A 144,179-nucleotide genomic window follows, 5' to 3' on the forward strand; every position below is an offset into this window, starting at 1 on the left:
AAAAAAGATTCCAAGTTCTTCAAAATTTGCATTCTCAAAGGCTGTCTTCTTGAATTTCTACATTTTATAAACAATCTTCTGACAACTAAGATCGTACTTAAATCGGCTTTGCAAATTCCAGCAAGAAACTGAGTCCACATCACCTGAGGATCTATTCTGTCGACTTCCCTTGCTTCCCCCTAGCCAAAAAGATGAACCATTAAAAAATTTTATATAATTACTTTAAAACGATTTTAAGGATTCAACATACAGCTAGCTAGGCTCCCTGGGAGTTATGGTACAGAAGGAGAAAGGGACGAAAGGATACAATACCAAGAGCTGGAAGAGGAAAATTTCTCAGTTGAATATTATGCCTGTAAAGCAAAGGAGCAAAGCAAGCATTAGCGGGCAGACTGCGGTTCTGGTTCAGCGGTATGGTTCTTGTGGCAGCACTCCTTTATAGAAGATGGTTGTCCAGAGAGTACTGAACAAGTGTGTATTCATTTGTCTAGATTATGAACAAAAGTCAAGCATAAAATTTTAAATGTGATCAAAGAAAGCTTGCAGCCACTCCCCCAAGAATATGTTCATGAAAGTAGCCAAATTTGAGAAACATTGTGCTAAATGATTTTCTCTCTCTCCTTTATTTTTCTCTACTCCATGAAAACTTAACCCTTATTTGGAAGTTTGTTCTAGAATTGCAAGATGAAGTTCATTTCCTTCTGCAGTCTCTAGTGTGAATGGATAATTTCTTTCTTAATCAAGAAGTACCCATAGATGACACAGTGATTTTCTCAAGATCTTAAGGAATGATATTAAATGCAAAATACACCAATTTATTCTTGTTTGTTCCCTGCCATTATAAATGAATGAACTAACCCTGAATTAATTTGTTCAAAATGACCCCTACAGAGCTATTTTAAGGTCCCATAGCTCAAGGTTGTAATTCCTTTCATATGAAAATTAAGTAGCGAGGCGAAAGCATGTAACCATCTGGCATAACTCAGTAGCCCAGGAAGAGAAGTGGGCTTTGGAGCCAGTTTACCTGCATACTCCTGACTTGAAATCTCTGAATATGTCTGTACCTTAGCTCTGCCTTTTGAACAATTCTCTTTGGTTATTGCATAGATTAAAAAAAAAAAAAATCCACTGAGCATTTCCTGGCAGAAAGGAGAAGAAAGGCCTGTCTCATTCCCATCTCCCATCCTAAGGTTCTCTGCCATCTGTATTTTTTTTTCCTTTCCAAAGCGGAGTCTACTCTGACAGTCTGGGAATTCAAAGTACAAATCTACCATTTGTTAGCTCTGAACATTAGGCAAATGACTTAACTTCTTGACACCACATGTATTCAACAAATATTGAGTCAGTATGTGCCAAGCCATTTCCTAAGGGGTGAGGAAGACAAAGCCCTAACTCACTAAGCTCCCATTATTATCAAAGGAGAAATAATCAACAGATGGATAAAGAGGCATTTGATAATGTCAGGTGGCACTAAGTGCTGTGCAGAAAAGTAAGGCATGGTGAAGGGAAGAGGGAGGAAGGGAAGTTATTTTAGATAGAGCCATCCGGAAGGGCTGTCTGGGGCGTGAGGTTGGATCAGAGACTAAATGAAGTAAGGGAGCGAGTCCGATCTGGGGGAGAGAACAGTGACTGCAGATGGCAGCAAGCAAGGAGCCAGGGTGGCTGGAGTGATGCCCGTGTGAGGTCAGGGAGGTACGTGGGGCCGGGGCACGTGTGCCCTGTGGCCACTGTGGGACTTCAGATTTTATTCAGTGCTAGGAAGTAGCTGGAGAGTTTTAGCAGAGGAGTGACGTGATCTGATTGCATGTCATAAAAATGGCTCAGGTTGATTTCGAGAAGAATGGACTATATGGGGGTAACCATGGAAGCAGAAAGACCAGAAAGGAAGTTATAGTAATGGCTGCGGCAAGGGATGATGGTAGCTCACTAATCTGCGCCAGGAGGATAATGGTAGCGACAGCTGCATGGCGCTGCGGTGAGAATTAAATGGGACAATACATGTGGGTGGCTTGACCTAGCGCCTAGTGCAGAGCGATAACTCGGTGTTACCATCGTCATTGTTATCATCATGATAATTTTGAGGTGATTCTTCTACCCCAACTGGTAGCTCCTTTTCTGAGCTTTGGCATTCCCCTTGCTCAGGGGTTCCACATACTCCTTTATCCCCTCTAAACATTTCTTCTTGTGTCCTAGAGCAGCCTTACATACGAAAGTGTTTATGTGTTTGGTCAAAGACGTTCAAAAACGCTTTGTCAAGACTGTTTTTATTCTTTGTGCTTGTAAGTCCTGCTGTTTATGACCGCAGAGAGGCAGGCTGGTGGACAGCACTGGAATAGTACCGCTTCCCAGGGGCATCTGGTAATGGGGCTTTCTGGATGTCACAATGACAGGGGGCCAGTACCCGTACTTAGTGGGTGAGGTCCGGGAATGCTAAATGGGACAGCCCTGCACAGTAAATGATTTCCTACCCAAACTGCCCACGCTGGCCCCCTGGGAAATATTTAGGTGGCAGGAGAGTCTCCACACAAGTTGTATACGGCCAACTCCAGGAAGGTGGTGCAGCCAGGGAGGGGAGACCTGGGGATGCTGGGGCAGAGGAAAGAGCATCAGGTTGAGGGGCAGCTCTCAGTCTCAACTCTAACAGTACAAGTCATGTGAATTTAGATCTTTCACTCATTGTTGTTGAGCCTCAGCTTTCTTATCCATAAGCTGGGGGAACTTTGACTACCTCCTTGTAAAGTTAAGAAAATTCAATAAGATAATGCTGTGTATACATTTATTAGATTGCAAATCATCATGAGGCTAAACAACCTGTCTCTCTGCACACACAAGCTGCTAATACAGTCTCTGCCCTGGAGAATTTATAATCCAATCATCATAATGGAGAGCTACTAGCTCCCATTAGAGAAAAAAGTAGGAAATGTGCTTTCAAAATCACAGGTCTGGTTTTCACAAGCCAAACATTTTAAATGTAATTAAAGTTTGCAAATGCCGATTATTTTTCCCCTAATTAAGCGTATTTCCCAAGAATATCCATATTCTACTAAAACATATTAAGACATACTCAAATGCTACTTTGACTTTTTAAAACAAAATTATAAGTAACAATTTTTTTATGACACTTACCTTCTTTTAAAAATGGAAAAGGAAACAACCCAATAGCACAAATTAAGCTTTTTTGTCTGTTTTGCTTTGTTTTTTACTTTAATTAATGATTGTCTCTCTTTTTTTAAAATTTGTATTGGAGTATAGTTGACTTACAATGTTGTGTTATGATTGCCTCTTTAATGACAAAATAATCTCATTGGGAGAAATTTTTTTCTGCTAGAATAAAATTGAACTCTCCTTTTATCAAATTTCATTTTTTTAGTCAGAAAATAGTAACTTCTATGCATTCATTAATTATTCACTTACTCACTAATAGAATATAATTATTACCTACCATAGACTCATTTTGTACAAACCTGCAATATTTATTATAAAGGGCACTCCTAGCCCAAATAAATAATAAAATGGAAATAAGAGGTATAGGGCAACAAACACTAAAAGCTAGAGTCATGTAATTGTTTGAAGGGGATAGTTTTCCTTAGTAAAATAAATTATGAATGACAAAAAACAAAACAACAAAAAAAAGAATTATGTTAAAATGTACTGAGGTTAAAATTTTGGCAAAGTATATTAGATAAGATTAATTACTGTGACAGACGCTGATTCTTGTTTACCCCATATTCAAACCCCTTCTTTCCTGCTAACAAATACCAACTTACTTAGGTAGCAAGCAGAGCCCCTCTATTTCACTGTAGATGGATTTCTCCTCTATTTCCAGAATATGAATCTCAATTGTCTAAGTCAGTCACTACCTGTGGACAATGACTGCCATAAAGGTAGTGATGAGACCCAGTTTTGGCCAACAAGATGGTAATAAACATCTGCTAGGTGTGGTTCCAGGATAGCTTTTGATATACTGAATTAAAAAGACAAACTCTGATTAGGAATGCATTTTGTAATTCCTAGAGTAACCACTAAAAATAATAATAACACAAAGAGGTGGCTAAAATACCAACAAATAAGTTAAAATGAAATAGTAAGAAAAAAATTTTAAAGCAAAAAAGTGGGAACAGAAGAACGAAAAGCAGAAGGTACAAATGAAGTGGTAGACCTACATCTAACCATATTAATAATTACACCAGGTTAATGATCTAAACATATTATTTAAAAGGCAAAGATTGGGACTTCCCTGGTGGTCTAGTGGTTAAGAATCCACCTTCCAATGCAGGGGACACGGGTTCAATCCCTGTTTGGGGAACTAAGATCCCACATGCTGCAGGGCAACTAAGCCCACACACCGCAACTACTGAGCCCATGCTCTGGAGCCTGCATGACACGACTAGAGAGCCTGTGCGCCACAACGAAGATCCCACGTGCCACAGCCAAGACCCAACACCGCCAAATAAATAAGTAAATATTTTTTTTAAAAGGCAAAGATTATCAGAGTGGATAAGAAGGCAAGACCCAAATATATACTGCCTACAAAAGGCATATTTTATTTTATTTTATTTATTTTTTTGGCTGTGCCTTGTGGCTTATGGGATCTTAGTTCCCCAGCCAGGGATTGAACCTGGGCCCTCAGCAGCGAAAGCACTGAGTTCTAACCACTGGACATCCAGGGAATTCCCCAAAAGGCATATTTTAAACAAAAAGACATAAACAGGTTTGAAAGAAAATGGAATAAAAAAAAATGACACGAATTCTGAAGCAATGTTTAAGCAACCTAAAGTCAGACAAAAGAAAATAAACAAACAAAAAAATTCAGAGGGAACTAATAGAAAACACTGTCTACCCTAGATGCAGACCACTGGATAAAGGCCAGGAATGCTACTAAACATCCTACAATGCACAGGATAGCTCTCACCTATCCAACAAAGAATTATTGAGGTCAATATTTCAATAGTGCTGAGGTTGAGAAGCCCTGAGCTACAGTAATCAAGACAGAATGGTATTGGCAAAAAGATAGAAATATAAACCAATAGAAGAGAATACAGTCTAGAAAGAGATCCATACATATATGGTTAACTAATTTTTTTTAAGTCCCAAGGCAATTCAATGGGAAAAGAAAATTTTTTTCAACAAATGGTGCTGGAACAATTTATATCTATATGGGGAAAACTAAACACCAGCTCTTTCTTCAAATCATACACAAAAATTAAGTCAAACTGTATCATAGACTAAATGTAAAACCTAAAACTACAAAGCTTCTAGAAGAAAACAAAGGAGACAATCTTTGTAATCTTGGGGTGAAACAAAATTTTTTAGATAAGAACAGTAAAATGTGAATTATAAGAGGAAAAAATGACAAATTGTACTTCAATGACCAAAGATATATAAGTAGTCAATAAGCACATAAAAAAGATGCTCAATATCACTAGTCATTAGGGAAAGGCAAATAAAAACCATAATAAGATACCATTTCACACATACTAGAATGGCTGGAAGAACAAAAACCGACAATAACAAGTATTGGTAAGGAGGTAAAGAAATTGCAACCCTCATGGACTACTGGAAGGTGTATAAAATAGTGCAGCCACTATGGAAAAGTTTGGTGATTTCTCAAAAGATTAAACATAGAGTTACCATACAACCCAGCAATACCACTCTGCTATGGTCTGAATGTTTGTGTCCTCTCCTTCCCCAATTCATATGTTGAGACTTTAATGCCCATTGTGATGGTGTTAGAAGGGGGAGCCTTTGGGAGGTTTTTAGGTCATGAGGGTGGAGCCCTCGTGAATGAGATTAATGTTCTTATAAAAGAGAGCCCACAGAGCTCCCCAGCCCCTTCCATCATGTGAGGACACAAAGGGAAGTCTGAGACCCTGAAGAGGGTCCTCACCTGACCATGCAAGTGTACTGACCTCAGACTTCCAGCCTCCAGTATGGAAGGAAATAAATTTCTGTTTTTTATAAATACCCAATCTGTAGTATTTTGTTATAGCAATGCAAACAGACTGACACACTCCTAGGCATATACTCAAGAGAAATGAAAACATATGTCCACATAAAAATTTGTACACAGATGTTCATATCAGCTTTATTTGTAATATCCCAAAACTGGAAACAACCCAAATGTTTATCAACAGGTGAATGGATAAACACATTGTGGTATATCCATGCACTGGAATACTATTTAGCTATCTTAACTACAAAAAGGACAAACTATTGATTCACACCATAACATGGATAAACCTCAAAATAATTACGCTGAATGAAAGATGCCAGGCAAAAAAAAAAAAAAAGTATTACTTTATGATCCCATTTATATAATACTAGAAAACGGAAAAACTAATATTTAGCGACAGAAAGCAGATCAGTGATTGCCTAAGAATGCAACTGGAGGGAAGAACAGGTTCTAAAGAGGCACAAGAAAATTTGTTTAGTTTTCTTTTAAGGAAAAGAAAAAGTATGACAACATAGCAACAATATTTAAGCTTATATACGGATGGAATAATGTGAATGCAGAGGAATTGATTAAAATAAGAAATATGGGGGCTTCCCTGGTGGCGCAGTGGTTGAGAATCTGCCTGCCAATGCAGGGGACACGGGTTCAAGCCCTGGTCTGGGAGGATCCCACATGCCGTGGAGCAACTAGGCCCGTGAGCCACAACTACTGAGCCTGCGCGTCTGGAGCCTGTGCTCCGCAACAAGAGAGGCCGCGATAGTGAGAGGCCTGGGCACCGCGATGAAGAGTGGCCCCCGCTCGCCGCAACTAGAGAAAGCCCTCGCCCAGAAACGAAGACCCAACACAGCCAAAAATAAATAAATAAATAAATAAATAAATAAATAAATAAATAAATAAATTTATTTTAAAAAAAAAAATCATGATCTTCAGGCCAAACTCTAAAACAGCCAAATCAGAGTCCCTGGGGGCCAGGGCATCAGTATTAAAAGAAAAAAAAAAAAAGAAAAAAAAAGAAATATGATTTGGCTAAACCTCCTTTTAAAAAAGATAAATATCTGGATTGAAAAAAAAAATCCAACAAATCTGATGCTTTCAAGGAGCATCTTAAACACCAAAATAAATAGAAGAGCCAAAAAAAAAAAAAGGCAGAAAATTTTATTGTTCCAGAGGTTTCTAGAACTAAGAAATAAAAAGCAACATCAACTGGGTTCCCTTTTTAGTTTGAGAAAAAACTAACTAGCAAGCCAAGAGAAAGTAAGGAAAGGGAAATAATAAAATTAAGAGTAAACATATGCTAAGGAGAAGAAAAAATAAAATTCGTAACACCAATAGTTGATTCTGCAAAACAAAATTTTTAAATGAAAAAGCTATTCGCACAAATAATGGAATGGGAAAAAGAAAATACATATTACTAGAATTAACTGATGTATAACAGATATTTGTTGAAGAACAAATTAATGAAAAAAGAACAGAGAAAACAAATATAAAAGAGAGTTCAAAATAGGAGAACTATAATTTAGATGTATAATATACATAAAGTGAACATGGCAAAATATTAACAATTGTTAATTCTGCAAATCAACATTTCTGTTATATTTGAAATTTTTTATTTTAAAATCTTGGAAGAAAAATTAGAGGAATATAATTTTCTTCTATTCTAACAAATTTTATTACGACCTAGAAGGAGACAGCTATAAAAATACTAAAAATATAATATTAAAACTGATAAAACAAAAGCAAGAAAATAAATATTGATAATATAGTAAGACCAATAAGATACAAATGTAAAAACTATAAAATCCTAGAGAAAACTTAGTAATTGAAACTTTAAAAGAATTTGTCTTTGGGATCCTATAGCGCTTATTGCTGGACTACAGAGTAAAATAGGGCATATTCATCATGCTTTCAACAGGAAAAGGGAATAATCCACATCTTAAAAGAAAATCTTTTGTATAAGTCACCATCTTTAATTTCTTCTCAAAAGAATTAAATAATACCTTTAAAGAAAATTTGCCAAAAAGGAAAAATGTAATATAATCTCATGTCTTTATTTTATATAATTCTTTCTAACCTTTTCCCAGATGTAGATATATATTTTACATGGCATTAAATATTCTGGTTTTTCACATAGGATATCAAATATGTTTCATTTCTACATGTTATTTAATAAAAATTAGTTATGGAGAATTTCTTTAACATGACTAATAATTTCACCGCCTAATAGAAGAAATTTATTTATGGGGAAATTAAACTCTAATAGAGGGCGGAAATATACATTTATGAAGATATATACCTTGTTTCTGCCTGAGAAGACTTAAGTAAAATATTAACATGGTCACTAAATTAGATGAAATTAAATACTAGTTAACAGTCTCCAGCCCACTCTCTTGATAAATAGCAATATTTGGAAAGGTTAGTGAACAAGACTATCATACAGTGCCTTTGTTATTATTTGATTTTGATGATGATGATGATTAATAGTAGTTGTAGCAATAGCATCATCAAAATCAAATCAAATTTTTATTAGAGTATAGTTGCTTTACAATGTTGTGTTAGTTTCTACTGTACAGCAAAATGAATCAGCTATGCATATACATATGTCCCCTCTTTTTTGGATTTCCTTCCCATTTAGGTCACCATAGTGCATTAAGTAGGGTTCCTTGTTCTACACAGTTGGATTTTTAAAAATAAACCTTTATTATGAAACACATGTTAAAAATGACAAAAAAGTATCATCACCTAGTGACATCTAGTCAGTGACTGGCTGAGATTGGCACATTACCTTAGTCTCTCCAGGTATCTTCAGTACAGAATCCCTCAGCGCTTCCATCTCAACCCTTGAATCTAGGAGATCCGTTGGAACAGGAAAGTCCAAAACTATTTGAAAAACATTTATTGAGGGCTTTCTAGGTGTCAGACACTTCACTGAAACAAATGTTTTCCTGCAGCTACTCTAAACAGATCATCATAAGGAAATAATTGTGAGTGTGTAAAACATTCTGAAAGACATGAGGTAGATCCAGATGGACATGCTTGTTAAAATGCAGATTTCTGTGCTCCACATGCCTCACCTATTGAACCAAAATCTCTGTTGATGAGGCTGATAAATCTGCCCAGAAAATTCTCATGCAGGCAGTTTGAGGGCTACCATTAAGATAAAAAGTGGACTTAATGGAGTTTTAAGATCTTTCTTACTCCCAAATTTTCTGAGTCTGTAATTTTGTTTTTAATAATTTAAAACTTAAAAAATTTTAAACTTTAATAATTTAAAATAGCCTAAATGATGAAAAATGGGGAAATGAATAAGGTATTATTAGTGTACAGTGGAGTAGCAGAAAGGTCCATTTGACAAATTTCTTTTGGAGGATTTGGTTTTCTTTACTTTATTAGATAACAAGAGCCGTGACAACCACAGTTTCCTTATTGCTGTGACTTCCATTGTGTGCTCAATTTAAGTAGCTTTTCTTGGTTAGATATTCTGGTGAGGCACTGTTGTGAAATACATACTCCAATGCTCCAGCACACAGACAAAACTTGGCTCTTCTTTTTCTTATGATTTTGGTTTTATCACAGCCTACTGTGGTCCTCCTGGCAGTATGTAGAGGGAGGTAATGATAAAAACCACATTCCCTAAATATGTTGGTTAATTCCATGCACGTCTTTGATCTATGTCTTCTGTTAATGATTTTTATTCCTTCTTCATCTGTCACCCTATCAGTGATTCTCTATTCTGCCACTAGCCACCTTTCCAGCCTCTAAATCACTTTGTACTCCAGCCAGAATGGAATCTTCATGCCTTGGGTAGTAAAGAATTGACCTTACCCAAAGAGAGGTCTGGTTTTTGCCCTAAGCTCCTGGGAGGTGATCTCTAAGCTGTTGGAATGCCCTGCCTGATAGGAGTGTCTTTGTTTACCTGGGGGCCTTGGACCACACTGTATAGTCTAACAATGTGATTTTTGGTGGGAGCTTCAGGCAATGCATTATCAGGTTGACTTCCAGAGGGACTAGAGACTAGAAGTCAGCCATGCAAGTGGTCAAACATATCTACAGGACTGAGCCCTAGTAAAATCACCATATACCAAGGCCAAAGTGAGCTTCCCTGGTTGGCAATACTCCATGTGTGTTGTCCCACATCATCACTGGGAGAATTTAGTGCTATCCAGGACTCCACTGGGAGAGGACAACTGAAAATTCCACACGTGGAATTCTCCTGGACTCTGCCCCATGCAATTCTTCTACTGTCTGAAGTTAATCCGTATCCTTTTGCTGTAATAAACTATAACCATGAGTTGAACAGCTTCTAGTGAGTTCTGTAAGTCTCTCTAATGAATCACTGAACCTGTGAGTGGTCTGGGAACTCCTTAACTTTGTGTGCCTGTACCGCTCTGAACACACTGAGGTCTCTAATTCTTCCCAGCCTTTCCTCCAACACTTCCCCCTATCTAATATTCCCTTCCCCATTACCCTCGTCTTCCCTACTTATCTGGCAAAATCCTGTTCTTATATTTAGGATAATTAAACGGCATCTCTTTTCTTGAGTCCTCACCACATCACTCTTTCCCACAAAATTAGTCATCCCCCACCCCACGCTCATTGTGCTCCCATAGATCTACCAGGACACCAAGCACAAATAACCATGTCTTTCTCATCTTTGCATTACCAGTACACAGCAGAGTGCCTGGTACATAGCAGGTCTTTAGTATATGTGTATGGACTGAATGAGCTACATATGGAAATGAATATTTGAAACAGGGGGAAAAAAACAGACTAGAAAATATGCACAAATGAAGTACAATTCAGTGAAAAATATGTAAGGCCATTAATAAGCATATGTGAGAAATGTCAAATAAAGTCTATTTAACATTTACTATTGAGGGACTTCCCTGGTAGCGTAGTGGTTAAGAATCCGCTGGCCAATGCAGGGGACACAGGTTCGAGCCCTGGTCCAGAAAGATCCCACATGCCGCGGAGCAACTAAGCCCGTGGGCCACAACTACTGAGCCTGCACTCTAGAGCTCACGAGCCACAACTACTGAAGCCTGCGTGCCTAGAGCCTGTGCTCTGCAACAAGAGAAGCCCCCACAATGAGAAGCCCGTGCACTTCAACGAAGAGTAGCCCCTGCTGTCTGCAACTAGAGAAAGCCTTCACATAGCAATGAAGACCCAACGCAGCCAAAAATTAATTAATTTTTAAAAATTTACTATTATCTTCATCGCCCTGAAAAGGCTAGTTTTCTTTTAGTATGCAAAATGAGGGTAGGACTGCTATGATAAAAATTATTTAACAAAGAAGCACATATATAATTGCAGAATTAGGAGCTCTAAAATATGAAGTGTAAAATGTTAAAAAAATGGATAAATTTTCATATTTTAAATTCATAAGCAGATTTGTTTTAGCAATCAAATTACTTTGGGAAATAAAATATATCATTACATTTTCCTGTTGCTTTCCTGGTCAACTAATTTTAGCTAACTTCTAGTGAGTTACTATAATAAAATATTTCAGGAATATGCTTATTCTCTCTGAAGTATGTTCACTCAGAAAAAGTCTGCAAAAATCCACAGAAATTATGTTGCTCTCATTATTTCACGTTAGTGTTTATGTTTTATTATGTTAAAGTAGCTACTCAGCGCTTACCTGTTTAGATGTCTACATTTTGAGTACTTGGGTTTTAGTTTTACCAAAGCCTACACCTGATAAAATTTCATAGAAAGGCTAAAGCAGTAACCATGCAAAGTGCTCATTTACATGGGTTTGGGCTTGAGGAACAGAGAGGAAGAATTTCGTAAGCTTTTGGCTTTTTATGATAGCATCAGGGGACCATTACTGGAATTAGATCCTAGTGGTTGCCATCAGTTTGGTGGCTGCTTAGAGACTCTTAACCCCAGAAGGTATCAGGTAAACAGGGTCCTTGTAAATGAGAGCAGCAGTGTGTAGATTGGTTTGTTTTGTTTTTGTTTTTGTTTTCCTCCTTGGCTCATTTGTTAATTTTTAATCACAACCAATTGCCCTGGTACTAGAGTTCTGACTGGTTTTGTTTTTATACCAGATAATCTTTGATAATCAGTCTTGATGTTTGAAAAGAATACTTTAGCAATGTCTTTGGCAGCAAGATAATTTACCCCTAAAATAGGCCCTAGAGAGAAATTATTTATTGTTTTCATATCTACATTGAAGTTCAACATTTTTGAAATGTTTTTAGTCCTAGTATTATATCTTTGAAGTGTATTCTAACTAAATAGCCCCAACTTAGCAAAGCAAGATATCCATCCTTTTTTCAAAAGAAAAAAACAGTGACATAAGAAAAGGCAAATGTATTTAAAGACTGGCTGGTGATTTTATCATAAAAGTATAGTGACTGGCTTCATAGGAGAGTACAGAACACTTATAAGTTGATGGCAATGTTGTTGGCATTTTGCCATCTAAACTTAAGTGAAGGTTCTACTTCTGGGATGGTAGCATGAGGAGTTCTGAGGACCTACTCCCCAGTATACAAGCATAGCTGGTGAAAAGTATTTAAACAAACAACCAGTTAAAGTCTCTGGAAATTGCCCTAAGTGCATACAGCAAGTGAAGAAATATTTGTTTAAGAAAATCTACTAAAACTCAGAAAAAACAGAGAAAGTACGTGGAATTTGAGTTAGGACACTCTCCCTCCCTTACACCTCCCAGATTAGCTTAACGGAAGCTCCATTCTAAGTGGATATGGCCAAGAATATGGGGCTCCTCTTTCCTAAGTTCCCAATCAAAGGTTAACATATCTTACCAGGAGAACAGGCCTCTAGCATTTCTCATCTCCTCCAACTCCAAGTTCAAGAGGAAAAATTCCTGGAGAGTGCAGCCAAGAGGCTGGGGCCTCCATTCCACCACTCAGCACACATCTATAGCAAAGAGACTCTACCCCAGATGTGGCAGGCCAAGAACACTGGGACCTCAGTTACCCTTGTTCCAGCTCACTCAAAAGGCAGTGATTCCATGCCAGGACAGGCAAGTCAAGATCACAGGTTACTGCCCCACTCAGCACTCAGAGTAGTGCTTCAGAGATTTTCTTCTAGGGGGAGATGTAATTCATATGGAAAGAGAGCTCCAAAGTTCTCCCCAAAGTAACTGACTTTATTTGAAAAAAGAGTGCGGGAAAGTTCAAGCCTAGGTGCTCTAGGAAACAACAGCTCTCTTAATAAGAGCAATAGTTAAACCACTGGCCAGCTAGTTCATCAGAGAGAATCAAGGAAAATGACAGCTAAGGTTACCCCTGGGGTCAGGAAAAAAAAAAAAATCTGGCTACAAAAACTGCTCCTGCCTGAATTTAAGTGGATCAGACTGAAGAACGATTTATGCCCAGGGCATTGTTGAAAACAATAGAGGAATTATCCAGTAACTCATGGAGCCTAACAGTTGGGTGTGATATCAAGTAAGGCTGACAGCTTAACAGAGACCAGGGAAAAGACAGTCAAAGAAAGCCCTGTTAAAACCACTGTCATCCCAACGTGACTGTGTGCACGTTGAGGCAGTGCCTTCCAAGAATTGATACCACACAGTGGGAGAAAACAGACTTCACTAAAATAATTTAGCCAAGTTTCACACACACACCCAAATAACAACGAAAATAAGCCCCAGAGGAAGGGGAAGAGAATCGGTATTCATAGTACAATGTCCAAAATTCTTCAGGATAAAAGCAAATAAACCCAGACGAAAACTTGCATGCACATGAGAAAAACAAAGAGTATATTGCAGTAAAAATGCATGTTTCTTCCTCTTTTTTCTCTGATTTGCGAAGCAATTATATAAAACAGTATGTATGTATGTAATTGTGTTTGGCTTATCACATATAGAAATGTAATATATTTTGCAATAACAGTACAAAGGAGGTGGGCTGGATCATAGTATTGGAGTAAAGAAATGACACCAGATGGTAAATCAAACCAACAGGAACTAATGAAGAATACCAAAATGGCAAATAAAAAGTTAAAAATAACAAATGCTATACAAAGATACTTTCCTTCCTTTTCTCAGCTTCTTTAATAGACATACAATTATAAATAATAATAATTATAACAATGTATTCTTGGGTTTGTAGCATATAAAGATTTAGTATGTATAACAATAATAGTACAAAAGAAGGGGGAAGGAGGAATGAAGTCACATTTCTATATCTCAATGGAATTAAGTTAGTATAAATCTGAAACTGATTTTGATATGTTAATATGTATATAGTGAGTTCTGGAGCAACCACTCAGAAAAACTCAAAGCCTATAGTGAAAAAAATAAGTAAGTTAAAATATTATGCTGGAAATGTTCACTTAATGGAAAAGAAAGCAGCAAAGGAGGAATAGAGAAATAAAAAAGTCATTGAGACATGGAAAACAAAAAATAAAATGGCAGGCAAATTCAACTTTATCAATAATAACATTAAATGTGAATGATTAAACAATCCAGTCAAAAGGCAGAGATTGTCAGACTGGATAAAGTACAAGATCCAACTATATATCGCTTACAGGATACACACTTTAGATTCAAAGACATGAGTAGGTTAAAGGTAAAAGTATGAGAAAATGTGTATCTTGTAGATAGCAACCATAAGAAAGCTGAAGTGGCTACATTAATATCAGATAAAACAGACTTTAAAACAAACAAACAAAAAATACTAGAGATAAACAGGGATACTTTATAATAAGAAGAGGATCAACCCATCAGGAAGTTATAACAATTATAAACATATATGCACATGATAAACAGAATTCCCGAAATAGGTGAAGCAAAAACTAACAGAATTGAAAGAAGAAATACACAGTTAAACAATAATAGTTGAAGACTTCAACACCCCACTTTCAATAATGGATGGAACAGCTGGCAGCAAATCAACAAGAAAATAGAAGACTTACACAATACTACACTTAAATTTGACTTAACACATATCTGTAAAACACTCCACCCAACAACAGTAGAAAATGCTTTCTTCTCAAGTGCACATGGAATAATCTCAAGGATAGATCTTATGTTAGTGCATAAAACAAGCATAACATATTTGTTAAGAACATAACAAATCCTATAGAAAGAATACTATAGCTTTAACAAGTGGGCTTTACCCCAGGAATGCAATGTTGTTTTAACATTCAAAAATAAATTAATGTAATACACCATATTAATAGAATAAAGGAAAAAAACTACACAATCATCTCATTAAATGTAGAAAAAGCATTTGATGGGGGGAAGGGGAATGGAGGAGGTGTTGGTTGAAACACACAATTTCACTTAAGCAAGATAAACAAGTCCTCAAGCTGTACTGTACAGCATTGTGCATACAATTGACAGTATTGTATTGTATACTTAAAAATTCATTAATAGGGTTGATCTTATGTGAAACGTTCTTATATTTTAAAAAAAGAGGGAGGAAGGAAACTTTTAGAGGTGATGGTTACGTTTTTGGCATTGTATATGGTGTCAGTTTCATGAGTATACACTTACCTTCAAAATCATCAAGATGTATACATTAAATATGTACAGGTTTTTTGTATGTTAATCATACCTCAGTAAATAAATAAGAAAGAATGTCCATGTCTCCCTCAAAAAAGACAGAAAAAGCATTCGACAAAACCCAGTACCTTTTCATGATAAAAAACACTCAACAACCTACGAATATTCTCAGTCTGATAAAGAGTATGTATTAAAATCCCACAACTAGCATCATAATAATGAAATACTGAAATTCAGAATGTGACCTTATTTAGAAATAGGGTCTTTGCAGATGTAGTTAGTTAAGATGAGGTCATATTGGATCAGGGTGGGCCCTAAATCTAATGTCCTTATAAGAAGGTCATATGAAGATACACAGGGAATAAGACTATATGATGACAGAGCCAGAGATTGAAGTAATGCAGCTAGAAGACAAGAAATGCCAAGGACTGCTTAGAGCCACCAGAAGTTTGGTGGAAGCAAGGAATGAGTCTCCTCTAGAGCATTCAAAGAAAGCATGGCCCTCCCAACACCTTAATTTCAGAACTTCATCCTCCAGAACTGTGAAAGAATAACCTTCTGTTGTTTTAAGCCACGCAATTTGTGATAATTTGTTAGAGTAGCCCTGAGGAACTAAAACAGATTTTGGTACCAGAAAGTGGGGTGCTGTCACAACAAATATCTAAAATTGTGGAAATGGCTTTGGAATTAAGTAATAGGTAGAGGCTGTAACAGTCTTGAGGTACATGATTAAAAAAAAAAAAAAAAAGCCTAGATTACCCAATCAAAAAGTGGGCAGAAGACCTAAATAGACATTTCTACAAAGACATACAGATGGCCAACAGGAACATGAAAAGATGCTCAACACTGCTAATTATTAGAGAAATGCATATGAAAACTACAGTGAAGTATCACTTCACACCAGTCAGAATGGCCATCATCAAAAAGTCTATAAATAATAAATGCTGGAGAGGGTGTAAAGAAAAGGGAACCCTCCTACACTGTTGGTGGGGATGTAAATTGGGGCAGCCACTATGGAGAACAGTATGGTGGTTCCTTAAAAAACTAAAAATAGAATTACCACATGACCCAGCAATCCCACTCCTGGGCATATACCCAGAAAAGTCGAAAACTCTAATTCGAAAAGATACATGCATCCCAATGTTCATAGCAGCACTATTTACAATAGCCATGACAGGGAAGTGACCTAAGTGTCCATCAATAGAAGAATGGATAAAGAAGATGTGGTATACATATACACTGGAAATTACTCAGCCATAAAAAAGAGTGAAATAATGCCATCTGCGGCAACACGGATGGACCTAGAGATTATCATACGTGAAGTAAGTCAGACAAAGACAAATATCATATGATATCACTTATATGTGGAATCTAAAAAATGATACAAATGAACTTATTTACAAAACAGAAATAGACTCACAGAAATAGAAAACAAATTTATAGTTACCAAAGGGGAAAGCGGAGGGAGGGATAAATTAGTAATTTGGGATTAACAGATACACATTACTATATATAAAACAGATAAACAACAAGGACCTACTGTATAGCACAGGGAACTATATTCAATATCTTGTAATAACCTATAATAGAAAAGAATCTGAAAAAGAATATATATATGTGTGTGTGTATATATATATATATATATACATATATATATAACTGAATCACTTTGCTGTACACCTGAAACATTGTAAATCAACTATACTTCAATTTTAAAAATTATTTTTAAAAAAAGAAAAAAAAAGCCTAGATTGCCGTCAGAGGGAACACAGTCCTGCTGACACCTTCATTTTGAACTCCAGAACTGTAAGACAATAAATTTCTATTGTTGTAAACCATGTAATTTGTGGTAATTTGTTACAGCAGCTCTATGAAATTAATACATCAACCTTGAATTGCTAGGATAAATTCTTGTTGATCTGCCTCATGGCTATATCCATTATCGAAAATGGGGTATTGAAGGCTCCAACTATTATTGAACTTTCCATTTCTCCCTTCGATTCTGACAATTTTTGCTTCATATATTTAGGGGCTCTGTTGTTAGTGTGTGTTTATAATTGTTATATCTTCATGATGGATTGACCCTTCTATCATTATAAAATGCCTCTCTTTATCTCTAGTTACATTTTTTGTTTGTTTTAAAGTCTAATGGTTTGATATTAGTATAACCATTCTGGCTGTCTTATGGTTGCTCTTTGCATGGTACATCTTTGGATCCTTTTATTTTCGATGTATGTGTGTCTGAATCTAAAGCATGTCTGATCTTTTTAACAAATTCAGTCTAACAATCTCTTTTTGATTGTTTAATCCATTCTCTAATCTGCTTAAATATATATACTGAGTTCTTAATTTTAGGTTTTGCATTTTTCAGTTCTAGAATTTTGAATAAAAAGGATTCTAGTTCTTATTAAATTCTCAATCTCAACTCATTAATCAGAGCTATTTTTAAATCCATATCAGATAACACTAATAACTGGGTCACCTGTGGATCTGCTTTTAGTGTCTTTTTCCTCATGGTTCTACTCTTTGGTATTCTTCATAATTTTTGACTTAATGCTAGATATTGTATATGATACACTGTGCTGTCTCTGGATGTTATTTTCATACAGGGAGGGATCACCCTATTCCCCGGTGGGAAGATAAGAGTGGTGGCAAGCAGATCACATTAATCCAATCTATAATTCAGTGGATGTGAAACTAGGTTGTAATTTTTTTTTTTTATCATTGGAGAATCCTGCTTTACTTTTTTTTTTAAATCAGTCATCAATTTTATACACATCAGTGTATATATGTCAATCCCAATCGCCCAATTCAGCACACCACCATCCCCACCCCACCGCGGTTTTCCCCCCTTGATGTCCATACGTTTGTTCTCTACATCTGTGTCTCAACTTCTGCCCTGCAAACCAGTTCATCTGTACCATTTTTCTAGGTTCCACATACATGTGTTAATATACGATATTTGTTTTTCTCTGACTTACTTCACTCTGTATGACAGTCTCTAGATCCATCCACGTCTCAACAAATGACTCAATTTCGTTCCTTTTTATGGCTGAGTAATATTCCATTGTATATATGTACCACAACTTCTTTAGCCATTCGTCTGTCAATGGGCATTTAGGTTGCTTCCATGACCTGGCTATTGTAAATAGTGCTGCAATGAACATTGGGGTTGTAATTTTTATAAGGTTGTAATTTTTATAAGCTTTACTCTCTCTCCTGTTCCAATTTTTGTTTCTTAAATACAATGATGAGATAGGTAGATAGGTAGATAGATAGATAGATAGATAGATAGATAGATAGATAGATAGAAAGAAAGAAAAGATAGACAAATAGATATCTTTGCTTTGGCTTTCAGGTTTCTGCCTTTTTTTTTTTTTTTTTTAAATCTTTCTGCTCTTATCAGTCCCAGAATTCAGCAAATACTCAAGGGGAAAACCAGCAGAGTATCAGGCTCACTTCTCTGAAACTTTCTGCCTTATTGGGACCTTAGGTCTTTCAAGTGTTGGTTGGCTTGATGACCCTAAGCTTTTTGTCTCTCTAGTTCTTTGGAGTTGCTGTAATTTGTTTGCTTCTCTGATTCTTAGCAGAAATTCTCTTCCTGGGCCTTCTACCCAGATTTGTGTCCCAAACTGGCAAATTCTATAAAGGAAAAAGTAGCTGCACAAGGTTTGCTCACAAGTTCTCGGGTTACCTTCTGTGTTGAGAGTCCACAAGAAAACCCTCAAATTCAGTGATTTAGTAGAACGGCTCACAGGACTCAGCATACAGTCATACTCATGGCTATGATGTACTACAGCAAAACAATGCAAAGCAATATCAGCCAAGGGAAAAAGTGCATGGGGTGAAATCCATAGGAAACCAGGCACAAGCTTCCAAGAATTTTCCCCTGTGGAATCACACAAGATGTGCTTAATTCCACCAGTATTGAATTGTGACAACTTATGTGATGTGTTATCTGCCAGGGACACTCTTTAGAGATCTACTGCCCAGGGTTTGTATTAGAAGCTGTTCATATAGGCACCTTCTGCCTACCATGTATCATAATTACAGATGCCCAGAGGAAAGTAGATGTTCAGCATAAACCATGTTGTTTGTATAATCAGTTTATACATAGTAACCTACCTTATCAGTTAGGAAATGGTGGGAACATTCCTATAATCCAAATTCCCAGGTGCCACCCAAAGGCCAACATTGCAAGCAGGGCTTTCTAAGGATAGTATGTCAGGCCTGCTCTGTAAACTCTTCCCTGCACACCTTCTTTCTGGGATTTTGGCTCTTGGAGTCCTGTTTGCCTAAAACTTCTTTAATGGTTTCAAACAGAGGTTTTAGATTATTTTATCCAGTGTCACTAGTTGTCCTCAGTGAGGGCTGCTCTGCTGTAGTAGTGTCTGGTTATTTCTTCTTCGCTGCTGAACATTTAATTTGAAAAAGTATGGAACTTGACACTTGAGATGTTTTTTCTTTCCTCCACAGAGTGTTTGTTACCAGGCACCCAAGGGATTACTTCAATTCAGTTTCAGGAATTGAGATGATTTGATGCTGTGCTAAATTCCCCGTGAATTTGGAGGGGTGGGGGAGTGTACCTTCAATTCACTTTTCCTTCACTGGTGGAGTTTTTTGGAACCCCAAACCAAAGCATGGGAGTTTTCTAAGCCCCTTCCCATGAGTTGGCATGCACTAGTATCCAATTTTTGTCCTCCTAGCCTTCTGGGGGTAGTAAAAGCACTGCTCATCCCCTTAAGCGCTTCTTCTAGAATCAGCCAATACCTCCAGGTAAGAAGTGGCCACAATGCTGGGTTTGTCTCTCTAGATTTTCGTGTTTTAAAAAGAATTCGTTCAGATTATCTAGATGTCCATGGAAATCTTGATGTTATTACCCAGTCTGCCATTAATGGAAGTGGAATTCCCCCTCTACCTTGCTTCTTACACTATAAAGCAAGTTCCTTAGATGCAATATTTTGAGGAAAATCATGATGGTCAATAGGCACTTAGTGTTGCACACAGAAGCATGACAGACAGGGAAGGCAAATCTAAATCCAGATTAACAGTGTCTACTCTATGAACAAATAGCTGCTTCTCCATGAGAAAAGAGATTTGATATAATTGGTCTGCCACTAGGCAACTATTTGGTTGCCCTAGGGTATGAAATCTTAGGGTTTGTCACTCCTGCCGACAGACTGGGCTCTTAGCAGTGGCAGTAATAAGGGAAGCCTTGACGAAAGGAGGGCCATATTGTTTGTTTGTTATTTTATAAGTTTTTAAAAAATATATTTATTTATTTTTGGCTGCATTCGGTCTTTGCCGCTGCACGCGGGCTTTCTCTAGTTGCGGCGAGTGGAGGCTACTCTTCGTTGTGGTGCGCGGGCTTCTCATAGCGGTGGCTTCTCTTGTTGCGGAGCACAGGCTCTAGGCATGCGGGCTTCAGTAGTTGTGGGACGTGGGCTCAGTAGTTGTGGCTCACGGGCTCCAGAGCGCAGGCTCAGTATTTGCAGCGCACAGGCTTAGTTGCTCCGCAGCATGTGGGATCTTACCAGACCAGGGATTGAACCCGTGTCCCCTGCATTGGCAGGCGGATTCTTTTTTTTTTTAACATCTTTATTGGAGTGTAATTGCTTTACAATGGTGTGCTAAGTTTCTGCTTTATAACAAAGTGAATCAGCTATACATGTACATATATCCCCATATCTCCTCCCTCTTGCGTCTCCTGCCCACCCTCCCTATCCCACCCCTCTAGGTGGCCACAAAACACTGAGCTGATCTCGCTGTGCTATGCGGCTGGCAGGAGGATTCTTAACCACTGCGCCACCAGGGAAGTCCCAGGAGGGCCATATTGTTGAAGTCCATGTATAGCCCTTCTGCTTCCAGTATTGCCACTTTGTTCATTAGTTGATTGAACAAGGACTGGGATATGAAAGAAAGAGCTACTGACATCCTCAGAATCATCTTGACCATCTGAGTACTTAGCATCTCCTTCAAATGGGGTCTTTGTTTAGTATTTATGTAGAAAACAATTATTCTTACAATCTGAGCCCATTTTGAGAAGTCCAACCATACATTTAGTGTCTGAATTTTATCACTCATCCTCCAACCTTGTTACTTCCATGTCCTCTACCACCTGGCCAACTATGAGTTATAAAATGGGGCAGATCTGTACCTTGGGATATCTTTACCTTCTGTGCAGAGCAGACAAGAAATACTGCTCAGATTTATTCTCACTGTAAAGAGTTCCTCTCCTAAGTGTCCTCCATCACCATTACTGAGTGGGGTTGTAGTGCCACAGTTTTTACCTCTAACTACTACCAGCATACTGTGCGGTAGTGCTTGTATAACCCAGCTCAATTTTTTCCTGCTTGGCAAACTGTAATATTCTCTCCTATTATAAGTATAGTTCATGGGTTTGCTTGCTTGCTTGTTTTCTCCTTTCAAACATACCTTGCCTCATTAAATTCAACTTGGTGGATGTAAATGAATTGAAACGAGATTCCACACTAGAGTAGAATTAGCATAGAAGAGGAAGTGGTGACATGTTGTTCCAGAGGGTACAAATTAGTAAAAATTAGTAAAAATTATATAGCACAGGGGGCAAGACAGAAGTAGAAGCATCTTGGCTAAGTGAAGAGAACACAAGTTTTAAGATAAATGCACTATAGGCCTTCATTAGGTAGTAACGGACCTGGGATACAAAAGTTAAACATACTTGTAGCTTCTATAAAAGGAAGCAAGTGGAGCAAGAAGTGAGAATTTGTAGTGTTGAAGTTAAGTCTTTCATACTTCATTTTCTAAAGAGTCTAGATATCACTTATGTGCGCCACAGAAATATTGAAGAGAATATGATAGAAAAAAAAGTCAAACATAAGCCCAGAAAAATCTTCATGCTATTCATTAGTTTAAGTAAAAAGAAACATGATGTATCATAATTTAGTTCTCAAAAAACTTTTATGTAGATACTCGTTAAAGAACCAAAGTGGTAAAGTTTTACAACTTTCACCTTCATCTCTGTACAGATGTACATTAGAGAATCAAATGAGTTTCACAGACTTCTCTTGAATGGAAGAGGAAGCGACACAGTGTCCCTATGTTGCCACTTATTTCCTGGATTGGATTTACATTCTATCTAGTAAAACAAATCTTTATTCACTATCATGTATTAGGTATTATACTAAACTCCCATAGGGCAACGGTCTAGTGTGGGAGACAGACATGTGAAAAGATAATCACAGAACAATGTGATGAGGATTATTATATTACAGCACTTTACAAGTATAAATCAAATCAAGTGTGATAAGGGTCAAGAAGCTTCAGAAGAAATCTCTGAGATCTTCTGTAGAACCCTAAGAAGTCATTAACGATGTATCAATATGCTGTATTTATAGTATTGACTTATAATCTTTGAATGGGGAGAGATAAACAGACTTGAAACTATCAGTGTCAATATGGTTTAGATAAGACTGTAGGCCCTCTACGTCAATATGAGATAGTTGTTCATTCCAGTAAACCTTTGCCCAGGAAAGATAAGATGGTAAACAAAACAAAACACAAACAGGAACAATCTCTAATTTTTTGTTTTCATAAGCAAGTTCCTATAGGATAGAGACAATGACCTGCTGACCTAGGCAAACAGCTGGCTTATCAAACAACAGTTTACTTATCAAGATTCTTCAAGGTCCTTATTTGCTGTGTCCACCAATCCTAAACCATTTCTTAACTTTGCCAGATCCAATCAGTTCCCTGTCTTGACAGACATGCCTTAAACCATTTGGGCACAGGTCTCAAAACTCAACAAACAGCTAATTTTCTAGTTCTGAGAGACAGGTAAGCATATCAAGGTGGTGCACTGTCTTACTGCAGTTAACTTTTAGTACTTAATTTTGTTTTATTAGCAGGTCACCAGATGATATTTGAGAGTTAAACAACAGCAAAGGTTTTTTTTTTTTTTAAGGATTGCTCATTTAATTGGCATGTACTATACAGTAGAATCATTTTTGTGTGTCAGGTCAATTTACCTTTCACTAACAGGTCTATGTTGATGATGTTAATCAATGTTAATTGGCTTTATCTTAGGGGGAGCCCCATTTAGAACACAAGATCTGGTCCAGAAATTTGTCCTTTCTGAAACAACGTTAAGTGTCCATCAATACATGAATAGATAAAGAAAATGTGGTACACACACACACAGGAATATTATACAGCCATAAAAAAGAAGAAAATCTTGCCATCTGTGATAACATGGATGGACGTTGGGGGCATGATGCTAAGTGAAATAAGTCAGAGGCAGGGGTGGAAAGGTGAGCAAAATAGGTGAAGGGAGTCAAAAGGTACAAACTTCCAGTTATAAAATACATAAGTCATGAGGATGTAATATACAGCATGATCACTACAGTTAATAATACTGTATTGCTTATCTGAAAATGGCTAAGAGAGTAAATCTTAAAAGTTACATCATTTTGTAACTCTGTATGGTGATGGATATTAACTAGACTTACTGTGGTCATCATTTTGCAATATATGCAAATATTGAACCATTATGTTGTACACCTGAAACTAATATAACATTATGTGTCAACTATACCTCAGTTTAACAATTAATTTTAAAACACATTTGTCTTTCCTAACTACAAACCCGTACCAGAGACATAGAGAAAACCAATTCATTGCTGTCAGCTACTAAACCAAATGTTAAGTTTGTGTAAGAATCAACTGAGAAACTTGTTAGAAATAAAGGTTTCCATGCTTCACTCAGTGATTCTGATTTAGAGGGATCAGCACAAGGCCTAGGAATCTCTATTTTAAAAAGCACCATTTTTTCCCTAATGCAGGCTGTCTTTAGATCATACTTAAGAGAAATAATGCTCTCCTCTCTGCATACCAGCAAACATACATGTGCTGTACGTATGTACATAGATGAATATATAAACATATATAAACACATATACACCCATATTAAATGTTCTACCCAAGTCTTGTAAAAATGGGATTGCTCTGACATGTTTTTTTCAGGGAACATTCTATTAAATAATCTCTCTGAATCACCACATACACATCTGCGTTGCTTTTCACAGCTACATCATATTCCACTATATGTGTGCACCATAATTTATCCAGTCCTCTATTAACGGTCATTTAGATTGTTGCTTTTTTTTTTTTTTTGCTATTACAAGCAATGCTGCAATGAATGCCTTTATACATTATGCTAAAATTTCTGTACAATATAGAGAGTGGAATAAACATGGAAGAGCAGGACTGCTAGGTCAGAAGGTATATGCACTTTAAAGTTTGACAGATCCTGCTGAACTGCTCATCAGTTTAGTTGTACCCATTTAAGTCCTGCCAGTGGCCTCTTAAACAAATGATTTCCCCACACCTGTACTAATACTAGTATCAATCTTTTTAATCCTTATCTATCTGACAGGTAAAAAAAATAAACAAAATCTTAATTTATATTTTACTATGCTTTTAATATCAGAATAACTAGCATTCAGTTTACCACTGAAACACAATTACCTAAAGCTCTACAAAACGTATCATAATTTATTTTTGGAAAACTTTTATTTTGACCTTAAAACTTAACTCTGTCACCTATAAGACAGATGGAATGAGTGAGTATCAAACACATGTCTGTTATGTAGTATTCACTTAGTATCTTCTTTTACCAAGCGATAGAAAAGTGAGAGTCACAAGACCTATGTTTAAACTCTAGCTTTCCACCCAGCAGCTAAGTGACCTTGGGCAAGTCACCTGCCCTTTTGAGAGCTTCAGTTTCCTTTTTTGTAAAATGGGAATTCTAATCATTTTATAGGACTGTTCTGAAGATTAAATGAGATCATAATTTTAACTACAAATATTAGCTATCTACCACCACAATAACAATGCAAGGGAAATTACCAAGTGACTAGAATTATTTGTAAAAGCCTTTCTTAATAATTATAAAATAATTATATGTTGGTATTATAGATTCTATGAAGTGAGTCAACTATTTATTGGGATTGCTAAAGTCACTAGGAGACTTTGTATTCCATAGGGCTAACATACTGCCTACAAAATCACTTCTCTTGTTTTCTATGAATGCTCCTCTAATAGCAGTCAGAAAATATTTCCTAAATTACTTACTTCCTTGGATGAAATGGAATTATCCAAATATATAATCAACTATACAACAGGATTTTTTTTCAAGCTTCTAAGAGGGTTTTGTTTCTAAGCACACACAGTAATCCTATTCAAGTAATGTCATGGAGATTTCCTAGAGTCAGTAAATGAAATTTTAAAATTTTACCGTAATACAATACGTTGGAGACCTTATCCTTGATTCTTTCCCAAAACTAGCGTCAAACTAACTCACACATTCATTGAATGTCTCAATACCTACCATGCACAAAGTTCTATGCTAGGAACTAGGGGCATATAGTCTCTGCACTCAAGAGATAAAGACCCATATGAAAGATAAAAGGGCAAAGCACTGTTATCTAAATTTGCCTGTACTTCTGGTATGACAAATAATCAGTCACTGGTGCATGACCCATGGAGCTCATCTTCTTCTGGATGGATACTAATGAACTTGTCACACTTCTCATCCTTAGCCATGTAAAACGTAAAGCCAGGAATGAGATGTCACTGTCCTATGGCTTACTCCCAAAAGCTCTCAATGGCTCAACTCACCTAAGTCTTCCTCCTTTAATTTCTTCCTCCACATCATGACTTTTGCAAAATTTTATGACGATTTTTAAATTAGTAAAGTGATCTGGAAAAAATATTTTTTCAGTTTTTATTTCATTAAAACAAGAGGCAACACTGCTGTATAAAGTATTGCATATGGAGAACATTTACACAAATACACAAATCTTCAAAAAACTAAACTCCAGTTTATTTCCATAGCCTTAAAAAGGTAGAGAGCACATAAAAATATCCGAAGTTGTAATTTATTCTTTAGGAATGTAAACTCTAGGAACACAATTAGAAACAAGTCAATTTACTGTGAAAAGATTAGTATCACTGCGTGATTAGAAATAAAGATAAGAGGTACCCAATAAACTCCACATAAGAGAAAATAACAGTATGTGAAATAGGACCTTGAGTTTACTAGTAGAAACTTCATATCAAGACATAAGTACTCTAGAACTCTATTAAAAAACACAAAAGCATCTTCTAAAACGTTCACTGCTAATCTCTTTAGGTATGCACAAGTTACAAAATACAGAAGACAACATATTTCTGTCCTCTGATGAAGAATTTAACAATATTAAATATAAATGTGAATAACTCAAAGTATTGGGTATAATTTTACTAAGCAATTAATCTAAAAGTATAAATTCATGCTAATTAAAGGACTACAGAGTTTATTTTTTATCCAAAGATTGGGAAGACACTATTATACATTAACTTCTATCTACAATGATTAATTTAAGTACCCATCAAATTATTTTTTTTAAATGGCTTTTTAAAAAATATTTTTTCAGTTACATTATTTAACATATATATTTCCTTGATGTGCTTCCCTTTAATAAAGTGTAGACTTACTGTGCCTATAGACTCAAATGTTAAATAGCCTTACTTTAAATATCTGCTGAAAATTAGGTCTCAGGGTATATTTTTCTTTACAATTTAAATTTAAAGGTTTCAACACTTTAATTTTATTCTTTCAAAATAGACAAAATCTCTTAAAAATGGGATCATTTTTCATCTATTTTGGTTTAAAATTTTTATTTCCCTTTATTTTAACTTTTTGTCTTTAAAAGTTAATAATAATTTTTATAATTATTATTGAATAATGTTTGCTAAGCAGTTACTTCATAATTGAAAAGAGCAATGAAATATTGCTTTTTCAAAACACACTGAAATCATTTAAGGACTGAGAATTTCTACTCTTCAAATCTACAGAGCTGCCTTTAAAAGTTCCATGGTGGTATAATAAGGGATTCCAGGGTGCTCACCTGCCCTGGGACACTCCCCTGAAGTCTTTGTTTCTCTCTCCACTTGGATTCTAAAACGGAAAAGCTGGCACTCAGCTTCACTAGAATATCCCAGGTAGTCGGGTATCTGAAGAGTGAGAAGTTGGGTAATTTTAAGAATCTTTTAGAGGTTTAAAATGTGGAATGGGACTACAATGTCTGCGCAGATCCTCTGAGCTATGGGGTGCAAGGCCCCAGTTTTGTGCAGAATCCTTCTTGTGGTAAAAGGTATTACTCTGGATATACAGAAGTTCTGTGACCAAATGGTCACATCAGCATCTTCATAAGAAAATGACCTACAAAAGCCACTCCAACTTTCAAATTTGGGAAAGTGAGTGGGACAAGAAGAGTAGGGATAACTACCATTGTTACCACAGTTAGCATTACCCAGTATTAATAACTGCTATAAAAATTTTCAAATGTATAATCTTTATTTGAAATAGTATCAAAGGTACTACGAAAGAATTTTACTGTTAACGTAACTCCACATTCCAGAAAATCAACTGGGACAAATTACTTGGAGCAAAAATTCAGAACCACTCCTTTGAGTAAGCCTTCAGGGGTTTTAAAAGAAAAAACACATGCAGATTTGTTGTGCATTGTGTAAAAGGGTGGTACCCCTTTCATACTTAAAATTGTAGGCATCTACAGCTCTGATTCCACTTTCAAATAATAGAAGAATATAAAATGTTAACATTTTTATTGTAAAAATAAATGAGATTCATTAAAAATTTATAATTAGGGGACTTAAGTCAGTTGACACTCTTAAAAAATTAATTAGCTTTAAAAACAATGAAGATTATAATGATCCAGTATCCAACATATTTGATCTAGGGTTGTAAGACCACTGAGAATTCTAAATATTAGATAAGTGATTTATTTGCACTTTGATACTGTCTTCTCAAACTTTAATGTACATAATAATCACCTGAGATCTTATTAAAAAGCAGATTATGATTCAGTAGATCTAAGGTGGCTCTGAAATTCTGCATTTTTAACAAGATGGAAGGTAATGCCAATGTTCCTTACTGGTCCTCAGACCACAATGATTTATAATAGCAATGATCTAGAATAGTAACAAAATGAGGTTCCATTACAACAGCTGAACATTAAAATCTGATCTCTTATCTGTGCCAGCTAATGTTTCCTCAGACTTATTCTACAATGTTTCCTAAGCACCTTAACTTGCCTCCAATGCCAATCTTTTAAATTAGTTCTTAAGACTATTATTAATATTGTTAGTAGCTATGCCTAGGGGAAATTCTTTGTTAAAGAATTACAAAAAGACAATAGGAAATTCACAGTAATTGTACACAGGATTTAAATTGTACACAGGATTTCTATTAAATTAATACTTTATCAACTTTCACTGTCTGGTTGCTTTGCTTTTTTTTTTTTTTTTCCTACAATGTATGCCAATAGATCTTATTCCATTTCTATCACTGGCACTAAAAAAATCAAATTCACTTATGTTAAAAACCATATTTTATTCAGGGTTACTGAATAAAAACTAGTTCTTGCTTTTTGAAGAATTGGATTTAAAACGATAGCCAAAGCAGTTATGGTCAAAACTGCATTCATAGTGAAAATGCTTTAGCAGTCTTCAAGACATAACAAATTTTTCACATATTTGAGCTCTGCATAAGCAGGTACAAGAGGAAAACTAGCATTTTCTCTGTGTGACCACAGCTAAAGACTGTGAATAAGGAAACCACTGTGTACTAACCACTAACAAGGGGACAGCTCCCTACATCTTCCTCTCCAGTCAACTTACTCTCTCATCCTCAACCCTGCTTTCTCTCTCTTACCCTAGATTGTTACTTAAGTATACTTGATTTATAAGGAACCTCAACCATAGCTGAAATGACCACCACTAGCAAACATCAAATTTTTACATCCATCTGGAGGTCACTTGATTCTCTATAGCTACATACAAGTTTGTTTAGCTTCTGCCATATTGCCTTTTTATTTTTATTTTTTGGTTGGGAGCAACTACATTGATTATTCTTTCTATCATAACAAGAACATTTCAAATAGGCCTGTTCACAAAACAAGAAACACACTTAATATTTTTCATACTTAAAATTTTAAATTTAAGAACACAAACATATATAACCCTAAATTAGTTAATATATAAATGCCCTTTGTCCATATTTCACTATTTTTATTTTCTTTCAATGATATTTTATAGATGAAAAATTTACCTAATTTCCTTCATTTGTAGACAAACAATTCAATATGGTAAACACTGGTATCTTGAGAGATGGGTTGCAAAATTCAGTGATTTCCAGGAAGTCTTCAATGATGTGTGCTCTGAATTGTGGGAATCCAAACTAAGTAGGATTTCCGAAGTCCAGCAGCAGGGTAAGTCAGTTTTATGGCCTATTACATCTTAGGAACCGAAAGGGATTTTCACCTGCTAAATCCAGATCAAACACTTCAAAACAACACATCTACTAGCAGTCTGATTTCTGATATAAACATGTTCCAAAGATAACAATGGAAACCCCTCTTCCCATCCCCTGGAATCATATAATATTTTAGGTTACAGAGTTACCAGGCATTTTCCAGTGCTTTATATAAACTGTTCTACTAATCTTAAAGATGATCTGGTTACAAACATTTTTAGCAGGCACTTTTCATACATATCAGTTTTGTTTTTTCCCATGCCTGTTTTTCAGACTGGCTTGCTGAACAGCCAGCTGTAGAATTCCTGGAGTTGTACCACAGCCTCATCCTTGAAAAAACTGTTCTCATGCAAGGAGATTCCCTCTTACACTGAAGGCCAAACATACAGCTACCAAAATAGGAGTTATTAAAGAAAAAGACCCATAACCTCTCATGAGCCGTAACCAATCTGATCAGACAGCCTGCCAAAATGTATTGTCACACTGACAATCTCAGGGCAACAGAAACAAATAAGAAAGTAAGAAAAAAAAAAAGACTCAAGCCAAGGGGAAAACAACCAACCAAGAAATAACAAAACCATATTTCAACTTACTGCAACCTAGACATTATTCCCTTCATAAAGTCAAGGTAGCCTTCAGAATTTAAGACATCAGGGCTCCTGTCAGGAACAGGGATGAAAGACGACCCTGGGAACTTTCATGAAGAAGCAAAGTCGTATTTTCTGATTCACTGGTTACGTGAGAAAACCCTTACAAGTTAATCTGTGGACAAAGTAATGCTAATACTAGGAGGTCTCTGCTGACCTGTTTGATGCTTCATTGGAAGTTCAGTCCTTTCAGAAACGTAAATAAGCGTTTCTTCTTGCAGACTGCAAGCAGAAAACCTATTGGTATCTGTCCCAGTCCCACAGCCAACAGCAGATGATGGGTTATATGGGACTGCGACACCACTAACTTGTTCAAAGGATTTACTGAATACGGTCGCAGCGGTCTTAGCCAAACCATGGCTACTAGGTTTAGGCAGAGATTGGCTGGTTGTTAATGTAAGTCTCTTCAAGGAGAGAAGCTCGAGATTCTCACTTTGGGCTCTCTGAGTTTGTTTTCGAGCAAAGTGATCTTTGCAAGACTCCCCTGAAGTTTCTTTTTCTTTTCCTCCAGTTTTGTTTCCTCCTGACCGTCTCTGAGTCTTTCCTACACTTGCCTTGTTACTACAATTTTGACTACTGTTTGATAAACCCGACTGGCTGATACTAGACGCAGCCCTGGAATAAAATCCCTCGTCAACTTCAGATATCTCCATCAGTTCTTCTTGACCTGTTAATTCTGTATTTCCTAAACAAAGAAATAACAAAAAGTAATTAACATTAAGCATTTTAAGTAATTGTTTTTTCATGATTCATACCAAATCAAGTATACTTTAAATACATTAAATTTTAGCATAATATGTAAAGCAACAGATTATAGACCAAAATCAAAGGATAATCAAAACATTCTATAAAATGTCAACAATAGTTCATTATAATTAAATAAGAGTAATTTAGAGTGTATTAAACAAAAAGCATGCCATAAACCACACCCCACTGTGTTTTTAGAAAAAGTTCTCTTACTATTCATGCAAAAGATCAGAAACAATTAGGAAAAATACCACACAGTAAAACTAGAGGTAAACTCTCCCCCAGTAGCAAAGCAGTGTAAAATCAAAGATCATACCAAGGAACTTTTTAAAAAATGGTATTAAAATATTTCAAAGATTTTTTTAAAGGTTGCACTCCACATTCTAGATTATTTTACTAAGAGAAAAATATACAGACCATAAGTATCACAAGCTCAAACTTGTTAAAATTCTTTATACATTCTCCTTCATATCAAAGATGGCAAAAATACAAAGATAAAAAAGTAATTTTAGATCTCAAAACATAAGCAGAAAATTATTTTGGAAGCAGTTTTCTGCCTCATTTTCATAACTATTTACTCAGAGAGAGCAGAGCTATGACCATTCCAAAGAGCATTAAGAGTCATTGAGAAACCGTGGTACATAATTCATGCATTTTGATTAGGTGACATGCAAAATTTTTGTGACTGTGCAACTGTTGCTTAAAACATGCAGCAGTGACCCTTTGCCATGAGATACCTTGGAGTGCAGCTATAAAGTGCTCTGCTAAAACTGCACTCTGCCAGGTGAGTTTATTCCATCCTCCATCATTTTTCTTACAGATTTTTGCCTCCTGATCTCTGGCAAGCCTTTGCTCTCAGTTCTAGGATCTGTGGTTGTTTCCTGTACACCCTGTATATGCTGAGCATCAATCTCTCCTAGTGTTCTGCCTTTTTCCCCATTCCCGGTCCTCTCTCCGGCCACATTTGTGACACTAATCTCAGGAATGACAAGGATGCCCAATTCAGTAGTATCATTATTGTTGTCAGGTTGCTCTAGAATTGAAGATGATAAGACAAAATGATGGCTGAAAACAAAACAAAATAAAAATGCAAAACAAGAAAAGCAAAAAGATCCAAAACAAAAATTGGACGAGTGAATGTTAGGTGTTAAGCCAAATATTTGCACTGTAGAAATTCCCATAATTTACCATACTCTGACAGCACTGGAGACAATGGGGTCATGTTCTTTAATTTCAAATGACAATGACAAAACTCAGAGCATCAGTTAATGTTCTGTATTTTTTCACACACATATTTGACGTAGACTATGAAACAGAAATTTTTTTATAGTTTAAAATAGAATTTCTATTATTTTTAAGATAATATTGTGACCACTTGAACTTATGTCAAGCTTTAGGCAAATTTTCAAGGATTTACAGCCAAAACTCTAGCTCTTCTTAACATGAGGAACCAAGCCACTTAGGAATTCCCCTTGCACAAGTTTTTTATTAGATTACACTGAGACTGCCTTAATAAACCATGATATTGGAAAAATGCTTATGCACTTATATCATGGTTAGTAATGCTACAGGTATAGTTTTTGTTTCACACACCAATCATCTTGTATATTAGTAAATATTAATGCAGCTGTGACATAATTAAACAGTCTATTCCTTCAGACTCATACTAATTCCATAAATTTAGGCTAATTTGTAACCATTCATTACTAAACTGGAGAAAAATAAAAATGGATTTGGAAAAACAAATTGGCTGTTTGTCCTTTATTCTGAAAATGGTCATTTGGAATCGAAACAAAGGAATGAAACTCCTAACGAGTTAATACTTGTAGACATTTTATTGCGTCTCAAATCACAAAGCCATGGTTTATTTAAAGTTGTCAAGGAAATATCCGTAACAGATGGGAAAAAATAACATGAATATGTCTACCATGGACCAGTAATGAAAGTTAAAGTTCAAAACACCATAAGACTATGTAAAACAGTATATACTCTTTTAAAATGTAGAACACAAATCTGTGTGAGGGACATTACTAATCCACTACTTTCAAATATTTTTCATTTCAAGGTCTCCTGAATGGTGCTACAGCATGTGAAACAGTAACAGGTAAAAGATTGGCGGCCAGAACCATATATTCCTGTGGGTGCCCACTTTGCTGTGCATCTTTAAGTACTACAAATGACTGGCTCTCACCGTATACATTCTGATTTAAATAGTATGAGGTATGACCTGGGCACTGGGGTTTTTAAAAGTTCCCACATGACCAATGTGCAGCAAAGTTTACGAACCACTGCTCTATTCTGATTCTTTCAAATTTTGAAAACTTAAAATGAAAGGTATTATGGATGCCCTGGGTACTCCATACCCAGCAGCAATATGCACCTCCAAAGGTCCTCAAAGCTTCATATTGCCCTGCGCTGGTAGGCCAATGTGCTGGTATATTAATTTCCCAATTACCTAGTGCTTCCTAAACTTTTTTTTTTTAATTGGGGTATAGTTGCTTTACAATGTTGTGTTAGTTTCTGCTGTACAACAAAGTGAATCAGCTATATGTATACATATATCCCCTCCCTCTTGGACCTCCCTCCCACCACACACCCCCCCCATCCCACCCACCTAGGTCAAAACAGAGCACGGAGCTGAGCTCCCTGCACTATACAGCAGGCTCCCACTAGCTATCTGTTTTACACACGGTAGTGTGTATATGTCAATCCCAATCCCCCAATTCATCCCACACCACCTCCCACACCGCAGGTCCACACGTCCGTTCTCTACATCTGTGTCTCTATTCCTGCCCTGCAAATGGGTTCATCTGTACCATTTTTCTAGATTCCACATATATGCATTAATATACAATATTTGTTTTTCTCTGACTTACTTCACTCTGTACGACAGACTCTAGGTCCATCCACGTCTTTTGACTGAATATACTCTAAATGAAATTTTTATTTCCTAGACAGACCAAAGCATGTTGATGAGGTAGTATCACATTGCTGCTTCTGCTTCCCTAATAGAGGTTTAATGAGACTAAGAAGTTCCAAACAAGCCCATTCCCCATTGCTAATAGTTGTCTTCAATGTGAGGGCAAGTAACACAACATTGTAAAGCAACTATACTCCAATAAAAATTAATTTAAAAAAAACAAAAAACAAAAACAAAGTGAGGGCAAGTAAAATCTAACTGAGGTAAATGCCAGAGGCCACTGCAACTGAGAGGAAAATCAGCATGGCACAATTGTTGGTGACAACCAAGAATTGTCCATTTACACTGTAGAAGCAGCTTCACAAAAGATCTATTAATGGGGTCTATTAGTCCAAAATAATTATAAACTGTTGAAATTATCCAGACATAACAAAGCCAATGATTACTAAAATTTAACAAAATTTTAAAAGATAAGCATAAGTAGCCTAATAGAATAGAAAACAATCTACTACATTGATTGGCACTAAATAGTCTTCTTGAGAGTGTTCACATATATTATTCAATTATATTCTCAGAATAATGTGCTGGTGCACCTCTGAAGCAGGCAATTTGACTCCCATTTACAGACAAGGAAACTGAAGTTCAGAAAGAGCTAAAACAACTATTGTATAGGGGATCTAAACAGTATAACATACTATAAATTCTAACTCTTCAATTCATTAAAGTCAATTTGAGTTAAATATTCTCTGACAGACATTTTTCAATTACATTTAACTTACTTGCTTAGATTCCTGGTCATTTCATAGAAAGCAAATGAATTACTTTGGCTGAACACAGAGCAAGAGCAAATAAATCTCTAAGAAAACCTAAATAAGTCATAACTCTCAAGGTTAATTAATTAATTAATTAATTTTTTTAACATCTTTATTGGAGTATAATTGCTTTACAATGGTGTGCCGGTTTCTGCTTTATAACAAAGTAAACCAGCTACACATACACATATGTTCCCATATCTCTTCCCTCTTTCATCTCCCTCCCTCCCGCCCTCCCTATCCCACACCTCTAGGTGGTCACAAAGCACAGAGCTGATCTCCCTGTGCTATGCGGTTGCTTCCCACCAGCTATCTACTTTACGTTTGGTAGTGTATATATGTCAGTGCTATATCACACTTTGTCACATCTTACCCTTCCCCCTCCCCATATCTTCAAGTCCATTCTCTAGCAGGTCTGTGTCTTTATTCCCGTCTTGCCACTAGGTTCTTCATGACTTTTTTTTTTTTTCCCTTAGATTCCATATATATGTGTTAACATACTGTATTTGTTTTTCTCTTTCTGACTTACTTCAATTTATTTTTTTAATTGGGTTTATTTTTTAAAAGATGTCAATGAAAATTAAAATGGTGCTGCAATGTGAAAATTTAGAATTTTGCAGGAAAACTAGAAAATGACAAGAATATTATATAAAATAGCAATAGGCAATTGGATTGCTAATCACATTCACTGGGATAATGGTAAAGATCTGCAGCCCAAGAAACAATAACATTAATTTTTTTAAATCATGAAATTACCTGGCATGTGGAAAAACAAGATATGTTTTTCCACAAGCAAAAATCTTTAATTCATTTATGTATGTTATCACTCAAAAATGGTAAAAACCACAAAACTTTTAAACTGCTTATTAAAGTAAATTCATAGAAAGAAAAACATGTAATTCTGCACAGAGCTAGAAAGAAAAGAAATATAACTCTCAGGAAAATTACAGGATAAAGAAAGATAATTACATAACAAACATCTGTTATGTTATCTTGCTCTCTATTATTTCTCCAACTTCTTCCCCTATATAATTCTGTGACCCAATCCCCCTACACACAACTTCTTATTGGTCTTGCTATTCTCTAGGCCTGGAATGCTCTTCCCCACATAGCTACATGGCTCACCTCCTTACTTCCTTCAGGTCTTTTCTCAAAACCTTCTCAGTGAAGTCTTCCCTGATCATCCCATCAAGTTTCAATATTCCCCATATTTCATATGCCCTCTTCCCTACTTTGTTTCTTTTTCTTCTTAGCACTTCATTACTTTCTAACCTACAATTATTTATCTTGTCTACCAGATGTAAGTTCCATGAGGCCAGGGATTTTTATCTGGTCACTGCTGTATACCTAGTTCCTAGGAAAGAAGATTGCATTAAGTACGTGCCTAATAAACATTTGTTTGATAAATTGAATGAATCTCCAGTTATGAGGTGAAATTTTTAAAATAAATGAAGTTGAAAGAACATAAAGAAGGAATGGGAAAGGTAAGCTGGGAATGTGTTACCTGACTTGATAAAATGAAAAAATAATGTATAGCATAAAAGAATTTTTAGGGACTTCCCTGGTGGTCGAGTGGTTAAAACTCTGCACTTCCAATGCAGGGGGTGCGGGTTCAACCCCTGGTAGGGAAACTAAGATCCCACATGCTGCGTTGCGTGGCCAAAAAAAAAAAAATTTTTAGATGGCGAAGAAAAGCAAAGGCTTTTTGTTTTAGAAAAGTGTAGTAGCTGCCTCTAAATGTAGGTTTAGTAAAATGCTTATTAACATCAGAAAGACTTTATTTTTAAATCTATAGTTCTTTTATTATGTTATCTAGAGGATAAGAAGAGAAAGTTATTCTTTCTTTAAAAAGACCATAAAGGAGATGTTTTAAGGGAATATAAATGCATAAGAAAATAGAATCTGCTTAAAAGCCCAGAGCTTAAAATTTTATGCAAAATGTGTTATGATTGTTCTATACCTATAAAAAAAAGTACTTACATTTGACTTCAAATAATTTGAAAAGTTCAAAAAAGATGCAAAGAGAAACTTCTCAGAGAATATTTTATTTGTATAACCTCTATAAATAGGTAACATTCTCTCCATGTATAGATATGAGGAGAGTTAAAGAATACTTTTAATAGACATTTCCAAATTGGTTCTCAAAGGCACTCAAATCATTTCTCCCTACAAAATTTCTTCTGGCTTTGAGGGAAAAAAAAAAAAAAAGGTGAAACAAATTACAAATATCATTAAAACTGATCATGAAAAGTTGTGATTTCTCTCATATGTAATTTTATAATCCCAAATATCTATTCCATTATGTCACTCATGAAACTCTTTATCCTAGCTTTAGCTTCTATTTTTTCACAGCTGCCCTACTTACTAAAAGCGACAATTTAAATAAAGGAACAATTTATTATTCACAGAATTTATACAACTCTGTACTCAGACTGATTCATAAGTCTAAAGGAATCTGGAAAAAAAAAAAGACAATCAAGGTGAATCAAAAAAAAAAAAAAAAAAAGAAAGGAACCTGGTTATGACCTAAGGCACTTGCAAATTCATTTGCAAAATCAATAAAATAAGCTGACATTAAAAAAAATTAATCTGTATCATACAATTTTGACATTAATTATGAAAAGTATTTTAGAGTAGACCCCAGAAGAAAGTCATACATATTCCTTTACAATTTATAAGATATATTTTAAATGTCATAAAATACCTGAACAATTTCATATTACCCAGTTTAATGTTTACAATTCATTCTATTCAATGGAAGACAAATGTTTATATTCATTAAGCTATTCATTGCAGTGTTATCCATAACAGCAAAAAGTTAGAAACAAATTATTTAGCATATTAAGGAAATGGTTAAGTAAATGCTGGAATATAAACTCAATGTGGTATTATATAGCCGTTAAAATAATGGGACTTACTAGGAGAACTTGGGAAAATGTTTGACAGTGTTAACTCAACAAAAGCACAGTATGTAAAAAAAAATTAATTAGAGCGTAACTATGAAAAATACATATACATATGGAAAAAAAAAACTGTAAAATGGTAACTCTTTAAGTACCGGGATTATAAGTGAATATTCCTCTACCCAGTTTACTATCATGTTGTTGCACTGTTTTTCAATAAAATAAGGAAAAAAGAAGCAAATTGCTCAGTCTATATTATAAATTTATCATTTATTCACTTATTCATGCATTCAACTATTTCTTGAGCACCTATTACGTGTTAGACATTGTTTTAGACTCTGGGGATACAATGGCCAACCAGACAGACAAAGACACTGCCCTCACAGAACTTACATTGTAGTATGGTAATTAAGTAAACAAGAGTATTTTAGATAGTGGAAAATGCAATGAAGAAAAGAATAATGGGAAAGAGTAAGCAGGGTAGTGGGGAGAAAGTCTACTTTAGATGGGTGGTCTGGGAAGATCTCTTTGAAGAAAGGATATTTGAACTGAGATCTGAATGATGAAAAAGCACTGGCTACACAACAGTGTGGAGGAAGAGAGTTCAAGCTGGCACTTATTAATAATTCAAATCTCAGCTCAAATATCCCCAATTCCTAGTACAAAGTCCCTAAGGCAGAAATGGCTTAGAACGTTGAAGGGTTAGAAGGAAAGGTAAGAGTGGTCTTCAGATGACGTCAAAGTGGTAGGTAAGACATCACCAGGGCCACCTATGCCATAGTACAGAGCTTAGACTTTGTTCTGATTGTAATGGGCAGCCACTGACAAGTACACAGATAAATTATTTGGGTACTTTATTAGCATTCTTTATCGATAGAAGTCACATCTGTATAACACAAAATATTGAGCACGAAGTGTGTCCTGGGTTAGAAAGAACAGCACTGTAACAGTCCACAGCCTGGGTCAGTAATTTGCAAGGCAGATTAGAGTAAAGTAAAGCTGCCATAGAAACACAGAATAAGGTCCTGGCAGTTAAGGGGCTGCACTCTGAGCAAGAACATGAATTACTAAGATTTAGTAATATTAATCCTGAAGCCAGAAGCAGAATTTCCAGGTAAGAAAAGAGCAGCCTGGGTCACAAAGAAAAAACATAGTCTGGACAAGAACAATTTATTTATGGACACACTGGTTAGGAAATATTACCAGATTCCTTAAGTAAGAACAGTCAAGTCTTTAACTTGTGTATATAGTAAATGACACAATTCTCCTTATCGAGGTAAATTCAATTACCTGCAATAACTTCTGTCATCTTTATTAAGTCTCAAGTATAAAAAAAATCTCTTTGAGAACTGCCAACACTGTTGCTGGATCAGGGGAATCCTCCATGATTAAAGATCCTCATGACCAGAGAGACCAAAAACAGGTAAGCAATATCTACTAAAAAACTATCTATAAAAGCTTATTTCTTCCTCCGTGCGCATTGTGCAACAAATGCTCCTTAAAAGGTTGGGGGAAGGGTAAAGCTCAATAATAAATAACAATAAATAATAAGTTCCGTAACTACAGCCAGAATTATATAAGGCATCCTTAGTAAAAAAAAAAAAAAAAATGTAGAACACAGTCATTTACAAACAACTGTTTTTGCCTCATAAAACCAATAATTTTAACTATCTTGCTTCTCTGCAGAGAAAATTATTTTACTTTATTTTACCTAGAAATAAACTAAGATTTTTTGTTTGCTTCTAAAGTTAGCCAGGACTCTTAAGACTACTGTCTTCCTCTTTAAGCCTAATGTTCACATGTGTCAATTGTATTTTAGCTCTCTGGTCAATATGTCCTTTTTCTTTGTGTCACCCAATATTTTCTAATATATTATTTTGTCTTCCATGAGTAACAGATCAATATAAAAAATGTCAGTTAAAATTCATGCAATGCTAAGTTTGGTCAGAAGGAAATGCTTATTTTTGGTTCCAATGTTTTATCATCTATATAGGGAAAAGAAAATTTGTTCCTCAAACAGCATTTTAGAATCTAAAAATAATGGAGCTTCTCAAAATGATTTTTTCTAAATTTCTTTAAAAAGCATAAACAACTTTTAAAATAAAAACATAAGCATTATAAATTTCTAATTGCACACGTAGAATTCCAATAGCCAATTCTTTAAAGTTTGCTACTTTTGCGTTTAAAATTACCATTTCTTCATTTTTCAAAACGCTTTTATAACTATCAGCAATTTTGTTTTTCCTCAAATGCTTTACTTATAAAGTCATAAAATCTGATTCACAAAATAAATGTTCCGTGTCAAGATTTACAGCATTTACCTTCTGCAGTATCTAGAAAGCCTAGCTTAAACGTTTTGAAATATTTACAAATAATCATTTTTTTAATATTTAACTAAAATATACCTCTTATAATTATTCCGATTTGTTCAACAGTTACAAAGTTATTAATGTCCTATTTTATCAATATGTTATTATATGATAGAAATTTATTAACATTTTCTAAATCAACATCTGTTTTTTTAAATAATCAGTTTTAAATAAACTATTTTCCAACATGAATTGCATCTTTTTATTGTTCCATTTCTTATCTCATCTAATAAGCTAGTCCTAAATCACTGGGCAAACTGAAACAAATCACATTTTTTGTCATTTTTTAAAAACATAATCACAGGTATCTTTGAATTTTATTACAATCATTTAAATTTCTTTAACTACCTTGGCATCCTTTAAATAGGAACTTAATGCTGAAAATGCAATAAACAGCTGTAACAACATGAAACTTCACTTTCTTTAGATTCACTCCATGTAAACTATATTTTGTTTCATTTTTCACTTAAATATTCCATATAATTAATTAAATACTCTAAAATTCTCAGGGTACTGATTTGGCATTACTAAGTTAGAAGACTTAAAATTATATATAGTACTTATTTTCCATTCTTTTTCACTACTTAAAACTCTGTACTCTTGGATCTCCTAAGTCAAAATAATGAAATGCAATATTATAAAAATAAACCATTTAACATACGCCAGGACCAAAAGCAGGGCAAAATTCAAAGAATCTAGATTACAAGTATTGCTTCTATTGTTACACCTACCTGTTGCAAACAGTTGTAACCGTACATAAATGAGAATACAAGTTCAATCTATTCTATTTACATGTCAATTTGGGATTGAGACAACAAGTATTAAAACAACATTCTAAAAAATCCTGACTGTAATGGTGTTATACATGTCAGATAATAGAGTACTATACCTCAGGGCTTTAGAAATTACAAAAAAATCATTAAACTGATCGTTACTATTATATCACATATGTATACTTTTTTGTTTGATATTACACTCAAACTAAACATGTTTGTCTCAAATTGAGGAAAGCCAATGAAAGGGTTAATCAATCACAGGACGATGTGAATAGCAAGCTGGCTAATAAAAGCTTATCAAGAATACAATTATTGAGCAGTTAATAAAACAAAGTAAATAGTTTTAAATTAATAAAAGTCAGCCTTTACATAGTGCTTTAAAGCATACCGAAATGCTTTTCACTGACTTGTCTCATTATCTCACAAATACACAAGTGGAAAAATGGTGGGCAGTAATAAAGAATTAGGATTTCACTAGATAAGACTTTTATCAGATAACTAGTTGGCAAAAATTATAAGCACTCATTATTTGCAACCATAACTTAATTAGGGGACTTTTATGGAATGGGTATTTCAACAACCATTTTAAAAGAAAGGAGGAAAGTTGTTACATTGTTCCAACTATAGATAATTTTTTAAAAAGTGGAAGAAGAGTGAGTCATAATGGTGGTGGTGGTGAGGAAACAGACAAAGAAAAAAAATAGCAATTAAATTTGCTCTGGGAGAGGAGAAGGAATGGAAAAGTACAAGGAAATAAATAAGTATAGATTGTATAACAGAATCTTGTAGAGAATCATTCAGGGATTTAAGAAAAAGGGCTCTTATAGCTGAAATGGTAGATAATGAAAATGGCTTTAGAAGCAACATTTAAGAATAAATATAGAACAGAAGCATAATTATAAAGAAATACCTTCTGTTTTCCTTTTAGCTCTGTTTATTTTTTAAACGTAATAAATATTTAAGAAAAAAACTGCATTTTTATTATTAATTTTAAAAATTGATTATTTCACTGTTTTATTTTTCTTATTGGAATTTTCATTTTGATTCTTGTGACTGTCATAATCTACTCACATTCTTCTCTTAACTTACTTAATGCTTTTTAAAATCTTTATTCAATTATTATCTTTCTCTAATTGCATTTTACTTTCAAATTATGCCTTCTAAATGGCCCTCAATCTGTAGGTGGCTCAAAAATCTAGGTTTAAAAAATACACACTAAGTGAAATACAATATGCTTAAAATAATTAACAAATATATATAAACAAATCTATATAAATATATATAAAGCTATTAATTCTGAAACTATGACCCTTGAAAGTCAAAAGCAGCAACTCTACATTGTAATTTTACTTTCCAAACATATGTATTGACATGGAATTATGAATTCATTAAAACTTTCTCAAAAATTTACACACAAAGTTTAAAAAGTCTGAAAACACAACATTAAGTTAAGCCACGCCACTATAATATTAAAATAATTAATTGAAAAGTGGGGGAAATCAGGCAAACACACTAGTTCTCAAACATGTCTCTCCAAAATAATACTTCAGCTGAAACCAACCTTTCTTTAAGAATCACCCTATTTAGTCACTGTCTGATCAAAATTAAAATTACAGGGCCTTGCGACATCTCCCTGGCTTGGGATGTTGATAGTCAGGGCAGATAAAGCATGTTGATAGAGGGCAGTGGTCAGAGGGTGTATGGGAACTCTGTACTTTCCACTCAATTTTGTTGTGAGCCTAAAACTGCTCTTAAAAATAACGTTTATTAATAATAATAATTTTAAAATTGAACCGTCCAAAATATAATTCTAGAAATTTGGGTTGTTATTTCACAATAATAAGATGATGGCAAGGGATATATGTTCTGAAATGTGTGGAAACGCTAAAGCTAAAGTAATTTTTTACCTTCCAAAAGAACGTTTTCCATTAAAATATAAACTATAGATAAATTGTTAACTTTAAGAATGGCAGATCTGTGAAGCTTCAGAGAATCCTAAAATATTGATACATTCTAAAAGAGCTCAGAAGAAAATTTTTGAATGCAAATGATTAAAATTGTTCCAAATTAATTTTTGAAGGACTAAAACATGAATTGGTTTTGGCTGTAAAGACAAAGAGATTTTTTCAGTTACAAATAAGAAAAAGAATACATGTGATTAACTGCTCCAATTTAATGTATTTATTTGCGTGTGCAATTTTTGGTGACTCAGATGTGCAAACACACTAATGGCTCAATTATCTATATTCCTTAATGAAAAAGGGAGATGGAAAGAAAAAAAGAAAGTTCTGCTTGGCTGCTTCTGTGGGACAACCTCATTTACTCCTGCCCCTCTTCTCCCCAGCTAGGATGGAAAACGGAGAAAAAAGGAGAGAGGCAATAAATAAAGACATAAATACGGAAGCAACCTAAATGTCCATTGAGAAATGAATGAACAAGGAAAATGTGGTATATATACAATGGAATATTATTTATCCATAAAAGAAGGAACTCCTGTCACTTGTAACAACATGGATGGACCTTGAGGGCATTATGCTAAGAAATAAGTCAGACAGAGAAAGACAAATACCATATGAGATTCCTTATATGTGGAATCTAAAAAACTCCTAAATACAGAGATCAGAGGTGGGAAGTGGGAGTGGGTGAAATGGGTGAAAGTGATTAACAGGTACAAACTTCCAGTTATAAAAACATAAGTCTTGCGAATGTAATGTACAGCATGGTGACTGTAGTTAATAATAATACTGTATGGTGTATTTGAAAGTTGCTTAGAGAGAAGATCTTACAAGTTTTCATCATGAGGGGAAAAAAAGGTAACTATGTGTGGAAATGCATGTTAACTAGACTTATTGTGATCACATTTCACAATATATCCATATATTGAATCATTATGTTGTACATCTGAAACTAATGTTATATGTCAATTATATATCAATTTTTTAAAAAGACACAAATAAAAGAAAAAAGAGAAGAGAAAGGGAAGAGATTCAAGAAAAGAAAAAAAAAAGGGCCAACTGCTTTCTTCTTTCCCAGCACTAGCAATAACAAGGAAAAAGACAAGGAGTAAAAAAAAAGAGTATTCCTTAAAGTTCATGTTTCTTGTCCCTTCTCCTTCCCCAACCCTCATCATCACTGCCTTAAAGTTGCATGTTCCATATTCCTACCGTATGATACAGTTCAGGGTCTGGGAAGAAATCCCTCCTCCTGGGAGGGCTGGTGTGGGAAGGGAATGGTAGGGATAGAGGTGGAACACAAAACACATTTAGCATTCCATCAAACAAAGAAACTCTAAATGTGTTTTCACACACTCATAAACTAAGCTTACATTCTACAGTGCGGTGCTTCAGAAACATTATAAGATGATAAGGCTTTTGTGGATCACCCTGGAATCCACATGCCCTTTAACATTGTTTCTGCAAAAATTAATGTAAAAATAAAATTGTTATAATTTATATATATATAATTCATATGTGAATGTAATATAATAAACATAATTTATATAAACAAATTTAATTTAAAAATCCATTTACAACTTGAGATCTTTATATTTAAGAACTATAGTAAAGATACCTATCTTCCCCACAAGAAGCCAGTGTCAGCTAGAGCCCAGAACAATGATAAGGTGTTCAAACAGGAATCAGGACCATGGAGATGGAAAACAGAAAAGCTTTCAATTCAGCAAAACAGGGTAACAATGAAAAATACTGCTCTAGGAAGGAAAGCCAAGACTACTCTAAAAAGGGAGAATGCAACCTACCCGTAGAGATAAATAAGGACCTTGGACTAGGACTATTTTAGAGTCCACTGGATAAAGAGAATTCACACTGCAGAAGAGTGGTAAACAAGACTAAGCTACATTCTACATGCGCCTGACTTGCTTTTCATAGTTCACTCTTTAAATCCTCATCCTTGACTTTTTTGTTATCATAAACAGGAGTTGCCCAAGTGTTAGAGTTGTTAAGATTGAATAAGTGTAGGGAGACAGGTGACAAGTAAGGTTAAGGCTGTAGCCTTACGACACTGTGCCAACCCTTCAAGTGGTAGCCAATATAAAATCTGGAAGATATGTAAGAATCTAGTATATATAATATATTCAAGCAGTCTTTTCTCATTTTGGTAATTTACTGCTATACAATATTTCTGGAAAATGATTTCTATTTTATTGCACGGTACACATCTTATTCCATTAAATGCACTTATGGACACATACACAAATCTCTTTCACACATACATACGTGCAAATACAATTAAACTTCAATATATTTCACATTTTTAACTGCAGGACCTATATTTTTCCCCTAGTTCCCAATATGTCCACCTAAATAGAAAGAAGGGAATGTGAAAAAGGAATTAAAATTCATTCTTACGTTTCCTGTAGTGGTAATTTTGGAGCAATTATGGCCACAATGGACTCATACGATCTGGTTCATTGCCTCTGTGTATATTTTCAGTTGCTAATGTTTAAACAGAAAATGGATCTCTAGGGTAACATGGTGATATCTAATTAAATGACTTTCTACCTGTAATCTAGTCCCAAACTGTAGCATAATTTTCACTGAAGAAACTGATGTACGTTTAGACTCTGACTATATGTTTTAAACAGTAGCATAATTTGCCTCAATAATGGCAAATATTTACCACCTCTTTTGTGCCTTCCTAAAGGACTTTTGAGAATTGGTCACATTACTTTAAAAAAGGAAAAGATTGAAAATGATCATTGGTTAAGCTGGAAAATTTCATCATCATTTTTTTTTGGACATACTGTCTCCTAGATTCCCTGAGTAGAAACAATGGCAACTGTTCTCATCATCAACTTTCTATTTCGTAGTGAATAATATTACTCTTCTCACTTTTGCATTTTCTCTATAGATATCATAGAGACAACTGGAACTATCAAATATACCAAAAGGAGCTACCATTTTCATTGCAGTTTGTAGGGAGGAGAAAACAGACAATCGATTTTGTTTTACTCCAATATATATGTTTGCTTGGAGCAAAGAAATGGCTTTTTGCTTCCCATTCTATGGCTAACTTCTAGGAAGGTGATAGTAATCTCCTTACACTGATTCTTGCCCACTACAACAACTTCTAGGTAGGAGGCGAGTTATAAAAAGAATAAGAAATTAAATAAAAAATAATAAGTTATAAGAGAATGGAGAGAGATGGAAAGCATTAAGAAGGTTATGGTAAATAAAATTCACTTCCAGTAGAATTTTTAAATAATAAAATGAAGCAGTCAAGAAGGGATACTAAAACAAACAATCTTACAAGAAAATTAACTTCTAGAAAATAGAAATGCCTAGAGTTGTATCAATACCATGGGATTCTTTACCAAGACGTCCAGAAGAAAATGTTAAAGTCCCTATTGGTTGTTCCATTTCAATATGCAAGTTTACCTGCTAGAGAGTTGAAAAATCAGAAACATTAAGGAATATTTGCAAATAGTTGTGAATAGAAACCCAAAATGTATTAATAATTGAAAAATGCATTTCCTACTCTCCTACTGTGTTGAAATAAAATTTAAAAGCCAATACAATGTTTAAATAAATTTTCATCCATGTATGTAACACAAGGGGCTCTGTATTCTTATTGCCTGCCATTCATGGATAACAAATGAAATGTTAAAGGTGATCCAACAGCTCTTTATTCCATGCCACTATGATATTATTTACTAACTTTAGAAGTTATAGCACCTTAAGTACAGAGAAGAAGGGGACAGCAATAACAATCCTCTAATTTGAGGAGCGTTTTATTTCTTACCGTGTCTTTTCCACCTATGACCTCTAATTGACATGCTGGTTACTGCATTTCTCGATATTCTGGAAGAAGTTGGTGTGATTTCAACTTGAATACACCTTGCACCCTCCTTACTAGATTTCATGGCACCATGAGGCAACGAAGCCTGTATCGCATTGGCAACCTAAGAAGGAAAAATACAGTTCAAGATTGGCATTAAGCAGATGTATTACTATACCCTCAGATAAAACAAGATGCTAAATTATTTTTTCAATTCTGTTTATTGAAGTAGAGCTGATTGACAATGTTGTGCCAACCTCTGCCGTGCAGCAAACTCGCTCAGTTATCCACAGACAGACACATTCTTTATTTATAGTCTCTTCCATTATGGTTTATCCCAGGATATTGAGTATAGTTCCCTGTGCAAGACATTCCTTGTTGTTTATCCCAAGATGCTAAATTTTAACAGATTTTTAAAAAGAATAATTTCTTCAAGATCTTTCATAAGATCCTCTAAAATGAGGAGTAAGAATGCAGAAGGAAACATGGTTAAAAATATATGTGATGAAATTTAAAATTCTAAAATACTAAATTATATTTCCAAATGCCTAATGCTAATTAATAAACGCAGCTTGAGCATGTTAATGAGAATATTCTTAGAAGTGAAAATGACTATTCAAATCAGGCTAAGACGTTAGCCTAATGAAATTTTCAAATTATATATGCTTTTTTCGAGTAACAATTTTTCCACTATAACAGGAACATGAATCACTGAGTATTAATAATGCATTAATGCACTACAAATGGCTACTTCTCAATTTATAGTTCTAAATTGAGAAATTTTAAATTACAAAATTTACATAAATAAGTGAGACACCTACCAGCAATGGCTCTGGATATAATTCTAGCTGGGCTCTGTATATAATATCATCCAATGCTTTCTGAGCTAGATCCCATTCTCCATTATAACTATAAAATTAAATGAAGTACAATTATTTTAAATTAATTCTATATAACTGAACAAGATATAATGAGAAATTGTTTATCTTTAATAAGGAAAATAATAGATCATATTAGCACATTGCTTAGCATTCCACCCTCATTAAATATATATTTCTAAATCTTTGAATTCCTTTCAACTGTATCTGAAAGCCTATTAATAGCAAAGAAAATTGTACAGATGTACATTTCTTCTCTAAAGAACATTTCTATTTATAGAACAGAAGCCAAAAAGCTAGGCAATCTCAAAGCACTTTACGCTTTCAAAACAAGTCAGAGCATAATAAATTATATACCTTAGAATAATGTTCAGAACACTTTATGGTCAAACTACTCTGTAATTCCCATGGTTTTTAATGAAAATCTACAACTACTGTGGCTTGCAGCATCCTAAGTAGTTACTTCTTTGCATTCACATAGTCATTTAGAAGTGTACGTGATATATGCTGCAAATATCACAGAGATAGTGGGAAAAAAGTACATGTGTATATTAATTTTCAAAGATATGGCCAAACTCTTCCTAAAAATTGGCTAAATGATGGAATGGACAGAGAAATAATGGCTTGCTCATCTGACAACAAAATAAAGAAGTGTGAATTACATCAAGCGTGCAAGTGAGGCCTAAAAAATGGAAGCAGCATTGCTCTCACCCTAAAAATATCCAAGATCAAGCCAGGTAATCTACAAAATCATAACTTCTCATGAATCCAACAAGGAGCTAAGGTCACAGGGCAACCAAGTAGCCTGAAACCCAATGGCAGCCAGGTGCCCCTGAAGAGAGTGAGACCACAGTGCAGGTGGGTAAAAAGAATTCAGCTAAACTTTTCAACAAATTTCTAAAAGCCAGGTGTGGGCCAGTACAAGAGTACAAAAACTCCGGAAGCAGATACAAGGGGACGTCACACCCACTCATAAGCTCTTCTCCACAAACCACCTTTAGGCACTCATAAGAAAAACTAAGCGCAAGGCGGGGGACCAGAGAAAGCTGCTCTTGGTAGCGCAGGCCTGAAGGAGGAGAGTGGCCACCAGAGCAGGAAAGGCACCAAGATCCAGCCAGACACTTTCAGTGGAACAAAAGTTTAAAGCCTTTGGGGAAAGAGCAGCAAACCCTTTCACCCCAAGGGCAGAGGTGAAGACCAACTCACTCTCGCTGTGAGGGAGAGAAAAAGAAAAAAAGCCTCTACATGTAGGGGAGGATCAGGAAATCATCCTATGCTGAGAAGAGGGAAGGCCAGAGGTCTCCTACCACTGGAGGAGGGGCAGGACCACAGAGGAACTCCCACCCAGATAAGCAGGGACACAGGGCCTGCTCAGAACTGAGGCCAGACCAGGACAACAGAAAACAACACTTCTCCTCCCTCCCACCCCCAGCCAGGCTAGTACACATCTAGACACATGCAGCAGCACTCTACTGCTGGAGGAGAGGCAAGAACACGGAGAGAGACCCTCTCTGAGGTATAGACACACCGGGAAAGCTAAAAGCTGAGGATGGAGCAAGAGTATTGAGGAAAAACCCTCCAGCAATAAGTACCAGGTAACATAAAAGGAATTTGAAGTAGGTGGTACAGTATAGGTAATCACAGCAACAACGAATCCAGTCCCAGCTCACTCCTGCCTACACTAACTCTACTGGCATCCTAGAAAAGAGGCATATCCATTTCCAGGCATAAATAATATTTATCTCAATCTTTACTGTCCTACCCATGAACAAAATAATGATCAATCAAATATTACAAAGCACACAAAAAGCAAGAAGAAAACAACCCACTATCAAGAGACAAAAAACAACCGAACCAAATTCAGAGATGACTCAGATGTTGTACTTCTCCAGGAAATTAAAATAACTGAGATTAATATATTAAATGCTCTAGTGGAAAAGAGGGACAACATGTATGAACAGATGGGTAGTTTAGCAGAGAGATAGGAACTATAAGAAAAGCCAAATAAAAAGGCTAAAAATAAACACAGTAACAGAGGTGAAGAACCCCCTCAGTGGGCTCATTAGTAGACTCAGCATAGTCAAGGAAAGAATCAATGAACATGGAGATAGATCAACAGAACTTAATCAGAAACACAAAGCAAAAAGGAGAGAAAATAAAATAGATCAGAGCATCTAAGAGCTGTGGGACAATACTAATGGTCTAACAAAGGGGTCAAGAAACTTTTTCTTAAAGAGCCAGATAATAAATATTTTGGGCTCGTGGGCCATACAGTCTCCACTGCAACTAGTCAACTCTGTCACTGTAGCACAAAAGCAGCCACAGACAATACATAAACAAACAGATAACACTGCTTTTCAATAAAACTTTTTAAAAACCAGGGAGCATGCCAGATTTGGCCCAAAGATCATAAATTCTGCCTTCAGTTAAGAAGCTTATAATCTACTGGGGAAAATTAAGGTATCAAGTGAATATAATATAAAGTATAGTAAGATACATGTAGTAAGAGAAGTACAAAGTAGTAAAAGATAGGGTGCAAAGAAAAATACTAATATCTCAAGTATCAAGTAAGACTGAGCATCAATATTAGAAATGAATAGCAAATTCATAATAAACTTTGATGAAAGAGGCTCTAAGACGTTTCTCAAGAATTAAAATTTCTGGAAATGGAAAAGAGATATTCATTAAGGGAAAAATGCTACTTGGAAATTACAGCAAAAAAAAAAAAAAATGAAGTAATGAAGAAACAAACTGTAAGTGTATTTAGGTGTCACTAATTTTCATTCTGTCCCTGAATTAAAGAAAGATGATGAAGTGTTTTAGTTGGTTAAAAATTCTTTGGAATATTAAAAGATATGTTTTAAATAATAAAACTGTTATCAAGATATTGATTCATATTTTTTTCACAAAAATATGCTGATTGTTTATTGAGATTATAATATAGTAACAATAAAATAACAGACTATAATTTTCCAAAGAGATCAAAGGTTAACTTTGTATATGAAATAAACTTACAAGGCAAAATAAATTCCTGTTAACATTTGCACCATGAATCCTGAAGAAACCGGTACCCTGCTACTTATACCTTTGTATTTTCTTACATGTTGTCGAGGATATCCACAAACACAGATTCTAGAAAGACCAAAATAAATATATTTGTAAAACTAGCAAAAATTAAGGTAATTTATTTTTTAACATTTATAAGCCAACAATGTACAAGGTATGCTCTCATAACAAACCAAACAGCAATGAAACAAAGAATCTTTCAAAACAGAACACTTGTCTGTAACATTTTACTGAGTAAGTTAGACTGGGAAAAAATGTAGAAAGCTGGGGGTATGTTAATATATAGTAAGTGAACCAGATTCTCAGAGTTGGTTCACTAATTTTGATCAGTCATTATTATTGACCAAATTATTAATGATTTTTGGTTATCATAAAACCATAAAACATGAAACTCAGCACTATTCATCATGAATAGATCAGTGGTATGATCCTCCATTCCCGATAAAGTTCTTGACACAAACTGCAGGCTCCAAAAAAGTATTCTAAAATTAGACTCAAACTTCATACAGTATATCTTAATAAATTTCAGATAGACTGAAAATTTTAATGTTAAAATATCATAAGAGGGGACTTCCCTGGTGGCGCAGCGGTTAAGAATCTGGCTGCCAGTGCAGGGGACATGGGTTCGATCCCTGGTCCAGGAAGATCCCACGTGCCAAGGAGCAACTAAGCCCATGCGCCACAACTACTGAGCCTGCGCTCTAGAGCACGTGAGCCACAACTACTGAGCCCACGTGCCACAACTACTGAAGCCCGCACGCGTGGAGCCCGTGCTCTGCAATGAGAAGCCCACACACCGCAACAAAGAGTAGCCCCCCGCTAGCCGCAACTAGAGAAAGCCCACATGCAGCAATGAAGACCCAATGCAGCCAAAAAAAAAAAAGTATCATACTATCATCAGGGAGTGAAAAGGAAAGACTAAGAGGAATGTATAATTATCCCCACATTTATTGGGGGGTTTGGATAGCTGGCTGGCTGGTAGTGCCACTAAATCAATTAGGACAAGTAACACATACTGTTTTGGAAGGTGCTAAGTTTCAGATATGTTTATTTTTAGGTATACAATATAGGTGTCAGTTTTGTCTGTCATGTCCTCTCTCCCACCCCAATGTCTTCCATTAATAGTACCTCTATCCCTCGTACCTTTAGGAACTAGTCTCCCCCTATAAAATTAAGTATAACCATGTGATTATGGTGAGGCTGACAATAAAACTGCCTGTGACAAGAGATCGCTATTCTAAGATCTATTTTTCCCTTCTTCCTTTTAATAACATATATAAAGGCACACTCCCCTCCACACTCCCCAACCAATTTTAACTAGAACTATGGCCACCTGCTACAGACCATATTTCCTAGGCTTCCTTGCATCTAAGTGTGACCATGTGACTAGTTCTGGACAGTGGTCTGTTAACTGAAGTCGTACGACTTCTAGGCTGTACCCTTAAAAGGCAGCTGCTTGCCTTCCACTCTCTCTTTCTCCCTGCTTTCAAGACAGAAGGCAGATGTAATAGTAGTGATCCATCACCATACAGACAAGAGTAACACCATAGGGAATGGTAGAATCCCAAGAAAGAAGGAGCCTGAATACTTTAGAAACAGAGCCAATCTGCCCTCAGACCATCTATCAGCTTGGACTTTTATGTGAAAGAAAAATAAATAGCCACTTTATTTAAGTTACCGTTATTTCTGTTAAAACAGCCAAACCAATATTTAACCTGATATAGTACTCTTCCAATAATACTACTACGCAACTTGGCCCTATAGGGGTTTGTATAAGCTTCGGACGGCACAATCGAAACTTTTGCTGGATTGTTTTTATAGTGAACCTGGGAGAGATGTTCTTTTTCCTGCGTTCACTAAAAGTAGACAATGTAAGCTTTTAGCTGCCTGTGGTCACTGCTCTTACCACATAGAAGAAGCCTATCTTCAGTAAAAAAAAAAAAGTACAATGCCAACAGATGAAAATGAGGTAAGAGAGAGAGAGGAGAGAATAGCCTGATAACAGTTGAGCCTCTGCATCTAGTTGACCCTGAGGCCAGTTCCATCCCTGCTCTTCCCAAGTACTAACAGCCAAAAACTTTCCCTTTGATATTAGGTAGTTTTACGTAGGTATCAGTCAGTTGCAACAGAAAGAGTTCTAACTCTTACAAGGTATCTATGGGACATCTTGATGAAGATGTTTACTGAATTAGATACACAGGTTTAGAAATCAGGAAAGAAGTATAGGGTTTAAGAAAGAGAATATGGTCAGAAAAATAAGTTATTGCTGTTATTACACAATTTTTAAAAAACAACATTGCCATAGCTCTAGGATGGTCAATCAACTTTTAAATTTACTTTAGGTGAGAGCTAGAGAGATAGTTCTCTCAATTCACAAAAGAAACAGGATTCCAGGTTCTCTTGTTTTCTCTACTAGCTACCTATAAGGAAATAAGGAGTTATCTGTTAGAGGCTGTATTTACTTCTTTATTCAGAAGTGCAAAGGGTTAGTGTCTTAGTCCGTCTGGGCTGTTATAACAAAATACAACAGACTGAGTAGTTTATAAACAACAGAAATTTATTTCTCATAGTTCTAGACGCTGGAATCACAAGATCAGGGTATCAGCATGGTCGGGCGAGGGCCCTCTTCAAGGTTGGAGAGTTCTTGTTATATCTTCACATGGCAGAAGGGGAGAGGGAGATCTGTGGTGTCTCTTGGCTAAGAACACTAATCCCATTCTCAAAGGCCCCACCTCCTAATACCATCACATTGGGCATTAAGATTTCAACATAAGAATCTGGGGATGGGGGGAACACGAACATTCAGATCATAGCAGTTAGGGGGGTTTTGTTTGTTTGTTTTTTAGCAGTTAGTTTTTAATAACTACTAAAACTTTACCCAAACTGCAGCAAGTGACTTCAGGAATTTTGCATTTATCAATGAAAGATTTTTAAAAAATAAAAACTTAATTATTTCCTTTAATCATAATTGTACTTAATGGATCACAAATCTGAAGTGGAAGAGATCATCTATCATTCATTCATTGAACAAATAGTTATTAAGTTTTTACTGTATGCCAGGCATTTCTCTTGAACTCTAAGGAGACAGAACTGAAAAAAACACCAAAGTTCCTGACCTCATGATATTCCAGCAGTTGACAGGCTATACCAAGTGAACAAACAAGGTAATAACAGTGTTATAAGTGCTAAAAGGAAATAAACTGGGGTGAGAAGGTGCTACTATAGAAAAGATGATAATGGAAGATCCCTCCAAGGAGGTAACGTTGAGCTGAGACCCAAGATAATCTAGTGCTAGCCAGCTGCAGCATAACTCATAATGGCAACTCTTTACCCTCTTTTCTCCAGTCCTTTTTGTTTTTTTTAATTAATTAATTTTTGGCTGCTTTGGTTCTTCGTTGCTGTGCGCGGCTTTCTCTAGTTGCGGTGAGCGGGGGCTACTCTTCGTTGCGGTGCATGGGCTTCTCATTGCGGTGGCTTCTCTTGTTGTGGAGCACGGGCTCTAGGCGCACAGGCTTCAGTAGTTGCGGCACATGGGCTCAGCAGTTATGGCTCGCGGGCTCTAGAGCACAGGCTCAGTAGTTGTGGCACACAGGCTTAGTTGCTCCGTGGCATGTGGGATCTTCCCGGTCCAGGGATCGAACCTGTGTCCCCTGCATTGGCAGGCAGATTCTTAACCACTGCGCCACCAGGGAAGCCCTCTCCAGTCCTTGCTTTTAATAATTAAGAATTCTGATTTACTCATCAGTACTCTGAATGCTCTCTTCAAAGATATTCTTTTCGCATAGATCCTTCACTGAATTTACATAAAATGCAGAACAAAGCAAAAACAATCAACAAAGCTACATGTCACATGAATGCCTGACTCTTCTGTTCATCAGAGGGTATCCTGAAGTTGCCTGACTTCCCTTTACAAATCCAAAACATAAGGACTCGACCTTACGAAAGAGCAGCTGAGTGGCCTAACCTCCTCTGCTGTATTAAACTTACTCTGCGGTCACGTATAGATATCTCTCAAATTCACAAACCATGATAAAATAAAATTCCTTTTAGAAGGCATATTTGTCAGTCCATTTCTGGAAGAAGTTCTAAGCATCAATTTGTAAGTGAGGGAAACTACTGCCATGATTCTCATTCTCTGTTGAGAGATACTCTTTCTTAAACTGAGAGAAAACCTGTGAGATTGTTCTCAATATACTGAATTACAAACCACAAAATGATTAGAAAGCCCAATTCCAGTGGGGCTGACTGAAGAGAGTATTTATTTAGAACTTAAAGTAGAAAAGAAAATAGATTAACTACTATCATTAGATCATCAGACCAGTGAGTAGAAAGTAGCTAGAAAAAAAGGGAAACAATGATTTTTCTATCTTTTAACTTGAGAAATATCTAAAATTTGGTCCAGTTCTATTTCCTATCCATCTGGATAAAATACATAGACTATGAAATAAAACTAACCAATTTCAAAACCTCTTCCTTTTCTGCTCTGCTTTTTGAATAGTGAGGAGAGGGGAGGTGAGAAGGCCAGGAGAGCAGAAAAAGTGGGGGAATAAGGGAGAAAAGAGAAAATGGAAGAAATTCCTATAGAGTAATGAGCACTTTTCTGTTCTCATGCTTCTGCTCTTTGAAATTAGGAGCCTAATAAAGGCTGCATCTTCTATTACTTTCCTCAAGAGAATACCATATACAAATATAGTGCTCGAGTTGCTGGAGAAGAGATTATTTCAGATGGGTTGTAAAGGAAGGATGGAGAAGATTTACAACGGTGGAAAGGTGTACAAAGTAAATAATAAGCAATGAAAAGTCAACTGTAGGTTCTTTCAACAAGGATTTTCCTAGTATAAGATATGCTCTAGAACGGCTGGCAACTGCAAACAGGTGGTAAAAAAGAAAGAGCGGCTGTGTATCTATAGTGAACATGTGTGTTCATCATTGGGGTACTAGCTGTCATTTATTAAATGATAACAAAGTGGCATACACTGTGCTAAGAGCTTGTTCTCTCTCTCTCTCTCTCTCTCTCTATCATTTTATCAGTCAGGAAAATTAATCCACAAGATGGTTTATTTGCACAAAGCTGTCCCTAATAGACAGAAAACAAGAAGAAATCTGTTCAGTGGTCAGGAAGGCTGATTTAGGAATCAGGAGTGGGTCAGGGTTTCATTACAGATTCACAGGGACAAATACACTGATCAAGAATCCCTAGCAGGGGCTTCCCTGGTGGCGCAGTGGTTGAGAATCTGCCTGCTAATGCAGGGGACACGGGTTCGAGCCCTGGTCTGGGAAGATCCCACATGCCGCAGAGCGGCTGGGCCCGTGAGCCACAATTACTGAGCCTGCGCGTCTGGAGCCTGTGCTCTGCAACAAGAGAGGCCGTGACAGTGAGAGGCCTGCGCACCGTGATGAAGAGTGGCCCCCGCTTGCCACAACTAGAGAAAGCCCTAGCACAGAAACGAAGACCCAACATAGCAATCAATCAATCAATCAATTAATCAATAAAAAAATAAATCTTTAAAAAAAAAAAAAAAAAAAAAAAAGAATCCCTAGCAGTACATATTCAAGTCAGTCAGCGAGGTGACTCACCAAGTGAACAAAAATCAGGACAGTCCCTTAGACAATGGGGGAAAATTTAATTTACAGCTTAGTACAGTTTCATCTTTAATATTTATATTCTACATCAAAAGGCAAGATAAGCCATTTCTTAAACACAATTGTATTAAAAGAGATGCTCAACAGTAAAAAAAAAGAAAAAATATTTTCCCAAATTTAGAGGACTTAGGAATATACTAATAAAACTTATTTGTAGTATTGGTGGGTATGTTGCTTTTAGAAGGGCCATACGTAATATTTAGTACTAGCAGAAAATAAAAACTTGTTAACTAAAACTCAGTCTAGCTCTTGCCTCCTTTCAGATCTCTCTTCAAGTGGTCCATGCACAGATGTAGGAGGAAAATACAGGCTATCAAGCTGGCCGGCTATCAAGCTGGCCATCAGTCTGCTTACAGTTAACTGAAGCAAAGCTTATAGTTAACTGAACAGATTTTTGCCCAGTAGAATAGATTTGTATGTATGCGTGGAGGGTGGGAAGTGTCCAGGATTGTTTTAATTCCACGATTCATTACAATCAGAAGGTTAAAAAAAGAACAGAACACATTTGTCACTGAACCTAGCTCAGGTATTCCACGAAATTTTTCTGGTTGTATTTATGTGTCCTTCCTCCTAGATAACCCAGTCAATCATTTTGGCATAATTATCATCAACAACCAAACTAAGCAGCAATCTGAAACAACTGCCACATGGCCAAAACAACTTGATTAGCCATAACACTGTGTGATCACTTTATTTTATTCTTCAGGAAAACCTGCACCAGGACTAAGATCATCAGGCATCTCTTATACTTTATCATAATCATTTATAACTTACTTATCACCATAGTTCTATAACTAATTTTCCTTCCATAGCTCTGGACTAGGCTTTGCTTGATTAGATACTCGTGCTTTCTAGTTCTTTGCTATACATCTTTAAAGTGTACACCTTAATCAGAATATTTGATAAATGATTAAGGGAATCCAGAGTTAAGAGAAATAAATAACTAGATTTTAAACCATTGAGAATACAGTAATAGGGAATCTAAAACAAAAACAAAAGCAAACTAAAAAAGATGGGAACGATAAATTTGATGGAGTTCCTATTACATCATGTTTTGCGGCTTAAGAGTTAGCGTTATTAAATAGTTTAAGTTTTTTGAATTACATAGATCTCTTTCCTCCCTCATTTTCTTATAGCTAGTGGGTATACGTGAGTTTTTCTTGTGGCATAGAATTAACGTAATATGTTTCTACTAAAATCTTCCTCGGCCAAAATCCTACAGCTAGTTTTTAAGTAATCAGTGTTTCTATTTGTTTTCAAAACCAGCTCTTACTTGCGTTCTTAAAGGATTATCCAATTCCCTGGTTAGGTAAAATTGATATGTTAGCAATTTTCTACCCAGAACATAAAAGTAATTATATTGAAGATAGTGCACTGGAGTTACACAGGACAGAAACCAGCGACACATGTTCTTTCCTAACTTTGCCATCAGTCGTTTCAGGAAAACATCAACAGTGGTTCTTATTTAGGAGGTTGTATTAGAACATCTGTATATATTAGAACGTTAGAGCTTCAAGCATATTAGAATATTCCTGGGTCCTACCATTTAAAATATTGCTTTAAAGTAGTGTGTTTTAAGTTCTACAGGTGAAAAGTTCCTGCATCGAACTACTCCTTAAGCCAATGTTTCTGAAGTGTTGGTTCTTACACTCATTTTAGTGCATAACAACATGTTCACTGGACCATACTGAAATGAGAAACAAGGAATGCTAAACATCTCACTTTTGACTTATAAACTGTTGTCCTTCCCTTCCATTGTACCCCTTTTGGGTGTTAAAATAGTCTCCCCTTACATTAAATAATGTTGACGGTAGATATTTATAATACAATGACTTGACAAAAGACAAAGTCAGCAACACCATGTGAATACCCACTTCAGCTTCTTTGAAATTTTACAGATCTGTGAAATTCAAAAACTCTGGGCACCTCTGCCTTTAAAATATTTAAAACAAGAAACATATTAGAAAGAGTAAGTGAGAGAGATGGCACACTGGTACCATCTTCTAAGGTGCAGCAAATGTACTTATGCTCCAATTCAGGAAATATCTGAATGACTCTCCACTTCTCTATCTTCTCGAATAAGCCCCTTGCCTTGTTACCTCCCTCTCCCTCTGGTCCTGCGTGGTTTTCTATCTTATTCAATAGAATCAATTTAGGTTTTTTGTTTGTTTTGTTTTGACTTGATTTCTAAGTATTGCTCTATGTACTCTCCCTCTTACTAACTTTCCAAAGCTACATTTTCTAAATAAGTTTCCCAAATCTAAATTATTTTATAAGTTCCTTAGTTCTATATTTTCCCTTATTTACTTGAATTACCAAAGGCATTTTCTCTGCCTTGTTTTTTTTTGTTTTTGTTTTTTTAAAAAAAGGTAACAGGGACTTCCCTGGTGGTCCAGTGGTTAGGACTCCTCGCTTTCACTGCTGAGGGTGCGGGTTCAGTCCCTGGTTGGGGAACTAAGATCCTGCAAGCCATGCAGTGTGGCCAGAAAAAAAAAAAAAGGTAACATCTTCAACATAGAAAATGTAGAGAATGACAGAAAATCACACAGGAAAAAAATTACAATAAACTATAATTCCACCAAGTAGACATAACTATTGTTAATATTCTGGTCATATTCAGTCAACGCTGGAATCACACCATATATACTATATCATTAAGTAATCTTTTAAATCAGAATTCTTAAATATTTGCATAGTATACCCAAGGATTACCATAATTTACTTAACCAAGCTCTTGGCTAAATTTTTTTTAACACGAAACACTTAAAAACCAGTATCTCTTACTTACTTCTTGGTACCAAATTAGAGCACAATAAAAATAACTACCTAGATAGATAGATAGATAGACAGATAAACAGACAGATAAAAAAGCAAACAAAACAGAAACCAACCACATGCCAAAAACTGAAAGGTCATAATAGTTCCATTCTTTTAACTATATAGTATGATCCTTTTCTAATTAAATATTCTATTGAAATGTTATTCAGCTTTACCCGCTTCACTGTGTTTTTTGTGACTTCATTGTGTTTTTAGGGAGCTTTCTGTATGTCGACTAGGTGGAGCTTTATATTAACCTATTTAGTGTTTCAAGCAAATGATTAAACAAAACAAAAATAACTTAGATATGTAACAAACTAGCAATCCTAGATTCATATATTTCAATACTAAAAACATTTGAATTTTAATTTACCTTGAACAAATTTGACACAGTGATTGAAGAGAAACACTGGGCATATAAGTTAGGGCAGCATTGTAACACAACAAAAGGAATGTCAACACTTCAAACCTAAAGATAAACCAAAAGAGTATTTACAAATCTTGAGAATTCTAAGAAGTCAACTGTAATTAAGCAAGTATTGGGGAGGGATATTATGTTACAGAACAGACCTGTACAATATAATCACACCAATAAGAATACAAAACTGAAAGGAAAAAGTAACAGTCATATGAAAATTATCTTAAAAATTCAATGTTCCAGATGACATCTGAAGCAAAGTGTAAGTGACAAATCGGGAAGATGTGTTTTTCTCTTGTATAAAATGACTCAACATTTTAAAAATTGTTACATACAACTCATTAAACATTATTTATAAATCTACTGAAATAATTTCTTAAAAAATCAGCATGGTACAATAGCAGGTTATGTCTCCACAGTATACCTATTCTGTGCTGTCAGCATCTCCCTTTGGGGGTGAGGTCCGCTGTACACAACTTTTGACAAGCCATGCTGGGATAGGGCGCTCTCGGTCAGAGCCATGGACCCAATGCTGGAAGGCTAAAGAAAAGACATGTGAATAAAGAAAAAACTGTTCTGTTGAAGATGTGGTATTTAGAATATATATACCAGTAAGAATGACTGCCATGAACATCATACATCTTAGAAATATTCAGATTGCCTACTAAGTATTCTGCTCAAAGATTAACAAATAATTAAAAACAAACCACAAATAGAAATACAAAATAGTTTAATTTTAAAAATTCTACCCCAGAAAAACATAATTGCCACACAAAAAATCTAATCTTACCTGTCAGGAGAAGGGGAGAATATTTCAAAATGAATACTTTTAATAGATCTTTTACAATCAGGTTTTAGTTTTATGATTTTGATTGCCCATTTTTACTTTGGGAATAGCCAATACTTTGTGTGGTGTTTTATACTTTTTAAGGCACTAATAAACTGATCAAATTTTTTGTCTCAATAACCAGACCCTAATTTATAGCAACTTCAAATCTTAGGACCAATAAACTTACTTTGATAAAAATGTCACTTACCTCATGATATACAGATGGTTTGGATAAAGATGGAATCGTAAAACTCAATACTTTGCTATGTCCCTGTTTGTCAACTATTTCCTACAAAAGTGAAAGAAAATATCTTACAATATTTATTTTTTACACATAAATTTAAAAGCTGAATTTAAACTGTTAGTCTAAAAAAAAAAAGAGATGAGAAGAAAGGAATTTTAAATTCAACTAAAATCTTAAACTATGATAATCGATTATTCACAAATACTAGGAGTTAACCTTCTCCTTAAAATATAAGTAACACAGTTTTAAGGATGAAATACAGATGTAGTGTGGTAATAATCATTGATTTTTTTCTCATGTAAAAAGTTCTACTTTCTAAATCAATTAACATAGTTATGAAATACATTATGAAATGACCCTTAAATTTTTTTTCCACTTTGAAAACCTTAAGTATATATCTAGAATATTGTACTATTTAATATACAAACACTATTAGTAATGCAAACTATATATTTTAAATCAATGGTGTGAAGTCTGGAGACAGTCCAGATTTTACAGAATTATTAGTGGTAGATATTAGACTAGATCTTTTCTCCCAAACTTTCTGTGAAGGTCACAACAGACAATTTATAGACAGTGGATTTTAAGTTTAAAAAATTTAAAACTCAACACTGATATTTTCAGATACCTCCATAAAATTATTTAAATGGACTGATTTTTAGTCTCCAATCAATCAAAAAATGTATATTTACATAATTGTATGTATGCCCATATAGCCTTCAACCTCCATAAAGTTATTTTTGGGAGAATGAGCTATGAGTCATTTGATGTATTAAAAACAAATATTAGCTTTACTAAAATGAAAAATAGTTGCCATTATGTATTCATTTTTGTTGAAAGGGTTATATGCTTGGCTTTTGTCAGAAAACATTTTGTTAACTACATTAAATACAAACCAAATTGTAAACCCCTAGGAGAAGAGCTTCAATGCATCCACTGCTATGCACATTTCTGCTGGCTGAGACGGCAAGGTAGCACCAAATCAGTTCTGGAAGAAACTGCAGTGTAAATCGAAGCAACTGTTCCTCTCCGCTGCGATAGAATTCAAAGAGCTGGTGACAGACAGGTTCTAGCAACTGGAAGAAAGACAAAATATTCATTCAAGGACTGGACTGTATTTGAATGACACTGATATATGAAATATAAAAGGTTTTCCCTGATTGGTAATTACTGAAATATACAAATGTTTCCATTTTTTGGAAGCACAAAACTATTCACAGCTAAGCTATTTAGTAATAAACTCCAGTGGAAGGCCAAACTGCAAACTAAGTGTATACTGAAGCACTTTATAAACTCTAAAACATTCTGTAGCTCGAAGGTAGTATTGTTATTAAAACCATATCTTCTAAAATTCCTAAAATAGATAGGTTGTGAGAAGTTTCTTCCTGAATATCCTTGCTTCCAGATAAAACATGTCAATATAAATGATTGGCTACAGGGTTGGAGAAATTGAAAGGAGAGTCCTAGGGAGTTACTGTCTCATTGCCTTCCTGAGTTATAACTAGGCAGCATCGGACAGCAATGACCAGTATGTGGAGGGAGAAGCTGAATAATATAAAGCCCCTAGGTCTACTTTCTTACTGTAACCATGGTTAATTGCCCCTGGATGATCTAAACGTTGCTATCATTTTATTTTAAACGTGATTTGGACTTACTGATAGCCTTTTTTTCCCCCCACCACACTCCCCCAGTTACCCAGTTAACAGAGCTGACTGTATCTTTATAACAGACCTTTTTTTAAAAAATCAGAAAGTCAAGATAAGAGACTCTTATAGGTAAGTATTATCTTAAAGCATATATAATCATCACACACAAGTCATTAATGAATATGTCAGGGCTACTTTTCAAACAAGCAGGCTACTATTATATTTTCAGCGAACAGGAGTTCATTCACTTCACTAACTTAGGCAATAGATTGACGTCAATTTACGAAACAGATTTTCTACTACCAATAATTGGAATGAACAGGAACTAAAGTGGATGTTTTGATTTCAAAAAAGTTCAATATGTAAAGCAAACCGGGTATAATTAAAGTCAGTATTACAGAAAAAGTTATACTTTAATAAATATTGACTAAATCAAACTGGTCTTTCCTATTGAAAAACTATCTTCTGACAGTTAAGGAACATTTTTCCACTCTCAGAATGGTCATCAGAGTGCAACAGGTGTCCACTGTGGCATGGCAAAGGCAACAGGAAACTGGAGGGTCAGAGGCAAAGTAACCCCATTCACAGATAGCAAGAAAAGTTTTTAGGGTAGGAATTTGGAAGAATGGAGAGGGGGATGGTGTAAGAAAGGCTGGTAGGGGAATGTTTAGCTTTCAGGGTGGAGTTTTAAAAATTTCTTTGTGGACCAGGGTCGATAATCTTGTACTGTGGTGTAATATCGCTCATCTCTAAATACCAGGGAAAGCTTTGATTAAATCAATTAATATAGTCTAAAAAATATTTGCAAAGTTGTGAAACTTTATGCTGAAAATTTATTCAATAGGCTGCATGAACACATAATCAATTTTAATCAAAACACTCCAAAAGGCCTTTTAAACTGGTTTAAAGTCTAAAATTAAATGGAGTTTTGGTTTATGAAAGCAGAACCAAATGAAGACAGATTCAAAAGGGATGTAGAAGTTATATATTGCAATGAGATTAGATGAAATTATGCATATCAAACCACTAGAGGTAAATACCAGTATCTGTGCAGGATTTTACAGCTTGCAAAGTACGTTCACATATATGAACCCATTTAATTCCCACAATATTATATGGTACAATGTCATTACCCTCATGTATACTTTCTACATGAGGATATGGAGACAAAGAAGCTATCAACTAAAACCAAAAAAATCACACAGCTCATGAAAGTCAGACTGAAGCCAAGGCTTTCTAAGTCCTTTATAAACATACCTGAAAAATGTCGGAAAAGAATAAAACAATATACAATGTGGGAAACACAATCAATGTTTGACTTATCTAACCTGAATATATTTGAGGCAAGCAATGGAGCATTAGAACATGCTGTATTCCTAGTGTCTTGCTTGAATTTTTGAATTATTTTCTCATGAAAACATTGTTATACTTGGTGGGTAGGTTTCATAATACTGTTAAGAGAGAACTGCACCTCAAGTACATTTTGATGTGTTAAATGGCCTTTCTATGGTCTAATCATAATGTACCTTCTTTCCATTCTAAAATACATTCTGAATTCTAAAACAACTGAGTTACAAATGAACTTTTACAACAATCTATTCAAAAGTAAGAAGCTGTATCTTAAGAGAGAATTTTAATGGTAAAAAATGTATCATAAAAATGCCTTTAAATGACTAAAGCAGGGATAAAAGATGGAAGAGAGCTAAGTTTGGGTAAATTCACAAGAGAATCTTCCAGACCTTTTTTGCATTGAACAATTACTGAGAATACAGGTAGGAAACAGATACAGAAAAGTTGGAGGGCACTACTCTTCAGGTGCCAGTAGCTAATGAACTGACCTCCTCTCACTCTGGGCTTGCTATGCCTAGAACACCAAAAAGATTTCATGTGGCTTTTTCAAAAAAAAACAGCTGGTTTCATAACAGACTTGAGCATTGTTAGCCTCTAATCCTATGCCTATCTTAGTCAATTAAAAGCACTGATTAAGGAAATTTCATTGTATCCATAAACTTCCTCTTTACAGTTTCTTGAGCCTGCCACACACACCACACCTGCCTCAGGGCGTTTGCACTTACTATTCCCTCTCTGGAAAGCTCTTGCCCCAGTTTTATTTTCTTCCTCTAATTCATTCAGACCTTAATTCAACCATCACCTCCTCAGTCCCAACACATACTTCCCCTACTCTGCTTTATTTATCTTCACAGTTTTATCATTGACATTTTATTATACATTTAGGTATTTGTTTAATGTTTCTTTCACCTACCAGAATACAAGTTCTAATCTATAAGATAAAGAATTTGTTCTATTTTGTTCACTGCTACATTTCTAAGTGATTTCTGGCACACTATATGTGTTCAATAAATATTTATTAAATGAATTTAACTAAACAATGAAAAAGTACTACTTGTAAAATCCGAATACCAAATTTCCCAGACTTCAAATAACAGCAGAATCAACGTTCCAAATTTCAAAAATGCCAAAAGACAATGACGTCAACTTTTCAGGAATATCTCCACTTTAAGACACAAAATGTTCTAAAGAGCAAAAGGAAGGTTATGATGTTAAAGTAGACACTGCTATATTTTAGAAGCACTTCTAAGCACATTTTTAAAGACTGAGTTGTCTTTTTAAGAATACAGAATACACACTGTCTTTACCACATTCATCAGGCTAAAAACATAGAACAAACTTACATGCAAAACCTCCTAAACCAGTGCTTGTGAAAGTGTGGTCCATGGACTGAAGACCATCTACAAACTGCTACCAGTCCTCAACAATATAAATACAGAAATTGAGAGGAAATATTTAAAAACTTTTATAGCAACTTGATATGGCTGCAATAACCAAGAGGGTGATCAGCAGACTTATTGAACAGACTATGGATCAGTTAGGGGTTATCAAATTTATGTGGTACCTCGCATGTGATGTGAGTTGCATACTTGTCATGCACATTAGGTACACATATTGGTCTGTAAGAGATTGGGAAAAAAAATTTAAACTGGTACTTCACCACAAATAGTTTGAGATATACTGCTCTGAGCCATTAGAGCTCACTGTCATCTGAATGAAAGAAATGCTATGAACCAAACTAGCCTATCAGAAATTTACCTCTATCCAAAGCAGCCTGGTTAAAACACACTGCATTAGAGACATAATTTTTAAGTCTTTCAAAATACTGAGCAGTAAATGATAAATAAGACTTAATTTGTTTAAAAAAAAATACTAAAGCACACAGCTATACTTGCTCCATTTGGTAAAATAATTCTCAAATAAACATGGAAAACTGTAAAACAGCTTCTACCCCAATACTTCAAAAACTAAAACCCTTCAAGAAAACAAGCTACTATACAAATTAAGAAGCTTTGGGAAGGAGGAAGGGACAAGCAAAATATGATTGCTCTATTTAGTTATTCCAGGTAAAGTTTTTGTCTTAATATAATCCCTAATCTTTCTTTCAGCACCTAAAATTCATAATCTTTATAATCTTCTTTATGGAATAATCAGTAGAAGCTGGGTTATTCTAGACTCCAAAAGAGGTTACCTACTCAAATAACAAAAGACTCTAGTTTTGATAGTTTCATCCCAAAGGCATATAGGTCCACATAGGACTAGACGCCAGGGTGTAAGTTGTTTTACCCCTAGATAATAGGATTAGTGGTCTTAGAGCCTATTGTTTCACCTACCAAACTCAAGTATAAAAAGAATGTATACCTCATACTCCTCCTCTCTACTCCACCTCTTTCCATTCCCACTGACACTGCCCTAGTTCAGGTTCTCAACAGCCCTCCTACACTGTTGTCATAGCCTCCTAGTCTTCTTGCTTTCATTTTTTCCATTCTCCAATCTGTCCTCCACATAGCCACCTTCCTAAAACAATAATCTGGTCAAGTCATCAGCGGAAAAAAAAGTCTAAACTGCTTAAGATGGAACTCTAGGCCCGCCATGGTTACAACCTAAACCTATCTTTCCAGCTTCAGTTCCCAACAGTCTTTCATCTCTTGTTAACTACTGCATTAGCCTATTTGCTTTTATCTGAATGCCATGCCTTTTGATTTTCCTCACTATTTCCAATCCTTACCTATTATATTTCTACTATGAATGGTGGGATTTATAAGCACCAGAATCTGGAGCATAGATCATTTTGTCACCTTCAAACTAAATTTGCTATCTAAAAAAGAAAAGGAAATGCAGGGTGGGGTGGAGGGGCGGGCAGAGAAAAGAAGAAAGGACTGGGAAAAACACCAGCAGGACCAAACTACTTGCTACTCCTCAAATTCCTCACATTTTCTCAGGCTTCCATATACTATCCCTACAGCTTGGAATGTCCTTTTACTTTCCACACCTGGAAAACATGTGCAAATCCATCTAGACTCAGTTAGGCATTGCCTTGAAAGCATGTATTTACATATTTCCTCCCTTTCCTCTTACGGGATAAAGACCATGTGCTATTATTCATCTTTGATTTTCTGTTGCCTAGCACTGTAGCTGGCTCATAATGGGCACACAAATATTTGCTGAATGAATGAATGAATGCAGTGACCCAGACTTTCCAAGGCTATCTCCAGCAAGACAGATAGATATATAGATAGGTAGACAGACAGATACCTACATACGTAATACATAGGTAGATGAGCAGGAACATGTTCAGAGGTGGCTTTGGAATATGGTAACAGTTCTGTTTCTTGGCCTGGGTGATGGTACACTGGAGCTCATTTTATTATAATTTTTTTTATTCTGCCATTTTTCTGCACATAAAGTATTCTCCTCTTATCCCTCTATCCACTTCTCAAAAGTAATCAGCTAAACACTCCAGAATATATATTACAATTCTTTAAACTATACTTTTCTTACCCTTTTTAATATATGTGTTATTTTTCACAGTAACAAATTAAAAAATCAATCAAATGAATACTACTAGCACAATAAACTGTTCGAGTACTTACCTCACTTTGTGGCTCCTGGATAACTTTATAGAGAGATGAAACTAAAGAACTCTTGTCTTTCAAATTTGTAGCATAATTTGGTAAAGATGTTTCTGGTAGTGTCTAAACAAATTTTAAAAAATACATTTTATTTTTATGAAATGTCCAGAATAGACAAATCCAAATACAGAAAGCAGATTAGTTGTTGCCAGAGATTGGGGGACGGGGAATTGGGAGAAGGAAGAATTGGGAGTGACTAACGAGGTATGGAGTTTCTTTTGGAGGTGATGGAAATGTCCTAGGATTAGATGTTTGTGTTAGTGGCACAACATTGTAAAACCACTAAAAACCACTGTGTTTTCACCTTAAAATAGTGAATTTTTCATTATGTGAATTATATCTCAACAAAAAAATTGTAAAAATAAAATAAAAGATATATTTAAACCTCAACATCAACAGGGACATAAATTAACATCAACACTTCATCTTTGATCACAGTTTGGGGTTAGAAATAAGAATACAAATCATTTGTAAAGCCAGAGATACATTTTTTTGTAGCATTATACAGGTTACCAATCTTATTAGCAGTATTTTATCCTGTTTCTTAATAAACATGTTATATAAGGATCTAATGTTTCAAACCTTAAAGCCACAGATCATCTATCAAAGTAACCCCTGAGTTACATGTTGTGACTGTTAAGTCAGACTGTTCTACTTTACAGAATTGGGGGGAAATTTTTTACTCTCAGAACTGGAGAAAAAGATAGCCACACTACCAACAAACTAGTGTTCTTAATGCCATTTAAAATATCAGCAACTAATCACAGAGCCACCCTTTCAGAAAGGACACTATGACCAGAGAGGAATGGGAAGAGATAAAACTCCAGTAGTAAGTCAGACGGTTTAGGATAAAAGTAGTAGGGAAATCTGAAGAAAAACAAAAAACAAAAACCCACTTCATTATAACAAACGATAAAAACCTATCCTTCTAGAGTATACCCCTTCCTTAACAACTTCTGTCTCCCAAGTCATTATTTTTTCCTATGAAAATTATTTCTATCAATCAACCAATTAATCAACAATGTTAATCCTGCAGTAGATATGTCTCAAGATATTGCTAACAGTCATTCCAAGATATACACTATTTCTCACATGTCCCACATCCTAGTATTTCGTGATTTAAGATGGGTTATGGTTAGTGTATATAGGTGTGTGTGTGCATAAATAGACATAGAAAATTAAACAGCATTAATTTTTATAATAAGGACATTTGGTTCATTTTTACCCTACTGTGAACTCCTTGAGGGCAAGAACTATCTTATCTTTCCATCCACAGCATTCAGCACAAAGCCTCGTACTCAAATCTTTGAAGACATTTATATAGATGAACAAAATAAGAAATAAATACTGTCACTGTTTACTCTTCAGTAGATTCTTTAAAAATAGGTCACATTTCACCTTAGGATATATAAGTGAATAGCTTCTTTTTTAAATTTATTAAGATAGTTTTGTTTACCAGAATGGTAAGTAAATGTGAACTATCTGGGAACCTTCCACAATTCTTCCAGGGCAGGGCGGGGGATGGGGGAAGCAGGGAGTTTCACTGCAGCTGCTTACACAAAGAGGAGATTAGGGCTTTCTTCAGTATTTCAAAAGCATGTAGCAAAAGATTTCCAGGCAACATTCCATTTCCGTTATTTGATCAAGAGTAACCTAATATTGGTGGAACTTATATAAAAGGGAATAATAGTCAAATAAACAACAGATTTCCAATCACCTGAATGATAACGAACCTAAGTATACATGTAAAACACATTAATATATGTGTGTGTATGTGCACACGTGCACATGCGTGTCTAAACATAAAATTTTAAACCAAGTGAATTGAAAAATAAATCTCAAAAAATGATTAGTGAATAGAAAGATTATTACATACACTATCTAGGCTAAAACTGGAAGAGTCATTAAAAATGTGAACTACAATTTTCAGTTTATGTATCAATTAACCCTCATGAGGTAAAATGTTTTTTGTGAAACAGCCAAAAGCAAAAGGACAGCTCTTTTCTGAAAAGACAAGTTCTAGAAAATGTCCTGGGCCTAGGCTACTACTGCTAAATGAGAGGAAGGATTTCCTAAAAATTAGTGTAGTGGACTATTGTATTTTATCACAATTCTGTCATTATTTCATTTTGTGAATGTGGGAAAAGTTACTTTTGTCTATAGAAGGAGAGAAAATACAACTGCTGTGTTTATGAACAGTGCTTTGAAAACCTTAAGATCTAAAAGAGCCTATGGATTTAAATACCATGACAGCAAACCTTTAAATTTTCTTACACTGTACTAGTTCAAAGGTACTGGCCTTCTTAAATACCAGCTAAGCTTTCTCACTTTTCAGAAGGCAGAACTGGAGACAAAAGAAGTTATAATGGGAAATTATGGTAGGAAGTTAGTCTTGGCAAAATTTGAAGAAGACAGATGCTTCATACTAAAGTATCATTTGGCAGATGGCTTTTATAAAATGTAAGGAAGTGATATGGGTTGGGTGGAAGAGAATTAATGAAGATGGACAGATGGGTGGAGAACCAATAAATAAAACAATTCTGACCAACAACATTACACATAAGACTAGATTTTGAGTCACATATTGTGATTCAGTGACTACCAGAAAATCAAAAATCTGTCAGATAAATCTACGTATAACATTAAGAAAAACACAATACAATCTGAAAGATAATATTTTACAAATAAATATTTGAAAAGACAGAGATTGAACTAACTATTCATGAAACCTTAAAATAATGAAGTCTGAGTCTAATTCTCTTTGTTGGTATACTAAGAGACTATTAATGAGGGCCCATAGCTAGAGTAAATACTAGTTTTTCCAAAGGCAAAAAAGAAAAAAGAAAAAAAAATTGCACAAAGCAAACTGCATTGTCTTCGTGCATTTGAGAGAATGTAGAGTGAGGTTATGAGGTTGGGAGTTCAGATTGTACCCATGGAACAGTGCAGAGCTAAAATCATCTTCACAGACCACCTATTTCAGTTTTTCTGGTGAGGATACTGAGACCCAAAGAAGTTATGTGATTTGTCCAACATCATAAAACCACCTAGAGGAACAATTATGATTAGACCAAAGGGTGTCTGACTTCTCAGCCCCATGTACTCTGTACCACTTACTTTATTAATCATGATGACCTTGGCCTTATTAGCACCACAGTTATTAGATTAAACAACCAAGCAGAGGCATAGATAGATAGATAGATGATCCCTAAACTTTATTTCTTAAATATTTTCACCAAAATATACAATTAACATCACAAATCATTTCAAAAGACAAGATATTCAATTTTAAAAGTATACTTGGGAGATTTGTCCTCATGCACTTTCCTATCTTCTATCACTTTTACTATGCTGCTGATTTTGTCTGGTAACCTTAATCTCTTCATCAAACATAAAACAGAGCTGAATTCAACACACATTAACACAATTCAAAATAGTTTTCAGAAATGCCTACCAAATTAACCAAGGAATAGGAAATATCTTCCCTTATACTTGACAATAATTTAAATCATTTGTTATGTCAAATTGATTGAAAATTGGGTAAATTTAATTTTGGCGGGTTAGGGTAAAGTTAAATAACTTTTTATTTCATGGGGCCCAGGATTTTACTCCCCTCCTCTCAAGGAAAAGTTTCCTTCCCAGGAAGGGAAGGAAATAAACAAAAAGATGGGAAGGGAAGAGAATTAGTCATGATTTTCAGTTATTTGCCTTAATAGTTGATCCTCCCCTAAGCCCCACATCCTTTATCGAGCCCTCTTGACACAACGCCCATAGTAAAGAACGGCTAACTGGCTCTATTTGCTTTTGCAAATTTTACTTCATCATTAATATAAGAATGCCCTAGAAGTGGTATTCAACTGTTAAACTTGACAATTTTAATCAACTTGCCAAAAAAAAAAAATCATGGTAATGAACCATATTAAGCACTCTTGAAGCAGAAAAAAAGCTTAAAAACACAAAGACAACATATGTAGGAAAAAAAAGGCACACACCAGATTTAATCAAACTATTAAAATATGTATACTATATACAGTGCCCTTTTATAAGTGCATGTATAACTACATCACTTTATGATGAGTTAGGGGATCCACAGAAAGATATTCAATTCATGACTATAAAAGTTGAGAAAATGAAAACCTTTGTCATTCATCAGGATGAGATAATGACGGGTAAGGCCAGCTACAAAATTAACAGGAAACATTGCTTCTCTCAAGGACATACTGCAGCTAAAAAGTGTCATAACAACCTCCATTTTTGAATGACTACTGTATTCTTACTCAGTGAGAAGCCTTGTAATCTAAAATCATAGATATCAAGAACTTTGCCATTTAAACATATATCGGTAAGAATGAAACATCCCACTCTTGGCGGGAGGATCTAAGTCACCTAGACACAGAGAAGCAGACTTCAGATAAGGGGTTTCTGAACCCAACATTCCACAAAGATGTTAACTTTGTAGTTCCCAAGACAACGTGACCCTGGGTCCACTTCACAGTCCAGGCCAGATGTTAACCCCATTACACATAGCTCTGCTTTGTTTTGAGTCTATCAAAATACTGTTTCATTTAAATTTCACCTCAACTCCACCTTTCCTGAAAATCCTATAACAATTTTATTTTTTCCTTTGTTTGGTGAGATGCCTACAGGGTACCTATTGTATAGTGTCCCTCACTGAAACAAGCCAATAAGTCTGACTTCTGTCCGAGGCCTTGGGCTAACTTGGCTGGACAAAAAATGACAATTTCAGCCCAAACCCTTCCTTCCTGTGGTTCATGATCAGGAAGCTCACATAATTATGTGTAACAGCAAGACCCAGAGGACAAAAAGAAGTTAGTTAACTGGTTAAAGGAACACTATTTTAACTATCATAAAGAAGAGTTCATGAGACAAGAAAACAGAGTTACATTTTTCTTCATCAACTAACCAAAATTTATAAACCGCTTATACAGGCACTGGGTTAGCCAACCAGAGAAAGATGCACTGATAGAAAGTTGGGCAAATATCTTCCCATCTTCTCCTTATCGTTTATCTGCCCACTCCCAGTGCCCCCCAAATTGGGAGAAACATTTCAACAGTGAATCTTTCATGGTGGTTGGAGAGAGTGACATCAACTTTGAGACTTAAACCATTCTTTGTGGTGCTGCCATAAAAGGGAGAAAACAAACTAAACTACTTGTTGAAAACAGGAGTCAATTTCCTAGGAAAGATTACTATGTGTAAATAATTCCCTAATAAGAGTTTTTGGAAAATTCTTTTGCTTCCACAGATATTTAGCTTTTTAGTCATTAAAAAAGAAAAAAGTCACTGGAATTTAAACCCCAGACACAACTTCTTTGGAATGTAACTATTATATTAAAACAGTAAATATTACCTTAAACTCTGACAACCATTCCTCCACAACCCCTTTCTCTGAAGTGAACATCTTTCCACATCTGTTCTAAACCTTCAACCTGAAAATTAACATAGAAAAATGTTAAAATTTTGAATATATTTTCTTTATAGTCAGATTACCAAGAATAGAAGTAATCCTATAAAATTTAGCTACTTTGTTACTTGTGAAACTAAAGCAGTTTCAAACATAAATTACTGGGTTCATTTCAAAACCAATGTGCACAAACAAGCATTAAAATGCAAGAATTTTGACAAAAGTATAAATATCATAACATGATGAAATTGGCTCTGCAATTTTTCATTTAGCTTTTAGTAATACCAGCTGCAAAACATACTGGACTTTTTTCCCTAGTTTCAATTAAATAATTCCAAATAGATAATGCATCTTAAGAAAACTGCAGAGGGACTTCCCTCGTGGCGCAGTGGTTAAGAATCTGCTTGCCAATGCAGGGGACATGGGTTCCATCCCTGGTCCAGGAAGATCCCCCATGCCGCGGAGCGACTAAGCCCGTGTGCCACAACTACAGAGCCCACGTGCCACAACTACTGAAGCCCGTGAGCCTAGAGCCCGTGCTCCGCAACAAAGAGAAGCCACTGCAACGAAAAGTAGCCCCCACTTGCTGCAACTAGAGAAAACCCATGTGCAGCAACGAAGACCCAACACAGCAGAAAATAAACGTATAAAATAAATATACATGAGTCCATATTGATATAAATAAATGACTAAATAAATAAATAAATATTAGAGAATAAGAGACAAATCTTTTTTTCAGAAGAATTCCAAATAATATATATAGGTATTTCCCCCTCTAGGAGGCGTTTAGTCTCTGCCTCCCCAGTGAGAATGGGCTGGACATAGTGATTTCCTTCCAAAGAAGAGAGTATGGAAAGAGGAAAACAGTAACTTTATAGTGGAGAAATCTGATAAAAACTGCCTTGATCAAGGTTAACATCACCCATGATGTCATGTGAATATCATGTACCCTTGATATGATGAGAAGGGCACCTTACCTCTAAAAAGCCATAAACCCAGTATAATCATGATACAAACATTAGAAGAAACTCAATTTGAGGGATGTTTTACAAAATATCTGACCTATATTCCTCAAAACTAAAAAGTCATGAAAAATAAAAAATGCTGAGACTCACAGACCAGAGAGACTAAGGTGACATAACAACTACATGCAATATGGTCCCCCGGATTGGATCCTAGAAAAGAAAAGAGAGAGTAATAAAAAAAAAAAAAAAAGTCTGAAATTTAGTTAATAGCAAAGTAATAGTAATGACAAATGTACAATGGCAATATAAGATGACATTAGGAGAAACTGAAACTGGGTTTGGGGTATACAGGAATTCTCTGTACTATCTTTGAAACTTTTCTATAAATCTAAAATTGTTTAAAACATTATTGAGGCTCTGATGTATTTCTGTTCTAGGATCCAATCCAATTGACATTTACTGTATTCAAAAACAAAACAAAATTTAAAAGCACAAGAACACATGAGCACATATTTCATTAGTCATCACTTATCATGTAGCCACTGTCTACTCATAAATGGGAGTGAAAAAGACAAAAGTCCAAGTATTATTATGAAAATAGTTTTGAGCTTGCAGACACCATGAAAGGGTCTTCAGGACCCCGAGAGGTCTCAAGATGATACTTGGAGAACCATTACCCTAGTCCTTGTCATTACCCAGTCTGATCGCTCCTCTTATCTTTTCGGCACACACTTTTATGTACTCAGACCCCAAAACGTTTTGACCATACCTGAATCTAATGTCACCTTCCAACCTTCTCCTTTCTCTCCTTACCCATTTCAAATTCTTTAGTTAATTATAATCACCATTTTGAATATGCTCCCTCAACTCCTTTGCTCTTACTAGTTTTACTCCTTTAGCAAAAATATAATTTTGGTAAAATCCAACTCTCCACCTAGTCCATGTGAGCACCCATGCAGCTGAACAATGTGGAGAAAATAACTAAAACACCTGAAGCTTATGACCAAGAACCTGACTCGAGCTCTTACTGCTGCCTGGCAATCATGCAGTGTCCTCCTCCCCATAGCCCATTCACTTTGCTACTGTCCCATTTAATTGTTTCGTGCATTCTACCTGATCCTCAAAACCCCAAAACCATCTCCCCATTCCTACTCTCAGCTGATGATTTTAATTCCTACTTCACTGACCAGTCAGAAGAGAACTTCCACAAACTCCCAAATGTCTACCAATCTTAAAGCATCTGTATCTTTATACTCCATCTTCCCTTCTGTTAACTATAAATGAACTGTCCATGATCCTATCTGCGGCCAATCCTTTGAATTACACACCACAACCATCCTTTCTTGTCTACCTAAAGAAATTGCTCCGAGTCTCCTTCTCTCCCTAATTAAATTTCTCCCTCTCTACTAACTCACTCCCCCTAAAAAACTCTCAACCTTATTTCCTCTTCAGCTATTTTCACATTTCTCTGCTTCTGTTTTATACTCAAACTTCTCAAAAGAGTTGTATGCTTGTTTTTAATTCCTACCTCCCCTCACAACATTTTTTTTTTAGTTTTTAGAAATCAACTTTGAGGTATAATTTATACACAATAAAATGTACACATTTTAAGTGTACAGTTCTATGCATACATCCTTTCCTGTCAATCCTTCAACCCCCTATCCCAGCCAACTACTGATTTGATTTCTACCACTATAGATTACTTCAGTCTGTTCAAGAAGTTCATATAAATGGAATCATACATTATGTATACTTGCGTCTGGCTTCATTTTCTCAGCATAATGTTTTTGAGATTTATTCATGCTGTTGAGTATAGCAATAGCTTATTCTTTTTTTATTGTATGAATATACCACAATATGTTTACCTATTCACCTGTTGATAGGCACAAGGATTACTTCCAGTTTGGAGCTATCATGAACCAAGCTGCTATAAATATTCATGTGGCAGACTATATTGTCTGAGGATGACCACAACATAGTCTTCTTACAAGATGACTTGGACACACCTTTCTTCAAGAAGTAGAATCAATGTAACCTCTCCTTGAATCTAGGCAAGCTTGATACTATGGCTAGATCATATAAGGTGATATAGCTTCTACCTGATTTTCTGTGGGACCATCATTCTTGGAACCTATCCACCGTATTACAAAAATGCCCAAAGAGTAATATGGGAAGACCACATGTAGGTGTTCTCCAGTGACCATCCTACTGAGTCCCAGCTAACAGTCAGTATCAACCATCAGACTTGGGAGTGAGGGAGTCTTCAGATAATTCTAGCCCCCAGCTGTCAGATTACCCCTAGCCTTTGAACCTTCTCAGCTGAGGCCACAGACATTGTGAAAGAGAGAAAAGTCATCTTCATGTGCCTTTTCTGAAATCCTGACCTACAGAATCCAAGAGCATAATAAAATGACTTTAATTTACGCTATTAAATTTGGGATGGTTATGCAGCAACAGTAACTGGAACGATTTGTATACAAACCTTTTTATTTACCTTGGTAAAACACCTAGGAGTAGCGTTACTAAGTCATATAATAACTACATATTTTAGCTTTATACACACACACACACGCACACACACAACAGCCAAACTGTTTCCAAAATGGCTACACTATTTTACATTTCCAGCAACAATTTATAAGATTTTCAGTTCCTCTAACCCTCATCAACATTTGTTTGATATTAACACCTTTAAAAATTTTAGTCATTCTAGGGACTTCCCTGGTGGCACAGTGGTTAAGAATCCACCTGCCAATGAAGGAGACACGGGTGTGAGCCCTGGTCCGGGAAGATCCCACATGCTGTGGAGCAACTAAGCCCGTGCGCCACAGCTACTGAGCCTGTGCTCTAGAGCCCGCGAGCCACAACTACTGAAGCCTGCACACGAGAGCCCGAGCTCTGCAACAAGAGAAGCCATCGCAATGAGAAGCCCGCGCACCACAACGAAGAGTAGCCCCCGTTCACCGCAACTAGAGAAAGCCCACGTGCAGCAATGAGGACCCAGCGCAGCCAAAAAATATATTAATTAATTAATTAATTAATTACTTAAAATTTTAGCCATTCTAGTGAGTATATAGTGGCATTTCATCATTTCAATTTACATTTCTATGATAACTAATGTTGAATATCTTTCCATGAACCTATTGGTCATTCATATATCTTCTTTTGTGAAGTGTTTCTACAAGTTGTTTGCCCATTTATAATCAGGTTATACGTCTTTACTGAGTTTTAAGTGTTTTTATTATATTTTGGATTTATATTTGTTTTGCAAATATTTTCTCCTGGTTTGTGACGTGCCCCCTTTATTTTCTTAACGGTATTTTTTTTTTAGTTTTTGAATTTCATTTTTTTTTTATACAACGGGTTCTTATTAGTCATCAATTTTATACACATCAGTGTATACATGTCAATCCCAATCTCCAATTCACCACACCACCACCACCACCCCCACCCGCCACTTTCCGCGCTTGGTGTCCATACATTTGTTCTCTACATCTGTGTTTCTATTTCTGTCCTGCAAACCGGTTCATCTGTACCATTTTTCTAGGTTCCACATAAATGCGTTAATATACGATATTTGTTTTTCTCCTTCTGACTCACTTCACTCTGTATGACAGTCTCTAGATCCAACCACATCTCAACAAATGACCCAATTTCGTTCCTTTTTATGGCTGAGTAATATTCCATTGTATATATGTACCACATCTTCTTTATCCATTCGTCTGTCGATGGGCATTTAGGTTGCTTCCATGACCTGGCTATTGTAAAGAATGCTGCAATGAACATTAGGGTGCATGTGTCTTTTTGAATTATGGTTTTCTCTGGGTATATGCCCAGTAGTGGGATTGCTGGATCATATGGTAATTTTACTTTCAGTTTTTTAAGGAACCTCCATACTGTTCTCCATAGTGGTTGTATCACTTTACATTCCCACCAACAGTGCAAGAGGGTTCCGTTTTCTCCACACCTTCTCCAGCATTTGTTTGTAGATTTTCTGATGATGCCCATTCTAACTGGTGTGAGGTGATAACTCATTGTAGTTTTGATTTGCATTTCTGTAATAATTAGTGATGTTGAGCAGCTTTTCATGTGCTTCTTGGCCATCTGTATGTCTTCTTTGGAGAAATGTCTATTTAGGTCTTCGGCCCATTTTTGGATTGGGGTGTTTGTTTCTTTAATATTGAGCTGCATGAGCTGTTTATACATTTTGGAGATTAATCCTTTGTCCGTTGATTCGAGAGCAAATATTTTCTCCCATTCTGAGGGTTGTCATTTTGTCTTGTTTATGGTTTCCTTTGCTGTGCAAAAGCTTTGAAGTTTCATTAGGTCCCATTTGTTTATTTTTGTTTTTATTTCCATTACTCTAGGAGGTGGATCAAAAAAGATCTTGCTGTGATTTATGTCAAAGAGTGTTCTTCCTATGTTTTCTTTTCCTCTAAGAGTTTTATAGTGTCCAGTCTTACATTTAGGTCTCTAATCCATTTTGAGTTTATTTTGTGTGTGGTGTTAGGGAGTGTTCTAATTTCATTCTTTTACATGTAGCTGTCCAGTTCTCCCAGCACCACTTACTGAAGAGACTGTCTTTTCTCCATTGTATATCCTTGCCTCCTTTGTCATAGATTAGTTGACCATAGGTGTGTGGGTTTATCTCTGGGCTTTCTATCTTGTTCCATGGATCTATGTTTCTGTTTTTGTGCCAGTACCATATTGTCTTGATTACTGTAGCTTTGTAGTATAGTCTGAAGTCAGGGAGTCTGATTCCTCCAGCTCCGTTTTTTACCCTCAAGAGTGCTTTGGCTATTCGGGGTCTTTTGTGTCTCCATACAAATTTTAAGATTTTTTGTTCTAGTTCTGTAAAAAAAGCCATTGGTAATTTGATAGGGATTGCACTGAATCTGTAGATTGCTTTGGGTAGTATAGTCATTTTCACAATATTGATTCTTCCAATCCGAGAACATGGTATATCTCTCCATCTGTTCGTATCATCTTTAATTTCTTTCAGCAGTCTCATAGTTTTCTGCATACAGGTCTTTTGTCTCCCTAGGTAGGTTTATTCCTAGGTATTTTATTCTTTTTGTTGCAATGGTAAATGGAAGTGTTTCCTTAATTTCTCTTTCAGATATTTCATCATTAGTGTATAGGAATGCAAGAGATTTCTATGCATTAATTTTGTATCCTGCAACTTTACCAAATTCATTGATTAGCTCTAGTAGTTTTCTGGTGGCATCTTTAGGATTCTCTATGTATAGGATCATGTCATCTGTAAACAGTGACAGTTTTACTTCTTCTTTTCCAATTTGTATTCCTTTTATTTCTTTTTCTTCTCTGATTGCCGTGGCTAGGACTTCCAAAACTATGTTGAATAATAGTGGCGAGAGTGGACATGTTGTCTTGTTCCTGATCTTACAGAAAATGCTTTCAGTTTTTCACCATTGAGAATGATGTTTGCTGTGGGTTTGTCATATATGACCTTTATTATGTTGAGGCAGGTTCCCTCTATGCCCACTTTCTGGAGAGTTTTTAGCATAAATGGGTGTTGAATTTTGTCAAAAGTTTTTTCTGCATCTATTGAGATGACCATATGGTTTTTCTTCTTAAATTTGTTAATATGGTGTATCACATTGATTGATTTGCATATATTGAAGAATCCTTGTATCCCTGGGATAAATCCCACTTGATCATGGTGTATGATCCTTTTAGTGTGCTGTTGGATTCTGTTTGCTAGAAATTTGTTGAAGATTTTTGCATCATATTCATCAGTGATATTGGTCTGTAATTTTCTTTTTTTTGTAATATCTTTGTCTGGTTTTGGTATCAGGGTGATGGTGGCCTCACAGAATGAGTTTGGGACTGTTCCTTCCTCCACAATTTTTTGGAAGAGTCTGAGAAGGATGGATGTTAGCTCTTCTCTAAATGTTTGATAGAATTCACCTGTGAAGCCATCGGGTCATGGACTTTTGTTTGTTGGAAGATTTTTAACCACAGTTTCAATTTCATTACTTGTGATTGGTCTGTTCATATTTTCTATTTCTTTCTGGTTCAGTCTTGGAAGATTATAACTAAGAATTTGTCCATTTCTTCCAGGTTGTCCACTTTATTTGCACAGAGTTGATTGTAGTAGTCTCTTAGGATGCTTTGTATTTCTCTGTTGTCTGTTGTAACTTCTTTTTCATTTCTAATTTTATTGATTCGAGTCCTCTCCCTCTTTTTCTTGATGAGTCTGGCTAATGGTTCATCAATTTTGTTTATCTTCTCAAAGAACCAGCTTTTAGTTTTATTGATCTTTGCTATTGTTTTCTTTGTTTCTATTTCATTTATTTCTGCTCTGATCTTTATGATTTTTTTCCTTCTGCTAACTTTGGGTTTTGTTTGTTCTTCTTTCTCTAGTTCCTTCAGGTATAAGGTTAGATTGTTTATTTGAGATTTTTCTTGTTTCTTGAAGTAGGCTTGTATAGCTATAAACTTCCCTTTTAGAACTGCTTTTGCTGTATCCCATAGGTTTTGGATCGTCGTGTTTTCATTGTCATTTGTCTCTAGGTATTTTTTGATTTCCTTTTTTATTTCTTCAGTGATCTCTTGGTTATTTAGTAACGTATTGTTTACCCTCCATGTGTTTGTGTTTTTTACGTTTTTTTCCCTGTAATTCATTTCTAATCTGATAGCATTGTGGTCAGAAAAGATGCTTGATATGATTTCAATTTTCTTAAATTTACTGAGGCTTGATTTGTTACCCAAGATGTGATCTATCCTGGAGAATGTTCCCTGCGCACTTGAGAAGAAAGTGTAATCTGCTTTTTTGGATGGAATGTCCTATAAATATCAATTAAATCTATCTGGTCTATTGTGTCATTTAAAGCTTCTGTTTCCTTATTTATTTTCATTTTGGATGATCTGTCCATTGGTGTAAGTGAGGTGTTAAAGTCCCCCACTATTATTGTGTTACTGTCAATTTCCTCTTTCATAGCTGTTAGCAGTTGCCCTAGGTATTGAGGTGCTCCCATGTTGGGTGCATATATATTTATAATTGTTATATCTTCTTCTTGGATTGATCCCTGGATCATTATGTAGTGTCCTTCCTTGTCTCCTGTAACATTCTTTATTTTAAAATCTATTTTATCTGATTTGAGTATTGCTACTCCAGCTTTCTTGTGATTTCCATTTGCATGGAATATCTTTTTCCATCCCCTCACTTTCAGTCTGAATGTGTCCCTAGGTCTGAAGTGGGTCTCTTGTAGACAGCATATAGATGGGTCTTGTTTTTGTATCCATTCAGCAAGCCTGTATCTTTTGGTTGGAGCATTTAATCCATTCACGTTTAAGGTAATTATCGATATGTATGTTCCTATGACCATTTTCTTAATTGTTTTGGGTTTGTTTTTGTAGGCCCTTTTCTTCTCTTGTGTTTCCCACTTAGAGAAGTTCCTTTAGCATTTGTTGTAGAGCTGGTTTGGTGGTGCTGAATTATCTTAGCTTTTGCTTGTTGGTAAAGCTTTTGATTTCTCCAACGAATCTGAATGAGATCCTTGCCAGGTAGAGTAATCTTGGTTGTAGGTTCTCCCCTTTCATCACTTTAAGTATATCATGCCACTCCCTTCTGGCTTGTAGAGTTTCTGCTGAGAAATCAGCTGTTAACCTTATGGGAGTTCCCTTGTATGTTATTTGTCGTTTTTCCCTTGTTGCTTTCAATAGTCCTTCTTTGTCTTTTTAATTTTTGCCACTTTGATTACTATGTGTCTTGGCATGTATCTCCTTGGGTTTATCCTGCCTGGGACTCTCTGCGTTTCCTGGACTTGGGTGGCTTTTTCCTTTCCCATGTTAGGGAAGTTTTCAACTATAATCTCTTCAAATATTTCCTCGGGTCCTTTCTCTCTCTCTTCTCCTTCTGGGACCCCTATAATGCGAATGTTGTTGCGTTTAATGTTGTCCCAGAGGTCTCTTAGGCTGTCTACATTTCTTTTCATTCTTTTTTCTTTATTCTGTTCCACAGCAGTGAATTCCACCATTCTGTCTTCCAGGTCACTTATCCGTTCTTCTGCCTCAGTTATTCTGCTCTTGATTCCTTCTATTGTGTTTTTCATTTCAGTTATTGTATTGTTCATCTGTTTGTTTGTTCTTTAATTCTCCTAGGTCTTTGTTAAACATTTCTTGCATCTTCTCAATCTTTGCCTTCATTCTTTTTCCGAGGTCCTGGATCATCTTCACTCTCATTATTCTGAATTCTTTTTCTGGAAGATTGCCTATCTCCACTTCATTTAGTTGTTTTTCTGGGGTTTTATCTTGTTCCTTCATCCGGTACATAGCTCTCTGCCTTTTCATCTTGTCTATCTTTCTGTGAATGTGGTTTTTGTTCCACAGGCTGCAGGACTGTAGTTCTTCTTGCTTCTGCTGTCTGCCCTATGGTGGATGTGGCTATCTAAGAGGCTTGTGCAAGTTTCCTGATGGGAGGGACTGGTGGTGGGTAGAGCTGACTGTTGCTCTGGTGGGCAGAGCTCAGTGAAACTTTAATCCGCTTGACTGCTCATGGGTGGGGCTGCGTTCCCTCCTTGTTGTTTGGCCCGAGGCAACCCAACAATGGAGCCTACCTGGGCTCTTTGGTGGGGCTAATGGCGGACTCTGGGACGGCTCACACAGCAAGGAGTACTTCCCGGAACTTCTGCTGCCAGTGTCTCCGTCCCCACGGTGAGCCACAGCCATCCCCCACCTCTGCAGGAGACCCTCTAACACTAGCAGGTAGGTCTGGTTCAGTCTCCCCTGGGGTCACTGCTCCTTCCCCTAGGTCTTGATGCACACACTACTTTGTGTGTGCCCTCCAAGAGTGGAGTCTCTGTTTCCCCCAGTCCTGTCGAAGTCCTGCAATCAAATCCCACTAGCCTTCAAAGTCTGATTCTCTAGGAATTCCTCCTCCCATTGCCAGACCCCCAGGTTGGGAAGCCTGACGTGGGGCTCAGAACCTTCACTCCAGTGGGTGGACTTCTGTGGTATAAGTGTTCTCCAGTCTGTGAGTCATCCACCCAGCAGTTATGGGATTTGATTTTACTGTGATTGCGCCCCTCCTACCGTCTCACTGTGGCTTCTCCTTTGTCTTTGGACGGGGGGTATCTTTTTTGGTGAGTTCCAGTGTCCTCCTGTCGATGATTGTCCAGCAGCTAGTTGTGATTCTGGTGTTCTCGCAAGAGGAAGTGAGAGCACATCCTTCTACTCTGCCATCTTGGTTCCTTAATGGTATTTTTTAAATAACAGAAGGTTTTAATTTTGATGAAGTCCAATTTATCATTTTTTCTTTCATGATTAGTATCTTCTGTGCCCCATTTAAGAAATTATTGCCTACCCAAAGAATTCAATTTCTCTAACAGATGTAGAGCTATTAAAATTCTTCTATTTCTTTTCATGTCAGCTTTAGTGAGTTGGTCAGTAATACTTTGCGTGTGCTGCTGCAGTTCACTGCAGGAGAAAAAGTGTGTCCCATGTGATCACTATGAGGGAGGACTTTGAAAGCTTGTGTCTGGTTTCCTCCTGAGTCTACCTGATGCATCTTTTTCCTTTACTGATTCAGCTTTATATGCTTTCACTGTAATAAAGCATTGTGAGTATAACTGCCTGAATCCTGTGAGTTCTTCTAGTGAATCATCTAAGGTATGCGTGCCATGAGATACCTGAAATAAGCTTATATGAAGCCTAAATTTTCTTATATGAAGTTTTCTCTTCATTTTTGGTTTTCAGCAGCCTATGATAAATCTAGGTGTGTTTTTCTTTGAATTTATCCTGCTTAGGGTTAGTTGAGCTTCTTGTATCAGTAAATCAAGTCTCACAGAAAGAGCTCATATTATGCTTGGAGTCAGCTAAATCCAAAAACTTATCTCATACAAACTGCTTCCAAACCAGGTTACTCCTATCTTGTACTTATTATCTAATTTATTCTTTAAAATCTAAGTTACAATTTAGCCCTTTAAAATTGACTCACACATAATAGATACACAAACATTTGCCCAGTGAATGAGTAAGTGAACAAATCTTGGAATCTTTGCTAGTTTGGGCCCTGAATTCCATTCTGTGTTTTTAATATAACATTCGCCTTATTAATTAGCCCTCCATGGTAGCTGACATCATAGCATGCAATAAAAGTGATCCTGAAAGCAAGGAATTTTGTACTAGAGAAAAAGTAAGGAATCAGAGCTAGAGATACACTGTAAAACTATCCATGAATAAGCAGTAATGTAGAAAGACACCAGCCACTGTGGAGAGCAGATCTGAAATGAAATTAGTACAAACATTTCTAATTTTTAAAGGTAAATTTATTTTACCGTATATAAAGTAATGTAGTATATTATCTGCCACAAGTGTAATCTGAAAGCACCTTCCAACAATGGGATTAAGATCACTTCAAAGATATTCATGTCTTCTGATAACATTCTATACCATTCTTCATTAAAGCTTCGATTTCAGAACTTTCATAATACTTGATTACATAAGGGCTTCTTAACCCTAAGGGGCAAATTCTTTTGCATTATAACTTATTCTCTGCACTAAACTGAGGTGACAAAGAGACTAATTTATAAAGAGATTTCTTATCTAGTTGTTGTTGTAAGTTAAAAAAGGAAAATAATTACAGTACTGAATTATAAACATGAATGAAAATTCAAATCATTAGTTGACTTATCATTAGTTGTGTTTTCTTTAGGAACAGTAATATACTCAAGCATTTTAGTTGTCTTTACATGGAGTCAAAAATCTTCAGTACAATGTAGAAATATTTTTAATTAAATGTATAATTTCACAGAAATATTAAACTATACCATAAAATTATAAAGTGAAAATTTCAACTGGCATTCATGTAATTTTAAATTACCAAGTCAAGCCAGTTCAAAACAAATCTAAATATGGTAAAACTTAAAAATTCTCTCAGATGACAAGTTTTTATAAATTTCAAAAAAGGAAAAGTATCTTAAGAGAAATAGAAAATGTATAAAGAGGGCTTCCCTGGTGGCGCAGTGGTTGAGAGTCTGCCTGCTAATGCAGGGGACACGGGTTCGAGCCCTGGCCTGGGAAGATCCCACATGCCGCGGAGCGGCTGGGCCCGTGAGCCACAACTGCTGAGCCTGCGCGTCTGGAGCCTGTGCTCCGCGGCGAGAGGCCCGCGCATCGCGATGAAGAGTGGCCCCCGCTTGCCACAACTAGAGAAAGCCCTCACACAGAAACGAAGACCCAACACAGCCAAGATCAATCAATCGGTCGATCAATCAAGCGTACGCATCTGATTCAAGATCCTCATTAAAAAAAAAAAAAAAAAAATGTATAAAGATTAAAAATGGGACCTGAAATATTAATGCATTATATGAGAAAGAGGTTAATGGAATTTTATAAAATGTAGTACAACTAGCTAGAGAAATAGAAGATGAAAAACCAATAGTGTGTGTCAGTTTACAGAAGTTTTTCTTTGTCCTTACCACACATTGTGACACTGTAAAAAAATTTTCTTTCCATTAGACCTGGCTTCCATGGTAAGTTATGACTATAGGTACCACTAAAGACTAGGGAGGACAAGAAGCAAAATGACCACAAAATTGAAACAGCAATTTAAAACCTTTCTCTCTCCACCAGCACGCAGCAAGAGGCTCTCTACAGTTGCTATCCCACCCCATTTCATATCTAATATGTAATCTTTTAACATTTATGGCAAAGTCTTGATTACATAACTTTAAAGCTTTATAAACTTAATTAGATCTCTCAAGCAATATTCAACATATACTCTCACATTAAAAAAATCTTTATTCTTCTCAAAGGCAAAAGGAACAAAATTAAAATAGGTATTTCCTGCTGTGTATCTAACTTCCTATTTTTCTCAAATATATCTTGGAACAGAGTACTTAAAATTATATTAGAAAGCTCACTTGGATTTTATGCAGTATTTCACAAGCAGAGTTAGTAATGTGTGAAATTAATTTTTTATATTTTCAGTATGCAATAAAACCTTTCTAAATCTAATGTCTTTTTCTTCAATCCCCCACATTATATTTTAATTTTAACCCTAATAATGATTACTGAATTCCTCAAGGAGCTTTCCAGAAAGTATATCATAAAAATGTTGTCACAAAAGACATATAACTTATTATAAATGTTTTACTCTTATCCAATAGGAAGAACATAAAAAGAAAAAAAATGTACTTATAACTTTCACTGTAAAACTCTAAAAAATATTTTTACTATTATTTCACATCATCCCTTGCATCATGAAGTATTAACTATAAATTACTGCTGAATCTTTTAAAACCATTTGCTTTATATGCCATGAAAATCAAGTTTCTATAAGTCTAAAGAACAAACAAATTTCTATAAATGGATTGTGACACATCACAAAGTTTTAAACTTCTGTCCTACAAAATGGGGCCATTGCAGTAAATTAAGTGCCACCAGAAGATTATCAAGATTCCTAGCTGAATTTCAGGAAAACAGAGCAGAAGGAAATGTTCAGATTATGTTACAGAATAAAATTAATTTAAAATAGTGATTTTACTGCTTAGAAAATGACCAGTCAACTGGAGAGCCCTACGAAACAGGAGGGTACCTGTGCTGGTGCTTGAAAAGAAGTGCTGCTGATTGCCTCACTGCCTACTCGACTCCTCAAGTGAATAAAGTTTCCTCTCAGGGCACAGGTAGAAGAAATATAATTTATAGGCCAGTAGAAGAGGTGTGAGAAGTCTTTCCAAAGACCCATAACTTAGGCCTATTTTCCCCATAAATCACAGACAAGTATCTGGTTATTAAAAATAGAGCAGAGATTTTTACTACATGAAATGTTTTTTGCATTCAACATCTTTTGCCTACCCCAAGGACAAATAAAATCATGTTGGGATACCAATGTATTACGGCAACCAGGCCAGTGTGTTTCTTTTGGAAAAGGGAGGACAATTCGAAGAAAGGTAGCAATCCCTCTTCTCATTTCTCATTTCTTTCTATTCTTTTCAAATCCTCCAGGACTTCAGAAGAACCTTTTGTCTAGGGAACGGATATCTGATTTGAATTTAAATAATAGAAGTGAGGAAAAAAAACACTTTGATATCTGGACTAGCCCCATGTGCTGCTTTCACCAAAAGAATACAGTGAACACAATGCTGTGAAACTTCTGAGGCCAGGCCTTAGGAAATCTGCAGCTTCCACTTTCATGTGTTTAGAATCCAAACAACATACTGTAAGAAGCCCACACCATCATGAAAGGTTGCATGGAAGAGAACTGAGGCCCCGGCTGAGCTATCAACTGAGAGTCAGTACCAAGTACCAGCCACAAGACTGAGCCATTTTGGATATTCCAACCAAGCCAAGCCTCCAGATGACTGTAGCTTCAGCTGACAACATGAAGCAGATCTGCCATTCTAAATCTAGTCAGCCTCAGATCTGTGAGAGATCAAACATATTTGCTGTTTGAAGCCACTAAGTTTGGGAATGGTTTGTTAGGCATCAATAGATAACCAGAACACCTATCTTAATCAAATATGTAGGACATAACTTTTTAGTGCAAGGCACTGTGCTAACTCCTATCAGAGAATATTAGATTTTTCAAGACATGATCCCTGCCTTCAAGGAATTAGATTTTTCTCTGAAAACTTGTAGTTAAACCTATTATAAATAGGATATAATCTATGAATGTCTAATAAATGTGTTTACATTCTGCTGATGTATATATAGTTTTTGCCTGATCCTACTGTTAATAACGGCAGACATTGTGATACGGTTGGCTAGAATTCAAAGTTTGGAGAAGTCCATAGCCACAAAGCAAAACAAAACTCACTGACTAATAATCATCCTATCTTAAATGCTATGTTTAATCAACGGAGCCAACTTATCACAGTAACCTTCACAGTTCTCACTATATTATATAAAAGTTGCTTTTAATAGCACAAGGAGATCAGCTCGTGCTTTGTGACCACCTAGAGGGGTGGGATAGAGAGGGTGGGAGACGCAAGAGGGAGGGGATATGGAGATGTATGTATACATATAGCTGACTCACTTTGTTATATAGCAGCAACTAACACAACAATGTAAACATTTATACTCCAATAAAGATGTTTAAAAAAAAAAGTTGTTTTTATTCATTAGGTATAAACAATCTTAGTTTGTACATATCCTGAGGCCAGCACCTCAGAATTTTCCTGAGATGTCAAATGATTTCATTTAAATTTTCAGTTTAAAAAAATGAAGTTTCACCTTGATATTCTTCTTTATAGTATAGATCTTTGCAATTCTGAAACTAATAAAAAATTTTAATTTAAATGATACAATAAGGGGTTCAGGTTTGATAAAATAATTAATAACCCTTATTATTGGAAACCTCAATATAAAATAGGCTACTGAGAGAAAACATACAATTTCCAAAATTCTTTAAGATTATGATAGATTTTTCATCTGTCCAGGATTTTATAAGTAAAATCTCATGAAAATTGAGAGATAATCTAGAAAACTCTTAAAATCCCTGCTCATCCTACATCCATATATAAAAATTAATTATTCAAAAGAAAGTTTAGTAAACTGTTACAACAATGTACCATCTTAATGTTACAGAAAGGGATATATGCAGAAGACCACAAAAGCCGTATGTCCAGTTCCCACATCTCAAAGCATAGGATGAATATATGTTGCTTTCATAGTGTTGATGTTCCATTCTTCATTTGCTGAATGGCTTTCTAACTTACTCATCCTGCCTATGTCCCATTATGGCTATTCTAGTCCTAATTATCACGACCTTTCTGCTCCAGACACACACTCTCCTCTGCATCAAATCTGCATTTCTCAATTTCCCAAATCTAAATTCTTCAGATAAATCTGATTGTACCAGTTCTTTGATCATGACCACAACTCAACTAGCCACTCTGGAAATTGGCCAGCCTGAAGACTGCCCATCCTTGGACAGATATCTCCCCTTGGTCCTACAGTTGAAATCAAAAATACAGACGAATATAGATGCAGGTTTATTTCGAAGGGGCTTTGCGTGAGCAGGAATGGTAAACGTATCTAGTATCTACTATAGATATAATATCCTAGGAGAAATCTAACAAGCTGAATACAAGGACACAACATTTCAATCAGGGAAACCTAAATTTTTGTTTTACTTTCCTTTGTAATGAAGTCTCACAGAAAGAGATGATATTATGCTTGCAGTAAGCTAAACCCCAAGACTTTTTTCATACAAACTGCTTCCAAACTAGGTCACTCCTATCTTATACTTATCTAATCAATTCTTAAAAATCTAAGTTACAATTTAGCCTTTTTAAACTGACTCACACATAATAGATACATAAACATTTGCTCAGTGAATGAAAAAGTGAGCAAACCTTTGAACCTTTGCTAGCTTGGGCCCTGAATTCCATTCTGTGTTTTTAATATAACATTTACCTTGTTAATTAGCCCTCCATGGTAGCTGACATCATAGCATGCAATAAAAGTGATCCTGAAAGCAAGGAATTTTGTACTAGAGAAAAAGTAAGGAAACAAAGCTAGAGATGTGTCATAAGCTATCCATGTATAAGCAATTATTAGTGCAATGACAATAAATGACTTTTCCCAAAGTGGACACAGGTTAAGTACAGGAGGCCCCAAACTAAGTAAGTATCCATGATAAAAATCCATTTTCAATGTTTATTTTTTTAACATCTTTATTGGAGTATAATTGCTTTACAATGTTGTGTTAGTTTCTGCTGTATAACAAAGTGAATCAGCTGTATGTATACATATATCCCCATATCCCCTCCCTCTTGCGCCTCCCTCCCACCCTCCCTATCCCACCCCTCTAGGTGGTCACAAAGCACCAAGCTGATCTCCCTGTGCCATGCAGCTGCTTCCCACTAGCTATCTATTTTACACATGGTAGTGTATGTATGTCAGTGCTACTCTCTCACTTCGTCCCAGCTTACCCTTCCCCACCCCCATGTCCTCAAGTCCATTCTCTACGTCTGCGTCTTCATTCCTGTCCTGCCCCTAGGTTCTTCAGAACCATTTTTTTTTAGATTCCATATATATGTGTTAGCATACGGTATTTGTTTTTCTCTTTCTGACTTTCTTCACTCTGTATGACAGACTCTAGGTCCATCCACCTCACTACAAATAACTCAATTTCGTTTCTTTTTATGGCTGAGTAATATTTAATTGTATATATGTGCCACATCTTCTTTATCCATTCATCTGTCGATGGACACTTAGGTTGCTTCCATGTCCTGGCTATTGTAAACAGTGCTGCAATGAACATTGTGGTACATGTCTCTTTCTGAATTATGGTTTTCTCAGGGTATATGCCCAGTAGTGGTATTGCTGGGCATTTTCAATGTTTAGAATGAAGAAAGAATAGGGGCCTATGCTGAGGAAGGTTCCAGATCAGCCAATGAAATAGAAATCTCTGAAATAGATAACAGGAGAAATATCAAGGAAAAAATTAATAAAAGTATACAAGAATTACAACAATGAATCTTATGACTGTCCAGGAAGACAACACAGAAAACAAAATATTAGTTCCAACAGAATGAAAGCATTAAAAGCCAGGGCTTTCATTGGGATCTAATAGGGGAAAAAAAAAAAAGCAATGCTATAGGCAGTATATTTACAGTTATGACAGTAAGAAGAAAAAATTACTTTTGCTTGTTGTCAATGAAGACAATACCATTAAAATTGAAATTTTCCAGTCTTTCTCATCAACACACTAAGGTATAAATTATTTATAACATGAAGATTTACCTCCATTGCCTCACTCTGCCCTCATACTTATATTCCAACATGCAAATTATTATGTGTTATCAACATTACTTAAGGAAAATCTTTATCTTGTAAGAATGATTAATGTGGCTCTTTGAGTGGATTCATACCTACTTTTGTTATTGGCTTTAACCAGAGAAAATGACCTTGAAATTAAAGTACTTTTCAGTTTGTTTTAAACCAACAACCTATTTTAAGCATTGCTTGATGTAGAAATCATACTAACAAGATGCTAAAAGTATGGCACAAAGTGATAGTTGGCATTATAAGACTGTAATGAAAAGACTTTTTTATGCACTAGAACATTCTTTTTTGGGGGGGGCGGGGGGGCCGCACTGCTTGGCTTGTGGGATCTTAGTTCCCCGACCAGGAACTGAGCCCCTTGAACCCGGGCCCTCAACAGTGAGAGCTCGGAGTCCTAACCACTGGACCACCAGGGAATTCCATGCGCTATAACATACTTAATCGTTCACAAATATAAATGAAAGCTTTCTTAAAAAATAAAGCCCTCTGTTTAAGAACTTCCATTTGCTTGCCAGAGGATTTCTTATATGTATAATTAAGTAGCTGGTTTCAATTTGTTAATCAAATAAAGTTCAAATTATTTTGGAAGATTAAGAAGTGTTTGCTCTTCATTTTAGAAAGGTCTAGAAGATTAACTATTTTTAAAATTACAAATCACCAGAAAAGAGAATAGTAAGATCTTCACCACCGGTGTACATAATTTTAAAGTTTAAAATTGTATTGTAATTATAGGCAAAGTTCAGTCCAGATATTAGAAGCATAAATATATACAGTCAAGTATTTAATAAATATTTGTTGAGTAAAGGAATAAATTTCATTCTTCATAATGCCTGTCAAATTTGCCAACTGCTCTCCATCTCTATAGCTACACCCTCAGTCTGGGTCTTTATTGCCTCTGCAGGCTCAGTTCACACAGCCTTCCTGCTTCTGTTTCTTCTCCAGGACACCATATGCATTACTGCGAAACTAATCTTCCTGAAACACTGCTTTTCTCCTGAAACATACTATGACACTTTTCCACATCATACCTATCAGATCTTCTACCTCAAGCTCCCCTTATAATACAGCCATAATTTACCTATCTAAATTTTACTTACTGCTATTCTCCAAAGTGCATCATGCCACTCCAACCTCCAAGTCTGTATGCTTTTCTTCTCTACTATATCTTCCTTTTACTCCTGTTTTTTACAACCTACCCAGGAAAGACTCAGAGCCTAGGCTGATGAAGTATATGGGTGGCAAGGAAAACTGTCAGTAGAGAACTATGGCACTGTATCTATGAGCCACAACAGCATCACCTGATTGATTGGTTTAAAGATTGATTGATTGACCTTGACTTAGAAAATATTACTAGAATTTTACAAGAATTCTAAAGAGTTGACTAACATAAGTTATGCATTTCTTTAAAAACAGAAGTATCAGAAATTGAGTTATTTCAAATTTAATATTGGGTATAAATCTACAAGAGCAATTATTGGCTGAAATAAGATTTTCCAAAATGTATGTAGCGTCTTTTATAAAATATAATTACAGTATATACTGAATGATTCAAGTATTACTTCAGTAAATCAAAGTCCATGAAACCATGATAACTAAGACACAAATTGTAAAGTTTATGTTGACAGATTATAAAAGTTTCAAACTACAAAAATTACCTCAATACCATTCATTGACATGATTATTGTATAAGTAATAAGTAAGTAGTATAGTGATCAGTACTGCTTTTTACATATTCACTAGACCAGGACCTCAAGTTGATACAAATTAGTTATACATCCCCTGTCTAGCTCATACAATTTACCCAGACTGTAGGGCAGGCAGGGTCAGAGTGGGAACAAAAAAAGAGAACAAGACTAGGCAAAAACAGACATAGGATGAGAATCGATCATGTGTATAACTCACTCAATATTTTTATACATGCAAAAAAATCAATATTACTCTATATTCAAATTGCAACGTTAATAATTCAACAAGCCCTTGAGTGCCTACTGAGTATAATACAAAGTGTTTCTATTACTTTGTACTGTTAGCAAAAGAACAGTAAAATATGATCTGTGTCCACAGGAGGCTGTAATCCAGATGGCAAAGGAAGGGAGAAGCATAGCTGAGGGGGAAAATGAATCAAGACAGCACCCTATATTTTCTACAGGAATAATTACAAGTACTAGAATCATGATAAAATTATGTGAAATACACAAAATCAACAATGTAGAGTGCAAAACAGGGTTCTGCTTATTATGAAACTACAAAAAAATTACAAAATTTCCATTAAGAAAGAAAACGAACCAAAAAATTATAAACACTTTCACAGAACATTAATCGCCCATCTCCACTAATATTTTTCTTTATTGGATTTTTCTTTCATTGCTACACTTAAATCTTTTCCACATAATTAAAAGAAATGTTCATCCATCTCACTGTTGCTATCCCACTCTTCAAAGGAAAGCACTGTTGTACTATTTTGTATTATTTCAAACTTTTTTCTATGCATATACCATCAATATATAATCAACAGTTCTCAAAACTCCTTACTCTTAAAAATTATTGAGAACCCCAAAGGGCTTTTGTTTATGGTGGATATATTTACTGACATTTATCATATTTGAAATTTTTAATGATAAAATTTTAAATTTTATTACAATAATAAACCTATTATATATCGACATATTTTTATTTTTAATAATCTCTAAACAAAAAAATTATTGAGAAGAGTGGTTCTGTTTCACATTTTTGCAAATTTCTTTAATGTCTTGGCTTAATAGAACATAATTGGATCTTTATAACTGCTTCTGCATTCCAACTGATATGATATGATGGTCAATTTGTGTTTTGATTTCCCCTCTCCCCCCTAAAATGGAATCACTCTCCACAGAGACTTGATCTTTTTCCATCTAATATATCCTGGACATTTTTCTTCATGTGAGGTAGACTATTACTATTATATTTATGGCCTTCAACAAACAACGCTTCCTACCATTTTACACCTTTGTGTAGTCCTCTCCCACACTGATGCCGGGCTTGGTAATGTGACCTGTTTTGACCAGTGGCCTTTACCAAACATGATGCCAGCAGAGGCTTAATAGAAGTTTGCACCTCAGGCATGTCCTCTTGAAATACCCTTTTAGAAGGTAGCCACCATACTGTAAAAGCTCAGGGATAGACATGTGAATGAGAAGCCATGTGAAGAAAGGCCTTGGAGGATGAGAGGCCATCTTGGGGATTTCAGACACAGCCAAGCTCCCACATGAATGCAGCTGCACAGTGGTTTCAGCTAGACTGCTTTTAGCCATGCAAAGGCAAAACTGCCAGCTGAACCCAGTCAACCCATAAAATCATGAGAAAAGTACATCTTTGTTATTTTTAAGCCACTTGGTTTTGGGGTAATTTGTTACACAGTTACAGATAACTAAAACACCATAGGACACATTCAGAGAAATTAGGTTTTTGTGGGGAAAAAAAAACCTGACTACTACAATTTTAGCTAAATCTATTAAGTTACAGGTACTTCCCTTTTTTGAAATTTTTTCCAGCCCTTTAAAATGGTTTTTTCCAATTTTTCTATTTGAACAATGCTATGACAAATTTTCTTGTATTTCTGCAAGTACTTCTATAGGATAGACTCAAGAAAGAGCATTGCTGGGTCTAAGGTTACTTGTGCATTTTGTTTTCTAATAGGGTTTAATTTATACTGCTATTATAAATGAGCTCTTTTTATTACACCTTACATTTTTTCTTTTTAATTGTAACTGCTTATTTCAAGTATCTAGGAAAGCCATTGTTTTTCTATGCATTCGGTTTATTTTATTTCTAATAATCCTACTGAAATATATATCCAAAGTTCCAATAATTCTTCAGTCTATTATCTGAAATACTCTAGATAGACAATCATATTAATTATAAATAACTGTCCCACATGACAGTTAAATTTTTTATTCTACCTCAATGTTAATCTCCAATTTAATTTTACCTATATGAATTTTGCCATTCAGTAGGCAAATCATATTTTACATTTCAAACATTTTAAACGTACAAGTATTAAAGTTTGCTGCTATGGATATGATATGAAGAGATGTTGGCAATTCAGGTGAGATGAAAAAAGTTTCATAAAATGTTATTTTATGAAAAGATTCCTGAATGTTTCAAAAATAAATAATCCAATCAGAAAAATATTAATCTTTATAGCTAATAAAACCATTTGCTTGTTTAGTTCATAATTAAATGAAAACTATCACTACCACAGACAACCTACACCAATTCCTTCTCAGCCCTCACACACTCACAAACAGGCACAAACATTTTAGTCATGCTAGCACCTATACGAAGGACAGTCTTGTGACAGCTTGGTATCACGCATTTAATCTCAAAAGGTAAAGCTGAATGGAAATTAAATGAAGACCATAGAGTTGAGTCTAAAAAATGAACTGGACAAACAAGGATGGGGGAAACATGACTATGTACAGAAATTTAGGTGCTTAAAAAAACAGTAAGAGGATTTTTAAAACACCAGGCTACATTAATAGGAAATATTTAGGACAAGGAATTTGAATGAGTGGCACAACAGAAGACAATATTCTAAGGATGCTGAAGAACAGCACAGGGAAAAATTAGAACAGCAGCTGGGGCCAGAGTTCTGTTTCCACCAACTACTCCAAGGTGACCAGGCAAACATGGAAACCAAGGCTCACAAAGTTTACTTGACTGTTAAGTGACACTGAAATGAAAAAAATAATAGTTGCCCTACCTACCACACATAACAGAAAAATAAAATAAAGCATGTGAAAACACTCTAAATTACAGAATGATAAATGAATAAATGAATATAAGGTATCATTACTAGTACTGGTTTAGGGAAATGCTATTTGACAAATGATCTCTATTTTTTTTTAGAGGGGTGTGGTTTTTTTTTTTAATTGAAGTACACTTAATTTACAAGGTTGTGTTAGTTTCTGGTGTACAGCAAAGTGATTCAGTTATATATATATATTCAGTTTTATACATATATTCAGTTTTATATATATATTCAGTTTTATATATATATATATATATATATATATATATAGTTCCATGTGCTATACAGTACGATCTTGACCTTGTTGTTTATCTATTTTATATATAGTAGTTTGTATCTGCTAATCCCAAACTCCTAATTCATCCCTCCCCCACCCCCGTTCCCATTTGGTAACCATAAATTTGTTTCCTATGTCTGTGAGTCTGTTTCTGTTTCGTAAATAAGTTCATTTGTATCATTTGGTTCCACATATAAGTGATACCATAATGGTATCTGTCTTTCTCTTTCTGACTTACTTCACTTAGTATGATAATCTCTAGGTCCATCCATGTTTCTGCAAATGGCATTATTTCATTCTTTTTTATGGCTGAGTAGTATTCCATTGTAGGTATGTACCACATCTTCTTTATCTATTCCTCTGTCGATGGACACTTAGGTTGCTTCCATGTCTTGGCTATTGTAAATAGTGCTGCTATGAACATTGGGGTGCATGTATCTTTTTGAATTAGAGTTTTCTCCGAATACATGCCCAGGAGTGGGATTGCTGCATCACATGGCAATTCTTACTTTTTTGAGGAACCTCCATACTATTTTCCATAGTGACTACACCCATTTACATTCCCACCAACAGTGTAGGAGGGTTTCCTTTTCCCCACACCCTCTCCAGCATTTATTATTTGCAGACTTTTTAATGATGGCCATTCTGACTGGCGTGATGTGATACCTCATTGTAGTTTTGATTTGCATTTCTCTAATAATTAACAAAGCTGAACATCTTTTCATGTGCTTATTGGCCATCTGTATATCTTCTTTGGAGAAATGTCTATTTAGGTCTTCTGCCCATTTTTTGATTGGACTTGTTTTTTGTTGTTGAGTTGTACGAACTGTCTGTATATTTTGGAAATTAAGCCCTTGTCATTCGCATCGTTTGCAAATATTTTCTCCCGGTCCGTAGGTTGTCTTTTCGTTTGTTTATGGTTTCCTTTGCTGTGCAAAAGCTTATAAGTTTGATTAGGTCCCATTTGTTTGTTTTTGCTTTTATTTCTATTGCCTTGGGAGACTGACCTAAGAAAACACTGCTACAATTTATGTCGGAGAATATTTTGCCTATGTTCTCTTCTAGGAGTTTTATGGTGTCGTGTCTTATATTTAAGTCTTTAAGCCATTTTGAGTTTATTTTTGTGTATGGTGTGACTGTGTGTTCTAACTTTATTGATTGACATGCGGCTGTCCAGCTTTCCCAAAATCACTTGCTGAAGAGACTGTCTTTTCTCCATTGTTTATTCTTGCCTACTTTGTTGAAGATGAATTGACCACAGGTGTGTGGGTTTATTTCCAGGCTCTTCATTCTATTCCATTAATCCATATGTCTGTTTTTGTGCCAATACCACGCTGTTTTGATTACTATAGATTTGTAGTATTGTCTGAAATCTGGAAGGGTTAGGCCTTCAGCTTTGTTCTCTTTCCTCAGGATTGCTTTGGCATTTTATGGTTCTATATCAATTTTAGGATTATTTGTTCTAGTTCTGTGAAAAATGTCATGGTTAATTCAATAGGGATCATATTAAATCTGTACATTTCTTTGTATAGTATGGCCATTTTAACAATATTAATTCTTCCAATCCAAGAGCATGGGATATCTTTTCATTTCTTTGAATCACCTTCAGTTTCCCTTATCAATGTTTTATAGTTCTCATCATATAAATCTTTCACCTCCTTGGTCAGGTTTATTCCTAAGTTTTTTTGTTTTTGTTTTTTTTAGTGCAATTTTAAAATGAATTTTTTTTTAACTTTCCCTTTCTGATATTTCATTGTTAGTGTAAAGAAATGCAACAGATTTCTGTATGTTAAAAATGATCTCTATTTGAGGATAGATTTTATTATTTTTTATTTAAGTTAGGCTACAAACATCAGAATGTGACAAACTAATCTAAATTAAGTATGTTAAAAAAAAAAACAAAAACCCAAACCTCAAGTTCTTAACCATATACAGAATTTGAACTTGCCAAGGAATTATTTTTAACCAGATTTCTCAAAGCTTCTGTAGTTTTGTTAGTGACTATTTCTATAATGAATTTGATATCAGGGACTTGATCACGAACATAGCTCTTATTCCTCTAACTTCTTTGCAAGGCTGGTTGTATGACAGTTGGTACTAAGGCTGAAAAAAAGTCAAATCTAATAGGCAAGTTATTTCAATGACAAATCTTTCATATAACCAGCTATTTACAGTCATTTTCCTCATTTATTTTGTTACTTTTAAAAGGCACATATACAGGCTAAATACAAGATCACTCTCCTACGTAGTTACAGAAATTCTACTAGAATCCCAAACTCCTGGCTCCTTCCAACTATACATCATATTGTTATTGTAGAGTACAAATAATTGGGAAAAATAAAAAGATCACTATCCTTATTAATTCACTAAACCAGGTAAACACAGTACAAATAGTTTAGGCAGTGCTTCCTAAACTATTGTTAGAACTGTTCTAGGACTCCCCTGGTGGCGCAGTGGTTAAGAATCCACCTGCCAATGCAGGGGACACAGGTTCGATCCCTGGTCCGGGAAGATCCCACATGCAGTGGAGCCACTAAGCCCGTGCACCACAACTACTGAAGCCCGTGCACCTAGAGCCCATGCTCTGCAACAAAAGGCAACACAATGAGAAGCCTGCGCACCTCAATGATGAGTAGACCCCGCTCGCTGCAACTAGAGAAAGCCCGCGCGCAGCAACGAAGACCCAACACAGCCAAAAAAAAAACCAAACAAACAAAAACAAACCGTTCTAAAAGATATTAACAGTTGTACCAAAGAAGAAAAGGCTTTCCCTATTAAAATTTAACTACTCAAGAAAGTTAGAGTTTTCTTTCTTTTTAATCAAAGGACTCGTCGGAGCCTTTTAATATGCTATATCTGTGTTAATGAATCTCCCAGAAAGCTATTTAGAATGAAATATTTTCCCAAGTGTATTTGCCCATTAGATCCTTTATGGTCCAGACACAACTGGCATCATTGGGAATACAGTCTAGAAAACAGTGTGAGTCAAATGTGTCAACAACAGATGTCCAGGGATGATATTGTGATAACGATTAACATTTCTCAAGCACTTATGTGTCTGGCACTTTGTTAAGTGCTTTACGAGAATTTTCATTTAATCCTCACAGACTTCCTAAATGGTAAATTAATATAATCTCCATTTCACAAAAAAAAGGAAGCTGAAGCTTAAAGAAATAACTTGTCCAAGGTCACACACCAGTAAGTAGTTGAGTCAGATTTAGAACCCAAGCAGCCCAACTCTAGAGTCCCCATTCTCAATCACTCTTCATGCGATCAACAATCCCTATCCACAGCACACAACAGTTCAAAGTTTATAGTATACTGTTTCATGAATAATTTACTCTTTTATTCTTTCCTTCTTAATATTTTCATTCTAAACAGAAAACTAGAATATTTTCATCTCAAAATAAATTGGTAGGCGAAAATAAATTACATGGGTGATTCTGTTTGGCAGCCAAGTTGAGAACTACACGGTCATAGAAAAACATGGTAGGGTAACACAGCAAAAGTCTTCAATTTACAATGAGACCCAGCTCTGCAAGTGACTTTGAGAAAATTCTTGGTTTCAGTATTTTTCTCAACAACTGGAATGAAGGAAAAGAAAGGGGATGAAAAAGTGTAACGCTGGTATTTACCACAATAACTACAGGCTGTTAACAAGGGTACTACAGGCTGTTAACAAGGGTGCTCCAGACTGTGTGGATGTGACTGAAGCTTAAATGCCAAAATTAGGTTAAGATTCTTACTGCCCATAAATTGGAGGGTTTTGTTGTTTGTTTTGTTTTGCTTTATGGCAAACAATTTTTTTTTAACTCTAGGACTGAGAGATTTATTCAGTTTGCTAGTTAATTTAGTTTACCCTATTCTCAGTACTCTGGTAAACTACTTCCAAATGATGATAGAGCAAGTGTTCTTGTTTTGTACACGTCCAAAATTTTCTCTTTCAACGAAGTGTCTCAAAACACTATAAAAGACACATTGTTCTGCCCTGTTGATTATAACACAGGCAAAGTAATGTTGCTGAGATTATGCGCAAGCAATTAGTTCAAATTAACATCACAATAACTATTTTATTCAGTCTTCCTCTGCCATCTCCATACTTTGAAAAAGCAACCAGGTTTAGCAGCAGCTCTTGAACACTTAAACACAAATAACTCATAAACACTTCCTCCATGCCAAACCAAACAAATTCAGTTAAACTAGAGAATTAGCTAGCTGCTTGCCATTGACTGTATTGGTAGGAAAGTGGAAGGAGACAAATAGTTATTGTTTATTTTTTTAATTTATTTATTTATTTATTTGAGATGTGTAGTTATTACTTTCTCCCTTAAGCCATACAAATTTCTCTTTCCCCTGTCTTGCCTGGGGGAAGAGTAAAAAGTTCTAAGGTTGTGACATTAAGTGTAGCATATTGTTCCTTGGAAACAGGCAAATTAAGGGTATCAGATTTTGTTATAGCCAAGCATACAAGCCAGCTGTATTAGTTCATTAGGGTTGCTGTAACAAAGTACCACAGAATGGGTGGCTTAAACAATAGACATTATTTTCTCACAGTTCCAGAGGTTAGAAGTCTAATAATCAAGGTGTCAGCAGGGTTGATTCCTGCTGAGAGCCATTAAGGAAAGGTTCTGTTCCAGGCCTTTCTCCTTGGTTTGCAGCCACCTTCTCCCTGTGCCTTCACATTATCTTCCATCTGTAAAGTCATATCCAAATTTCCTCTTCTTATAAAGACACCAGTCACACTGGATTAGAAGCTACCCTAATTACCTCATTTTAAGTTAATTTGTACCTGTACAAAGACCTTATCTCCAAATATGGTTACATTCTGAGGTACTGGGGATTAGGAATGGGGTGGGGGGACAGACACAATTCTGTCCATTAACGCCATCAAAGCTGCATGCAATTAACTAGGATTGCAGCAATTAACCTCTCTTCTCTTGTACAGAGGCGCTTAAATATCATCCATTTAGTTATGAACTATTAAATGTCTTCTATGTCCTAGATGCTAGATTTACAAAAATGAGTATGACATAGTCGCTGACTTCAGGGATTCACAGTCTATTAGGGGAAACAAGTAAACCTAAAACACAGCAGAAATGAGTGTCCTTTAATCCCTTTTGAAACAAATCAAGGCAAATCAGGGTATAAGCAAATAAAAACAAATGCTATGAGGAAAATGAGGAGGAATGTTGAAGAAAGTCCAATGTAAATATTATCTTGCAATCATTTTGCTATCATTCACCTCTCTTTCCTCTCTCTTTCCCCAAAACGATAGCATATAGAAATACACTTTTTAAAGCACAGCTCTATTTTAATTCCTTTAAAGATTTTTGCATTCTTAAGCGGCAGTTTTCCCTTCTCTAATGTTGGAGACAAAAGAAGAGAGAAATGTTAGGAGAACCAAATTCCAAGTGACTCATGGGTTGGGTTGATGTCTTAAGGTGAGTCACTGCCCTTTCAAAAATTGGAATGAGATGCTCAACCATTAATGACATCTGCCAACAGAAGTTCAGATGTTCAATTAGAAAATGTGCAGACAAAGGGAGGGTACAATGAAAAAATGCAAGTAAACAGTCAATGGTGGTAATGTAATAGAGCCAAAATAATCCAGCCATAATAATAAAAGCAACATAATAATAAAATAGAGCCATAATAACAAAAGCAACAAATCTTAACTACACTACAAAATTCTATTTGATTTGTCTCAATCAGAAACTCAGTGGATCTTATTAACATAGTTGTTTTTCTTGGTTTAAAAAATTATAGTAACCAAAGATGAAATAAATAGTTCCGTATGATCATGTTTTTTGGGGTTTTTTAAATTTATTTATTTATTTATTTTTGGCTGCATTGGGGTCTTTGTTGCTGCACGTGGGCTTTCTCTAGTTGCCGGAGAGCAGGCGCTACTCTGTTGCGGTGCACAGGCTTCTCATTGTGGTGGCTTCTCTTGTTGTGGAGCAAGGACTCTAGGCGTGCAGGCTTCAGTAGTTGCAGCACGTGGGCTCAGTAGTTGCGGCTCACGGGCTGTAGAGAGTAGGTTCAGTAGCTGTGGTGCACGGGCTTATTTGCTCCGCGGCATGTGGGATCTTCCCGGACCAGGAATCGAACCCACGACCTCTGCATTGGCAGGCAGATTCTTAACCACTGCACCACCAGGGAAGTCCCAGTATGATCATGTTGATTCATACTAACTGGGGTCACAGTCAATTTGTTTTAGCAGAGGCTGAATTATAAAATTATTTTTTAAATAAAGTTTTGTTTTCTTTTGTTGGCTGCGTTGGGTCTTCGTTGCTGCGCGCGGGCTTTCTCTAGTTGTGGCAAGCGGGGGTTACTCTTCGTTGCGGTGCTCGGGCTTCTCACTGTAGTGGCTTCTCTTGCTGTGGAGCACAAGCTCTAGGCGCGCAGGCTTCAGTAGTTGTGGCTTACAGGCTCTAAAGCTCAGGCTCAGTAGTTGCGGTGCATGGGCTTAGTTGCTCCACAGCATGTGGGATCTTCCCGGACCAGGGATCGAACCTGTGTCCCCTGCATTGGCAGGCGGATTCTTAACCACTGTGCCACCAGGGAAATCCTCTAAATAAAGTTTTTAATAATATTAAGTCTTATACTAGTATAGCAAAATGTAACTTAGATGTTGCTTTGCAGCTGAATGTGAAACTAAAATTAGTACAGCAAAAATTTCTATGTTGGTTCCTCTCAAAGTACTTGAAAGTCCTGTAAGAATGTTTAATCCCTAAAGTAGTTTAAGTATTTCTTTTCAATTATGCATTCTTTCCAAAGAAAGGGTTTATAACAGAAAATTAAACATCTGTTTAGACTCTGTCACCAATAACCAATTCCTAACTGATGGAATCCAAATTCAATAAATCACATTATACTACAATAAACTCTGAAGCTTTATAATCTGGTGTCATGAAAAATATCTGCCCTGATTACCATCTTGTGACAAGCTCAGTATGATTTCCATGAAGAAACTAGACTTTCTGAGGTGCTACCAAAAATTGTATAACATACTTGCAGCTCTCACAGTGAAAAGAACTATTCGTACACTACCTTTTTTTTTTTTCTTTCTCCCTTTGGCTGCGCCACGCAACTTGTGGGATCTTCGTTCCCCAACCAGAGACTGAACCTGCACCCTCGGCAGTGACAGAGTGGAGTCCTAACCTCTGGAATACCAGAGAATTCTCATATCCTGACTTTTCTTGACATCATCTTTCTTGGACTGTACTTCCTTTCCCCTCAACCAATCATTATCATGGATAAAAAGAACATTTCATCTCTAGATAAAATGTTTAAAATTTAAGTATTATACATATGGTAGAGGAGCTTACTGAAAGGAATCCTTTTATAAAACATTTTAAATAGAAAATACAGTCAACACAAATTACAGCAAACATAACTAAAATTTCTCTTCCACTCCTTTCTATAAGGAGAGGAATCATACCTTATATTCCTTTTACAACCACCCCTTCCCCAAGTGTTTTTTTTTAAATTAATTTTATAGGAGTATGGTTGCTTTACAATGTCCCCAAGTGTTTTAACACAGCTCAATAAACAGAAGAAGCATGGCATAATGAAGAGTCCAAAAAAACCATGCCCACTTTCCAGCAAGTTACTTAAACTTTCTCAGTTTCGTCCACTGTGAAAAGTAGGTGATAACATCTGTATTACAGGAATGTTTTAGGGATTAAAAATAATACAACTAAAGCACTGGCACACCACAGATGCTCAATGATAGTTCAAATTATCACTAACAAAATATTTTCAATTGGACAATTTGCACTTCATTCAGTTGGACAAAATGCTTTTCAGGATCTGTGGGGAGGGGGTGGGGGAGGGATAGAACTGGGAGAGAAGCTTCATTAGCTTCTAATGCCCTCCAGTTACTTTCATCCTTATTTATTCTTCACTGATTAGCTTTCTGATTTAGTAGCCTTATCTACTGCCACTGCCTCCAATTATTTCACCACCAATTTATTCCTTAACCCCCTTTACAGTATATATTTGGTTCTCATCATATACTCTCCATGACCTCAAAAATGACAATTCTATTGGTTCTCTCGATACTCATTCCTTCTCTTTAACCTTGCCACAAGCATCTTCCTTTCTGAAACTCTACTGAGAAGACTTCACTGACTTCAATATTCTGCTTCTATCACCCACGTAACCCATTCTTCTGATTTTCCATACTTCTCTAACAGTCTATTGGATTTGCACATTTCTACCTTTCATACTTAGTTGATTCATCTCCCCCCACCCATTTCTAAAATACTTCCACCTTCCTCTACATTCCTTTATCCAGACCCACTCAAAGTTTCATAATTTCCCAAAACAGTCTCTCCCTCTTCTCAACTACTAAAGTGTGCACTGCTTTGAGGACCATGTGGTCACTCTGTCCACCACAATAATATCTATGGATTAACAAATCAACAGGAACTTTGACATTTAGATCCAAAGAGCATGTTATGTGCCAGGTCAGACTGGCAGCTTCTTCTGCCCCCCATTAGTGGAGGTGGGGAGTACAGTCTGTGTATGTTGATTAGAACCAATATCCTAATTGAATTAATTAAATGTTACTTACATCTAAAGGGGGAAAAAAAACCAGAGGAGCTCAAAAAGATAGAAACAGAGTTTACAATTGCTTGCCCAACTTAAGCACTTTTAAGGCTTACATTATTCTCTTTAATTTCCAAGCCTGTAAGTTCCTCTACAGAAGAAGAATGTATATCTTCCAATACCTGAAACCTCAAATAATTTTCATTGCACAGTTTAAGAACTCACATATAATGTTTTCATTAGGTCTAGTGCAAACAACTGAATGAATGCTTATGCATTTATATGAGAAAGCAACTAATGTTCATCCGCTAATCAAAAGACTCTTTGTTCCAGAAAGCACACACCAAACAAATATCATTTAACATTTACTACTAAAAGCCTACCCTGATGCAAGCTTCAACAATGACAAATATTTAAACTAGAATGGAAAAGTACTATTTCCAAAGCTCCTTGATGTGTTGCGCTTAACATTCCTTACAAGGTAAAAAACAGGATTCAGGAATGCAAGTTGATCTTGAACACCTGACAAATTAAAACATGAATTATATAAAGTGCATTAAATAAATATCATCCCATTCCCATTCCAGTATCTTCTGTCATAACCATACTGGGCTGTATTTGTTAAAACAGCAGAAGATACAATATCAAATCAGAACGAACCAGTAATAATTAAGATAGGGTTACCAAAAACTGAAATTAATTGGGCAAAGATGAAAACACTTAATAAGACACTCAAATAAAATAATTAAGTTTACTTCTCAGTAATAGAGAATAAGGAAAGAGTCCTGATAAGGAAAAAATTAGGGTACTGATTAAAAATCATGAATCATGGCATCAGATAGGAATTGAGTTTAAACTCTCTCTACTACTAACTAGCTGTTGCTCTTGAACAAGTATCTTAATCTCTGAGTCTCAGTTTATCTGCAGAATAAGGATAATACTTATCTTGCAAAGCTGTGCACAGATAAATGAAATTAATTATGCAAAGTACTTAAGAAAGTAGCAGATATTAAAATCTCAACAAGTTGTATTTAATCCAAAAAGACCTAGACATTTTTATAGCTAAACTATTTCAGACCATCAAAGAAGAGATTGCCAGAGCTTATAAAAAGATGGAACACTTCTCTCTCTCTCTCTCTCTCTCTCTCTCTACTTTACAAAGCTAGCATATTCAGAAACCAAAACCTCAAAAAGGTAATACAAAAAGAACACTAGAGATCTTACAGAGCAACCAAATGTAGCTTTAAAGAGGTATACTATTATCAAGTTGCCTTTATTCCAAAGAGACAAAATTGGTGAAATCCACTAGGAAATCTTCTAATATAATTCATCAACCAATAGGTAAAAGAAGAAAAACCATATGATTATCTCAATATACATTATGAGAGTATGTGATCAAATTTAATATATTTTTCCAATTTAACCTCAACTCCAAAAAAGGGGAATAGAAGACTATTTCCTTAACATCCTAAAAAAAATTGTCAAAAAGAATACACAACTGTGAAACCCTAAAGGCATTCATTCAAATGAGAAATGAGCCAAAGATGCTCACTATTCACTACTATAATTTAACAATCTTCTAGACATTCCGATCAGTGTAATTTTTTTAAAAAGAAAGGGTTAAATATTGGCAAGAAAACAAAATTATCATCATTTACAAAGGCTATAACTGCCTTATTACAAAATCCAATAAAAACTATTAGAATTAAGAATTTTGTAAAATAACCAGTTAGAAAACAGTATACACAAGTCACCAACTTTTCTATGTTCCACCAGGAAGATGCAATCCTCTTTAAAATACAATGAAAAAATATTCCACTCACAATAGCAACAAGTTTTAAAATACCAAAAATCAACTTTAAAAATAGGCAGAACCATATGAAGAAAACTACAAAACACTGAGTCATAAAAGATGACTAGAAGGAATGACAAAAATATTGTAAAGATATCACAGCTATCTCTAAAACATTAGTTTAGAAATTCCAATTGGGTTCTTTCAGGGTCTTAATAAACTGAATTAGAGGCAATCTGAAAAAAATATATGAGAAACACTGAAAATGTTTTGAAAAAGATAATAGGAATTCACACAACCTTATAGTAAGATACATTAAAAAGTTATAATAATTAGAACTGTTTGGAGTTACTGGAGCAAAAAATATAGCCCAATGAAGCAGAATAGAAAACCTAGAAAAAAAATCATGAATTGGTATATAAAAAAGAAAGCATTTAAAACCTCTGGGAAAAGATAATTATTCAGTAAATAGTATTAAAATAATTGACTTGCCACTCTACCTCAAAATACATTCCAAATAGATTAAAGATGTGAATGTTTTTTAAAACTCTGAAAGTAATATAAGGAAATAGAGGTAATTACTTACATAATTTGGGAATGCAAGAAGGCTTTCCTAAGCAGGCAGATACCATAAAAGAAAAATTTGATAGATTTAACTACACTAAATGTTAAAAATCTGTTTAAAAAGAAAAAATTCACACCAAAAACAAAATTAGGATGCAAATGACAAACTGGAGAAATTATTTGCATTGTAATTTGACCAATGTCTAATAGTTTTATATACAAAGAGCTCTCATAACTCAGTTTTTAAAAGTCTCCATATCATATCTTTATATCATAATAAACAAAGTACAGTAATAGATAATTCACAAAAAATACAAATATTTAAAGTAACTAATAACCAATGAAACAAAAAAATTTATAGAAGATATAACTCTTCATATCAAAATGGCAGATTTTTAATATGGAGAGGTTGCTGACATTCTCAAGCACAATTAACAAAAGTGAATATTAATTAAAACTTTCTGGACGGCAGTCTATTAATATCTATCAAAAATAATTAAAATAGGGCTTCCCTGGTGGCGCAGTGGTTAAGAATCCACCTACCAGGGCTTCCCTGGTGGCGCAGTAGTTGAGAATCTGCCTGCCAATGCAGGGGACACGGGTTCGAGCCCTGGTCTGGGAAGATCTCACATGCTGCGGAGCAACTAGGCCCGTGAGCCACAATTACTGAACCTGCGCGTCTGGAGCCTGTGCTCCGCAACAAGAGAGGCCACGATAGTGAGAGGCCCGCGCACCGCGATGAAGAGTGGCCCCCACTTGCCGCAACTAGAGAAAGCCCTAGCACAGAAACGAAGACCCAACATAACAATCAATCAATCAATCAATCAATCAATCTTAAAAAAAAAAAAAATTAAAATATGATACCTTTTGATTTCAGAATTTGTCTTAAGTAAATAGAGATACGGGCAATGATTAATCCATCAAGAAGCTAACTGCTACATGATTCATTCAAAATTATTGGAAAGAGCTTAAATTTTTAACAATTGAAATGCTGGTTAAATAAATAATGGTAAATCCATATGCTGGAATATTAGCCACACATTTAAAATAATGTTATGTTGTAAAAAAATAATGTTTTATTGACTCGGGTAACTATTCATTCAATTATGTAAAAGTAAGCTAGAAACAGAACAGCATGAACAACAACAGAAAAAGGGTAGTTACAATATGGGGGGGTTTTTTGTTAAAAAAAAAAGAGTAAATCCCATTTAAAAAGACGTATAAGGATAGTCACCAAAGTATTAATAATGATTATCACTGGGTGAAGGTATTATGTTATTTATCATTTATGCTTTCCTGAATTTTCCAAATTTCCTACAGTTATTACATATTACATTAGTAATTAAGAAAATACAGAATGTTTACAATATTGCTTTGACTATAGTAACGATAGTATCCAAAATCATGTTAACATTGATAGTCCCACTCTTTTAGGCTGCATCAAAACTAGGGATGCCTACCCTCTCTAGGTCTGATCATACTTTTATACTTTAATCACAATGAAAGAAATTTTCAGAACTCTAGGAAACAATCAGACAAAATTTTTCACCCCACCTTTAGTTATGCTCAAGTGCAATGTCAAATAATATTTAGATATTAACCATTTGCTTTCAGCCCCCTGCCAAAGGTAAGAAACAAGAGTGAAGAACAAACCCTGGACCTCAGAACCAGTGGCGCTCAGCTTTCACCTACATCCAAAACCTGAGCCGGAAATTTAAAAAAAAAGAAAAAGAAAAAGTGGAATGGGGGAGTGGGGTAGGATGGGGGGGTAGAATTACCTTTCTCAGGATACAAAGTGTGGGCCTTTTTTTTTTTTAAATATTTATTTATTTGGTTGCACCGGGTCTTAGTTGTGGCAGGTGGGCTCCTTAGCTGAGGCTCACCAGCTCCTTAGTTGCAGCACGTGGGCTCCTTAGTTGTGGCATGAGAACTCTGAGTTGCGGCATGCATGTGGGATCCAGTTCTCTGACCAGGGATCAAACCCGGGCCCCCTGCATTGCGAGTGTGGAGTCTTATCCACTGTGCCACCAGGGAAGTCCCAAAGTGTGGGCCTTTGACACCTTCTAATCACAACTCTTCTCTGTCTCATTTGGGACACAGAAGAAGGATTTTCTTCTCCAATGTATTTAAAAGGCATATATCCAAAGGGCAAGCAAGCAGGATTTCTTCTGAACAAAAATACTTTAAACAGGAGATTTGTAAATGTTAAATGTTCTCTTTCCACAGTGCAGATATACAGCCTAACTCTGAGAGGGCCAAAAAGATTCTAGCAGTACTTGGCTCTTAACAATAAGCAATAGTCAAACTATTAATTCCATCTGCTCCCCTCCAAAAAAATGACAAAGCATTACATGGTGGTGCCAGGGGTCTCAGGCTGCATTTAAGGGGTTTTTCTGAGCGGCATTCATTTTCATAATATTAAGATGCTAATTGTTTTTGAGTATTTCAGAGAACTAATCTTGATATTACATGATGACAACTTTGATGCTGATAACAACAACAAAAAATACTATCTTTAATATCATATTCTTTGTTAGAGATGTTGCTTCCAGAATTGTCTTCCTTTCTTACCAGTCAAAGCTCTAAATTCCATCTACTTCTATGTCCTCAGGGACTTAGTTCCAATAGATAACTTTCCTAATCTCTTACTTCTCACTTTCTTTATGCATATAAAAAAAACAAGCACAATATCTCTTCAACCCATATCCCTCTGCAGCAGTTTCAACTATGCCTACAGAACTACCTAGGGAGCTTTAAAATATCTATGCAACTAATCTATAGTAACAAAAAGTAGATCAGTGGTTTCAGGGGATGAGAGAGAGAGATTACAAAGGGGCACTAGGAAACTTTTGGAGGTGATTTTGATTGTGGTGATGGTTTAATGAGTATAAACACATGTTAAACACTGAACTGCACACTTTAACTATGTATAGTTTATTATTTGCCAATTATACTTCAATAAAGCTATTGAAATCAATACTGATGTCTGGGTCCTGTCCCACTCCCCAAATTGGTACAAGAGTTCCCCCTTGAAATCGGGATTCTTAAAAGCTCCCCCAGAAGATTGTAAATGTGTAGGTAAGATTGAGAACCACTGCTCTATAGCTGTCATTCTCTCCCTTCCTCAGTTTTCTTAAAATGCCTCAGGCAAGCATGTCTACTTTATCATCATCCATTCTTTCTCAATCTTCTGAAGACTAGTTTCTGAACCACCACTCAGCTAAATCTGTACTTGTCAAAGTCACCTACGGACTCCTGACAAATTCACTGGTCCCTGAAGTCTCTCCTTATTTGACACCTCTTTAAAGAATTCGAAATTGTTGACCCATTCCCCCTCTATTTGAAAATTTCTCCTCCCTTGGCATCCCTCTTGAAGTTCTTCCTACCTTTCTAACTACTACTCGTCTCTCGTTCACACTATTCTTCCACCTATCTGCTTTTTATTTGTCTGTTCTCTGACTGCTGCTTTCATTATGCTAAAGACTCCCAATCTGAGTCATTCCAACATACCCAAGTCAACGCAGCTTCTTCAATTCAACCTCCACTCTTCCCTCTATTCCTGATTTCCCTTACAAGTTTCACATCCTAGATCCAAACATCTATCTACAGCTTCACCTGAACATTCCACAGCTTCCTCAAATCCAAAAATATCCAAAATAGAATGTATCATCTTCCCTCCATCTATGTGTTCCTCATTTCCAATCAATGGAACCAAATCAAATCCTCAGTCTTGATTCCTCCTCCTTTCTTTCCCGAGGTGACAGCATCTATCAGATTCTACCTCACTCTGCCAGAGTGAGGATCCAAAACACAGATCCATTAAGCAGTTTCTTACCCATCACTTTCAACGCAACCCCCTTAGCCAAGGATACAAGGCCCTGGTCTGGCCCTCTACCACCCTCGCTGTTCTCATCTTCCACCATTTCCCCATCTCACCCCTGCATTCAAGTCACATCAACGTTACTGACTTCGGACTTGTCACTGACAAATGACTTTTCTAAACTACCAGGGTTTCTCATGCCTCCTTGCTTTCTCACTGACTATATTTATATTCTCTTCTTGGAAAGTTATTCACTTACGTCCTGCACTTGGCAAAATTATGTCATAGTTTAAAACTCTACTGTGTGCCCCCGACTTTATATACATCCAAGCTGAGTTAGCCATCTCCTACTCTGCTCCCTTACTATACTAGGCATATCTCTACTCACACTTATCAGAGGGTATTATAATTGTTACTTTACTTATCTGTCTTGCATATTACACAGTAAATTCCTTGATGACAAGAGTTATGACATTCATTTCTGTATCCCTAGCACCTATTCAGCCAGGGATAGTGCAAATTTTACGTTTGACATAATTTCCATTATTTACAAAATGTAAACTTGATACCCCCCAAAATGGTCTTGATACTAACATTTTTTAAAGATTTCTTAATATTCATTATAAAATAAATATCAGGCAACAGGATCCTGAGTAAAATAGTTGACTACGAGATATATTTAAACTCTGACTGTCAAAACAACACCACTCTAAAAATGCAACCAAGAGCAGATTTCATAAAATAGGAATACAACAAAGAAAGGAAGCATAGCAGGGATAACACACTGACCTAGCCAATGCCTCATCTGGCTATCCATATCCTGTTAATGCTGATAACTAAGAGGGTTTATAATCCCTCTATGGTTACAAGTATAGTAAATCAAAAAAGGCTAAATACACCAAATCCAGAGTTTATTTTCTAAAATAGGTGATGATTTTCTCCCTTGCCACTTTGTTGAAATGAATTATTAGAATAACTGACTTTGAAGCTACTATTGGCCAATCAAGCATATCCTACAGATATTTTTTTTCTTTCTTTCTTGCCTGCACTTCAAAAATATGGTGCTTTGGACTTAAAATGTATTAACCTAAAGAAAAAAATGCTTAGAAATTGGGGGCCGGGGGCGGGGCGGTGACCTATGGATGTTAGGAGAATGTTCTTATGGAAAACAAGCCTCCCAGGACTATCACATTGACTCAAGGTTAGACCAATATTTATGACTTTATGCAGATAAGATTTTAAAAGCTGAAAATTTCAAACTGTAAAATGATACACGAACCAAAGAGGTGTCATACCTGCCCCCAAAACTACCGGGTGACCCAAAGGACAAACAATTTGCCAAAGGACAGCCTGGCCCTCCTGCCGGTAGTACGGTCTCTGAGATAAGTAGAAGCTGCCAGCGGAATAAACTCCCCCTACCTGAAGAGCCGAGCGGCTGCCAGGCGTGTGATAGTGTATTTATCAGAGAACCGATCCTGAAGAGTACGAAAACACCAGGGCAAAATTAAAAATTATCAGCACTGTCTAAACTCTGAGGGTACAACGCACACATGTGCACACCGAAGGGCGGATAAGCAGTTTTGCCAAAGCGTGCAAACTTCGGCGGGTCTTTCAATGCAACAATCTTCTGACAAAACCCTGACGATTCTCGAGTATGTTAGAATCATCCTAAGGAGAAGACTAACTCTTAGTAAGAAGAGGGCAAGGGCTGCAGAAGAGATCTCCGGTGTAAATAACCAAGGAAGGAATCGTGCCTGCTTTGTGAATCTGTCCGACTTGGGGGGGTGGGGGGAACCGAGGCGAATGCAGCTTTCAAAGACGAGGGGGACGACAGTGACCGTTTTGGCCATTAGACTGAACGGATAGCGGCAGCCTCGCTGAAGTGGCAAGCAGGAGTAGGAGGGGTGGGAGGGGTAGGAGAGGTCAGGCCGGAGCATCAGCCGCGGCGGGGGTGGCGGGGTGCCACCCCAGGCCAACCCCGCCGAGGGGCGGCGGGTCGGGCCGAGGCGGCTGCACTCCGGTCACGCCCGGAGGTCGGAGGGCTCCTGGCCGGGGAAGGAGAAAGACCCGAGTCCGCACGCACAAAGCTGCCACCGCCGCCCAGGCAGCAGGCGGGCTGCGCCCAACTTCTGGGCGAGAAGCCGCCGGCCGCAGCCCACCATCCGGTCCCGCTCCCCAGACCTCCGGACGCCCCAGGCGCCCAGCACCGTCTCACGCCCAACCACGGCGCCTCGCGCGGGAGCCGTTACCTCCAACGAAGCCGCCGCCCCGGGGACAAAGTCCCGGTGCCCTCCCCGCCGCCGCCTCGCCCCGGCTCCTCCCTGACAAAAAAGTTATCGGTCGCCGGCCGCCCTGGGGGCCCGGCGCGGTTCGCTCGGCCGGACTCACCAGAACGGCTCTCCAGGCTCCACCTCCAGAACCTCGACTTGTCTGGCTCGCAGCGACAGCGACGGCGGCTGCTCTGCTTTCTCCCGAGTAAGCAGCACCACCTGCCCCCCTTCTTCCTAGCAGAACGGGTCCCCGCGAGCCATCTTCCCCCTCCGCTCACGGACTGACAACCCAGCCCCGAGAGCCGCCACTGCCGCCAGCTACCCTGACGGGCAAGACCAGGGACCCGTCCCCAGGCAGCCAACCGCCACCGCCCCACGCCAGCTCGGCCTATCGCCGCTCGCCGGGGCGGGACCAGAGCAACTTCTCCACCAATGAGAATCTTCCTCTGCTAGGCCTGGGGCGGAGCCATGAGGTGGGAGGGAGGGCGACTTGGTGGGCGTGGTCTGAGCAATAGGCGCGGTCGGGGCACCCAAGGGGAGATGATTGATTGTTAAGATTGCGGCAACAACTAGGCGATAGTGATCAGAGAAGGTCTCTTGGACTCAGGCATTAGGATTTACAGCCCTCCCAGAAGAAAATAAGCCTTTCGAAATGCTGTTAATCGTAATCACAGAAGAGAAACTAATTGATATCTTAATTTCTTGGTCAGGAGGATTTACTTCCCAGTAATTCGAGTCACCAGAATTTCTCAAAATTTTATCAAATCCTCGGAGGGGAGAAAAAAATGTACGTTTTGCAAAATGGTAATAAAAACTCTTCTCACCTTATATCATTGCTTTTGGCCTTAGTCTGGAAAAAGTCAAACAATTCCACAATATCCGTTCCATGAGCTGTTTTGTTTTGTTTTGTTTTTCTTCATCTTCCCTCCCTACTCTTCTCCCAAATACACACTAAATATTTTATGTAACGACTGGAACCTGAGCACATCTGAACTATTTCCTACATATAGTTCCTCTGTTTCGACCTTGCCGATTCCTCCTACCACGTCCCTCGCAAGTCCAATCAGAATTGATTAGAAGAAAAATGAACCTTCAACCTGGAAGACAGGAAGCCACTTTAGTTTTATAAGAAAGGGGAAGGACTTCTCCTAAAGCACCAAGATCTTTTCAAACATGGCACACACATAAATAACAAGCAAAAAGTAAGAAAATATATTACTTGATATTGAAAGGGCATCAAGCAAACAACTTCAGCTAATCATTAGGGTAGATCTATAGAACAATCAGGATCCCCCATCCAAGAGTATAGACAGATTTATCAGTAAATAATAACAAAATATGGTGATAAGGGCAACAGAGCTAGGTTCAATGAGCCAGAGGAACACAGAAGAAGAAATTATTGTGTTTAGGAGAGTCAGGGAACTTCACAAGGAAGGTGATATTTGAGTTGGATCTTAAAAGGTAGATAGGAGTTTGCCAGAGAAGGAAGTCAAAGGGCATTTCAGGAAGCGGGAACAGCAAGTTCAAAGGCGTGAAGTGTGAAAGGGCACTGATTGGCTGCAGAACACTGAGAAAGTGGGTGGGGCTGAAAGGTATGTAGCAGCCAAAAATTAAGCTAGAGCAAAACACTGAGATGAGATTATAAAGGCCATATGAACTGCACTAAGGTATGTAGATGAGCACTGTCCAACACCGCTTTCTTCAAGGATGAAAATGTTCTATATTTGCGTTGTCCAATATGATAGCCACTAGCCACAAGTGGCTATCCAGCGCTTGAAATATGGCATAGTGGAGGAACTCAATTTTTTATTTGAATTTTAATAACTCCCATATTGGACAGCTCAGGTTTAGACTTTATTCTACAGGCAATGAAGGACCCATAGAAGCTTTTAATCACGTGGACAATCTTAAAGACAGTGTAGAGAGTGCCTGTTCTGTTTGATGAGAATCTTGACAGATCAGACCAGGGTACTGGTGGAGGATTGCAGGATAACTGAGGTCAGCTGCGCCAGAGCCTGGCCAGGGGAAGTGTTTACCTGAAGGAATAGAAATAGGAAGATCCAGAGAGTGTGTTGTACTCTAACATCTCAAAGAATACAAGCAGTCAAAACCCAAGAAACTGAATTCTGCCATCAAGTCCTGACAGAATAGGGAGTAGGAGAGTGAGGGGTCAGAGAGGGAAAGAAAGCCAAAAGGTCAGCTGATCAGAAAATAGGGAGAGAGCAAGGGTGAGCAGAGGAGTACACACACAATCAGTTTTACTGACAATTAGCCATGTGGGCCGCTGATGTGTTGGCCTGATTTAAAGAGCCAGAGAGTCTGTTGGCAAGAAGGTCCACTAGGACCAGGGCAAGACCCCAGCAGACATGAAGGGCCAAACCACACCTTTGTAAATGGGAGAAAGGGGCAAATACTTATTGACTTCCTGCGCTACACAAGGCACTCAGCTTGTCAAGGATACAAAGGCATGCCAGAAGCTCACAGTATGGGTCCCTGGGTAACAGGTGAAAAGTAAAGCAAAGTTTAATCATTTATCACAACAGTAGAAGAGATAACACAAAGCAGTACATGATTGATTCATCGTTCAGATGATTTTCTAGGCAATAACTGCTGTGTGAGTTCAGAAGAGGGAGCAAGCCCTCCAGTCAAGGATGGTCAGGGAAGGCATCATGGGAGAGGTAAAAACTGGGCCAAGTCTTGAAAAATGGGCAGAAATTTGAATCCGAAAAAAAACATGTGAGAAGGAAACTCTTGGTATGCCTGGAAAAGAAACAGAAGAGGGGAAGTATAAGCAATGTACAGAGGACATGGGGAGCCGTTTGAGCTGGCCAGACCCTGGCAAGCTAGGTTGGAGATGGATAATAAAGTGCCGTAAAAGCAAACTCAAATGTTCAGGTTCTGTCTGCTTGCCTAGTAGCTTCCTGTCTGTTCCTTAGAGTTACTTGGGATGACTTTCAAAAATATAAATGCCGAAAGCATACCCACGTCAAATAAATCAGAAAATTGGGGGATGGATATAGGGTTTATTTCACAAGCTTCCCAAGTGAATCTAACATACACTCAGGGTTGAGACCAGGGGAATGACATCATAACATTTTACTAATGCTAAATCAAGACTGTACATAGGATGGATTGAGTGGTGAGAGACTGAAGGCTGCCTATTTATATTCGTATATTTGTTTCCTTTCTGCAAGAAGACAGAAAGCAATTTATTGCCTGACCACTTCCTGTTTTGAAGTGGTGAGATGATATAGAAGGCAATTTGAGTCATCTTCCCTCTAAGTCAGAGTAAAACCAAAACACAAATTTATGTTCGCGGTCCACTCTCCTTTCGATCACAATTTGTGCATATAAAAATAATTTCCAACAATAACAGCCTGCAGTTAACAGTTACACATAACCATTTGTATCTGAGCAGCAAAGCACCAGGAAAATGCCTGAGAACATTGTTTCAAAAGGGAAATGCTTTTAACCTACTTTATGAAAGTCAGCATACTCCAGACCTTAACTACCCAACTTTGCCAGTCTCCAATATCTGTACGCATAATTCTACATTAACTATTAAAATGCATTTACCTTCTTGCAAATAAATTGAACATTTTAAAGCGTGAACATTTTCCCTATGATATTAAATTTCAGAAACCTAAGAAAAATTTAACTCAAATATATTTCTATTAAATTAACCGTAAAACAGCTAGGTAACATGACTATTTTCTTCCAGGTTTATTGAGATAAAATTGACATATAGCATTGTGTAAGTTTAAGGTGTACAATTTGACCATTTGATATACAGACTGTGAAATAATTACCACAGTCAGATTCGTTAATACATCCATCACTTCACATGGTTAACTTTTTTCCTTTTTTCTTTCTTTCTTTCTTTTTTTTTTGGCTATCGTTGTGAGAACGTCTAGGATCTACTCTCTTAGCAACTTTCAAGTATACAATACAGTATTGTTAACTGCAGTCAGCACGCCGTACATTACATCCCCAGAACTTATTCATTTTATAACCGGAAATTTGTACCAACATCTCCCCATTTCCCCCCACCTGCAACCCTTGGCAACCACCAATCTATTCTTTGTTTCTATGTACCATGACTCTTTTAAATGACAGAGTCAGGAGAATTTTATCTTGAAAACAACATGAAGAATATGTTACTTTAGTGGCAAGTATGTTAAAACATATTTTTTTTTAAAAAAATTAAAACAAAAAGAGTGTGCCTGGGCTTCCCTGGTGGCGCAGTGGTTGAGAATCTGCCTGCTAATGCAGGGGACACGGGTTCGAGCCCTGGTCTGGGAAGATCCCATATGCCACGGAGCGGCTGGGCCCGTGTGCCACAACTGCTGAGCCTGCGCGTCTGGAGCCTGTGCCCCGCAACGGGAGGGGCCGCGATAGTGAAAGGCCCGCGCACCGCGATGAAGAGCGGTCCCCGTACCGCGATGAAGAGTGGCCCCCACTTGCCGCAACTGGAGAAAGCCCTCGCACGAACTGAAGACCTAACACAGCCAAAAAAAATAAAAAATAAATAAAATAAAGTAGCTATAAATACCCTAACCCTAATGCGTACCCTAACCCTAACCCCTACCCTAACCCTAAAAAAAAAAAAAAAAAAAAGAGTGTGCCTAAGAGGTCATTCTGTCTTGCTGTGCCAGATTCCCCTTCTAAGAGAGCCACTCCAGCCAGTGGCGCCAGCAGAGGCAACAACCATGATCTGTACCATACAACCCCCTTCCTAGAACCATATAGGCCAAGGGAAGCCAGGCCTAATGATGTGAACACTCCATCCAAACAGGGATGGTGGTAATTACCTAAACCCAGTCTCTTTCAAGAATGTGAACAGGAAATGGGAAGAGAAAATCACTCACGTGGTGGGTGCAGAAGCTAAAAAGTCAGGCACTAGTAGGAAGCCCTAAGAAGCCCCAAGAGGGGCAAGTTATGAGGAAACTAAAGCCATTAGGCAGTGAACAGAGATAAAAAGTAGAGGATGAAGTAATTGGTCACAAAGGAGCAGTAGAAGTAGAGACAGAGTAGAATGAGTCACCGTAATAAAGATGGGGATCAATGAAATCCTGCTGTTGAGGGGACAATGAAATAATCCATTTCCTACAGCTGCACTGAATCGCACCAGTTTCCAGTGTTTGCGTTCAACATCTGTGAGATCCAACTGCAGTTGTTTCCAGAGTCCTATAAGATTCCCATCTGCATCACCTAAGATATTCTAAGTAAATTGTTGTACCTTTCATGCCTATATAAAACAATAAGTAGACTCCCAGAATCATGCACCAAGTGAAAGAAGCTGGATCAATTGCATTTTGCAAAGTGAATTTTATCCTTCAAGGTTGGTTCCAGGTTTTTCTAGGAATAACATCCTAGAAAGAAGACAACATTCTCTACATCTTAAAAAAAAAATTCATAAGTTAAAATTAAAATTTCAATATCTTTATAACAAATATTTTAAGGGAAAAAATCTTTTTTTCTCTTAACTTTTAACAGCAGAGCCAATCTTGTTCATATTTATAAAAAGCCATATAGATAGGAGTGGAAAGCCTAATGACTACCTGCTACCCTCAAGTCATTAGAAATGAAAAATATCCACATATATCTTCTAAGGCATTTTATTAACCAGTGTTTTCTAGAAGAATTATTGTTGGGAGAGTCTTGTTCTGCAGGTTTTATAAATCATGTTTTTGAAAAATATTTTATGACATAGGAAAAAGATGAAAAATGGGTACAAAACTGCATATGTGGGACTTCCCTGGTGGCGCAGTGGTTAAGAATCTGCCTGCCAATGCAGGGCACACAGGTTCAAGCCCTGGTCCAGGGAGATCCCACATGCAGCAGAGCAACTAAGGCCGTGAGCCATAACAAGAGAAGCCACCGCAATGAGAAGCCCGCGCACCGCAATGAAGAGTAGCCCCCGCTCGCCGCAACTAGAGAAAGCCTGCGCAGCAACGAAGACCCAACACAGCCAAAAATAAAATAAATTTTAAAAATAAGTACTTTTTTTTAAAAAGCAGTAATCTTTAAAAAAAGAGAGAGAGAGAGGCAGGAAGAGGCACACCCGCAAAGAGTTTTGCCAACCCATTCACTCTGGTTTGTTACTCTTGGGTTAAGAGAGTCCAATGTATGAATAATAATATTTTTCAATTTTGTTCTCATCTACTTAGTCACCATCACCACACCCTGATATTTATGCAAAAAAAAAAAAGTTCCAGTGAGCAAATTCAACATCATCACCAATGTTCAGTAAGGACAAGCCCGTCACCCATTTCCTCCACCGCCATGTTGAAATGACTCAGTCCTCCATTAAGCTGGTCTTTCTTGATACCCATTATGTCAGCAGAACCAAGGAACACCTTCTGTAGACTTCTCTGTTTACCTGAGGCAAGTCCCCAGCACAGGCATGGGACACATGTCCAGGCTCAGCTCCCCTGTGTCCTTTAAATGGTGTCATTCCCCAAAAAACCACTACCTCTATGGGCTGAACCATGGTACTAATCTTTAAAGTCATTCTCGAAGATTTTTTTCAAATTTGAAATACACCAGGAAGAAAAGAAGTCACATTGGTCATCAAAAAATTAGCAGAGATCAGGAATTCCCTGGCCGTCCAGTGGTTGGGACTCTGCACGCTCACTGTCAATGGTTGGGTTCCATCCCTGGTCAGGGAACTAAGATCCCGAAAGCCTCAGAGCTCGGCCAAAAAAAAAAAAAAAATCAGCAGAGATTAATTGATCATATCTCTAAGACAGAGCAGGGCTTTAGGAAAGACAATGGGGAGGACGGATGCAAGAAATGTAGACATTTGAGCCTGGGACAGTAACTAGGGAGCTCTTTCCCTCTGGAGACCATGGGCAGTAAGATGCTATGGGGAGTTGAGAAGAATCAGGGGGACACTTGAAGGAGATAAGATATGCTGAAGGGGTCAAGGAGGGGCAGGCTATTTTGACTTGGACCAGTCCTGCCAGCTCTGCAATTGTAATTTTGTTTTAACAGAGGTATAACATACATATAGAAAAATAGAGAAAACAAAAATGTGATGACCTCAGTGGATTGTCACAGGTGAACACTGCAACCACTGATCCATGTCAAGAAAAATAAAAATTGACAACAATTCAGAAGCTCCCTTGGGCCTGCTGCCAATCACCACTTGCTCCTTCCTTCCCAAAGATAACCTCTGTTTTGACTCCTATTGCTTTAATGTAGCTATACTTATGAAATTTGATGTAAGTGGAATCATACAGAATATATACTCAAGTCGTTTTTTTCTCTACATATTGTTTGTGGATTCCATCCATGTTTCTTGTACTTATAGTTTATTCATTCTCGTTGCTATATGGTATTCTACTATATGAATATGTTACAATGTATCTGACAATACTACAGCTGATGGACATTTGGGTAGTTGCCAGAGAAAGACTATTACAAATAATGCTGCTGTAAGCATTCTTGTACTACATTGCTCTCAGTGTACATGTATGTGTACTTTTGTGGTGTATATCCAGGAGGGGAATTTCTGGTTATAGGGTCAGCTTATGCTCTCCTTTACATGATACTGTCAAATCATTTTCCTAAGTAATTGTATCATTTACGTAGCTATCAGTGGAATATGAGAGTTCCAGTTGCTCCACATCCTTGTCAATATTTGTATTACCAGCCCTTTAAATTCTAGCTATTCTAGTGGATAGGTAATGGTATCTCATTGTGGTTTTAATTTGCATTTTCCAGATGACTAATGCAGACCTTTCCATGTTCAGCAATTTTAAAGGATCTCTGCATGTCTGTTTCATTGCAAATCACTGCTAAGTCACATTTTGATTCAGAATCAACAGCCTTTTTTTAATTGAAATATATTTGACATATAACGTAAATTTAAGGTGTATAACATGTTGATCTGATACATTTTTATACTATAATATGATTACCATCATAGCTATAGTTAGCACTTCTATCATGTCACGTAATTATCATTTCTTTTTTGTGGTTGGAAAAATTAAGATCTAGACTTAGCAAGTTGGATGATTATAATACAATATTATTGTCTATATTCACCATACTGTGCATCTCCAGGACCTCCAGGACCTATTTGTCTACTAGTTGCAAGATCAACAATCATTCATTAAGTCCCTACTGTGAATCTGAGATTACATGTGTTAGTTGCCTCCAATTACATGGCCTGAAGATGGTGGTGAGAGATTTTTCTGGACTAGGTGATTTCTGGTCAGACCTGCTGGTTTAGCTCCAGTATATTTTCACTGACATTGCAGGCAGAACACTACTGGGAGAAGAATATGCCAGCAGGGGCAGGGAAAGAGGAAAGGAGTTGAGTATAAAGAGTGAAAACCGGCTGCGTTTCCAAACTTTACAGCTTGAAAATAGTTGGTGACAGTTTTCACAAGGAAGTAATTTAACCTGTCGGCCATAAAATAGGATGATTATTAATACTGATACAGATAATACTAATCCTCGTAAGCAAGGGAAAAGTGAACTGTGACAGGTGTTTGACGGTATTGTGAAATAAAAATCTCCTAGAAACATCTTTCTTTGAATGACTCATAGCACAGCTTCTCTAAAAATGTGGGTAAACCTCTGGGAACATGAGGTTCTCTGAAGGCCAAAGAAAAGTTTACTTGGCCTCAAATCCCACCTGGCAGTTTTTTCCAGAGCTGGCCATAGGGGCTGATGAGAAGCTCTTTTCTGTTCCAGAAAAAGAGGCTGCAACTTATCTTCCTCTGCACCTCAATCAAGAGGTGGTGCTAGATGACCTTCCCCCCTGCTGCCTGTCACAGGTTGACTGGAGTGTATGAATATTCCTCCATAGGGTCTATTTATCAGACTGAGGTGCTGTCAATGTACAGACAGTGGAGAGGAATGTGGGGAGAGTATTTGGCAAGGGTAACACATTAACAGGCTACTTAACAACCTCAAACAGTTAGAAACACCTTTGTTTAGCAGATCTGCTGACGTCTCACTGAAAAGGAAACCCTAAAGGACAGTAGGCCTTGACTGAGGAGAGGGCCAAGACAGTCTGAAACTCTGGGCACGTTCAAGGGGATAGGAAGACCAGCTCCTGCCTAAGGCGGGAACTAGCTCTTGGTGACCGGGAGTGAAGGGGAGGAAGAAACCTGGGAAGGAGTGAGCATAAGGCAACTGAAGGCAAAGGTCAACTATTTCCCAATTCTCCCTAAGGCTGACCCTGAAGTATTGAAACCTAAGTGACCTGAATTCCCTGCAGTGAACCTAATAACAGACCCAGCATTTTGGCCACCTTAATTACCCATTCACATCGCCCCAGAACACAGCTGTGGTGCATTTGGAAGGACAAGTTGACCTCTCCTGGTGAGCCAGGTCTTTCTGGTCCACCCAGCTTGCCCAAAGGGCTGTAGTTGAGCTTTCATATAATCACATTTTCATTTCTACGCAACTTGCACCTTATTCAGATGAACAGTCTACTGTTGGTGGCATATGTCTGCCCAGAGATGAAATCTTCATCTCTCTTTTCCTTCTCTAGAAGACACAGGAGAACTGAGAAACTGAATTTTGAGGGAGAAGTAAGATAATGAATAGACCCAGAGGGTCTAAAAGATGAAGATTAGCCGCGTGGAAAAGACACATTGTGGAACTAGAAGGGAGCATTGGGCTGACACCTCACAGCGACCTTGTGTGACTTTAACCAAGCTCTGTGGATCTCAGTTTTCTCATCTGTAAGGTGAGTGGATTGGACTCTGAGCTAAAAGTAAAATGTTCTTTTATTTGACATACTGGAGTTTTGCTCAAAGTTTTTACCCAGAAGGTAGATTGTGGAAAGAGAGGCCTAATTATTCTCCATTTTCTCCCCAGAGCCTTGTGTGCTCTGGTTCCAGAGAGGCTCTCACTTACTCACATTGCATCTCCTGGGCTCTTTTGCTCTCTGCTTCTATCTGAGTTTGGCTAGTAGGAGATACCTGTAGGAGAAGGGAGAACTGAATGAGAGAAAGAGAGAGATTTCTTTCCTGCTTCCTTCCTGCTTTGATGTGCTGCGTCCACAAGTCCAGCTTCTATGGGATGGCCCTTCCTCCAGCTGGTAACACCTTTACTCTCTTTGCCCCCTCAGACCTACTAGCGGTAATAGCTTCCCACTGTCGACAGTCCCTGGGTACCTTAACATCTTTGCTGGCTCCCTGGACCTTGCCCTCATCTCTGTAAATAGTCCCTTTAGTAAAACCTCTTCCACTGAACTATTTTGAGTGGAGAATTCAGTTTCCTACCAGGACCCTGGTTAATACAAACATTTTCTCTTCAAAGAGAAAACTATGAATTACAGAACTTCCTGAGTCCCCCCTCTCCCCACTTGATGCTAGCTATTACTCTTTTTCCCTTTTCCAGAGAATGAGGAGGTCTGATGGGAATATTTACTTGGAGGAGGGAAAGGAACACAGAGTTAAGAGGTCTCCTTCTTTTTATTACTTACACTATTGTTTTCCTTTTTTTATTGAACGGTGGTTGGTTTACAATACTGTGTTAGTTTCAGGTGTACAGCGAAGTGATTCAGTTATACGTACATATATATATTCTTTTTCAGATTATTTTCCATTATAGGTTTTTACAAACACTATTGTTTTTCAAGTGGACTTCATCAGTGCAGCAACTCACAACAACGTGCAGGTACACACTTCACGTGAAAGAAATCCAGGTTGGGAAATGGTTAAGTTATTTGGCTAACACAAATGCCGAATTACATGATCCAAGCTCCAAAGACCATTTCCTCCCTCTCCACACCTCCTCCAACAAGAATTATTGGACTTGACTTTGAAACATGATGAGATTAAGCAGGCGGTTTCCAAGTTTTCCCTTTCACTTTGCATCCAGGATAAACATAATCCATGACTTTAATTTTTATACATTTTCGTTTCAGTCAGGAGTTGGCAGTTTTTCAGCAGGGCTGCACCAAGTTTCATCTGTGTACTGAAATTTACATTTTTTACCCTTTCTGGTTATAACCTTTCTCCCTATGTCCTCTTCTTCCCTCCTTCCCCAATCGTTGTGGATCGAGGACACTATATCATCCAGGGATGAAGGGATATGAGAGGCTAAATGTCTTTTATAGACATATCCAACTTGACTAGAAGTCTCTGTGAGGTGTGAAAACTAGACATGCCGAAGACACGTAAGATTGTCAGGGAGGTGGGGAGTTTGCAGTTGTGGAGAATAAAACCCAGAGCTTTTAGAGCACTAGAGAGATTTGAAGTAAAAGGAGGAAATGAAAAAACTTGTAAAAGCAAAAATAGCTTGGATAAGTCTCTCCTGAAGTGTGTGTCATGGAGCCCTAATACTGTACCTCCTGTGCGGGGTGCAAGTTGGGGGGAGATTATGATCAAATACGTTTGGGAAATAATACAAAATGTGGCACCTCCTTGGAGAGCCCCAAAGCCTACTAAAGGTACTGAGAACTCCTGTAGTAAAGCATTGTGTTTAATGGTTGAGTCCCCACGTTTCCCCGCAAAATTCTTAGTCATGGAACTTTTAGAATAACATCTATTTTCATTCTCTCGTGGAAATATCAAGGAACAAACTTTGAAAAACATAGTCTATCATACTGGGAGGAGAAACTCAGGGAATAAAAACAGAAAAACCTGATTTGTATCTTCTCTATCTCTTTCTTACTTCCAGGGCAATAGGGCTCTCGCACTAGGATTCAAAGTCAAACTGCTGCTCTTTTCCACCCTGATGAATATTCTAGCTGAAAACGGTCTATATAGTATATAATACCAGACTGGCAAATGTTAAGTGTTCTGCAAATGTCTGTTGAATGAATTCATGATTGAATAAAATGAGTTAGTCCCTGTAAACCATGCACAATGCCTGACACAGAATAAATAGCAACAAATGCTATTATTACTATTCATCATGATCTCTGGTTTAGAGGAAACAGAAAAACTCAAAACTTGTTACTGTCCCCCCCTTCAAAATGACTTAAAGACTTAGATGGCCTCTGTCATCAGGTAACATACATTTTCTGAAGGAGAACCAAATGATTAAGCCACAATAAAATGACCTTTCACACAGAAGTCTTACATGGAAGTATATCAGAATCACAGACAAAAAATTCTGTTTGCTTAGAGTCATAATGAATGGCATGTTTCTACAAGGAAGAAATGAACTGGGTAAAATAAATATATATATACATACGTACATATATATATTATATTCCAATTCTGTGATGCCAGAAGGAGGAGCTAATTTGTTGAGAGTTTTGTTTTTTATTTTTAATATCCTTACCATAGTTGCCATTACTTACAATAACAACATAAAACATGAAGGAGGTGAAGTAACTTATTTCACTTCTGCTCCTACCTCGACTTATAAACAGAATGGAGGCTCTAACAAACTGCAGTTGTTAAGATTATGTGAATCAGCTTCCTTAGAAGGAATTTATCTTGTCTAAGAATCTCAAGCCTTTCCTAAGTTAGTAATGTACCAGAGTTTGTTTCTCGCTGACAACTATTAACTAATCACATCAAATCTTTTGAAAGAGAACTGTCTTTCCTGCCCACAGTATATCATGAAAACATTAAGAATAGGGTCGTGCTTTTATTGAGCTCTTTCTGTGATTTTAAAGCATAGAAATAGATTTGTATTTATATATGTATTATCTCATTAATGAAAGATAAAGTTGTCAGTTACTTGGAAGAGGAAAAGCTCCAATAAATAAAAATATTACTTATTTCAAATGCATTTATTTTCATTTTATTGAGCTTTAGGAATTTATGTGACATTAAGTGTTACAGTTAAGCATGGCCAAAGTAAAAGAAGCTCTGATTTGAAGTTGCTTAAGTAAGGAAATTTGCATAACCTCACATACCAGGAGGTACAGAGGAAGATCAAGTCTCTGGCTTGAGTGATTCAGTGTCTCAATGATTTCATCAAAGGCTTGCGCCCTGTCCCTCCCTCTGCTCTGCCATCTACCCCACTGGCTGTTTACTGAGGCTGGTTCTCTCCTCATGATAAAATGGCTGCCAGCAACAAATAATCATTCATTATTCATCTACAGCAGGAGAGAGCAAATCTTCCAACCAAGGAATATACACCTTTGCCTCTAGTCTGATTGGATCAAGTTATTACACTAGCTGAAAACGGCCTATATAGTATATAATACCAGACTGGCAATGTGACACAATGCTAGGAAATCCTATGGCCATTTATCTTGCGTCTTCATGAGGAGAAAAGAACATAAAATTGAGAATATATCCAAAAATGTCATTACTGGTAGTCATTCTTAATAATTCAACTCTATAATTACACCAGGTTTCCTTATAAAATTTTTATATATAACGCACATTTATTTTACATATATGCATATTTCTATAGTACATAAGTGCTTTAAAGCTACATAAAGGATATATGTTTTTAATTATTAGACACCAGAACTGGGTTAACAAACAAGGATCTTCAGACTCTATGGGGTAAAACCAGGCACTATTATTTTTTTTAAAACCCCCCCAGGTGATGACAATGTGCAAGCAGAGTTAAGAAACACTCATCCAAAATATTCTACCAACCACACATGAACATGAACTCATATATTTTCTTAACTTCACTGGGAACACCTACTACTAGCAATAGAGTCTCATAGAACAGACAAGTTCAGGGGCATGCCTGCTCCCTTTCCCCATTATCCTTCATTAACTTCTCCTTGAGCAAAATATCCAAGAGATTGGTTTGCCCTTTTGTGTGTGTGTGTGTGTAGTAGCATCAGTAGTAGAAGAAGTAGCAAAGTTCTTTGTTCTTTTTCCAAATGATTTTTCCTGCAGACTCAACAAATAATACTGAATAAAGCATAATGTACAGAACAAAAGTGGAATGCCTCAAGCCCCTTCTGCCCTCCTACCCCTTTCTCTATCATCATCAGGACCCCAGGGGTCCCCAGAGCACCATTCTAAAATCTGCCTCTCAGACCCTAGAGAACTTGGTTATCTCACTTAGTGGCTGCTGGAAGAAGACTCATCTCAAGTGTGACAGGAAGGGCCCCAGGACAATCTGCTGAATTGTACAATAAGCAACTCCACCCAGGCAGTCCTGGATCAACCTCTGCTTGCCCTTGGCCATGCTATGAAACACCAATAACTGTGGCTATTTAGAAGGTTGTTCTCCTCTAGTTCCTGGTATGAATAGTTCTAGGCAGGGCCCTTACTCATGGGTGGTGGAATGAAGCAAATAATACCGTGTGCTCCCCTCCCTGCTCTCCCCCTTCCTCCAAATCAGAGAACATCCCGAGGGACCCAGAAAAGGACTGCCAGTCATGAAAAGGCAATATATAGCCTAAAAGGGGTGTGTAGAGTTAGGGAGGGCAGTTTTGCCCACTCTGTCTTGGTGATTTGGGGAAGTAGTTGTGGGCAGTTGGCATATGAGTTTGGTCTTTGTTAAAAACAAAATAAAACAAAACACAGAAAGCCTGGTTGACAGCATGTTCTCTCTCTGGCCACCTCTGAGTCTCTACCACTAGTCTTTGTAACCACTGAGCCCCTGTCCAGGGCCTGGGACCTGGACTAATCTTCTTGATTCATCACGCAAAAGAGAGCTTGGTTGAAGACGCTACCTGAAAGTTATAGGGTGCAAAAATGTTTTGTGCCTGCCAATAACCCAGTGGTTAATCTTAAAACCAATGCTTAGAGAAGTTAGCCAACTTGGCCAAGGTCACAGAGTGGTGGAGATGGGATTCCACTCCATGTCTGCCTGATTCCAAAGCCCACAGTCTTTCTACTACATTTGCTTGTCCTTGAGGAAAGGGGTTTTGATTGGAGGATGAGGTAAAAGATGGGTAATTTTAGACACCAGGTGAAATTGGGTTCCAACCAGGCCTAAGTAAGTGCTTTATTAGGGGTCTCTAGGAAGACACAGGAAACATAGACCCACAAGGGAGTTGGGGAAGAAAGACAAAGAAAGGGAGGGCACTGGAGACAAACATCACCTAATCCAAAAACTTGAACACTGTGAAGCAAATCCTGATACCTGGGCATTACTAGATGTGTAGAAACTAAATCTGTACAGCTCTTAAATTTTTTATTGTGTGACATTTTAATCTGATAGAAGATATACATTCAAATTCTATACTAATTTAACTCTTCATCTTGTTTCTGAGGCAGTTAGCAAAGGAATACAAGATACTCTGATTTGTCCTAGGCAGTCAAACATTGTGAAACTTTTTACATTGGTTAAGGTGCCAAAGTGATGATTCATTTCACACAGATCACCAATGGGATTGACTTCCAATCATGTCTATCTTGGTCTATATCAGAAACAGGTAAAGGGGGTCAAAAGGTACAAACTTCCAGTTATAAAATAAGCAAGTCCTGGGAATGTAATATACAGCATGGTGACTATTGTTGATAATACTATATTGTATATTTGAAAGTTGCTAAGAAAGTAGATATCAAAAGTTCTCACCACAAGAAAAAAAAATTTTAACCATATGTAGTGATGGGTGTTAACTAGACTTATTGTGGCGATCACTTTGCAATATATACAAATATAAAACCATTATATTGTACACTTGAAACTAATATAATGCTATACGTCAATTATATCTCAATATAAAGAAGAGAGAAAGAGAGCGACCCACAGGTCACTCACCGACTCAGTAGTTCACTTACAATTTGCCATGAAGTTCCTCCTAGCTCCTATGTATGTGGATGTGATGATAGACTGGCCAAAATGAGGTGGTATTTTGGCTAGTTTAAACAATGTGCCTCAAGTAAAATTTAGCTCCAATCATCCTAATTCAAACAACCAACTGTTAAAAAGCAATATATAAGACAATCAGGGAAATATGAACACTGACTGTATATTTGATGATGTTAAGGAATTTATTGCCTACTTCTTTTGGTGTAAGAATGATATTGTGGTTAATTTTCATTGTTGTTGTTTCAGAATATTTCTCTTTTAAAGCTACATACAAAAATATTTACAGATGAAATGATATGATTCCTGGGATTTGCTACAAAACAATTCAGTGGTAGAGGGAGGGAGTGAAGAAAAGTAGACGGGTAAAGATGAAACAAGATTGGCTATAAATTAATAATTGGAGAAGCTGGGTGAAAAGTAAATGGAAGTTCATTATACTATCCCCTATCCTTTTGTTTATGTTTAAAATTTTCCATTAAAAAGTTTTGCTTTTCTATATATAGACCTAATCAGTGTGACATAATGGAAATTTCAAAGGATTTGGAGCCAGGTAAACCAGAGTGCAAATACTGGCTCTTTTCACTAACCAGTTAGTGAAAAGATTGTTAAACTCATGGAGCTTCTTTTTCATCTTTAAAATAATTAATTTGTACCTTATAAGAATATTGAGAATTAAAAGAAATAATATCTCTAATGCACCTGGCATGGTGCCTGATACATAGTAGACACTCAGTAACTATTGTTATAATTGTACAAGATATTGAATACGTAGGCATTTCAAAGAAACTTGGAACATGTTTTGAGATTTCAATGGAAATCTCAAAGCAGAATGAAGTGAACTAACAAAACAAAAGGTGGTACCCTTTCACAGAGAGCCAGAGATCAGAACTTTTCCTAGGCAAGAAGACAATTATCCAAAGCACAAAAGGAAACAACTTTCTATTTATCTCATTTCTAAGGTAACCATTGTATCACTAGTAAAATAGTCCAGGAATAAATTGGACATGATTTGTAAGGTCTTAAATTCCATTCTGCTTCAGTATTTGAATGAGAAGGGGCAAAGAAAAATGTCCTTGGCTGGGAATAGGGGAATAGGATCCAGAATTTTTTTTATTGACATCTTTCTCTAGTTTAAATTTGTACTTAAATTTAATTTATTTAATTATGTGTATTCAACTCACATAGCTCTCCTATGTGAAAAAATGATTCTCATTAGACAATTATGTTTATAACTTGCTCCTTCTTCTACAACAACCCAGTTAATGGCTTCAGCATTCAGCTACTCAAACCAGAACACTGGTAGATATACTCAATTCCCTTTTCTCCCTCACCACTTCTCTTCCCACACACTTTCAAGTGATTGCCGAGTCCATCAGTTTTATCTCTCAGATGCCTTAGGCCAAGTCCTCAGCATCTCTCAATTAATTTCTGCATCAATTGTCAAACTGGTTTCTTTATCTCTAGTTTCTTCTTTATTCAAATTATATTGCGAAATACTGCAAAGTGGCATTTTAACACTCAAATCTGATCATTTCATTACTCTGGGTGAAATATTTCAGTAGGGGCTTCCCTGATGGCGCAGTGGTTGAGAGTCTGCCTGCCAATGCAGGGGACACGGGTTCGAGCCCTGGTCTGGGAGGATCCCACATGCCGCGGAGCAGCTGGGCCCGTGAGCCACAATTACTGAGCCTGCGCGTCTGGAGCCTGTGCTCCGCAACAAGAGAGGCCGCGACAGTGAGAGGCCCGCGCACCGCGATGAAGAGTGGCCCCCGCTTGCCACAACTAGAGAAAGCCCTCGCACAGAAACGAAGACCCAACACAGCCATAAATAAAATAAATAAATTTAAAAAAATATATATATATATTTCAGTAGCTCTCAACTGTCTACAGAAGACGTTCAAATGCCTTAGCTTGGCAATGACCCTTGTCCACGTTTCTAACCATATCAGCTCTTCAGCTAGACGTTCAAATGCACCCTGTCCCTTGCTCTCTAGCCTTACTAAATGACTTGCCATTTTCTCCAAGTACCATGTTCTCTTCAGCTGCTGTGTTTTTGCACATGCTATTCCCTCTGCCTTGCAAGATATTCGTTCTGGCTGTTTGACAAACCTTGCTCAAACTTCAACTCTCAGCTTGCATATTCTTTTGGTTGTTTACTCTTTCACTGTCGGTTGCTCACAGCCACCATGTTGAGTTAGACCCTCTATTCTCTGAGCAACTTGCACATGCATGCACATATCCCTATTTAAAAATCTTATACTAGTAAGTTGTGTGTGTGTGCCCATGAGCTCCTAGAGAACAGAAATCTCAGCTTATTTATCTTTAACTCCTTAAAGGTTACCTGGTATCTGGCACAAAGTAGGTGCTCAGGAATATGTGGAATAAGTGAAGGGAACAAATTAAGCAAGAGAAAAGTTTAAAAGCGCAATGCAATGAATAACTGTTCTTCAATCTTTCAAAAATATAATACCTATCTTTCCTAGAATACACTTTACCCCCTCAAGTCTTAGTTCATTAGATTGTTCTTTCTGTCTAGAATGCTTTTCTCTTCAATTTTATCCTTGGCTCATCCTTCAAGAAGCTACTTAAGAGGTGACATCATTATCTCTACTAGGCTTGTCCTGAGCCTCGAGGGAGAGTTACCAACCTCCTCCCTTGTATGCTCATAAGTGTCTTATGTGAAAAATAGATTCTTATCAGGTTCTTGTACTTTATAGTATTTACCAGAGCCCCTTGATATTTGTAAGGTATATGTCCGGAGACCTCACAGATCCAAAAGTTTGACTACGGAAATGTTTATATGGGTTTCTGGATTTCTTCTAAATTAAACTTCTAGCTTGCTGCACTCTAGAGCCTGCAAGCCACAACTACTGAGCCCACGTGCCACAACTACTGAAGCCCACACGCCTAGAGCCCGTGCTCCACAGCAAGAGAAGCCACTGCAGTGAGAATCCCGTGCACCGCAACAAAGAGTAGCCCCCGCTCGCCGCAAGTAGAGAAAGCCCTTGTGCAGCAACGAAGACCCAACGCATCCATAAATTAATAAATAAATAAATAAATAAATAAATAAATAAATAAAAAAGAATTGGTGTTAAATTTCTAGCTTGAATCCTGGATTTCCTCCCAGCACAAGACAGTCAGCTTTTTGACTTTCACTCAAAATCGTTCTTTTACTTGATGGCCATTTTGAAAAGTCATATTTATTGGAATATGATTTACGGAGAGTAAAATTCACTTTTTTTTTTTTTGGCCACTCCCCGTGGCTGAAAGAACAGAGTCCTAACCACTGGACCACCAGGAAATACCCAAAATTCACCTTTTTAGATGTATAATTTTATGAATTCTGACAAATACATCCAGTCACATAACAACCACTACAATTTAAGATAGGGTACATTTCTACCACCCCAAAAAGTTCCCTGGTGCCCCTTTGTGATCACTCCCCAGCCTACAGCTGTGCCTATGGTTTTAACTTTTCCAGAGTGTCACATAGATTAAAACAAATAGCATGTGGCCTTATAAGTTTGGCTTCTTTCGGTTAGCATAACGCATTTGAGATCTGTCCCTTGTGTTGCTGAGTAGTATTCCATAGTATGGAATTCCACCGTATGGAATGTATCACAGTACGTGTGCACACATCGTGGATGTTCTGTAGTTTACTCATCCCTTCTCATGTAATGAACATCTGTGTTGTTTGCATTTTTTTTGGTAGTTATGAATAAGGCTTCTATAAACATTTATGTACAAGTCTTTTGTAAACATATACTTTTAATTCTTTTGGGTAAAAACCTAGAAGATGAGTTAGGTCATGTAGTAAGTACATGTTTAACTTCATAAAAAACTGCCACGCTGCTTTTTCAAAGTGGCTGCACCGTTTTTCATCTTACCCGCCACATATGAGAGTTCCAGCGGTGCAGCATCCTCGCTGACACTAAGAGACCTGTAATGATATCTCATTGTGGTTTTAATTTGCATTTCCCTAATGGCTAATGATCTTTTCAGTGTTTATTAGCCCTCTGTATCTCTTGTTGTATGAAATGTCTGTTCAAATGTTTTGTCCATTTTTTTTTTAATGAGATTGTCTGTTTGTAAATTATTGAGTTGTCAGGGTTCTTTACACATTAATGAAATCAGTCTTTTATTAGATAGTGTTTTGTAAATATTTATTTCCAGTCTGTGGCTTCTCTTTCATTCTCTCAACATTGTTTCTTTGTTTTTTTTCTGTTTTGTTCATTTTTATTTTTGGCTGCATTGGGTCTTCATTGTTGCGTGGACTTTTCTCTAGCTGCAGTGAGCGGGGGCTACTCTTTGTTGCGGTGCGTGGGCTTCTCAGTGTGGCGGCTTCTCTTGTTACAGAGCATGGGCTCTAGATGCGCGGGCTTCAGTAGTTGTGGCGCATGGGCTTAGTTGCTCATGGCCGTGGCATGTGGAATCTTCCCGGAACAGGACTCAGACCCGTGTGCCCTGAATTGGCAGGTGGATTCTTAACCACTGTGCCACCAGGCAAGTCCTTAACATTGCTTTTTGAAGACTGGTTGTTTTTAATTTTGATCAAGCCCAATTTATCAACATTTTCTTTTCTGGTTTGCATTTTTTGGTTGCTCGTTACAAAACTTTTGCCTAACCCACGTTGACAAAGATTTTCACCTATTTTCTTCTAGAAATGTTATACTTTAGGTTTTACACTTAGGTCTATGATCTATTTTGAGTTAAATTTTTAATACAATTTGAGGTATAAGTCAAGGTTCACATTTTTGCACATATACGTCCAGCATCTATTGTTGCAACAGCACATATTGAAAGTCTATCCTTTCTCCATTGCATGTTTGCACGTTCTCCTCAGCATGTTTGCCAAAAATCAATTGACCATATATGAGTTGTTTTATGCCTGGATTCTATTGTAGGAGTTGGCCAACTTTTCCTGTAAAGGGAAGGATAAGAAAGATTTTAGGCTCAAAGGCCCTACAGTCTCTGCTGTAACTAATCAACTCTGTCATTACAGCATAGTAGCAGCTGTAATAGACAATATGTAAATAAATAAGCCTGGCTATTTTTTTGTATCAACAAAATTTAATTTACAAAACAGACAGCAGGCCAGATTAGGCTTTTAGGTTGTAGTTTGACAACACTTGTTCTAGTCTGTTTCACTGTTTTGTGTCTGTCCTTTTGCCAATACCACCCTGTCTTGATTACTCTGGCTTGCAAGTTTTGAAATCAGGTAGTAGTGTGATTCTTCCAACTTTTATCTTTTTTTCAAAATTGTTTCACCATTCATTTAGCCATTCTTCTGCAGAATTGTATTGACTATACTTTTTGCTTTCCTATTTAAGTTTAGGATATGCTTGCCAGTTTCTAGAAAAGAAAAAAATCTGCTGGAATTTTTATTAGGATCACACTGAATCTATAACAATTAGGGAATAATAGGAATTTTAACAATATTGAGCCTTCCAATCCATGAACTCAGATACTTCTTTCTTCAGAGATATATATTTTATAGTTCTCAGCATACAAAACTTACACATATTTTGTTAGGTTTATACATAAGTATTTAATGGTTTTAGTCCTATTGTGCAGTGATATTTTTTATTTCACCTTCCAACTTTTGCATATATATATATATATATATATATATATATATATATATATATAAATGATTTTTGTGTATTGAGCATGTATCCTGCAAACTTGCTAAATTCACGTATTAGTTACAGTAGCTATTTTGTCGATTCTTTGAGATTTCTTATATAGACAGTCATGTCACCTGTAAATACAAACAGTTTTATTTCTTCCTCTTCAATCTCTTTGCATTTTTTTCTTTCTTTATTTCACTGTCTACAACCTCCAGTAAGATGGTGAATAGCAATGGTAAGAGTATACAATCCTCCCTTGCTCCTGATCATAGGGGAAAGCATTTGGTCTTTCACCATTAAGTATAATGTTAGCTCTAAGCTTTTCATAGATGTCCTTTATTAAGTTGAGGAAGTTTCTTTCTATTTCTAGTATGCTTAGAGTTTATATCATGAATGGATACTGAATTTTGTTTAATGCTTTTTCTGCATCCATTGAGATGATCACATATAATTTTCTTCTTTAGTCTACTGATATGATGAATTACATTGATTTTGTTTCAATATTATGCCAGCTTGCCATCCTGGGATGAACTCCCTTGATCATGATGTATTATCCTTCTTATATATTGTTGGATTTGATTTGACAATACTCTGTTGGGAATTTGGGGGTCTATGTTTATGCAGGTTTTCTTTTCTTATAATGGTTTTGTCTGGTTTCAGTATCAGGATAATGCTGGCCTCATCAAATGAGTTTCCTGGGACTTCCCTGGTGGCGCAGTGCTTAAGACTCCATGCTCCCAATGCAGGGGGCCCGGATTCGATCCCTGGTTGGGAAACTAGATCCCACATGCATGCCGCAACTAAGAGTTCACATGCCACAACTAAGACCCAGCACAGCCAAATAAATAAATAAATATTTTTAAAAACATAATGAGTTTCTTATGTCAACACTCTCAGTACAATTTTCACCCACTTACTTGAAGAACAAAAGAGCCTCTTCAAAATGGCTCCCTATATGAAAAATAGTGTGTATCAACAAAGCCTCTTTAGGATATGGATGACAAGCAGTAAGGTAGACATACTCATTGGTTCAGTAACTGAATCCAGAACCCCAGCCCCTTAGTATTAAAGAAAAACTCTAAGCCTTGGCACAGTTGTGTATTAGTGTACCTCATTGGTCTCTTCCTGGCTTGGGACTAGCCAAAAAACACATGTTAATTCCAACTGAGTCTTCATCTATGCAATTGCTACCCTAATTTTTGTTTCAAAAAAACAAAAAACAAAAGAAAATCCAAATTCTCTCTCACTAGAATATAATCTCCTTATGGACAGGGCATATAATTTATTTATTTTTGTATTTGCAATACTAGTACAAGGCTTGAAAATTCTTGGGCATTAGCATACTTTATTTAATGAATGAATGAGCACTTTAAAAAGCTACTTTGTACAGCTTTTCCTTGTACAAAATTCTTATTTCCGAACAGAATAATACTCTCTGAAACAACATATGTCATAAACACTAAAATTTAAATCTTTCACTGCTACTGTATTCACCGTATTCAATTTGTCTTTGGGTTTTACAGGAGAAAAGCAAGATGGTATTAAATATAAGTAATGGTAATTGTTGCTTGTTTAAATGGAAGCTTTAATAAACCTCAAGATTATGTTGAAAGCTTAATAGTCTCAAGTTGCAAGCTACATTATATATTATAGACTTATAATATTACTGGTTATGTATATTCTTTTTGCAGAAATATTTTTTACTTAGGCTTCAAAATCTCCTTTCACTTTCAAAATAACCACAATTTTATACTTATGGTGGCTCTATGTCTTTGTCAATAAGAGAAAAAAAAATCTACATGATGTCTTTTTAACATGTATGTGCATCATGCATCAAGGGGAAAAAAAGACATTTCTGAATTCCTTGTCTTTGGGGTAGCTGATCAGTTAGCTGGCCTACACGACAATGACATCTACTGGCACAAGCTGGACTGAGCATCCACAGGTAATTGTGAATGTGACACAGCAGTCTTTGAGTCTTCCTGATAATATGAGTTGCACCAGCCTGAATTTCTTAAGAACAGAGATCATGTTTTTTGTTTTGTTTTGTTTTTTAATATTTATTTATTTCGCTGGGTCCAGTCTTAGATGTGGCACGCGGGATCTTCCTTGTAGCATGAGGGATCTTTTAGTTGCAGCATGTGGACTCTTAGTTGCAGCATGCGTGTGGGATCTAGTTCCCTGACCAGGGATCAAACCCGGGCCCCTGCATTGGGAGCGTAGAGTCTTAACCACTGGACCACCAGGGAAGTCCCAGAGATCATGTGTTTTTGAGCTTTGACTCTGTGGTGCCTGATAATATGCTTGGCACATTAAAGATGTTCTACAAATGTGTTGAACGATCATGAACGTAATTGCCTGTAGTCTAACCTTTTAAAAAGCATAGGACTTTCCTGGTGGTACAGTTGTTAAGAATCCGCCTGCCAATGTAGGGGACACGGGTTCCAGCCCTGTTCGGGGAAGATCCCACATGCCGTGGCAACTAAGCCAGTGCGCCACAACTACTGAGTCTGAGCTCTAGAGCCGCGAGCCACAACTACTGAAGCCCGCGTGCCTAGAGCCCGTGCTATGCAACAGGAGAAGCCACCTCAGTGAGAAGCCTGTGCACTGCAACGAAGAGTAGCCCCCGCTCACTGCAACTAGAGAAAGCCCACGTGCAGCAACAAAGACCCAACATAGACAAAAATAAATAAATAAATAAATATATTTAAAAAGCATGGAATCTGATAATATTGTAACAGTGATTTACATTTTTTAAAAAATGATAAAATACTCTAAAATGATGGCTCTTCATCTTTGTGATTGAGAAATCTCTTATAAAGTCTAAAAATAAAAGTAAGTCCCATGTTCCAGAAAAATCACACACAGTTTTACACACCATTTCACAAAGGGCCTAAATCCCATCTCTCAACTCCAGGTTAAGAACCCCAGATCAGGAGGGAGCAATATGTTTTGAGACATTTCAAAACGCATGTGGACAAATTAAAACAACAGTGAGATATCATTCTATACCTATTAGAAAGGCTAAAATCCAAAACATTGGCAACACCAAATGCTAGCAAATGTGTGAAGCAACAGGAATTCTCGTTCATTGTTGGTAGGAATGTAAAATGTTACAGTCACTTTGGAGGACAGTTTTGCAGTTCCTTATAAAACTAAACTCACCTTTATGTATGAACAAGCACTCATGCTCCTTGTTATTTACCCAACTGGGTTAAAAACTTATGTTCACACAAAAATCTGCATACAAATTTTTATAAAAAATTGATTCATAACTGCCAGAAGCAACAAAGATGTCATTTAGTAAGTGAATGGATAAACAAATTGTTGTAATCCATGCAATGAAATATTATTTAGCAATAAGAATAAATAAACTGTTAAGTCACGCAAAGACTTGGATGAACCTTAAGGAGGAAGAAATTTTCCTCTACTCTTCTAGGTTCTTCTGGCTGGTCTAAGAATTAAATTGACATGAGACAGATTAATAGGAGAGAATCATACAAGAGTTTAATAACATGTGTACATGGGGGAGACCCAGGAAAACTGAGTAACCCACCAAAATGGCTGAAACCCTCACCTTAAATGCCCTCTTCGGCTAAAGACAAAAGAGGATGTTTCACGTAGTAGTTTGGGACTTCAAAGCAGAGGAAGGCAATTCACATGAAGGTGGAAAAGCAAATGTTTGGTAAACAAATGTTTTCTGGGCCACTCAAAGGCAATGCGACACAGAGCGGACTCTGATCTCCAGGCCCTGCCAAGTATCCCCCACCACACCTGGCCCGTGTTCTTTCCATATATCCCTGCTGACAGCTCTGTTCCGGGAACAGGGCCTTTAAATGCTTTGGGCAGCTAAGAGAGAGGTCAAAGTTTCTTCCTGAGTCTTTCGGGCCTTGATTGTTTTCCGTTCGAAATAAACCACAAGCCAAAGAGACATTTTGGGAGGGCCAATTTTGCTCTCCTACAAATGCATATTGCTAAGTGAAAGAAACCAGTGCTAAGAGGCTACATACTGTACAATGCCAACTAAATTACATTCTGGAAAAGCTAAAACTATGGAGATAGAAAAAGTTCAGTGGTTGCCAGGGGTCAGGGGGAGGAAGGGAATAAATAGATGGAGAACAGGGATCTTTGGGACAGTGAAACTATTCTGTATGATACTGGAATGGTGGATACGACATACATTATACATTTGTTTAAACCCAGAGAATGGACAACACAGAGAGTGAATCCTATTGTAAACTAAGTACTTTAGTCAATAATAATGGATCAGTACAGGCTCAGTTGCAACAAGTGTACTACACTAATGCAAGATGTTAATAATAGGAGAGGGCTTCCCTGGTGGCGCAGTGGTTGAGAATCTGCCTGCCAATGCAGGGGACACGGGTTCGAGCCCTGGTCTGGGAAGATCCCACATGCCGCGGAGCAGCTGGGCCCGTGAGCCACAACTACTGAGCCTGCACGTCTGGAGCCTGTGCTCCGCAACAAGAGAGGCCGCGATAGTGAGAGGCCCGCGCACCGTGATGAAGAGTGGCCCCCGCTTGCCACAACTAGAGAAAGCCCTCACACAGAAACGAAGACCCAACACAGCCATAAAATAAAAAATAAATTAATTAATTAAAAAAAAAAAATAATAATAATAGGAGAAACTCTGGGGCGGGGAGGAGGCAGTGGAGGAAGTGTGTAGGAACTCTGTACTTCCTAATCAATTTTTCTATAAACTTAAAATTACTCTAAAAAAGAGTCTGTTCATTTAAAAAATGAAAAGAAATAAACTTCTATCATATTGATATATTATAGGATCTATTTGTTATGGTAAAAAATGCATGTAGTCTTATAAGGAATGAATTGAACAGGTTTACCTTCTAATGTTATTCTCTGCTACAATTTTAAATGACACATAAACTATGCCAGAAGTTTATTTTATAAGGGCTCATGTAATCAAGTCTCTCTAACAGAAGGCTACTTTGCTATTATAAACCCTACAGAGAAAAAGACTTTTTACTTAATTCTTGGGTTGATGAAATTAAACACTTCATTTGGTGTGCTTTTCACTTTGATGTCCCTTAGGACTGAGAATTGCCTTTCTCAGAAAGCACTATAAATCAACTGTGAATGGCTGGTGTGATAGAGGGAAGAAGGACAAGTTTATTATAGCTTCTGCTGAGAGCTCTAGGCACATCTAGCTAGCGGCTGCCAAGAACTGCTTATTGGTGTGGTAGGGAGTTCTACTCCCTGGATCCTTGTGAAAAACTGAAAATTGCCTTTGGCCTGTCAGTTGCATTGTAAAAAGTCTTCGGCTTAAAAATTGATTACCATTTTATCTCAGAAAGCAGAATGGCAGTCCAGCAAATCATGATTCCCATAAGTCCTCATCTGAACCCCTGGTGCTTACCAAAGTGGAAATATTTTTAGCCCATCTCCATAAAGTTTAAAGGTAGGTGGACATTTGGGCCATAGCTTGAGCAATTTCAGGACAGCAGTTTGTCTTCTGGCCTGAGTTATTTGGAGTTTGGGTCTCTCATAATAAAAAATTTTACAAAATAACAACTTCACCACGGGGCAGACTTAACCTTAGGTAACAGAAAAAAAATTAATAATTGTAAGATAAAATTATAGCTATAACTGTTCATATTATTCAGGTTAAAAGATATTTTGGTGTGACTAAATGTGCTTGGCTTGTGTCCAGGGAAAAGACCCTGCCCCAAATGAAGAGATAAAACCAAAGGAAGTGAATCTCTACAGCCCCACTGGAGTCCTACCTTGCTCTTAGCTTGCTTGGGGTGTAAACTGGTGCATAAACTGAAGTCTAGTCCACCGGGGCCAATGGAAGCTTTTTGATGGAAAGCAGACCACGTGAGACAGGAGGAGCCTTAAAGAGTCTCCCACTCTAACATCTCTACCTACCCAGACTCTTGTTAGAAATGCATGTATCTAATTTTGTAAGTTGCAGTTCTTTCTGGTCACTCACTGTAAACTGCAGTTATACTGGTCACTAACACCCTTGAGTGAATTCATTTGTCAGATTTCACTCTTATGTAGCATCTGGCCCAAAACAGGGCTCTAAAGAAACCATATACTCTTAAAAATCTATTTAAGATACGGAGGAGGAATGATTTTGGAAGAAGAAAGTATTGGGACACTCGGGGGACTGCCCAAAACTGTAGCAGTAGCAGCAGCACTTCTGCTTAAAGATATTTATTACAAGCAGCAACAGCAACTAGGCACATATGTTTGCCTCCTACTCAGTATCCAGATTCCTTTGCTGAGAAATTCAGAGGATGAAATACCTAGTGGATAACTGTTATCACCTTTACTAACATTTCCCCCTCCATTCAGTACTAAATGTTTCACTTGTGAAAATCCTTTGGCCAGACATTAATTTGAGATAATATACTGAGGTCTACTTATCTTTAAGGTAGAGGAATCTGAGCTGCTATACTCAAAGCAGCATCAACCTGATTTTCATAAGCATTAATAATCAGCATTAACCTGATTGTTATCAATCAGACCTATCAAAATAGGAAGAAATGATTGTAGGGGAAGGGGTAATGCTGTAGTGCTAAAACAGGTCCTATTCTTAAAACCTGTTTATTAACACAAGCCATACATTACGTACACAGAGTCTAACATTTTGCTCCAGGTCACACGGTTGCTAAGTAGCTGAGTCAGGATTTAAACCCAAGCTCATCTGACTCACATTATTTCCCCCATTATTTCAACATCCTATCAATGACATAAAATTTCAGCCATGGTTTTAAGTGCTTTATGTCCATTAACTCATTTAATCTTCCCTGTAGTTCTATGGAGTAGGACTATTATTATCTCTATTTACACATGAAGACCCGGAGACAGTGACAGCAGAAATAATCTGTCCCAGGCTAGGCAGCTAGAAAATGGTAAAGCTTGGATTTGACCCCAGATAGCCTTGACAATACAATAATGTTTCTCTAAAACTCTAACTTGAGATTTGTCTTCTTACAAATGAATTTTGAAATCCTCCCCCATGGTGATCAGTTTCAGCCTTTAGAAGACATCTCTCTTCCCACTCCCTTTGCACACCCTTGTTCTTCATCTGTAGCAGGTGAGGTCATGAGCTCAGTGACAGCAGCACACCACAGACATTCAGCAGTCTTGCTCTGAATCAGTGGACAGGATTCAAAGCTTAACTCCCAGCTGTGTAAAATTGGACAAGTCCCATAACCTCCCCCTTAGTTCTCTTGTGTATAGAATGGGGATATTCAACCCTATCTCATGTCATTGTTATGAGGATTAAAAAGGTATGTGTGGGGACTTCCCGGGTGGCGCAGTGGGTAAAAATCCCCCTGCCAATGCGGGGGACACGGGTTCAAGCCCTGGTTGGGGAAGATCCCACATGCCGCGGAGCAGCTAAGCCCATGCACCACACCTACTGAGCCTGCGTGCCACAACTAGTGAAGCCCGCGCCCCTAGAGCCTGTGCTCCGCAACAAGAGAGGCCACCGCAGTGAGAAGCCCGAGCACCGCAATGAGGAGTAGCCCCCGCTCGCCGCAACTAGAGAAAGCCCGCGCCCAGCAACGAAGACCCAACACAGCCAAAAATAAAATATAAAATAAATAAATAAATTTATTTTTTTTTAAATGTATGTGTGGCTCTTTTCATGCCTAGTGCAGCCATGGCTCATGGTCCCAAGAAGCAGCTGAAGCACGTAGCAGCTCCAGAGCATTGAATGCTGGATAAATTGACTGGTGTGTTTGTTCCTCGTCCATCTAGAGGACCCCACAGGCTGAGGGGATGTCTCCCCCTCATCATTTTCCTAAGGAACAGACTTAAGTATGCCCTAACAGGAGATGAAGTAAAGAAGATCTGCATGCAGCGTTTCATTTAGATTGATGGCAATATCCACACTGATATAACCTACTCTGCTGGTTTTATATATGTCATCAGCATTGACAAGACTGGAGAGAATTTTCGTCTCACCTATGAAACCAGGGGTCGCTTTGCTGTTCATCATATTACACCAGAGGAGGCCAAGTATAAGTTGTGCAAAGTGAGAAAGATCTTTGTGGGAACAAAAGGAATCCCTCATCTGGTGACCCACTATGCTCACACCATCCGCTACCCTGATCCCCTCATCAAGATGAATGACACTATTCAAATTGATTTGGAGACTGGCAATATTACTGACTTCATCAAATCTGACACTGGGCAACAAACCATGGATCTCTCTTCCCCGTGGAAAGTGTAGCCGCCTTACCATTGCTGAGGAGAGAGGCAAGAGACTGGCGGCCAAACAGAGCAGTGGATAAAATGATCTCTAAGTGACATGACTTGTACTTAAAGATAACACTGCATTAAAAAAAACTGTATGTGTGTATGCACCCCAGTGTTCACAGCAGCACTGTTTATAATAGCCAAGACATGGAAGCAACCTAAGTAAGTATCCATCAATAGATGAATGGATAAAGAAGATGTGGTACATATATACAATGGAATACTACTCAGCCATAAGAAAGAATGAAATGACACCATTTGCAGCAACACAGATGGACCTAGAAAATATCATAATACTAAGTGAAATTATTCAGACAGAGAAGACAAATACCATATGATGTCACTTATATGTGGAATCTAAAAAATAATACAAATGAATTTATTTACAAAACAGAAACAGACTCAGACATAGAAAACAAACTTATGGTTACCAAGGGGGAAAGGGCAGGGGGGAGGAGTACGGGATTAACAGAAACACACACCACTATATATAAAACAGATAAGCAACAAGGATTTACTGAATAGCACAGAGAACTATATTCAATATCTTATAATAATCTAAATGGAAAATAATCTGAAAAAATATGTATATGTATAACTAAATCACTTTGCTGTACATCTGAAACTAACACAGTATTGTAAATCAACTCTACTTCAATTAAAAAAAAGAAAAGAAAAAAATAAATGTGTGTATAAGTATTCTCAGCCCAGTGGTTGGCACCATTCAATAAATGGTAGCTATCATTATTATTAATCATTACTATTATGACTATATTACTGTGTTACTGTTATACCAGGAACACAAATTGATAATGAGAGTGCTTGCCATTTTCAGTTACATATTTGTGTGCTGTTTCCAAAGGGAGGTACTCACATTTCCAATCCTGGGAAAGATGACTCATACTGTTCTTTCTTCAAAAATATTTGAAGCAAAGTAGTAAGAATTTGGAACAATGATATGCTTTATGGAAAACACCATGTACCAAAGAATGATGGTTATTTATCACAAGTGTAAAGTCAGAAACTTGAACCTAACTTTTTGCATTAAGCCACCTGGCAGGGATGACAGAGAGGCAGTAGTTATTAAGGAGTGTCCCCTCCAACCCATAAGAAGCAGTGACTCAGCACGGTGACCCTGCCCATGCAGGTCCATTGTTATGAGGCTTTCACTGTTATAAGCCTTTGGCATAGAACCCTGTAGCAGACACTGTGGATCCAACTACTTTTCTTCCTTTCTCCAACACTACTAGAATGCCAAACTCTTTCAAGCATCAGGCAGCAAAATGCTCAGGGAAGGTCAATTCTGCCTCTGGGAATAAATCATTATTGGCCTAAGCCAGTCCTGGTAATCTCATTTCCCTTTATTTCATTGGCTTAAGTATAAAAGTGTGATACATTGGGGGTCAATTATAAGGGAAAGTCAGCTGGAGGTTATTTTTTAAATTCCCTGATGAAAGAGAGAGTCATATGAGAAGAAAATCCTTTCCTATTGCTGATATTGTCTGATGAGGGCATAATGTTTAGAATTGTAGCAAATATTTTGTGTCCATGAGGAGAAAAACAATAAAATTGCAGTCTAGCTGACCAAGAGCTCAAGCATCAGTAAACATTCTGGAACTTCTCACATCTAGATTTCTTTTTATATAAGATAATAGACTCCCATTGTTTAGCCATGTTTAGTCAGATATTCTGTTACATGCAACCAAAAGCCTCCTAATTAATTCAAACCATAATTCACCTGGTTCTAAACTAAAATTGATGTGTGAAGTTAGGCAAGTTCCTAAAGCTCTCTGTAAAAGGAATATATTATGGGGAAATAAGCAGTACACAATTCAACTTGGCTTATAATAAATATCCCAAACATCCCTCGTACATTAGGATGAAAAAAGAATGAAAAGAAAACAAGTTTTAGGATGAGACAGGTATGGACTTGAATCTTGGCTCTGCCACTTAACAGCACTGTGATCTTAAACAAATTATTTAACATCTCTGAGCCTCACTTTTGAAATTTGTCAGGTGGGAAGAACAATACTTACCTGATAGCATTTGTGATAAGGATCATATAGAAACACATAGAAAGCTTTGTCTTAGTTTCTCTTTTGACTATGCAGGTCCTGACACATAGGAGGGCCTTAATTTGGTGATTGTATAA

General features: G+C 36.8%; 1 protein-coding gene and 1 pseudogene across 6 annotated transcripts; one reads left to right on the plus strand and one right to left on the minus strand.

The window, feature by feature from the left end:
* Positions 1 to 26,176: 26,176 nt before the first annotated feature.
* On the minus strand, positions 26,177 to 112,832 carry HYCC1 (hyccin PI4KA lipid kinase complex subunit 1). 6 transcript variants are annotated; one of them, XM_057550392.1, is made up of 12 exons: positions 112,606 to 112,831; positions 73,819 to 73,874; positions 72,646 to 72,724; positions 67,236 to 67,337; positions 61,543 to 61,722; positions 60,611 to 60,691; positions 59,998 to 60,113; positions 59,529 to 59,624; positions 50,645 to 50,761; positions 47,573 to 47,660; positions 46,716 to 46,875; positions 26,177 to 31,113 (listed from the first exon to the last, which is right to left on the minus strand). In XM_057550392.1, exons 3-12 carry the CDS (start codon positions 72,694 to 72,696, stop codon positions 30,539 to 30,541), a joined length of 1,566 nt encoding a protein of 521 aa, XP_057406375.1. In that variant the 5' UTR covers positions 72,697 to 72,724; positions 73,819 to 73,874; positions 112,606 to 112,831; the 3' UTR covers positions 26,177 to 30,538. The 6 variants fall into 6 exon arrangements, with proteins under 6 accessions (XP_057406375.1, XP_057406374.1, XP_007183992.1 ...); XM_057550391.1 differs by having other exon boundaries at positions 73,815 to 73,874; XM_007183931.3 differs by lacking the exon at positions 73,819 to 73,874 and adding an exon at positions 31,913 to 32,208 and having other exon boundaries at positions 30,975 to 31,113.
* Positions 112,833 to 141,428: 28,596 nt separating this feature from the next.
* LOC102997617 (40S ribosomal protein S4, X isoform-like) lies at positions 141,429 to 142,062 on the plus strand (annotated as a pseudogene).
* The last annotated feature ends 2,117 nt before the right edge of the window (positions 142,063 to 144,179 follow it).

Source organism: Balaenoptera acutorostrata, chromosome 7 (assembly GCF_949987535.1).
Source record: "Balaenoptera acutorostrata chromosome 7, mBalAcu1.1, whole genome shotgun sequence".
Classification (NCBI taxonomy): Eukaryota; Metazoa; Chordata; class Mammalia; order Artiodactyla; family Balaenopteridae; genus Balaenoptera; species Balaenoptera acutorostrata.

Excerpts from the sequence above, each read along its gene's own strand:
- HYCC1 (XM_007183930.3), bottom strand. The coding sequence starts at position 72,696 with ATGTTCACTTCAGAGAAAGGGGTTGTGGAGGAATGGTTGTCAGAGTTT. Across the intron at positions 50,762-59,528 it reads CTGTGTCAAATTTGTTCAAG|AATCTGTGTTTGTGGATATC; the intron begins GTAAATTAAAAT and ends TGGTCTTTCTAG. Across the intron at positions 31,114-46,715 it reads TCATAGGTGGAAAAGACACG|GAAATACAGAATTAACAGGT; the intron begins GTAAGAAATAAA and ends TTCTTTGTTTAG.